Source organism: Mobula birostris, chromosome 20, assembly GCF_030028105.1.
Source record: "Mobula birostris isolate sMobBir1 chromosome 20, sMobBir1.hap1, whole genome shotgun sequence".
Classification (NCBI taxonomy): Eukaryota; Metazoa; Chordata; class Chondrichthyes; order Myliobatiformes; family Myliobatidae; genus Mobula; species Mobula birostris.
The window spans coordinates 44,552,971-44,697,149 of record NC_092389.1 but is presented as its reverse complement, the minus strand read 5'-3'; the positions used below and the strand labels follow the sequence as shown (position 1 = coordinate 44,697,149).

The window sequence follows — 144,179 nt, the reverse complement described above, 5'->3', positions numbered from 1 at the left end:
TGAAATGTTAGTCCTTTGGGTTGAGAGATGTGTGCCTGTAACATTCAAATCAACAGAGAATAGCCTTTCATGAAATATGCAGTGTATCTCCTTGTAAAGAGTAAAATGGCAGCTAGAATGAGAGAGTTAAGATTTTACCCTCCCATGAGGGAGCTTTGTTGAAGGACTGTAGTAATTCAAAACATACAGAGTTCCACTGAAAATGAAGCTGAGAGAAAGGAAGGAAGTCTGACATGGAAATGTAAAACAGGTTTATGAGGTTGGCCCCACAGCTGAGCATTCTGGGTTGTTTTTGAGGACTGACCCAATGAATTCTTTACTGTGAAAGACCCACAGGAGGGAAGGGAACAATTTACTGTTGGTTATTAAATTCATAAATTGCTTTTCTTTGCAAGCTGCAGCATTGTGGTTTAGGCGAAGCGGTATCTTTATGGCTTTCCGTTTAATGAACCTGAGAAAAAAGCATTTAAATCCACTCAACAACACACACAAAATGCCTGTGATTAGGTTAGGATTAAATCGGGGATTGCTGGGCGGCGCACCTTGAAGGGCCAGAAGGGTCTTGTTCCATGCTGTATCTCAATCAATAAATACATATATTTATCAGAAACGAGAAAATCCGCAGATGCTCGAAATCCAAACGACACACACAAAGTGCCGGAGGAACTCAGTAGGCCAGGCAGCATCGATGGAAAAGAGTAAACAGTCAACATTTTGGGACGGGACTCTTCATCAGGACTGGAAAGGCAGAGGAGAAGTCAGAATAAGAAGGTGAGGTGTGGGGAGAAGAGGAGGAAGTACTAGGTGGTAGGTGATAGGTAAAACCAGAAGTGGAGGGATGAAATAAAGAGCTAGGAGGTTGATTGGTGAAAGAGATAAAGGGCTGGAGAAGGGTGAATCTGATAGGAGAGGACAGAAGGCCATGGAAGAAAGACAAAGGGGAGGAGCACCAGAGAGAGGTGATGGCAGGTAAGGAGATAAAGTGGGAGAGGACAAAGGGAATGGGGGAAATGGTGAAGCGGGGGGGCAGGGGGGCATTACCAGAAGTTTGAGAAATCGATCTTCATGCCATCAGGTTGGAAGCTACCCAAGTGGAATATAAGGTGTTGCTCCTCCAATCTGAGTGTGGCCTCATTGTGACAGTAGAGGAGACCATAGACTGACATATTGGAATGGGAGTGGAAAGTAGAATTGAAATTGGTGGCCACTGGGAGATCCCACTTTTTTCTGACGGACGGAGTGTAGATGCTCGGCAAAGCGGTCTCCCAATCTATGTCGGGTCTCACCGATGTACAGGAGGCCACACCGGGAGCACCGGACACAGTAGATGACCCAACAAACTCATAGGAGAAGTGTTGCCTCACCTGCGAGGACTGTTTGGGGCCTTAAATGGTGGTGAGGGAGGAGGTGAAGGGCCAGGTGCAGCCCAATTCCCATTTTGACACGTCAGTACATGGCCAGCTCAACTGCTGCAATGAGGTCACTGTCAGGTTGGAGAGGCAACATCTCATATTCCATCTGGGTACCCTCCAAACTGATAAAATGAACGTTAATTTCTCGAATTTCCAGTAATTTCTCCCTTCTCCCCCTTTTCTTTTCCATTTCCCATTCTGGTTCCCCTCTTACCCCGTCTCTTCTCCTTACTGGCCCATCACCCCCTCTGGCGCCCCTTCTCATTTCCATTCTCCCATGGTCCACTCTCCTCGCCTATCAAATTCCTCCTTCTTTTTCAGCCCTTTACCTCTCAGCTCCTCACTTCATCCCCCTTCCCCACCCATCTTCCCCTTCACCTGGCTTCATCTATCACCTTCCAGTTTATACCCCTTTTCCTTCCCCTGCGCCCCACCCACCACAACTTCTTAGTCTGGCATGTAAAAGACACATTTTGAAACAATTCTCAGTGAACAGTGGATTCAAATACCCACAGAGTGCTGGAGGGTGGAACAAGCAGTTGTCATTTCAGGGAAATATTGACTGTTTATTCCTGTCCATAGATGCTGCCTGATCTGCTGAGCTCATTCAGCATTTTGTGCATGTTACTCTGGATTTCCAGCATCTGCAGAATCTCTTGTGTTTATGTACTGGATTCAAATAGATGTCACTGACTAAATTAAAGTCTGAACAACTAAGTTTACATCCTGTCTTTCCCCTTACTGCAGTGATGTTTTACTGTTAAGTGGTGAACTGACTGATATCGAATACCATGCTACATTCTTTCATTTAACATTGTGCAAACATGATTTATCTTGTTTCACTCTCTGTCTCCCTGTTGAGTCATTTTTTTTTTGTTATCATCCTTCATATGGGAACCAGATTCGTTAGACACAGCCACTGAACCTGGGATTAAATTCTTCTGAGAGACACAATCCTTGAGCCAGTTGATGAACTGACTAGCACCAATGCTGACTGGATTTTATTTCTGATCAGCCATTCGCTGTTTTCAAAACTCCAAAGCTGGTTCCCAGTGAAAGCAGTTCTGGTGGGCTCATCGTAACACACACAGATTGCTGGAGGAAATCAGCAGGTCAGGAAGCATCTCTGTGGAGAGGAGTAAAGAGTTAACGTTTTGGGCCAAGGCCCCTCGAAGGGTGTCGGCCTGAAATGTTAGCTCTTTATTCCTGTCTATAGATGCTTCCTGACCTGCTGAGTTCTTCCAGGATTTTGTGTGTGCTACTCTGGATTTCCAGCATCTGCAGAATCTCTTGCGTTACTAATAGGCTTATAACAGAGCACACAAAGCTGTGTGCTTAGCTTCCTGCTCTACTCGAATTAGGGGTGTATATAGTAATATATATTGTATGTACTTTGATAATAAATTTACTTTGAACATTGATAAGTTGCTTTTCAATTCATTGATGGAATATCAGAAAGGGCAGACCTGTGATCTCCTAACCAGCTACCCCCTCATTCTTCTTCAGCTAGACTGAAACAGGGAATCTGCTCTTTATGTACATTCCTGGAAGGCCTGGGTAGAAACCACAGAATTAAGGCAGAGGAAATCCGGCATATCATGCCATTCAGAGCTCTCTATGTAGTTCTATCTGATCTTACCTCCACGCTCAAGCCAAAAGAAATGTGCTGAAAAGTTTTCTTTCTCCAGTTGTATAGTTGTCCCTCCACACTCCCAACCACCACTACTTCAACATATTCTGTCAGCCACCGTATGTACAAACACTCCTATGCCTAGCATCATTTTATGGACATGCAATCAATCTACGTACTGTATATAAACTACCTTACATATTTGTATTTATTGTGTTTCTTATTATTATGTTCTTTATCTTATTGTTCAAAGTTCAAAGTAAATTTATTATCAAAGTACATATATGTCACCCTGAGATTCATTTTCTTGCAGCTGTACTCAATAATTCCAATAGCCATAATAGAATCAATGAAAGACTGTACCCAAAAGAAAGAAAAGGAATAATAATCTGATTACTGACACAGTCTCAACCAAGTGGCAAACATCATTCATCAAAATCTTGCTTGAAAATACAAATTCATGAAAGAAGTCATGCCTTACTATAAATACAAGCCTGATCCAGTTTTAGAATCAGAGTCCCATAAATTACATTATGATTGATCAGTTATTACAGGGAGGACAATCCATATTAACCATCTGGATATAATGATACAGGATAAACAAGCAAGAGCAACTTATTTAATAGATATATTCATTCCAATCAAACATAACATACAGACATCAATAAGTGAAAAACTCCAGTAATATGCTGATTTAAAAGAGAAAATTGAAAGACTTTGGAACACGAACAAGGTATACATTGTCTCGATAGTAATATCTACACAATAGCATTAAACAATTTGGGCTACAAAAGCAATATCCATATAAATCTTCAGAAAGCCACAATACTAAACACAACTAGAATAGACCGAAAGTTCCTAGCAATTGATAAATGAATGTGCTTCGCTATGCCGTACCTCAGGTTTTACCAGCTTGAGCTGAGAAAACTTTTTAAAAAATAATAAGAAATAAATAAATAAGCAATAAATATTGAGAACGTGAGATTAAAGTGAGTCCAGAGGTTGAGGGAACAGTGTCTTGTCTAGTGCTGCATCGGATCTGGGAGTAACAAATTACTTCTTCCTGCTCTACACTTTTGTACTGGAAATGACATTAAACAATCGTGAATCTTGAAACCTTTTAACCTTTGAATCAAGATTCCATGTAATACCCTATTAAACACTTCAAAATGGAATCTTAAACTGGGGTCCTGTCCAATCTCCTGAGCGGTTCAAAAATGATCTTTGACCTCTGAATTGAAGACATCCAGGGGAGCTCTTGTCTGTGTGCTGAGGATAAAATTTAACTTTTACATCAACATCCCATCCCTGAAAAACATGCAAGTTTGTCAATATCATATTGCTGTTTGCAAGAGTTTGTTGTGTACAAATAGGCTGGCATGTTTCTTGAATCTGATCTGTGACTATAAAGTTGCCCATGGGCATTTAATGCTATACGATGTCTGGAAATAAATCATAAGGGTGAAAGATAAGTCAGTCATGGAATGGCAGAACAAGGTTGATGGGCCAAATGGTCTAATTCTGCTCCTATGTCTTATGATCTAAGATAAGCCCATGTAAACTCGCTCACTATATATGTATATATTTTATTGCTTTCTTTTTGCATTACCAATTTAATTTAATTATATACATATATACACATTTTGCAATTTATCATTTCTTTTATTATTATGTATTGCAATGTACTGTTGCTACAAAACAGTAAATTTTCCGACAAATGCCAATGATATTAAACCTGGTTCTGATTCTGATCTATATGTGCAATATGTCCAAAGGTCAAGCTCCCAACAATATTCCTAAATTTGTTTCGTTCTTCTTTCCTGAACTCCTTCATTCCCATACATTTACTTTGCACCAGGTTTTGCTGCCCATCTGCCTCGCTATGGCAACTGTTCTGCCCAAGACCACGAAGAACTGCAGAGAGTTGTGGACACAGCTCAGCACATCATGAGAAACGCCTGCCCTTCCATGGACTCTGTTGACACTTCCAGCTGACTCAGTGAAGCAGGCGTCATAATAAAGCTCTCCACCCACCTTGGTCAATCTCATCTCCCATCTACCTCTGCCGTCACCCCGGCAGTGCATTACTCCCTGAGTTAAAAAAAAAACTACCTCTGACTTTCCTCCAATCACCTTACAATTATTCTCCTTCTTATAAGCCATTTCTACCGTGGGTAAAAATCTCCAGACCTCCACTCGATCGATGCTCTTATCATCTTGTACACTTCCATCAAGTCATTTCTCATCTACGTTCACTCCAAAGAGAAAAGCACTAGCTTGCCAATCTATCCTCATAGGAGAACCTTTCTAATATTGGCAGCATCCTGGTAAGTCTCCTCTGCAGCCTCTCTGTGATTTCCAACATTTATTCTGTGAGCCACACACACAAAATGTCAGAGGAACTCAGCAGGTCAGATAGCATCCATGAAGAGGAATAAAGAGTTAACATTTTGAGCCAAAACTCTTTATCTGGATAGATGGTGGTAACCAGAGTACTGATTAAGGGGTCTTGGCTCAAAACATCAAATCATTATTCCTCTCCATAGATGCTGCCTCCAGAATCTTGTGAGTGTTGCTCTGGTTTTCTTGCAGAATCTCTTCTGCTTATGGGTTGTTCTGTGAGAAGAAGTGAAAAAGGATGGGCCCTTTTCCTTCTTGAGTTTAGGAAAAGGAGACCTGATGTCTTTGGAAGAAACAAGATTCTTGTGATGCTTGACAAAAACTATGGCTGCACATTTGAGAATCGAGGTCACAGACACAAAATAAAAAAGTTCAGCAATTTAGGACAAGGATGAGGAAAGATTTCCTCAACCAGGATGTGGAGAACCTTTGGCTTTCTCGACACATGGGGCTATGGAGGCATGCTGGCTGAGTATTCTTAAGGTGGAAGTGAATAAGTTTTTGGATATTAAGGGAATCAACAGTTGTCCCAACAATCTGGCACTGAGGTAAACCAGTGGATAACATTATTGTGTTAGATGGAGCAAATACAGGGGACTGAACTGGCTCACTCCTGCCTCTATTCCTAAAGGTATGTGGGGCTGATCCTCATTGGAACTAATGCCTGGTTTTGGTCAGTGTGCCAGTCATACAGCTCTACCTCCAAGAGGACCCCTAAACCTTGACATGGTCTGGAGGCTTGCGTGCCTCAATGACCTGGAGATCTATGCTGGCTGCAGTTAAGGCTTTATGCTTTGGGTCTTGCTAGGGTCACCCATGGCAAAAAGGTCAAAGGGTAGAAACCAAACTAAGAGTAGTCCACTGGTCCTCCTGGTTCAGGGGCTCAGTGCGGGGCTGGTTGGTAAAACAAAACTGTTATGGAAACAGCAATGAAGAATTCTTCTGTATCTGTGTACAGTGGTATTCCTGAGTCTTCACATGGCTGACAGTAGTAAAAACCAAGTGGAAGATACTAGTATAATGAAGGAAGCCCTGAGCACCACCATGGAGGTGGAGGACTTTCAATGCTGCCTAAACACCAGTGGGCATTATAGGCAGTAAAAATAATAATGATCATACAATTCATGAATGCTTTTGCTAGAGAAAAATGTCAGAAACACAGCTCATTGTGTGCAATAACACTGTATTTGAGTTACTGGACATCACTTCAAAACTAATCCCACACTGATTCTTGGGGAAGTTAAAATGCTAATTTATAAATCTGGAATGATGTCCATGCAGCCACCAGATTGTTATAAAAACACTACTGGCTCGCTAAATGGAAACTCTCATCCTCACTGACACTGGGTTTCATCTGAGCACCCACACAAAATGCTGGGGGAATTCTGGCTTCTGTCTCATCCTTTCCAGACCCAATGAACTGTCTCAGCCTGAATCATTGTCTGTTTATTCTCCTCCATAGGTACTGCCTGACCTGCTGAGTTCGTCCAGCATCTTCAGAATCTCTGTGGACTCCATGTGATCCCCGACCTCACAGGAATGTGGTTGACTGTTACCTTCCCTCGCCAATGATGCTACAAGCTGCTTAGATAAGAGGACAGCTGTTCTGCATCATTGTCTCATGGAAAATTAACTCAGGCATACTGGCCTTACCATTGGGAAGTTACACCCGTCCGGAACGAATAAACATCAGCACTCTGGGGGAGCCTTGTGAACAGAGTGACTGAGGGACACAGATACAAAGCTTCATAAAATTAGCACTACATACGGACATTGAAGAGTGAAGAAGGCGTATGTAGACCATGGCCAGTGTAAGACATTGGAGCAGAATTAGGCTATTCGGCCTATAGAGTCTGTTCTGGCATTTCATCATGGCTGATTTATATCCCACTCAACCCTATTCTCCTGCCTTCTGCCCGTAACCTTTCACACTAATCAAGAAACTATTAACCTCCATTTAAATACACCCACGTTCTTCAAAATTGCCCTGAGTAAAAGCCCAGGGCCATCAATCACTCCTTTCATTCCTGGAATCATTCTTGTGAATTTCCTTTGAACCCTCTCTAATATCAGCACATCCTTTCTTAGATAAGGTTGACAATACTCCAAGTGAGGCCTCACCAGTGCCCGGAAAAGCCTCAGCATTGCATTCTTGCTGAGGTCCTTACTGAGTACAGGAGTTGGGACAGTATATTGCAGTTGTACAAAGCATTGGTTAGACCATCCTTGGAGTTTTGTGATCAGTCCTGGTCACTATGCTAGAGGAAGGAACTGATTAAACTGGGGTGGGGGCAGAAAATGTTCAGAAGGACATTGCCTGGATTAGAAGGTTTGAGTTATAAGGAGAGACCGGAAAGTCTGGGACTGTATTCGCTGGCACAAAGGAGGTAGATGGTGACTTATAGAGGTTTTTAAAAGTATGAGTAAATAGCTACAGTTTACCAGTATGAGGATTTTAAATATAGAGAATATAGGCTTAAGATGAGAGGAGATGATTTTAAAGAAGATCTGAGGTACAAATTTTGTACTCAGAGGGTGGTGGGCAAATGAAAGAAGCTTTCAGAGGTGATTGACGTGAGCACAATTAAAAATCACGTGGACAAGTTCACAGATAGGTAAGTTTTGGATGCTGTAAACTGTTGTGTATGCACGGAGCATGAATGGCAATGGATTGGTATGATTAAATTGTTTTACATGTTCGTCAAGGTATGTGCTGGGAAGCTTACAGTGTGGGAGCTATGCATCAGGCCTGCCAAGATAAAAACGTGAGCACTCGAAAGACTGTGTGAAAAGAGAGAGTCCTCTACACCATTTGTTGCATGATTAATTGGCCACCTTCTTGCAATCAGCCCAATACAGTTAACAATGAGATTAGGTCAGGTACGCATATTGGTCAACATGCAGGGTTTGGGTGAAGGCCCTGTGTCTGTGCTGTAGATGTCTATGACTCTATAGTGTCTCCATCCTTTAAAAGAATGGAGATAAAGACATGGACCTTGTAAACTCAGGAGATTCAGCAGATGCTGGAAATCCAGAACAACACACACAGCATGCTGGAGGAACTCAGCAGGTCAGGTAGAATATTTCAGCACATATATACAGCTAGGGTGCCTAAGACTTTTGCATAATACTGTATTTGTCAACGTGGAGCGGAGAGTGAGTTTGTAAATCTGGCCGGAGCAAAGGATGTTGGGAATGGCGAGGGTGGAGTACCACGGGAGGGGTGTGGAACAGGTGACAGAAAACAAGTAACAGGGATGGAGAGGGGAGCAGGTGCAGACACACCCAGCCCTGAGACACCAGGCAAGGTCATTTGATTCCAAACAATTATTTTATTGATCATTACAGAATGTCTCTCTGGTGCTTCCCATGCCCTCCCCTCTCTATTCCCCTTTTCCCAACCATGATTCCCCTCTCCGTGCCCCCTTCCCACTCTCAGTCCATAATAGAGACCCATATCAGAATCAGATTTATCATCATTCACATAAATCATGAAATTTGTTTTTTTTTTGTGGCAGCAGTACAGTACAATACATAAAATTGTTACAGTACTGTGCAAAAGTCTTACCCGGCCTGGCTATATGTATATACCTAAACTTATGCTTGGTAATGTATGGAGAGGACTAAACAGTCAATATTTTGTGCTGACACCCTTCCTGTGTTAACCACTCACAACAGACTTCAAATGAGTTTTATGTGTGAAATTGATAACACCTCAGGCCCAGAACGCTGAGCTCAACATGAAAAGCATTTGATTGACTCTAAAGCCTTTTAGTGTGATTCTGAGGTCATGAAAGGTACTACATAATTGCAAGCTTTACTTTAATGCTTTAATACTTTAATGCTTGTGGACAAAAAGACGTGACATCTTGGAAGTAAAGTAAAAGAACTGATAGTGCAATTGGTTCTGTGTCGCCTGTAGTGCCCAATAATGGACTTACAGTAACTTCTGTTGAGCTGACTATTAGAACTTGCTCTCTCTGGGTGAAGCTTGCTGCTGGGGCCCTTGAACTTATTTACTTCTTTGAATGTTTTAAGGAGAATGCACTTACAACTGTTCAATGAAGTTCAAAGTTCAAAGTACATTTATTATCAAAGTATGTATAGCATATACAACCTTGAGATTCATCTCCTTGCAGGCAGCCGCAAAACAAAGAAACCCAATAGAACCTGTAATAAAAGAACACTGTCAAACACCCAATGTGTAGGGAAAAAATCATGTAAACAATACAAGTAAGCAAACAACTTTCAAAACTGAAATTCACAAAAGTGAATCCACAGCCACGAAGCCAGTCACAGCTGATCCCAGAGCCTGTTGGTTGCAGACAACAGCTACAGTTCATCACAGAGAGTGTAAACCCTCACTAGCAGAGAGCTGAACACCAGCCTGACCCTCTCCTCTGGTCCTGAAGCCCTGAACTTTCCAACCTGGCCCGGCACGTAAATTGGCCAAACAGCAGGTCATTCCTCACTCTCAGACTCGGGCATTGCTGCTTCAATATGCTTTCAGGCCCATACCTGACCTTTCCAATCTGACCCAGCTTTAAATTAGTCAAACATCGGCTTGTTCCTCGCACTCGGGCCCAGCCCCTGCCGCCTTGACTCCGTCTCATCTTGTCTTGGTTCTGCCACTTAGAATCAGTTCTATGTCTGCTCCAGCAATGGCCAAACATTGGATCTTCTGTCACTCTTGGGCCTGGGCCTTGGTGCTTCAGTTCAGATTGTACAAGAAGCCATCTAGCAACCATCATGCACCTTTGAGCCTTCAGTTCAAACCACAAAAACGCCAGGTCGTACAGGTTGTTCAAAAGCTCAGCTCTGAAAAAGAAGTTACAGGCTATTGATTGCAGTGATCGTTTACCAGAAAGTCTGATTAATAAAGAAGTTAGTAGTTGTGTTTGCTGCCAGTAAGTTGTCACTGTGTTTCACCAGCGCCATCTTAAATCTCAGCTGAGATTGAATTAAAAATTTACCCATGTCCCCATTGGAATTGATTTCAACTATTTTCTAAAAATATGATATAGAAAAATCAACTTAAGATACCTACATATTTAAGGTATATTTAATAATTACAGTACACATTAAATGTGCATAGTCTGTATAATTTACATATATACATATGCTGCATATATTAAGCTATTGTTACAATACGTAGGTATGAAAAATACATATTTAATACCTACAGTATTGTACCATTGGGTACCTCCTGTATCTAACAAAGAGGCCACTAAGTCTATGTTCGTGGTCTTCTGCTGCTGTAGTTCAGTTACTTCAAGCATTGATGCTCTGTGCATTCAGAGATGCTCTTCTGCACACCACCATTGCTACGTGTGGTTCTTTGAGTTACTGATGTCTTCCTAACAGCTTGAACCAGTCTGGCTATTCTCCTCTGACCTCTCTCATTAACATGTCATTTTCGCCCACACAACTGCCATTCACTGGATGATTTTTATCTTTTGCACCATTCTCCCTAAACTCTGGAGATTCTTGTGCGTGAAAATCCCAGGAGATCAGCAGTTTCTGAGATACTCAAACCACCTCACCTGGCACCAACAATCATTCTACGGTCAAAGTCACTTAGATCACATTTCTTCCCCATTCTGATGTTTGGTCTGAACAACAATGGAATCTCTTGACCATGTCTTCATGCTTTTATGCATTGAGTTGCTGCCACATGATCGACTGATTAGATATTTGCATTAATGAGCAGGTGGACCCAATAAAGTGGCCACTGAGCATCTACGTATATTAAACTGATGTTACAATACTGTATGTAGGTATTAAATCTGCATTGTTAATGCCTACTGTACATATTGGAACATTAGCTTAATATATATGTAGATGTGTTCAATGTCTACTTACACTTTAAGCTGACGTTACAGCCCATTCTCAGTAACCTCAATGAACCTGGCTTTCCGCCAAACCAGAAGAACAAGGTTATTAAGTTAACAACATCACAGCAGACACAATCCTTTGCTAAGACAGCAATATTCTAGCTCTGGACTTTATCTTGCTCCTATAACCATGATGTCATAATTTTCAGGTTTTCTGTGCACTTTTGATAATAAAAAAATTAGTATTTTGACTGTTGCTGGAGTCAGGTTTATCTCCTGGTCAGCATCCAACAATTCACTGCTTAATCAATGTTGATAAGGTGTGACTGCGGTTAACAGTCTGATTGGGAACAATTTTCCCATCCTATTTCTGATTTAGAAGTTAATAACCAACTGGATCCTCTTTCCCATTCCATTCCCATGATCTGCAGTTGCCTTCCTTCCTATTTTCATTCACAGGAATGGGAAATCACCGCAATTCTCATGCAAGACCTCAAATACTTACAGGAAATTGGATGGATATTTTGTCAGCAGACACAGATACAAACCTTCAAGCACGTAGAGCCAATTGAAGACAAACAGTCCCTCCTATGTGATATGGTAGCACAGTGGTTAGCACAACACTTTACAGCACAACTTCCAAAACCTATGGGAGTTCCCTTTTTTATTGATGTTTTGTGTGATTTTGATTGGGATAGGCAGTTCAGCGCTAAGTTGAACTGAACTTAACTAAACGGAAGATTCCTAGGCTGTTTGAAAGAGTCTTCAGTTTTTGTGTGTTATTCGCGCATTTTTTGCAATTTGCATGATTTGTTCTTTTTTTTGTGTGTCGTGCGTTTGATGTTTTCTTTAAATGGGTTCCATGGAGTTTCCTTTTCTTATGGCTGTCTACAGGAAGATGGATCCCAGGGTTGTATACTATAGTCCATAAGGCATAGGAGAAGAATTAGGCAATTCAGCCCATTGAGTCTGCTCCACGATTCCATCATGGCTAGTCCCAGATCCCCCTCAACCCCATACGCCTGTCTTCTTACCATATCCTTTGATGCCCTGACCGACCAGGGAACTAGCAACTTCTGCTTTAAGTGTACCCATGGACTTAGCCCCCAAAGCAGTCTATGGCATAGCATTCCACAGATTCACTACTTTCTAAGTTTTAAAAAAAATCCTCCTTACCTCTGCTCTAAATGGTCGTCCCTCAGTTTTGAGGCTGTGCCTTCTAGTTCTGGATACACCCACTGTAGGAAATATCTCTTCCACTTATCTAGCCCTTTCAACATTCAAGTGGTTTCAATGAGATCCCCCAGCACATTCTTCTAAATTCCAATGAGTACAGGCCCAAAACTGTCAAACTACCGTATATGTATATTGAATAGATTAAAAATCATGTAAAAAGCAGAAATAATATATAACTAAAAAGTGAGGTAGTGTTCATGGGTTCAATGTCCATATAGGAATCAGATGGCAGAGGGAAAGAAGCTGTTCCTGAAACGCTGAGTGTGTGCCTTCAGGCTTCTGTATCTCCTACCTGATGGTAACAGTGAGAAAAGGACATGTTCCCGATGTTGGGGAAGTCCAGAACGAGGGGTCACAGTTTGAGGATAAAGGGGAAGCCTTTTAGGACCGAGATGAGGAAAAACTTCTTCACACAGAGAGTGGTGAATCTGTGGAATTCTCTGCCACAGGAAACAGTTGAGGCCAGTTCATTGGCTATATTTAAGAGGGAATTAGATATGGCCCTTGTGGCTAAAGGGATCAGAGGGTGTGGAGGGAAGGCTGGTACAGGGTTCTGAGTTGGATGATCAGCCATGATCATACTGAATGGCAGTGCAGTCTCGAAGGGCCGAATGGCCTACTCCTGCACCTATTTCCTATGTTTCTATATTTCTATGTTTCTATGCCCTGGGTGCTGGAGGTCTTTAATAATGCCTTTCTGTGATACCGCATCTTGAAGATGTCCTGGGGACTTTGTAGACTAGTACCCAAGATGGAGCCGACCAAATTTCTGACTCTCTGCAGCTTCTAGCCCCCCCATACCAGACAGTGATGCAGCCTGTCAGAATGCTCTGCACGGTACATCTATAGAAGTTTTTGAGTGTTTTTGTTGACATAACGAATCTCCTCAAACTCCTAATGAAGTATAGTCACTGTCTTGCCTTCTTTATAACTGCATCGATATGCTGGGACCAGGTTAGGTCCTCAGAGACCTTGACACCCAGGAACTAGAAAATGCTCACTCCCTCCACTTCTGATCCCTCTATGAGGATTGGTGTGTGTTCCTTCGTCTTACCCTTCCTGAGTCCACAATCAGCTCTTTCGTCTGACTGACGTTGAATACCAGGTTGTTGCTGCAACACCACTCCACTAGTTGGCACATCTCGCTCCTGTCTAAGAGTTTATTAAATGCCCCTAATGTATCTGCCCCTACCACCACCCTGACAGTGCATTCCATCCACCCACCACTCACTGTAAAAAAACTTACCCCGCCCCATACTTTCCTCCAAACAGTTTAAGATTATGCCCCCTCATATTTGCCATTTCAGCCCTGGGAAAAGGCCTCTGGTTGTCCACTCAGTCTATGCATCTTATCATCTCTATCAAGTCACCTTTCACCTTCTTTTGATGTTCCTGTGACAAATAAAGCTCATTTTACATCTTGTAGTCTGATGAAGTGATACATTTTTGGGGCATTCTCAGAAGTTAGCTTCCTCTAAGGAAACCTCTCAGTTTCTACACATTTTCAAAAATGCACTTTTTATTTTATTTTTGAGAGACAGCCTGGTAACAGGATTCCCGCCCCAACAGGCACACACCACCCAATTGTATTCAATGTGACCGATATCATAATAAAGAAGAATTTCTTTGCAAGTGTATTAGAATTTGTGAAACATATTTGTGGAGATAGAAAATGCATGTCAAAAGGGCAATGTTACAATAGTCATGGGGAATTTCAATATGCAGGTAGATTGGGAAAATCAGATTGGTGCTGGATTCCAGGAGGGAGAATTTCTAGAGTGCCTATGAGATGGCTTTTTAGTGTCGCTTGTGGTTGAGTCCACTGAAGGATCAGCTATTCTGGATTGGGTGTTGTGCAATAAACCAGAATTGATCAGAGACCTTATGGTAAATAATCATAATATGATCGAATTCACCCTGAAATTTGAGAAGGAGAAGCTAAAGTCAGATGCATCAGTATTACAGCAGAGTAAAGGGAATTCCAGAGGCATAAGAGAGGAGATAGCCAGAAATGATTGGAAAAGAATACTGGCAGGGATAATGGCAGAGAGCAATGGCTGGAATTTCTGGAAGCAATTCAGAAGGTACAGGATATACAGATCCCAAAGAGGAAGACGTATTCTAAAGTGAAGGTGATACAACCGTGGCTAACAAGAGAAGCCAATGCCAACATAGAAGCCAAAGAGCGGGCATAAAATAGAGCAAAAATTAGTGGGAAGTTAGAGGATTGGGAAGCTTTACAAAACCAATAGAAGGCAACTAAAAAGTGATTAAGAAGGTAAAGATGAAATACAAAAGTAAGCTAGCCAGTAATATTAAAGAGGATGCCAAAAGTTTCCTCAGAAACATAAAGTTTAAGAGAGAGATGAGAGTGGATATCACACCACTGGAAAGTGATGCTGGAGAAGTAGTAATGTGGGACAATGAAATGGCAGGCAAACTGAATAAGTATTTTGCATCAAACTTCACTGTGGAAGACAATAGCAGTATGGTGGAAGTTCCATGAAGTGTGTGAAGTTACCATTACTAGAGAGAAGGTTCTTGGGAAACTGAAAGGTCTGAAGGTAGATAAGTCAGTTGGACCAGATGGTGTACAATGCAGTGTTCCGAAAGAGGTGGCTGAAGAGATCGTGGAGGCATTAGTAGTGATCTTTCAAGAATCATTAGATTCTGGAAAGGTTCCAGAAGACTGGAAAATTTGCAAATGTCACTCTATTCTTCAAGAAGGGAGAGAGGCAGAAGAAAGGAAACTATAGGCCAGTTAGTCTGACCTCAGTGGTTGGGAAGATGTGCGATTTGGTTATTAAGGGTGAGGTCTCAGCATACTTGGAGGCACATGATAAAATAGGCCGTAGTCAGTGACTAGTGTTGTTCCACAATGGTCTGTGCTGGTACCGATTCTTTTTACATTATATGTAAATGAATTGGATGATGGAATTGATGGCTTTGTTGAAACTTTTGCAGATGATATGAAGATAGGTAAAGGGGCAGGTAGTTTTGAGAAAGTAAAGAGGCTACTGAAGACCTTAGATCAGGAGAATGGCAAATAAATCTCAGAAAGAATACAGTGTTGGGAATTGTATGGTCATGTGCTTTGGTAGAAGAAGTGAAAAGGTTGACTATTTTCTAAATGGAGAGAAAATACAAAAAAAACTAAGGTCAAAGGGATTTGGGAGTCCTTGTACAGGATTCCCTGAAGGTGAATTTGCAGATTGAGTCTGTGGTGAGGAAGGCAAATGCAATGTTAGCATTTATTTCAAGAGGACTAGAATATAAAAGCAAGGACGTAATATTGAAACTTTATAAAGCACTGGTGAGGCCTCACTTGGAGTATTGTGAGCAGTTTTGGGCTCCTTATCTTAGAAAGGATGTGCTGAAACTGGCGAGAATCAAAGGAGGCTCACAAAAATTACTCCAGGATTGAATGGCTTGTCATATAAAGAGCATTTGATGGCTCTGAGCCTGTATTCACTAGAATTTAAAAGAATGAAGGGTGACCTCATTGAAATCTATCAAATGGTGAAAGACCTTGATAGAGTGAACGTCAAGAGGATGTTTCCTATGGTGGAAGAGTTTAAAACCTGAGGATAGAGAGTGGATAGGGGAGAACCAGTGGATGTGGTATATTTGGATTTTCAAAAGGCTTTTGACAAGGTCCCACACAGGAGATTAGTGTGCAAACTTAAAGCACATGATATTGGGGGTAAGGTATTGGTGTGGGTAGAGAATTGGTTAGCAGACAGGAAGCAAAGGGTGGGAATAAACGGGACCTTTTCAGAATGGCAGGCGGTGACTAGTGGGGTACCGCAAGGCTCAGTGCTGGGACCCCAGTTGTTTACAATATATATTAATGACTTGCATGAGGGAATTAAATGCAGCATCTCCAAGTTTGCGGATGACACAAAGCTGGGTGGCAGTGTTAGCTGTGAGGAGGATGCTAAGAGGATGCAGGGTGACTTGGATAGGTTGGGTGAGTGGGCAAATTCATGGCAGATGCAATTTAATGTGGATAAATGTGAAGTTATCCACTTTGGTGGCAAAAATAGGAAAACAGATTATTATCTGAATGGTGGCCGATTAGGAAAAGGGGAGGTGCAACGAGACCTGGGTGTCATTATACACCAGTCATTGAAAGTGGGCATGCAGGTACAGCAGGCGGTGAAAAAGGCGAATGGTATGCTGGCATTTATAGCGAGAGGATTCGAGTACAGGAGCAGAGAGGTACTACTGCAGTTGTACAAGGCCTTGGTGAGACCACACCTGGAGTATTGTGTGCAGTTTTGCTCCCCTAATCTGAGGAAAGACATCCTTGCCATAGAGGGAGTAGAAAGAAGGTTCACCAGATTGATTCCTGGGATAGCAGGACTTTCATATGAAGAAAGACTGGATGAACTGGGCTTGTACTCGTTGGAATTTAGAAGATTGAGGGGGGATCTGATTGAAACGTATAAGATCCTAAAGGGATTGGACAGGCTAGATGCAGGAAGATTGTTCCCGATGTTGGGGAAGTCCAGAACAAGGGACCACAGTTTGAGGATAGTGGGGAAGCCTTTTAGGACCGAGATTAGGAAAAACTTCTTCACACAGAGAGTGGTGAATCTGTGGAATTCTCTGCCACAGGAAACAGTTGAGGCCAGTACATTGGCTATATTTAAGAGGGAATTAGATATGGCCCTTGTGGCTACGGGGATCAGAGGGTATGGAGGGAAGGCTGGGGCGGGGTTCTGAGTTGGATGATCAGCCATGATCATAATAAATGGCGGTGCAGGCTCGAAGGGCCGAATGGCCTACTCCTGCACCTATTTTCTATGTTTCTATGACACAGCCTCAGAATAGAAGGGCGTCCTTTTAGAACAGAGGTGAGGAGGAATTTCTTTAGTTAGAGAGTGGCAAATCTGTGGAATTCTTTGCTACAGCAGTGGAGGCCAAGCCTTTATTTATATTTAAGGCAGAAGTTGATAGATTCTTGATTGGTCAGGGCATGAAGGGATACAGGGAGAAGGCAGGAGATATGGGCCAAGAGGAAAATTAGATCAACCACGATGACGACGGAGCAGAATCAATGGGCTAAATGGCTTAATTCTGCTCCTATATCTTATGGTCTTATAAAAAAAGTGCTTTTACTGATATTACTTTCATGTGAAATTATGATTCAGTAAACTTTATAATAGTGAAGATTAAGTATCCCAGACATAGCCAGACTTGTCATAATGTCTGAACTATTTTTATAGAGTTAATGAGGCATGGCAAAGAAAAATTACAGCAAAACACTTAGAGCATTTTTATTCTGAGAAACTTCTGGAAGGTTGAACTTACTGTGTAAGGTGAGTGAGAGTGTTTTGATAACTTTTTGATCTTGCAATGATGATTGCTAACAGGCAGTTATACAACTGGAACCGACTTTGGTAAGCTGGAGCAATGGTTCAGTATGAAAAAAACTACAAGCTCTTCATGGTAAGTGGGAATGGACAATAAAATGCATATCCATGAATGCACACTCAACATTTTAGCCCTTCACTATCAGATTTTTGAACAATGAACTCATGAATACTATTTAACAATTTGAAACTATTCAAAGTATTCAAAGTACATTTATTATCAAAAAATGTATAAATTATACAAACTTAAGATTTATTTGCTTCTAGGCAGCCACAAGGCAAGAAACCCAAAAGAACCCAATTAGAAAAAATAAAGACCAAACCCCAGTGCCCACAGAGAAAGAGAGAAAAAAAAACACAAATCGTGTAAGCAATAGAGGTAAGCAGCAACAACAGCATTCGGAACCAAATTGAGTCCTTAGATCTAAATCCACAGCGCAGCCTGGAGTAGGCCCAAACTTTTAGCATTCAGTCATTATATTGGCGGGACAAATCACCACAAAGCTCGTAGATATGAAGTACAGCAGCTGGGGGCAGTCTCACAGCCTTAGCGTTACGGAGAGAGGAGCCCCCAGACTATCTGTGCTGGTGTTTAAATTGTCAGAACAGCGGATTAGAATTTTACTCTATTTTTGCATTTTTCAAAATATCTTCTTCATTGTAATGTACAGTAATTCTAGGCATGTTATGTTGGTGCCAGAATGAGTGGAGACATTTGTGGGCTGCCCCCAGCACATCCTCAAGTGTGTTTGAACACAAACAACACATTGCACTGTGTGACAAGTAAATCTGAATCTTGAGTCTTAATTTATTATGCATTTCACTGTACTGCTGCTGCAAAGCAACAAAGTTCATGACCTATGTCAGTGATAAAACCTGATTCTGATTCTGATTCTGAAGTGAGGCTCCCAAGCACAAAATGACATGTGAGGGGCCTTAAAAATCGCTGAAGCCTGAAATTCAAAAGGTGAAATTCAAACATCTTTGGGAAAAGCAAGGTGATCTACGTCCTGCTAAGATAAGTGTGTCATCTGCCTTCCTCCGAACTCATCCCAAATTCTACTACCCATGTCCTAATTTGCAACTTTCCATCCCGTTTAGTTTAGCCTTCTTTGTCCCACGTATGTCAAAACATACAGTGAAATGCAACGTTTGCGTCAAATCAAATCAACGAGGTTTTTCTTCACAGCTTGCAAGTTTTGCCATGCTTCTGGCATCAGCATAGCAGGCCCAGAACTCACTAACATGAACCACAAATCTTTTGGACTGTGGGAGGAAACCAGGGCCCCCGGAGAAAACCCAGACGGTCACAGGGAAAACACACAGCATCAGAATTCATCTCTGATCTTACAGCTGGCACGATAAAGCTTTACAACAACTGCTACCATACTTCCCCTGATGTTACCTTCTTGGATCCTGGGGGTCTGGCAATATTTTAAAATTCTTACCTCGGTTTCAGTACTTTACTTGCAGTTTATTAGTTTAGTATCGTCACTATGATGAGAAATAGCTTTGTTTTGTATTCCATCCATACGCAGCATTTCCTGAAATCAATGCTTTGAGGTAGTACAAGGGAAAACAATAACAGAATGCAGAACACAGTGTTACAGTTACATGGAAAGGACAGAGCAGGCAGACAATAAAAATGCAGAGCCAGAATAAGGTAGATTGTGAGGTCAGGTCCCCAAGCAGATCGTTCAATAGTCTGCTAACAGTGGGATGGAAGCTGACTTCGATCCTGGCGGTGTGCACTTTCAGACTTTTTGCATTTTCTGCCTGATAGGACGGGTGAAAAGATAGAATGTCCAGGGTGGCTGGGATTTTCGATTATATCGGCTGTTTTACCGAGGCCGCAAGAAGTGTAGACAGAGGTTGCCTTTCGCTTACATTCTGTTCTGTCGAGATGAGGAAGTTCGTGCAATAAGAATAAATTAAAAGATTCAGTAATTTAGAATAATAATCATGAATAAATGAGAACAGTGATGGTATTGAGGAGTTATAGGAAAAAAATAAGGCAATTTGGCCCGCCATTTGAGCATGGCTGATTTATTATCCCTCTCAACTCCATTCTCCTGCTTCTCCCTATAAATTTTGATGTCTTTACTAATCAAGCATCTATCAACCTCTGTTTTAAATAATGACTTGGCCTCCTCAGCCGCCTGTGGCAATCAGTTCCACAGATTCACCGCTCTCTGGCTATAGATATTGCTCCTCATCTCTGTTCTAAATGGATGCCTCTCTATTCTGAGGCTGTGCCCTCTGGCCCTAGATTTGCCCACTACAGGAAACATCTTCTCCACATCCACTCTATATTCAATATTCGATAGGTTTCAATGAGATCCTCCTCATTATTCTAAACTCTAAACAAACCCGAAGCCTTCAAACACTCCTTATGCATTGACCCTTCCATTCCCGGAATCATTCTCAAGAATTTCCTCTGTACCCTCTCCAATGCCAGTTCACCCTTTTTTAGAGGAGTGTCCAACACTGCTCACAATGGTCCAAGTTGTGTCTGACCAATAACTTACTACTACCTACATCTCATTGCACTCACATCCTAGTGTGCCCACTTGTTCCAGATACTGAAGTAGAATATTACTTTGTAATAATACAGTACTGTGCAAAAATCTTAGGCACACACATAGGGTGTTTAACACTTTTGCACAGTGCTGTATTTGTCAACGTGGAGCAGAAAGCAACTTTGTAAATCTGGCAGGAGCAAAGGATGTTGGGAATGGCAGGGGTAGAGCACTGCAGAAGGGGTGTGGGACAGGTGGCAGAGAAGGAGTGCCAGGGGCAGAGGGGGGTTGGTACGGGTGCAGACACACCCAGCTCTGAGACACCATGCAAGGTCATTTGATCCCAACAATTGGTTTATTGATCATTACAGAATGTCTCCCTGGTGCTTCCCACTCCCTCCCCCTTTTCCCAACCATGATACTCCTCTCCCTGCCCCCTTCCCACTCTCAGTCCACAACAGAGACCCATATCAGAATCAGGTTTATCATCACTCACGCATGTTATGAAATCTGTTTTTTTTATGACAGCAGTACAGTGCAATACATAAAATTACTACAATACTGTGCTAAAGTCTTAGGCACACTAGCTATATATATGTGCCTAAGACTTTTGTACAGTACTGTGTGTATTATCTTGTTGTCAGTTTAGTGAAACATCAACAATTTTTTAAAAAGTGATGGTCAGAGTATTGTCCAATTTTTGACAAATAACTTTTTATTTCCATCTAGAAATCATGTTTGCCTGTCCTGTGTTTCAGTTAGTCTCTTACAAGGAAGTAGAAGTCTGTGGTTACAGCCCTAGACATGGAGATTTAATCTGATAAAACACAGACATTCGACAGTTTTACTGACAGTTATTTTCATATGAAAGCATAAGGTAAAGAAGCAGGAATCAACCATATGGCCATCAACTCCTCTGCTATCCAAAAATCTGTGCCCCTTGGCCTGGACTATATTCAGTGATGCAATCTCCTTGGTTCTGCTGAAGCAGACAATTCCAGCGATTCACAATCTTACTTGAAGAACAGGGAGAAAATTCAAAAATCAGAGGTGCAAAGGGACTTGGGAGTCCTCGTGCAGGAATCCCTAAAGGTTAACTTGCAGTTTGTGTAAGGCAAAAGCAATGTTTGCATTAATATCAAGAGGAATAGAATACAAATGCAAGGGTGTAATACTAAGGCTTTATAAGGCATTGGTCAGACCACACTTGCAGTTTTGTAAGCAGTTTTTGACCCCTTATTGAAGAAAATAATGTGCTGGCATTGGAGAAGGTTCAAAGGGGGTTTACAAGAATGATTGTGGGAACAAAAGGGGTAATGTTTGATGGTTCTAAGCCTGTATTCACTGGAGTTTAGAAAAATGAGTGGGCATCTCATTGAACCTATTGAATATTGAAAGGTCTGGATACACTGAATATGCGGAGGATGTTTCTTATAGTGGGGAAGTCTAGAACCAGAGGGCACAGCCTCAGAATAGAGGGAGGTTCATTTAGAACAGACATGAGGTGGAATTTATTTATCCAGAGGGTGGTGAATCTGTGGAATTCATTTCCACAGATGGCTAAGGAGGCCAAGTCTAAAGCGGAGGTTGATAGGTTCTCGATCAGTCAGGGCATCAAAAGTTATGAGGAAAAGGCAGGAGAATATGGTTGGCAGGGATAATTAACCAGCCTTGATGAAATGGTGGAGCAGACTAGATGGGCTGAATGGCCTAATTCTGGTCTTAAGTCTTATGGCCCGAGAAATAACCTCTTATCCTCTTTCTGACATGGGTGAGCCTGTATTGTGCAATACTGCTCTAAGGTCCTAAGTTCTGCCAAAGTGGTAATATCCACCCGATGTCAAGCCTCCTCAGAGTCCTACTTTTTTAAAGATAAAGATATTAGTTTCAATTGTCACATGTAGATTGAAAGATTGAAACATACAGAAAAATGTGTATTTGCATCAATGACCAACACAACTTCAGTATATGCTTGATGCAGCCTTTCAATGTCATCATGCTTCCGGTGCCAACATGTCACGCCCACAACCTACTAACCCTAACCCATACATCTTTGTGTAACCCGCAGGTTTGGCCCGCGGCGTTAGTCTAGAGGAAGACACTCTCCGGCCCCGCCAAACTTGTGAAATCTCATTTGTGTGGATGCTGCGTGATGTTTTCCCTTGTTACAAATCAGTACGATGACATAACAAACAGTACACCATATGCAATTAAACGATTGAGCTTTATAATTGTTAACTTCACTATAGGGTTAGTAAAGAAAATAAAAAGAAAAAGGTGCCCATTTTAATGAAACAGTCTGATGTGCATGTTGGAGCTCACAGTTTCCCATCTGTTAGACCTCCATCGATTTCCCCTGGGTGTCGTCGACTCCCAACCCCATTCTACGTCCATTCAGTCCTGCAGTCTACAACCTCTCCCTTCCAGCATCTGCTCTCACCATCTTCCACCAAACAAAAGCCCACGAATCCCTCGCTCTCAGGCACACAAGAAAGAAGAACCTCCCCTCATTGAATGCCGCACATCCCAAAGCCCCTGTTATCTCCATTCATAATCCAAACACACTGCTGCTACAGAGAAACCATTGCATTAGCAGTGAAACCTTTCCCAGGGCGTTACGTTTGGAATGTGGGAGGGAACTGGAGCACCAGGAGGAAACTGACACAGTCATGTGGAGAACGTATAAATTGCTTACAGACAGGAGAATGGGGTTGAGAAAGACCATAAATCAGCCATGAAGGGATGGCGGAGCAGACTTGATGGGCTGACTGGCCCAATCCTGCTGTTCTTATGTTTTATGGTCTCATGGTCTCATAAACTAAATCTGGATCTGGATCCTTTCCGAACCCTATGCTGAGTACCAAGTGCCTGGACATGACTGAACATCTATTAAGTAATAAATTGAAGTCTGGAGCAATGAGTTTCTGCTGGGACCACAAAAGAAAAACAAAAAAAATAATCATCTTGATATATTCCCTTTGAATTCCAGCACTTAATTCAACATTTTACATTCATTTTTAAAATTGTATCACATTACAGTCAGTGACCTACTTCTCTGAGCAATGTAACTGACGTTTTGGACCAATATTTGGTGCTTTAAGTTTTTACTTTACAAGTTTAGATTCATTGTGCCAGAAAACAGACAATAGTTCCCATTACAGATCAGTCCCACCCAGGAGTCCTCCCAGCAACAGTGGACATTTTACAGTTGTTGTGGAGACCCACTCTTCATCTGCTCCCATTATCCCATCAACTGAATCACCTTGCCATCTTTACCCTACGTCAAACTCAGCTTCTTTGTCCTATCCATAAGACCATAAGGCATAGGAGCAGAATTGGACTGACAGTGAATGTAGCGACTGAACTGTTCCCACAACCTGTGGATTCATTCTCAAGGACTCTTCATCTTATGCTTTCGATATTTATTGTTTATTTATGGTTATTTTTACTCCTTTTGTATTTACGTATTTTGTTGTCTTATACACATTGGTAGTTTGTCCTGTCGGGTGTGGCCTTCATTGATCCTATTGTGTTTTGTGGATTTACTGAGTATGCCCACAAGAAAAGAAATCTTAGGATTGTATATGGTGACACATATGTACTTTAATACAAAATTTTCTTTGAATTTTGTACTTTTTGAACTTGTTGCTAGAAACAACTATGGAAGCTTCACTACACAGGATTGGAAAAAGCTGCAGAGGGTTGTAAACACAGCCAGCTCCATCACGGGCACCAGCCTCCCCAGCACTGAGGACATCTTCAAAAGGTGGTGCCTCAACAAGGTGCTATCCATCACTGAGGACCCTCACCATCTAAGACGTGCTCTCTTCTCGTTACTGCCATCAGGAAGGAGGTATGGGACCTGAAGACACACGCTCAACGTTTTAGGAGCAACTACTCTACCTCTTAAAGTCCAACCCTACATCCCCATCATGAGAGGTGGAAACAGGTAAGGCTGGCCAAGAGGGCTCTGGTGAAGCTAGATATATAGACCAATCCCATGTATAGTGAATGGACTGCAGAAACACTGATGAACTCCAACCATACCATCGACATCAGAGAACGAAGAAGATAGGAGGTCATCAATGGCCTATGCTCCTCCTGGAGCTATGGGCCCAAGTAAGTGAGTAGTTCTCTCTCTTCACCTTCAGATTTCTGAATGGTACATGAACCAATGAACCCTGCCTCACGATGTGTCTCTCTTTTGCAGTACTTATTTATTTTTTATGTTTCTTATTGTAACGTGGATTTTTTATGCATTGCACTTACAGCTGCACAAAGCAACAAATTTCACGACATAAACACAAGAGATCCTGCAGCTGCAGGAAATCCAGAACAACGCACACAAAATGCTGGAGCAACTCAGCTGGTCAGGCAGCCTCTGTGGAGAGGAATAAGGAGGGAACATTTCATGCTGAGACCCTTCATCAGTGCTGGAAAGGAAGAGGGAAATGTTATGACATATGGCAGTGATAATAAACTTGATTCTGATTTTAATTTTAATTCTGAGCTTATCTTTCCAATCGGAAGACAAGCTGAAGGATTTCATCATCTTTTTGCTCTTAGTGTAGCAGTACATGGTGTAGTGGTTAGCACAACGGTTTACAGGGCAGACGACCGGGGCTCAATTCCCACCGCACGGGAGTGTAGTGGTTAGCACAACGGTTTACAGGGCAGACGACCGGGGCTCAATTCCCACCGCACGGGAGTGTAGTGGTTAGAGAACGATTTACAGTACAGACGAGCCGGGTTCAATTCCCACCGCACGGGAGTGTAGTGGTTAGCACAACGGTTTACAGTACAGACAACCCGTGTTCAATTCCCACCGCACGGGAGTGTAGTGGTATAGAGCAATGATTTGCAGTACAGACGAGCCGGGTTCAATTCCCACCCCACGGGAGTGTAGTGGTATAGAGCAACGATTTACAGTACAGACACCCGGGATCAATTCCCACCGCAGGGGAGTGTAGTGGTTAGCACAACGATTTACAGTACAGACGACCCGGGTTCAATTCCCACCGCACGGGAGTGTAGTGGTTAGCACAACGATTTACAGTACAGACGACCCGGGTTCAATTCCCACCGCACGGGAGTGTAGTGGTTAGCACAACGGTTTACAGTACAGACAACCCGGGTTCAATTCCCACCGCGCAGTAGTGTAGTGGTTAGCACAACGATTTACAGTACAGACAACCCGGGTTCAATTCCCACCGCACGGGAGTGTAGTGGTTAACACAACGGTTTACAGTACAGACGACCCGGGTTCAATTCCCACCGCGCAGTAGTGTAGTGGTTAGCACAACGGTTTACAGTACAGACGAGCCGGGTTCAATTCCCACCGCACGGGAGTGTAGTGGTTAGCACAACGGTTTACAGTACAGACGACCCGGGTTCAATTCCCACCGCACGGGAGTGTAGTGGTTAACACTACAGTTTACAGTACAGACGAGCCGGGTTCAATTCCCACCGCACGGGAGTGTAGTGGTTAGCACAACGGTTTACAGTACAGACGAGCCGGGTTCAATTCCCACCGCACGGGAGTGTAGTGGTTAACACTACAGTTTACAGTACAGACGAGCCGGGTTCAATTCCCACCGCGCAGTAGTGTAGTGGTTAGCACAACGATTTACAGTACAGACACCCGGGATCAATTCCCACCGCACGGGAGTGTAGTGGTTAGCACAACGGTTTACAGTACAGACAACCCGTGTTCAATTCCCACCGCACGGGAGTGTAGTGGTTAACACAACGGTTTACAGTACAGACGAGCCGGGTTCAATTCCCACCGCACGGGAGTGTAGTGGTTAGCACAACGATTTACAGTACAGACAACCCGGGTTCAATTCCCACCGCACGGGAGTGTAGTGGTTAACACAACGATTTACAGTACAGACAACCCGGGTTCAATTCCCACCGCACGGGAGTGTAGTGGTTAACACAACGGTTTACAGTACAGACGACCCGGGTTCAATTCCCACCGCGCAGTAGTGTAGTGGTTAGCACAACGGTTTACAGTACAGACGACCCGGGTTCAATTCCCACCGCACGGGAGTGTAGTGGTTAGCACAACGGTTTACAGTACAGACGAGCCGGGTTCAATTCCCACCGCACGGGAGTGTAGTGGTTAGCACAACGGTTTACAGTACAGACGACCCGGGTTCAATTCCCACCGCACGGGAGTGTAGTGGTTAGCACAACAGTTTACAGTACAGACGACCTAGGTTCAATTCCCACCGCACGGGAGTGTAGTGGTTAGCACAACGGTTTACAGTACAGACGAGCCGGGTTCAATTCCCACCGCACGGGAGTGTAGTGGTTAACACAACAGTTTACAGTACAGACGAGCCGGGTTCAATTCCCACCGCACGGGAGTGTAGTGGTTAGCACAACGATTTACAGTACAGACACCCGGGATCAATTCCCATCGCACGGGAGTGTAGTGGTTAGCACTACAGTTTACAGTACAGACAACCCGTGTTCAATTCCCACCTCAGGGGAGTGTAGTGGTTAGCACAACAGTTTACAGTACAGACGACCTAGGTTCAATTCTTGCCAATGCCTCGAACAAGTTTGTGCATTCTCCCCATGACTGCATGGGTATTTTCCAGGTACTTCTGTTTCCTCCCACAGTTCAAAGATGTACCAGTTGGTAGGTTAATTTGTCATTGCAAATTGTCATGTTAGGGTTAAAGAGGGGGGTCGATGGCGGGGTGGCTCAAAGGACAGGAAGGGCCTACTCCATGTTGTATCTCAATAAATAAATAAATAAAACTCACAAATATTTTGTGCTATGTCTGGGCACCCATCCTGTCCTTTGATGCAAAGAAATACTTCCACGCCATTCATATTAAATATCTGTGACCCAGTCCCTTTTGCTGTCCTTGCTTTTCCAAATCTATGGTTGAAACGTTATTCTCTCTCCCTCTAAAACAGATGAATGAAATCAAAGGACAAAGGAACTGAGAATGGGGTGGGAGAACCTACAATGGACAAAGACTGTTTCTGTGTAACCATTACATTCATTGGACACTTATAGGTACACCTGCTCGTTAATGCCAGATCTAATCAGCCAATCATGTGGCAGCATCTCCATGTATAAAAGCATGCAGACATGGTCAAAAGGTTCAGTTGGTGCTCAGACCAAACATCAGAATGGGGAAGAAATATGATCTAAGTGACTGACTGTCAGATGATTGTTGCTGCCAAATGGGGTAGTTTGAGTATCTCAGAAGTTGCTGATCTCCTGGGATTTTCATGCACAACAGTCTCTGGAGTTTACAGAGAATGGTGCAAAAAAACAAAAAAAAAACATCCAGTGGGTGGCTGTTCTGTGGGCGAAAACCCGTTTTTAATGAGAGAGGTCAGAGGAGAATGTCCAGACTGGTTCAAGCTGACAGGAAGGCGACTGTAACTCAAATAACCACACGTTAAAACAGTGGTGTGCAGGAGAATCTCTGAACGCACAACACTTAGGACCTTGAAGTGGATGGACTACCACAGAAGAAGACCACTATCATCCACTCAGTGGTCACTTTATCAGATAGAATAGAACACAGAACATAGAATAGTACAGCACAGTACAGGCCCTTAGGCCCACAATGTTGTGCCGACCCTCAAATCCTGCCTCCCATATAACCCTCCACCTTAAATTCCTTCATATACCTGTCTAGTAGTCTCTTAAATTTCACTAGTGTATCTGCCTCCACCACTGACTCAGGCAGTGCATTCCACGCACCAACCACTCTCTGAGTAAAAAACCTTCCTCTAATAGCCCCCTTGAACTTCCCACCCCTTACCTTAAAGCCATGTCCTCTTGTATTGAGCAGTGGTGTCCTGGGGAAGAGGCGCTGGCTATCCACTCTATCTATTCCTCTTATTATCTTGTACACCTCTATCACGTCTCCTCTCATCCTCCTTCTCTCCAAAGAGTAAAGCCCTAGCTCCCTTAATTTCTGATCAGAATTCATACTCTCTAAACTGGGCAGCATCCTGGTAAATCTCAAAATAATCTGCAGATGCTGAGGCCAAAGCAACACTTACAACACGCTGGAGGAACTCAGCAGGTCGGGCAGCATCCGTGGAAACAATCATTCGACGTTTCAGGCTGGAACCCTTCGTCAGGACTGTCAGCATCCGTGGAAATGATCAGTCGACGTTTCGGGCTGGAAACCTTCGTCCTGACGAAGGGTTCCGGCCCGAAACGTCGACTGATCGTTTCCATGGATGCTGCCCAACCTACTGAGTTCCTCCAGCGTATTGTGAGTGAATCCTGGTAAATCTCCTCTGTACCCTTTCTAATGCTTCCACATCCTTCCTATAGTGAGGGGACCAGAACTGGACACAGTCCTCCAAGTGTGGCCTAACCAGAGTTTTATAGAGCTGCATCATTACATCGCGACTCTTAAACTCTATCACTCGACTTATGAAAGCTAACACCCTATAAGCTTTCTTAACTACCCTATCCACCTGTGAGGCAACTTTCAGGGATCTGTGGACATGTACCCCAGATCCTTCTGCTCCTCCACACTTCCAAGTATCCTGCCATCTACTTTGTACTCTGCCTTGGAGTTTGCCCTTCCAAAGTGTACCACCTCACACTTCTCTGGGTTGAACTCCATCTGCCACTTCTCAGCCCACTTCTGCATCCTATCAATGTCTCTCTGCAATCTTCGACAATCCTCTACACTAGCTACAACACCACCAACCTTTGTGTCGTCTGCAAACTTGCCAACCCACCCTTCTACCCCTACATCTAGGTCGTTAATTAAAATCACGAAAAGTAGAGGTCCCAGAACAGATCCTTGTAGGACACCACTGGTCACAATCCTCCAATCTGAATGTACTCCCTCCACCATGACCCTCTGCCTTCTGCAGGCAAGCCAATTCTGAATCCACCTGGCCAAACTTCCCTGGATCCCATGCCTTCTAACTTTCTGAATAAGCCTACCGTGTGGAACCTTGTCAAATGCCTTACTAAAATCCACGTAGATCACATCCACTACACTACCCTCATCTATATGCCTGGTCACCTCCTCAAAGAACTCTATCAGGCTTGTTAAACACAATCTGCCCTTCACAAAGCCATGCTGACTGTCCCTGATCAGACCATGATTCTCTAAATGCCTATAGATCCTATCTCTAAGAATCTTTTCCAACAGTTTTCCCACCACAGACGTAAGGCTCACTGGTCTATAATTACCCGGACTATCCCTACTACCTTTTTTGAACAAGGGAACAACATTCGCCTCCCTCCAAACCTGCGGTACCATTCCCGTGGACAACGAGGACATAAAGATCCTAGCCAGAGGCTCAGCAATCTCTTCCCTCGCCTCGTGGAGCAGCCTGGGAAATATTCCGTCAGGTCCCAGGGACTTATCCGTCCTAATGTATTTTAACAACTCCAACAACTCCCTTAATATCAACATGCTCCAGAACATCAACCTCACTCATATTGTCCTCACCATCATCGAGTTCCCTCTCATTGGTGAATACCGAAGAGAAGTACTCATTCAGGACGTCACTCACTTCCACAGCCTCCAGGCACATCTTCCCACCTTTATCTCTAATCAGTCCTACCTTCACTCCTGTCATCCCACTGTTCTTCACGTAATTGAAGAATGCCTTGGGGTTTTCTCTTACCCTACTCGCCAAGGCCTTCTCATGCCCCCTTCTTGCTCTTCTCAGCCCCTTCTTAAGCTCCTTTCTTGCTTCCCTATATTCCTCAATAGACCCATCTGATCCTTGCTTCCTAAACCTCATGTATGCTGCCTTCTTCCTCCTGACTAGATTTTCCACCTCACTAGTCACCCATGGTTCCTTCATCCTACCATTCTTTATCTTCCTCACCGGGACAAATTTATCCCTTACATCCCGTAAGAGATCTCTAAACATCGACCACATGTCCATAGTACATTTCCCTGCAAAAACGTCACCCCAATTCACAATTGCAAGCTCTAGCCCTATAGCCTCATAATTTGCCCTTCCCAAATTAAAAATTTTCCTGTCCTCTCTGATTCTATCCTTTTCCATGATAATGCTAAAGGCCAGGGAGCAGTGGTCACTGACCCCCAGATGCTCACCCACTGAGAGATCTGTGACCTGACCCGGTTCGTTACCTAGTACTAGATCTAGTATGGCATTCCCCCTAGTCGGCCTGTGAACATACTGTGACTGGAATCCATCCTGGACACACTTAACAAACTCTGCCCCATCAAAACCCTTGGAACTAATCAGGTGCTAATCAATATTAGGGAAGTTAAAGTCACCCATGATAACAACCCTGTTATTTTTGCACCTTTCCAAAATCTGCTTCCCAATCTGCTCCTCTATATCTCTGCTGCTACCAGGGGACCTATAGAATACCCCCAATAGAGTAACTGTTCCCTTCCTGTTCCTGACTTCCACCCATACAGACTCAAAAGAGGATCCTGCTACATTACCCACCCTTTCTGTAGCTGTAATAGTATCCCTGACCAGTTATGCCACCCCTCCTCCCCTTCCCCCCCCCCATCCCTTTTAAAGCACTGAAATCCAGGAATATCGGGAATCCATTCCTGCCCTGGTGCCAGCCAAGTCTCTGTAATGGCCACTACATCATAATTCCATGTATGTATCCAAGCTCTCAGTTCATCACCTTTGTTCCTGATGCCTCTTGCATTGAGGTACACACACTTTAGCTCTTCTACCTTACTACCCTTACACCGTTTATTCTGCTTTTTTTTCCTCAAAGCCTCTCTATACATTAGATCTGGCTTTACTCCATGCACTTCTTTCACTGCTCTATCGCTCTGGGTCCCATCCCCCTTCCAAATTAGTTTAAACTCTCCCGAACTATGCTAGCAAACCTACCTGCAAGGATATTGCTCCCCCAAATAGGTACCAAATAAGGTGGCCACTGGGTGTATTTCTATGTATCCTTTGTGGATACAATCCAGCTGTACAGGAATAGGAGAACTTAATCCATATCAACAACCCTCAAATCAAAACACAAGACCCCACACTATTGAGCAAGGAAATGATAATTACTACCAAATAAATGGTTGTAATATAATAACAAAATATTTCTGCTGTAATGCCTAAAGTACCAAGCTGGAACAATCAATGAGTCACTTGAGATATACTGGTGGATCGAACATGTTAAATGTGTTTGAGTAATTATAAATCTGAGAACTTTTTTAATGTACAGAGGGACAGAACAGCTGTACATGCTCATGTTTATTGGCTATAAGTGCAAACGAAAGGCTCTCTGTTTCTGCTGTCCCATTTATTTTGTTTATATTGGCTGGGATACTAATAAATTAATCAAATTCACATTGAGAAACACCATGTCCCATCATGCAGAATGATGTATATTAAAGGCAACAGCAACATAAACACTCGAGCAATGCTTGAGATATGTTTCTTCAAATCCCTGTGTGCACATGAGAAGCTACGTTCTGCAGAAGAGTGCCAGAAATCCACAGGACGAATCACAGTAGAAGAGCGAGGGTGCTCTGAAAATTCTGAGACGAACTGACAAAGGGAGGCACTGAGCGCCTGTTTTCCAGGGTCAGAGAGACAAGGACATGAACTGACAGCTTGACACAGAGACATTTCTTCACTCTGAGGCTGTGATTCTTGGAAATCCTCAGTCATTGAGTTCATTCAACGTTTGATAGCAAAGAAAATCAAAGCATAAACCGCACAAAATGTTGGAGGAGCCTAGCAAGTCAGGCAGGACCTACTGAAGGGAATAAAAAATTTCGGACTGAGACTCTTCATTAGGACTTGCTGAATTCCTTCAACATTTTCTCTGTGTGTTTCTCGAGATTTCTAGCATCTGCAGAATCTCTTCTACAAAGAATAAGCAGACTGTGAACTCACTGAATGCTAGAGAAGGGTTTAGAGATGATAAGTTGGATTACTGCTTCTGTTTAGACCAAGATAGTCCCCTTAATTTCCACCAACAATGCAAATAAAGGACAACACTTTCCACATTTTGTCTTGTCCTTCCAGGATGCAAGTGTATCCACATAGTCCTTAAGAATTACCTGGTGTCATGGGAGTGTTTTGAGCGGTTAGTCACTTGACCAAAGGAGGGGTAAATCCTAAACATTTCACTTTAGAGGTGAGCACAAATCTAGGCTGGGTGGGAATAGGATGGTGGGGAGTGTAGAACTGAGAGGAGACTACATAGTCAGAGATGGTGTTCATCAGGTGAGACATACAACTGAGGCCCTACCTAGTTTTCAAAATGTCTGCCATGGGACCAGCCTGCCCTGCACAAGGATTCTCCGTAGTGTCCACACCAATATTTATCTATTAACCAGCAACACATTCCTCAATCTATTGTAGATATTTGCTACATTTTCTGCTTCATAAGTTTCAGCAAAAAAAAATCATTTCAACATCCCTAAAGAAGTTTAGACCACTAAGGTTCTGAAATGAGCACTTAAATCAATACTGGGCATCCCATGTCCTGAAGTATCCTCAGTTTGATTTGTATACCTGGTGCAGTCACATGTAGAGTGATTCGAAACTTGCAGACTGCGTACCTCTGAAAATAGAGAAAAAATACTTTCCTCGTATGGAGTCGGGCCCGTACTCTGCACAGCAGAACTTGAGTGGGAATCTTGTTGGTTGGTGCACTATTTTCGAGCTATTTCCTGTGTTAATTGAAAAGCTTGAGTCAATATTTGATTTGGCCTGAGAAAAAGAAGAATTGAAATTTCCCAGATTGGAAATTTTGATAAATTAAACATTCGGCTGTTCTTTCCAGCAGATGAGTATGCAGTCAGCCAAAAATCTTTGGGGATTTGTTTCATTCCATGCCTCAGAATTAACCTGGTGGGGCAATTCCTTTCTGTCATATACCAGAATATGAATACACCTTTACAAATTATCTGAGCCACCCAATGCAACTTTGCTGATTATGCGTCTTTTGTCAGTAGAGACAACCTTTTTAATTGTCTTACTAAATAGCAAAATAAAAATTCCCACAGATGTTTACATCATACCATGGCAGAACCTGCAGCAACTTAGCTTCAAAGACTTTTGTGATACAAATTCTGGGTACGTTCTTTCATTGGTAACCAATCAAGTGGGCATGCAATGTTAGTGTCAGAAGTGTGGCAATAGTTAGGAAATGCCCAACACAATCCTCACTAACTTGATTTGGTGTAAACGATGCATTTCACTGTATGTTTTAATGTAACAGTACTGTGCAAAAGTTGAAGACACATACTGTATATATAGCTAGGGTACATTAACGTGGAGAGGAGAGTGAGTTTGTAAACCTGCTGGGAGCAAATGATGAATGGCGTGGGTGGAGAACCATGGGAGAGGTGTGGGACAGGTGGCAGAGAAGGAATGCCAGGGGTAGGAGGTGGCATGGGTACAGACACACCCAGCCCTGAGACACCAGACAATGTCATTTGATTCCAAACAATTGGCTTATTGGTCATTATAGAATGTCTCTCTGGTGCATCCCACTCCCTCCCCTCTCCAATCCCCCTAGGGCAGCAGGCTGAGGGTAGCAGACACCAACAGAATCAACAAACTAATTCGTAAGGCCAGTGATATTGTGGGGATGGAACTGGACTCTCTCACGGTGGTGTCTGAAAAGAAGATGCTGTCTAAGTTGCATGCCATCTTGGACAATGTCTCCCATCCACTACATAATGTACTGGGTGGGCACAGGAGTACATTCAGCCAGAGACTCATTCCACCGAGATACAGCACTGAGCGTCATAGGAAGTCATTCCTGCCTGTGGCCATCAAACTTTACAACTCCTCCCTTGGAGGGTCAGACACCCTGAGCCAATAGGCTGGTCCTGGACTTATTTCATAATTTACTGGCATAATTTACATATTACTATTTAACTATTTATGGTTCAAGTACTATTTATTACTTATGGTGCAACTGTAACGAAAACCAATTTCCCCCAGGATCAATAAAGTATGACTATGACTATTTTCCCAACCATGATTCCCCTCTCCCTGCCCCTTTCCCACTCTCAGTCCACAATAGAGACCCATATCAGAATCAGGTTTATCATCACTCACATCTGTCATGAAATTTGTATGTTTTTGTGGCAGCAGTACTGTGCAAAAGTCTGAGTCACTCTAGATATCTATATGTGCCTAAGAGGCTTGCACAGTACTGTATATAAAATCCATAGATGGCTACATGTATTTAGAAATGAATTAGCATTAGTTTAATACATGATAGAGATCATGAACACGATGGACTGAATGCCCTTTTCCATCTGTTCCTTAAGGAGAACAGACAGCTACATTTGAATAAACACACATCATTGTTTGGTCTATATTTATCAACCCAAGTAAATAAATAAACTTCGTCATGTTTGTGTCTGAGTAACTCCTTTTGCATTCCTGTCATCTCATAGCCAATCCCTGCCTCCACTTTCTTAGAATTTTGTGCAGATTCAGCATGGCATCTAAAACTTTGACAAACTTCTATCAATGCATAGTGCAGAGTTTCCTGACTGGTTGCATCATGGCCTGGTATAGAAACAGCAACACCCATGAATAGAAAAACCTCCAAATTGTGGTGGATTCAACCCTGTCCATCACAGGGAAAGCCCTTCCAAACATTCAGCACATCTACAAGGAGTGCTGCCACAAGAAAGCAGCATCTATCTAGGACCCCCACCATCCAGGCCATGCTTTCCTCTCCTATTGTCATCAGACAGGAGGTACAGGAGTCTGAGGTCCCACACCACCGCGTTCTGGAACAGTTACTAACCTCCAACCATCAGGCTCTTGAACCAGCATAGATAACTTCACTCACCTCAACTCTGATATGATCACTGAACACTGACTCATTTTCAAGGACTCTACAACTCATGTTCTCAGGATTATTTATTTATTATTTTTTTTTGTATTTGCACTGTTTATCTTCTTTTGTAAATTGGTTGCTTGTCAGTCTTGGTGAGTAATTTTTCACTGATTGTATTGTAGTTCTTTGTATTACTGTAAATGTCTGCAGAAAAACGAATCCCAGGCTTGTATTTGGTGATATATATGTCCTTCGATAATAAATTTACTTTGAACCTTGATTTTTAAATGTTAATTTGAAGTCCTTTTACTGGGATCTGAGGCAAGGTACCTTTATGTAACAGCAAAAACTTTGCTATGTTGTAAAGGTGTCTGACCCATTGGCGACCTTCGAGTTCACTGTGTTCTTTCTGCAGGTGTGGCTGTGCACCAGTCGGAGCTGCTCATCGAATGAAGAGAGAACAGGGAATACTTTTCATTGACTAATAGTGTATGTAAACGAAGATTATGTTGTGATGTCAAATGGGGGAGGTTATAAATGCTGGAAAGCTAAAATAAAAATTAAAAATTCTGGAAATACTCAGCTGATCAGTCAGCATCTGTGGAGAGCAAATTAGAAATTAACATCTCAGAGCAATGACCTATCCTTAGAGCAGAAGGTCTAACGGACACGATAAGTACTCCCAGAGTTTTCAGCTTTTACCAAAGTGACTTTCCTTTATAGGAATAAAGCAAAAAATTTAAAGATGTTTGCTCTGCAATAGTACCGATGAATGAGAACTGATCTCCAAGATAGAGAATCAGCCCACCAAATGACTGTAACACCCCAACTTCTAGACTCAGTACCCAAAGAGAGGATGAGGTGCCACAGTAATGCATTGGTTGGCCTGACGCTATTACAGCTCGGGGTGTCGGACTTCGGCGTTCAATTCTGATGCCGTCTGTAAGAAGTTTGTATGTCCTTCCCGTGACCATGTAAGTTGCCTCTGCGTGCTCCAGTTTCCTCCCACAGTCCAAAGATGAACCGGTTGGTAGGTTAATTACTTCCTGCCCCTTACGCCTCTGGTGGTTAGGGCAGGAATGAAGGTCCTCCATCTCTGTCTGTTCTTGGCTGCTCAGATGTAGAAGGATTCTTTATTGCTGTTTCTGTAGCAGTTTTCTTCTACTAGTGTTGTTAGCCCAGAACTGAACCCCCAAAACTGGAGGGCTGGTGGACCACTCTTAGTCTGACCTGTTTGACATTGGTGATCCTGCCAAGAGCCAAAGAAGCATAAAGCACTGATTCCAGCCAACATAGCTCACTGGGTCATTGAGGCACACAAGTCTACAACCACAACAAGGTTGTGGTCCTCTTACAGGAGTAGGTTAATTGGTCAGTGTGTCTCATTGGGCCGGTAAGGTCTGTTCCATGCTGTATCTATAAATAAATAAATAACACAATACAAGTAACACACACAAAAAATGCTGGTGAACACAAAGGTACAGTTGACGTTTCAGGCCGAGACCCTTCTTCAGCACAATACAAGTGGATGGTTCTCTGAAAGTTGAGTCACAGGCAGGAAGGGTGGTAAGTATAGAAGTAGTGATGTTACGCTTCAGTTTAACAAGTTGTTGGATGGGCTACATTTGGAGCAGTGTGTTCGGATCTAGTTGCTTTGCTACAGGTCATATGTCATTAAGCTGTGAAAAGTGCTGACGGCATTTACAAATTGTTGCCAGGACTCAAAGAAATGGCTTATAGGGAGCGAGTGGACAGGTTGGGACTTTATTCTTTGGAGCATCGGAGACAGAGGGGTGAGTTTACAGAGACGTATAAAATCTTGAGGGCCACGTGACCACACAGAGTCTTTGTCCCAGGTCTGGAGAATCAAGAGCTAGAGGGCATAGGTTAAAGGTGAGAGGGGAGCAATTTCGTTCCTGAGGAGCAACTTTTTCCATACAGGGAGTGGTCAGTACATGGAAAAAGCTGCCAGAGCAAGGGGTTGAGTTAGGTACTATGACAACATTTAAAAGTTACTTGGACAAGGTGCGTAGATAGGCAAGATTGAGAAGGATATGGGTTCAATGTGGACAAAAGGGGACAGCTAAGATGGAACCATGGTTGGCCTAGGTGAGCTGGGTTGAAGGGTCTGTTTCCATTGTCTATGTATGGTAAATATTTCAGTAATATTTGAGTAAAGTAATATTGTAAGTATATTATTTGGTTAGATATTCTTTGTTGTTTACATAATTTGTTATGGATTATGTGTAAGAAGTATGTGAATGGCATACGTCATTAAGCCACCACATCATATGTGGCTGCCGCACTAAAAAAAAGAAAAAAAAGACAGGTAGTCAACAGCTAGTTGAGTGGTGTCACAGCAACAGCCTTACATTTATTGTCAGTAAAACCAAAGAAATGATTGTGACGTCAGAAATGGTAAGATTGGGGAACACACACCAGTCCTCATAGAGGGATCAAAAGTGAAAAGAGTGAGCAATTTCAAGTTCATGCTGGCAATACCTCTGAGGTTCGAACCTGGTCGCAACGTATCAATGCATCTGCAAAGAAGGCATGACTGCGGCTATATTTCATTAGGAGTCTGAGGAGACGTGGTATGTCACCGTGGAGAGCATTCTAACTGGCTGCATCATCGTCTAGTATGGGGGGGGGGGGGGGCAACTGTACAGGATCAAAATAAGCTGCAGAGAGTTGTAAACTCAGGCAGCTCTGTTATGGACACCAGCCTCAGGAGTATCCAGGACACCATCATGGAGCGATGCCTCCAAAAGGTGGCATCCATTATTAGGCATGCACATCACCCAGATCACGCCCTCTTCTCATTTCAACCATCAGGAAGGAGGCACAGGAGCCTGAAGACACACACTCAGTGATTCAGGAACAGATTCCTCCCCTCTGCCATCCAATTTCTGAATGGACATTGAACCCATGAACACCACCTCACTGCTTGTTTATTTCTGTTTTTGCACAGCTTATTTAACTATGTTTATATTTACTGTAATTCACCTTTTCTTTTTCTATTATCATGTCTACTGCAAAGACAACAAATTTCACGACATGTGCCAGTGATATAAACTTGATTCTGGCTCCTGTGATTTTCTTTTGATTAGCTTCTGGAGTCTCAAAACTTAACAGTCTATGACTCCAAGCCTCCATGGTACCACAAGCTACACAGTAAATTAATCTCATCCTTTTATTTCCTGATCAATATTGAAGTAAATTAATCACATTAATTCAAATAATAGAGCACTATATATATTGTGTATGATCAGATGTTTTTCTCAAAGTTCAAAGTCGGGTTATTATCGAAGTATATATGCTACCAGAGACAACCCTGAGTTTCATTTTCTTGTGGGCATTCAAAGTTAATACAAAGAAACACCAAAAAAACAAGCTAAATAATAATAATAAATAAATAAGCAATAAATATCAAGAGCATGAGGTTAAGAATCCTTGAAAGTGAGTCCATTCCAGGAATGGAATTAAACTGAACCACAGGAATTAATGGGATACGTAGCCAAAAGCTCAGTAAAAGTGAGAGTTTTAAGGGGCTTTTTAAAATATGAGGAACAGGTGGCAAGATTCAAGGAGGAATTTCCAGAGTTTAGGATCTACATGTGAAAAAACACATATCACACGATGGAATTCAAAATGCTCTTGATGCCAGAACTGGAGAATGTGGATGTTGCAGAGAACTGGATTGAGGGAGAAGAGGCATGAAAACATTAGATTGGGTATTAATCAATTCAAAATGTACACTGAAACATCCAGTGAAATGCGAGTTTGTATTAACAGCCAACCTGATCCGCGGACGGGCTGGCGGCAGCCCGGAGGTGTGTCGCAACATAAAGCGTGCCCACAATGCTCAGCAGAACAACATGAAACCAACGCAGAACAAACAACCCCCTCACCCACCATCCACACTCACAAACAGGCCTCCAACCCTAGGATAGGCTGCCCCTGGGCCACCACATGCCAAAGACTTCATAAAGGAGATATTTTTATGCGGGGGGGGGGGGTGGAGAATGGGGCATCGATGAGGAAGTATGACCATGAACCCATGAATACTACCTTATGACTTTTCTCTCTTTCTTTGCACAACTTGTACATACATATATACAGTCCATCTTATGTGTTGCTCTGCACTGCTGCCACAAAACAGATTTCATGACACAGGGGATTCTGCAAATACTGGAAATCCAGAGTAACCCAGTGGAACATAGATGAAGCATTTGACAAACTAAGCAGGTCAGGCAGCATCTATGCAGGGGAATAACGAGTTGACATTTCAGGCCAAGACCCCTCCTCACTCTAAATTTCATGACATATGCCAATGATAATAACCCTGATTCTGAAGTTTCAAAGCACCAGGCAGAGAGACAGTGCTGGTTAGAACAATGAACAGGATTTGGATGAATTCAAATTCATGGAATCTTTATTACAGTTGTTACAGCCATCTATGGAAATGGATCCTTGCTGTTTTAATTGGGGGACTGTGGTGAAAGTTGTTTAAATGACAATTCAGAAACACAGGCACTTTCCTAGAAGAAATATTTATGATCCTCATATTAAATAAATTTCAGTAAACACATCTCAAAAAGTGTTTGTGAACATTGTAATAGCAGAGAGGGACGTTCCTCTCAGCAGTCAGAGTGTGATCTGTAAGTGCAGGATAACTTCCTCTGCTTACCTCAAGGAAATAATTCTCCATCAGAAGATGTGTCGTATGATGTAGTTAGTCATGGTGACCATGATAATACGCCTGTTATGTGCCATATCATATGATGTAGGCGATTATAGTATTCCCATGACTATAATTGTTCTTGGCAAATTTTCCTACAGAGGTGGTTTGCCATCTCCTTCTTCTGGGCAGTGTCTTTACAAGCTGGGTGACCCCAGCCATTATCAATACTCTTCAGAGACTGTCTGCCTGGTGACAGTGGTCACATAACCAGGACTTGTGATATGCACCAGCTGCTCATATGACCATCCACCACCTGCTGTCATAGCTCCACGTGACCCTGACTGGGGGCTAAGCAGGTGTTACACCTTGCCCACGGTTGACCTACAGGGTAGCGGAGGGCAGGAATGCCTTATACCTCCTTTGACAGAGATGTATCTCCACCTCATCTCCCTGTTTTCATAGGGTATAAATGCCATGGAAATTAGCTTTTGCAGCAGTAGCACAGAACATTACAAGAAGAGGATAAACTTAAGTTCATATAAACTTAAATTAACACAAGTAGACAAGTATATGGAAAGGAAAATGTTTTGTGGGATTATGGGATAAAATTTAGCCAAAGGGTGGTGAACCTGTGGAATTCATTGCCTCAGACAGCTGTGGAGGACAAGCCATTGGATATGCATATTTGAAGTGGAAGTTGATAGGTTCTTGATTAATCAGGGCGTCAAAGGTTACAGATGAATGGGTTTGAAAGGGATAATAAATCAGCCATGATGGAATTGCAAAGCAGACTCGGCAGGCCAAACAGTCTAATACTGCTCCTATGTCTTATGACTTATGTCCTCAAGATAGGCAAGTCAGAATCAGAATCAGAATCAGGTTTATTATCACCAGCGTGTGTCGTGAAATTTGTTAACTTAGCAGCGGCAGTACATGACAGTACAGAAAGAGAATATAAGTACATAAATTACAGTAAGTGTCAGAAGCACTCCGACAGGCTGCCTCAAACTCTGAATGAAATATAGTTGTATTAATATGTTAGGACCAGGTTAGATCCTCAGAGATATTGACAGATAGGAACTCGAAATTGCTCACTCTCTCCATTTCTGATCCCTCTATGAGGATTGGTATGTGTTCCCTAGACTTACCCTTCCTGAAGTCCACAATCAGCTCTTACTTACTGACATTGTCTACTGACGATGAGTTGTTACTGCGACACCACTGAACTGCTGGCATGCTCCCGTACACCCTCTCATCTCCACCGGAGATTCTACCAACAATGGTTGCATCATCAGTAGATTGTGATCTTCTGGTTAGGAAGTCGAGGACCCAATTGCAGACGGAGGTACAGAGGCCCAGGTTCTGTAGTTATCGATCTGGACTGTGGGAATGATGGTGTTAAACACTGAACCATAGTCAACGAACAGTATCATGACATATCATGTGCACAATCCTGATTTGATGGAGGCAGACGTGAGAGCACGGAGGAACATCTGGTGAAACTTCTGAAATGCCTGCTTCACTGCCGCTACTACTGTGTGGTCCAGAATCTCCGGAGGGGAAGGCCCAAAGTCCTTGGCTTTGCTTGTTGCTCGGCGGCCTGGGCGGAATCGAAGCGCTCAGCAGAAATGGTGCTCGGTGCTCGGTGTCGGAGGGCTTGTTGGAGGCTCGAAGTTTTCAGACAGAGTTGGCTGTGGTCGGGTGCTTCCAGGGTGCTGCATCAGCAAGTTTGCGGTGCTGGAAGCTCATGGCAGGGAGAGTTTCTCCCTTCTACCGTCTGCGTGAGATGTTGGTGCTATCGGGACTTTTTTACCGTGCCCATGGTCTGCTCTTTATGCAAGACATACCTGGTTTTCTTGTACAGAGCTGGGTCACCAGACTTAAATGCCACAGATCTAGCCCTCAGCAGAGGATGAATCTCCTGGTTCATCCATGCCTTTTGGTTTGGGAATGTACAGCAAGTTTTCTTAGGCACACGATCATCTACAGAGGTTTTAATGAAGTCAGTAACAACTGCAGCATACTCATCAGATTATGTATCCCTGAATACAGTCCAGTCCACCGATTCAAAACAGTCCACTCCTGTGCTTCCCTTGTCCAAACCTTCTTGGTCCTCACTGCTGGTGCTGCAGTCTTCAGTCTCTGCCTATACTCAGGGAGTAGAAGTACAGCTAGGTGATCAGATTTTCCAAAGTGTGGGCGTGGAATAGCACAGTTAATACTCTTGATCTTAGTGTAACTGTGGTCCAGTGAATTGTTTCCTCTGGTACTACAAGTGATCTGTTGATGGTAATTATTTAGTGACTTTTTCAGGCTGGCCTGGTTAAAATTCCCCAAAATTAAGGAGAAGGTGTCAGAATGTGCTGTTTCATGCATGTTGATCCCATTGCTCAGATCGTCTAGAGCCTGTTTGACATTGGCCTGAGGTGGAATGTACACCGCTACCAAAATGATCGCTGTGATCTCCCGCGGCAGGTAAAATGGCTGACACTTCATTATGAGATGTTCCAGGTCTGGTAAGCAGAATTGGGACCTCACTGACACCGTTGTGCACCAAGAGGAATTGATCATGAGACATATAACTCCGCCTCTGCTTTGAGAGCCTCGACAGTCCTATCCTGATGGTTTCTAGTGAACCCGTCAATGTGAATCGCTGCGTCTGGTATGGAAGGGGTTAACCAGGATTCCGTGAAACAAAGGATGCAAGTGGTCCTAATGTCCCTCTGATTCGGCACCCTGGATCACTTGGATTTGATTTGATTTTGTTTACTGGGGACTGTATGTTTGCCAGCGAGATAGTCGATTTTGGGAGTTGAAAACCACAGTTCCTTAAACACACCTGTACCCCTGATCAGCAGCCACGTTTCTTACGTGGAACCCAACGAGAAGTACAGCCACAATCGACACTGTTTCCATCAGTTTTAAGCAGCGATAGATTGTTCAATTGCATTAAGACATCTTTATTAACTGTACAGACCTTGGGAGCAGTTGTGATTCTCAGTTGTATCAGGCTGAAACAGGAATATCTTACCATATCCATCGAGCTGCACCACACACCATCGCCTTCAAGCTGTCCCGGAAGTAGGCGGAGGAGAGACGAGGAGGACGGTGGAGAGACGAGGAGTCAGAGGAGAGACAGGGACGACGGTGGAGTGACGGGGGGTCGGAGGAGAGACGGGGAGGATGGAGGAGAGACGGGGAGTCGGAGGAGAGACGGGGAGTCGGAGGAGAGACGGGGAGTCGGAGGAGAGACGGGGAGTCGGAGGAGAGACGGTGGACGGGGTTTTTGGGGGGAGTCGGTGGAGAGACAGGGAGTCGGAGGAGAGACGGGGAGGACGGAGGAGAGACGGGGAGTCGGAGGAGAGACGGGGAGTCGGAGGAGAGACGGGGAGTCAGAGGAGAGACGGGGAGGACGGTGGAGCGACGGGGAGGACGGTGGAGAGACGAGGAGGACGGTGGAGAGACGAGGAGGACGGTGGAGAGACGAGGAGGACGGTGGAGAGACGAGGAGGACGGTGGAGAGACGAGGAGGACGGTGGAGAGACGAGGAGTCAGAGGAGAGACGGGGACGACGGTGGAGTGACGGGGGGTCGGAGGAGAGACGGGGGGTCGGAGGAGAGACGGGGGTCGGAGGAGAGACGGGGGTCGGAGGAGAGACGGGGGTCGGAGGAGAGACGGGGGTCGGAGGAGAGACGGGGGTCGGAGGAGAGACGGGGGGTCGGAGGAGAGACAGGGGGGGGTCGGAGGAGAGACGGGGGGGTCGGAGGAGAGACGGGGGGGTCGGAGGAGAGACGGGGGGTCGGAGGAGAGACGGGGGGGTCGGAGGAGAGACGGGGGGGTCGGAGGAGAGACGGGGGGGTCGGAGGAGAGACTGGGAGGACGGAGGAGAGACTGGGAGGACGGAGGAGAGACGGGGAGTCGGAGGAGAGACTGGGAGGACGGAGGAGAGACTGGGAGGACGGAGGAGAGACTGGGAGGACGGAGGAGAGACTGGGAGGACGGAGGAGAGACTGGGAGGACGGAGGAGAGACTGGGAGGACGGAGGAGAGACGGGGAGTCGGGGGAGAGACGGGGAGTCGGGGGAGAGACGGGGAGTCGGGGGAGAGACGGGGAGTCGGGGGAGAGACGGGGAGTCGGGGGAGAGACGGGGAGTCGGGGGAGAGACGGGGAGTCGGGGGAGAGACGGGGAGTCGGGGGAGAGACGGGGAGTCGGGGGAGAGACGGGGAGTCGGGGGAGAGACGGGGAGTCGGGGGAGAGACGGGGAGTCGGGGGAGAGACGGGGAGTCGGGGGAGAGACGGGGAGTCGGGGGAGAGACGGGGAGTCGGGGGAGAGACGGGGAGTCGGGGGAGAGACGGGGAGTCGGGGGAGAGACGGGGAGTCGGGGGAGAGACGGGGAGTCGGGGGAGAGACGGGGAGTCGGGGGAGAGACGAGGAGGACGGTGGAGTGATGGGGAGTCGGTGGAGAGACGGGGAGGACGGTAGACGGGGAGGACGGTGGACGGGGTTTTTGACTGGGAGGACGGAGGAGAGACTGGGAGGACGGAGGAGAGACTGGGAGGACGGAGGAGAGACGGGGAGTCGGGGGAGAGACGGGGAGTCGGGGGAGAGACGGGGAGTCGGGGGAGAGACGGGGAGTCGGGGGAGAGACGGGGAGTCGGGGGAGAGACGAGGAGGACGGTGGAGTGATGGGGAGTCGGTGGAGAGACGGGGAGGACGGTAGACGGGGAGGACGGTGGACGGGGTTTTTGACAGGGAGGACGGAGGAGAGATGGGGAGACGGAGGAGAGACGGGTAGTCGGAGGAGAGACGAGGAGGACGGCGGACGTGCGAAGAGGTTCCGGTCGATCACTCCGAGTGGTCCCGAGCCATGAGTCGACAGGATTCGGGTGGTCGTCTGAAGTCGAATTGAGCTCCAACGATAGCACGCGAAGAACTTGGACTTTGATAAGTGTTGGCGCCTTTTATTTTCATTACTTTTCTCTCTGTATCAAATGTATATTAATGTCATAGAATTAGTAATATCTATAAAGTGTATTTGTTAAAATTTACTGGGTGTGCTGGCTGATGATTGATGTTTGTGATTGATTCGGGCGACAACCGACCCTGTGGGGAGTGTTGAGGCGGGTGCTTGGCTGGATTTCCCCTAGACATACACGAGCCAATATAACTGAACGTTACATCTATATTTTTTTGCACTATTTATTTAACTTAACTATTTAAGCTATATATACTTACTGTAATTCACAGGTTTTTTCTCTATTTATTATATATTGCATTATAAAGTAAAGACATCCGTTAGTCTTGTGAGACCATGGATCCGTGCCTGGGAAGTCTTCACTCTCCAGGGCACAGGTCTGGGCAAGGTTGTATGGAAGACCAGCAGTTGCTCATGCTGCAAGTCTCCCTTCTCCACACCACTGATGTTGTCCAAGGGAAGGGCACTAGGGCCGATACAGCTTGGCACTGGTGTCGTCGCAGAGCAATGTGTGGTTAAGTGCCTTGCTCAAGGACACAACACGTTCCCTCGGCTGGGGCTCGAACTCACGACCTTCAGGTCGCTAGTCCAATGCCTTAACCACTTGCCCATGTGGCCATACTGCTGCTGCAAAGACAACAATGTATGCCAGTGATATTAAACCTGATTTTGATTCTGATTGTGAATCTTTAATCTTTAATATACTGTGACATTTGTTCTATGACAGCAAGACATTATAAGACATTAAAAATTTATAATATACAGAAATAATATATAGAAAAATAAATAAAAGTGCAAAAAGAGAGCAAAGTGGTGAAGTGTTCATGTGTTCATTGCCTGTTCAGAAATCTTATGACAGAAATAAATTGCTTTTATTTTGCCTAAAGCTGTTCAGAGCTAAATGTATTTGGAACTAAAGAGAAGTGAAGTCCTCAAAAGGTAAAAATGACTGTTACACCAATATGATTTTTACACTAGGCTTTTATGGTAATTTAAAGCCAGCCATTGTCAAAGTCAAAGTAAACTTTATTACCATGTACTGCCTTGAGATTTATTTTCTTGCAGGTATTACTGTAAAATAAAGAAATACAAGAAATATACATAAACAAAGACTGAAAACATTCAATGTGCGAAAGAAAATACTGAGAACCTTCGTTGAATGTGAGTCTGGAGATTGCAAGGACATCCGATAGCAAAATCGTAGGACATAGGAGCAGAATTGGGCCATTTGACCATTCCAATCCGCTCCGCCATTCCATTATCACTGATTTATTATCTGTTTCACCCCATTCTCCTGCCATCCCCCTGTAACCTTTGACACTCTTACTAATCAAGAACTTACCAGTCTCTGCTTTAAATGTGGACTTGGCCTCCACAGCTACCTGTGGCAATGAATTCCACAGATTTAGCCCCTTCTGGCTGAAGAAATTCCTCCTCATCTCTGTTCCAAATGGACGTCCTTCTATTCTGAGACTGTGCCCTCTGGTCCTAGCCTCCCCCACTATAGGAAACATCCTCTCCATGTCATTTCCCAAATGTTAGACATGGGATTAATCGGTGAGAATAGTGATCAGTTTCATTAGTGCTCAACTGCATGTCTTGCTGGCTATTGCAAAGTGTGAGAGTTGATATTGTCCTGTGGCAGACATATCTGCTGACATAACAGAGAGATTGTGATGTGGCTTGGAGACTCCTCTGTGCCAGGATCTTAATCTTTGGGAAATGACAAAATCTGTTTGTCAAATCCAATTAACCTATTATCCGTTCCAATTTTCACTTAATAAAATATTCCTCCATGAGTGAGCGCACATACTTTGATCAGAAATGAAATGGTTTCCAGCAGTAAACTTCTTCCTCATGAGAGTTAAGGGTGACTGATGTTATCAAGGATTATCATTTTCTTTCTGAAGCTCAGCTCTTTCTGAATAAGTCGTGGTTATTGAAAAAAATGAGGGAATTGAAATGAGATGTTGAGCTCATTTTCCCAGCAAGTGTTAGGAAGAGGTTATGTGGAAAATGAAATGTTCAAAATAGGGTAAATGCAAGCAAGCTTTTTCCAGTGAGATTGGGTGAGACTGGAACTGAAGGTCATAAGTTAAAGGTGAAAGATGAAATGTTTAAAGAGATCCCGAAGGCAAATTTCTTCACTCAGTGGGTGATGCGAGATTATTTAGTACCGTATTATTATTTCTTCTTTTTATATTCTCAAGGTTGTATATCGTGACATATATGTACTTTGATAATAAATTTAATTTGAGTGTGGAACAAGCTGCCATCAGAAGAGGTGGATGTGGGTCTGATTGCAATACTTAAGGGAAGTTTGCAGAAGTGAATGGATGGGAGGGATATGGAGGGCTTGGCCCAGGTATGGGCTGATGGGACCAGGCAGAATAACAACTTGGCATAGAGTAGATGGGCTGAAGGGCCGAGTTCTGTGCTCTCATGCTCTATTACTCGAAACAATATCAGTGGACAATGTGTTTGAGTGGAACAGGAGTACAGAAAGCAACAGTGAAATTGACTAAAATGTGGAAAACAGAGCCAAGCCATGAAAGGTATGCAGTTAAGGTGAGAGTGTGTCACTTCAAAGGAGATATCTGGCTCAGCATCACTTCATTTACATACAATCAGTCTATCTATATAAGGTCATCTTACTTACTTACCTACTGCCTGTTACGCCGTTGGCATTTAGGGCATCATTGATAATTACAGATATTTATTGCTTGCTTATTTATTTATATTTTGTAACCTGGGGAAAAGTACACACTCAGGACAACAAATACTTTTTCGGCTTTTAATTCCTTTATCTGTTTTAGATGTTTTAGTGCCGGAAGAGGGTCTCAAAACAAAATGAACAAATTTACAACCAGTTCTTGCCATTACAATCTCAGTTTAACTTTCGATCCACACCTTTGTGTATCGACGAATTGTGTATGCAGTATAAAAATACATAAAGCAAACCGTACAAAACTAATACGGTAGTGGCAATTCTGAAGGAACACAATACAAACAACATTAGAATCCCCCCAACCCTGTACCTTATACATAGCAACGAAAAATGTAAGTGAATACATCTCATCTAAGATGTCTACTCCCTTTTAGTACACACGTGCTAAGCTTCCAAACAAAGACTAACCATTCACGTTACGCGGTTATATTCACAATCAGTCCCGATACAATAAAGTTAGACAAAAGGTACACTTTGGCACAACCTTTACAAGGTATTGCCTGGCAGTTAAATTGCAGGAAGACTGACCTACTTGGCCGGTTATGAACTTTGCACAAGCCACGCTGTCCAGCACCGATGCCTTCACTCGTGAAAATCTAAAGCATCCACATGTAAAACATGTCAAATTACCGATATTCTTGATTCGCCAGCAAGCATAACCAAACTCACATGGATATTGTCAATGAATACTCACCATTCCTCACCATGTCCAGTATCTCTAGGAGGAAATTAATCCCAAAGCCCCACCAGCTTCTTCTGCAGTAAACAAGATGTGAATGCGCCTATCCTGTGCGTGCATAATGACATCACCATTGCCCTTAAAGGCACAGACAACTATTCTAGCATTACCCGGACGGATGCCTAAGTACACTTTTAACGATACTGAATAAGATCCGACGGTCACCCAGTTACATTCTCCCCTGCATTCAAGTAATCGTCCTCGATTACTCGCTCACTACAAGGGTACTTTTAACCTCCTTAACTGCTTCTCTAAACAGAACTGAACTGAGACTAGCCAGTATCTCAGACACTGCTGCCGGACTTATGGAGACCCCATCAAGGACTGACCTTGGTTCGCAATGTGGGTTGGGGTGCTGTCCAGCATTTACTCGTTTACTCCTGCGGGGTGCTGCTACAAGAGGGCTACCAACCTTTGCCCCTGCATTAGCAGTCATCGGCTCCCCCGTCTCAGTTCCAGAAGGTGTCATATTTTCAGAAGATATGCTGTCTAGCCTAGGGTCAAGACTCTGTGCACCCTGTTCTGACATGTCTCCTACCACTATCACACCATTTTCTGAATCCTCAGAATCTGATTCGTGCCCCAGGGGTGATCTGGCCTGAGTTACTGGAGTTTACAGTCTCCTTTGGGTAGCTGGAGTGGGATGGTTCTCATAGGGCCTGATGTCTACTCTGTTCGCCTTCTTGCTAGGCCCACCCTCCCAAGGTTCCACAGTGTATGTGTTGCCCAGCACCTCTACCACCCCGTAGACGGTTGAGTTCCAAGCACCCTGGATCTTATTACAGCTAATGGTCTGTTCCTCAGGTAAACCAGGCATCTACATCAACTTTGGGACAGTAAACTTTGTCCTCCTGCCAGACAATGCGTTCTGCCGCCTTCTGTTCAGAGTATTCTTTTGCTCTGGCATGCGCATCCCTCAGTCTGCTCTGGTGTACAGCTAGCCAGTCATGTTTCCGGTCCACCGTCTGTTCTTGCCCCAGCAGAGCATCCACGGGCAAGTGGGGATCCACCCCACACAACAGATAGTAAGGTGAATACCCAGTGGTGGTGTGAGGTGTCGCATTATATGCAATGCACCAACTCGGGTAGATGTTCTGGCCATCTGCGCTTCTTCTCTGGAGGCAACATACGCAACAGATCATGCATCGTCCTGTTGAAACGCTCGTACTGCGCGTTGCCAGTAGGATGATGAGGTGTGGTACGGCTTTTCTTTACCCCGTATAGTTTGTAAAGCTCCGCTATAACCTCACTTTCGAAGTTACGGCCCTGGTCAGAGTGCAATCTCTCAGGAACACCGTACTTCATGAACCAATCCCTCAAGAGCACCCTTGCTGTGGTATCCGCCTTTTGATCCCGAGTCAGAAATGCCTGGGTGAATTTAGTGAAAATGTCCGTGACCACTAAGACATTCTCACGCCCGTCAGTTGCCGGCTCCAACACAGTGAAATCTACAGCTACAACTTCAAGCGGCCTAGAAGCCAGAAATGACTTCATGGGGGGACGGATCATAGCTTGCGGCATCTTAGTTAGCACACAACGTGGACAATTTTTGACCCACCGTGCCACATCCCCGTGTATGCCCACCCAAAAACATCGGCTTCTCAACAACTGCAGAGTACGTTCTATGCCTTGATGGCCCATAGAGTCATGTACATACTCTAACACTTTGCTCCTCAAGCTGTTAGGTACCAGAAGCTGGTAACACTCCCCAAGCCTCTCATCCTCAACTACCCTATACAATAACTCTTTACGCTCCCTGATACTGCCCCAGTGCCTTAACAGAGAAAAAACAGGTTTTGGCAGAGTTTTACACTCCTGGCCACTCAGCTTTCTTTTCTGATCCCATAAGACTCTTAGGACACCTAACACAGGGTCTTGCTGCTGAAAAGCACGCAAGTCCCCATTAGAATAACCTGGGAGGGTTGGAGTGTTCCCTTGAGTCGGACCACTTACATCACTAGTACCAGCTTCCCAGGCTTCACTCTACAGCTGTTAAGACCAGCGGTAACCACTGTCGGCTCAAGGGCAGTGCCGTGATTGATCAAACTACAGATCGCCACAGACCCATCAAACTCTGCAGCCTCTGAGGCAGGCTCAGGCTCCCCTGCAAATGGCTGCTGAGAGAGTGCATCAGCCACAGCATTACTCCGACCCGGACGATACTGGACATTGAAATCAAACGCTGACAGCTGTGAGATCCATCTCTGCTCCACTGCTCCCAACTTGGCAGTTTTCAAGTGGGATAAGGGGTTATTGTCAGTGATTACCGTGAATTTGGAACCTAACAAGTATCTATGAAACTTCTCTACTACAGCCCACTTGAGTGCAAGCAGCTCCAATTTCATGCTGCTATAATTCCTATCATTCTTTTCGGCATTCCTTAATCGCCGGCTTGGATATGCAATAACCCTCTTTCCCACCCCCTCCTAGCCCATGATTGCTGGCATCCATCTCCACTATAGAGGGTTGGGAGAAATCAGCAAAGCCAAGGATGGGGGAAATGGTCAGTTTCTCTTTGAGCAAGTCAAAGGCAGTCTGACATTCTTCTGTCCAAGACTGTTGTAACAGCCGGTTTGTTTTACTTGGACTCCCTACATTAGTACACAAATTCACTACATCATGTAGTGGACCTGCAACCTTTGAGAATCCCTGAATGAATCGTCGATAATAACTGCAGAAGCCAAGAAACGATCTTAGGTCCTTAACTGTCAATGCCACTGCTGAACAGCTGAGACCTTCTCAGGATCGGTGCCTGTCCCCTTGGCTGATATCTGGTGTGCTAAGAACTTGATCTCTGACTGCAGAAAATGACACTTCTCCAGTTCTACCTTCAGACCAGTCTCCTGGAGGCGCTTCAGCACAGTGTCGAGCCTCTCTGAGTGTTCCGGAAAAGTCTGTGAATACACCAGAATATCATCCAAGTACGCAAGCATGGTTTGGAAGTCATTCATGGTTGCCTGTGTGAGCCTTTGAAAAGTCGCCGGCCCATTGCAGACCCCAAACGGCATGCGAAGCTATTCACACACACCAAATGGGGTCGAAAAAGCAGTCTTATGCCTATCACGCTCCTCTGCCACCACTTGGTGGTAACCACTCGCGAGGTCTATCGTCGAGAAAAATTGCGCTCCCCGCAGGGCATCAAAACTCTCACCAATACGCGGGAGCAGGAACGCGTCCTTTCTGGTCTTAAGATTCAGTCTCCGATAATCTACACACAGTCTTCTGCTACCATCCGCCTTCCGGACCAACACCACAGGTGAGGCATACGCACTACTGCTCTCCTGAATCATACCCTTCCTCAACAACTTTGAGATGTGCTCTTTCACTTCATTGTACTGATTCGGCGGAACACGACGGTAAAATGGGCTCGTCATCAATTAACTGAATTTCATGCTTGACCTTATTTATCATTATTGTGTATGTTTTTTATGCTGCATCAGATGTGGAGTAACAATGATTTTGATCTCCTTTTTGCTTGTGTACTGAAAAATGACAATAAACAACTGTGAATTTTGAATCTTGAATTTTTTTTAAACATTTAGAGTGTTTGATGCCTGGAATGTGCTGCCAGGAATGGTCGTGAAGGCAAATATGACAGATACCTTTAAGAACCCCTTTGATAGCCATGTGGATGTGCAGATAATGGTGGGGGTGGGGGGGCGCGGTATGGACATTATGTCGGCAAAAGGGATTATTTTAGTTAGGTGTTTAATTAGTTTGGAACAACACTGTCCCCGTGCTGTACTGGTCTATGTTCTATGAGAGCTAATCAGTACTTTGTCTTCTCAGAGACCTTTCACGGTAGAAGATAGCTTGCTTTCATTCTGGTTCTGAGGTGGCTGATGAGGCCAAATCCTCTGCTGTACATGGCAGAGAGTGTGTAATGGTGCAGGAGCTGGTGAGTGTGGGAGTGGGGGAAGCTGCTACTGCTGCACCTAGACTTTCTGCCTGTGCAGAAACTGGAGGTGGTTAGAGTCAACTGATCATCATCTTCTCCATTTTGAGCAGATGTGGGAGAATGCAGACCGTATAGTGGTGGAATTCCTGAGGTTCCTCACCGAAAGAGGATGAGGGAGGATGCAGTGGGCGTAGAGGATTATGGTTGAGCAGCGGGCCAATGCAGAGCAGGTAGCAGTGGGATTCCTGAGGTTTCTCACGTAAAGAGGATGAGGGAGGATGTGATGGATGTGGCAGATGGTGGCAGAGAGTGAAGTGGTGCTGATTGTCGGAAGAAGAGAGGAGCAGGGAAAAGGAGGAGGAGAGAGCAGCAAGCAGAAGAGAAGGAATAAGTGATAAAGTGGTAGAGGATGAAGAGACGTGGGGATGTGAGTACATTGTGTGGATTAAGACAGTGAAGGATGTAGGAAGGGAATGAGGTTGGGGGAACTGGAGAAAAGGGACTCTGTGACAGTGGAAATTGACCCTTCATCCATTTGACTGAGTGCACTATAACCCTACATCTGCATTTCAGTCCATGGACATTCAACGTTTCAGTAGAACTTTATTCCCTCAAACATAGAAAACCGAGGGGAGATTTAGCAGATGTATAAAAAATTATGAGGGGTATCGATAGGGTAGTGTTTTTCCACTAATATGAGAAAATCCGAGCAACACACACAAAATGCCGGAGGAACTCAGCAGGCCAGGAAGCATCTCTGGAAAAAAGTACAGTCAACGTTTTAGGCCGAAACCCTTTGGCAGGACTGGATAAATAAGAAGCTGAGGAGTAGAATTAAAAGGTAGGGGAGGGGAGGGAGAAACACAAGGTGATAGGTGAAACTGGGAGGGGGAGGGGTGAAGTAAAGAGCTGGGAAGTTGATTGGTGAAAGAGATAAAGGGGGAGTCTGATAGGAGAGGACAGAAGGCCATGGAAGAAAGATGAGGGGGGTGGAGCACCATAAGGAGGCAATGGACAGGCAAGGAGGTAAGGTGAGAGAGGGGAAAGGGGATGGTGAATGGTGAAGTGGGGGGGAGCATTACCAAAAGTTCAACAAATTGATGTTCATGCCATCAGGTTGGAGGCTACCCAGACGGAATATAAGGTGTTGTTCCTCCAACCTGAGTGTGGCCTCATTGTGATAGTGGAGAAGGCTATGGATTGACATATCAGAACGGGAATGGGAAGTGGAATTAAAATGAGTGGCCACTGGGAGATCCCACCTTTTCTGGTAGACAGAGCGTAGGTGCTCGGTGAAGTGGTCTCCCAATCTGCGTTGGGTCTCACCGATATACAGGAGGCACACTGGAAGCAGCGGGTTGTATATAGTGACATACATGTACTTTGATAAATTTACTTTGAACTTTGCTTTGACAATAATAAGCCAATTTCATTCTATTTTCAATTCAGTTTGAATGTCATATTTCCATTCTGTAATGTGCTGGGTTCACTAATACCAGGCAGAGGAGTCTTGTACATGACCCTTTCCAGGGTTTGGAGAGTGATAGTGACAGAGTATGCAAGAGATCTTTTCAGTTTTTGATGATACCAAAGCACTGCCTCTATGAGAGTCACAGAGCCATAGAGCACTACAGTAGAGAGAGAGGCCCTTCACCAATCTAGTCCATGTCCAACTGTTGTTCAACCTTGTTCCATCAACACACACCTGGACCATAGTCCTCCATGCCTCTCTCATCCACGTACTTATCCAAATTTCTCTTAAATACTGCATCCACCACTTCTGCTGGCAGCTCGTTCCACACTTGCATAACCTTCTAAGTGAAGAAGTTTCCCCTCATGTTCCCTTAAATCTTTCATTCTAGTCTCACGTAAGATGGGAAGATAAAATGCCTGTATTTACCCGCCACACCCCTCATAATTGTGTATACATCTATCAAATCTCCCCTCAATCTCCAACACTCCAAGGAATAAAGTCCTCACCTCTTCATCCTTTCCCTATAACTCAGTCCTCAAGTCCTGGCAACATCCTTGTAAATTTTCTCTGCACTCTTTCAATCTTATTGACATCTTTCCTGTAGGTAGATGACCAGAAATTCAGACAATACTCCACGTTTGGCCTCATTAACATCTCATGCAACTTCATCATGATATCCCAACTCCTGTATTCAGTACTCTGATTTAAGAGGGCCAATGTGCCAAAAGTTCTTTTCCCCTTCCAAAGTGCACTGCCTCACACTTGCCTGCATTAAATTCCCTCTGCCACTTTTCAGCCCTTTTTTCCCAGATGGTGCAAGTCCCTCTGCAAGTTTTAATAGCCTCCCTTATTGTCCACTACGCTTCTAAAAGAGCCACTGATGTTGGATGAGACTAGATCTAGAGGTCATGGGTTAAGGGTGAAAGGTGAAAAGTTTAAGGGGAACATGAGGGGATACCTCTTCAGTCAGAGGGAGGAGAGGGTGTGGAATAAGCTGACAGCACAAGTATTGCATGCAATTCTGATTTCAATGTTTAAGAGAAGTTTGGATAGGTACACTGATGGTAGGGGTATGAAGGGCTATGGTCCCGATGCAGGTTGATGGGACTAGGCAATTTGCACGGATCGGCATAGAATAGGTGGACCATGGGGCCTGTTTCTTTGCTGTAGTTTTCTGTGACTCTATGACTAAAACTTTACCAGAATTCCCCAATTAATACATGGCCAATGACCAGAGAATCTTATACACTGCCAAATTCCAGGGATTTTAGTGAACTCTCATGTAATGTGGATCAAGTTACAGTGCAAGATAATAATGTTGAAAATTCCCGCAGAGCCCTAATCATTTGAGGAATTCTGAAAGACAATTTGCAAGTCACATACAATTTAAAGAGTATCCTCTTACAAGATTCCATAGAAGAAACTTCCTTCTTTGCAAAAACTTCTGTCAATTATAGCACTGAATAAATAGATGCTCAGAACAACTGTGAGATGTTTTCCCAATGTCATCAGTTCAGATATCAAACTGTTAAACATTTGAGAAATTCATCTCACTGCCCATGTTTCTTGAATTAGAGGATTTCATTCCAGGTCAAACTTGACATGCAGGCTCCTCGTCTCTTACATACAGCAGTGACTTCACTTCAAAAAGATGGTTATGAGGCACTTTCTGATATTCTGACATTATGAAAAAATCTACTGTACATCTTCTATTTTTATTTTCAGTCGATGCTTAGTTTGACAAAACTGAGCACAGAGGAAGTCTCAGCAGTTATCAAACCTCTAAGAGGATCTGCAGACAATGTCTGTGCTGCATGCAGTTTTCCCAAGATCATCAAAGCGCCCTGACAATAAATTGTTGTGCCCAGAAGATAATCAGTAACTAGATTAGATTTCTGTAGAATTTTATGAATTTTATTTATGGCTCTACAGATACAATGGCATTAGAGTTCAGTGAAATTATACCTTTTAAGCTATTTTTAATTCATTAAACTGATAATAAATAATGTACATTTTATTTGGTGTTCCCATTTATTTAAATGATTTAATATTTAGAATATCTTAAAAGAAAATCCTGAGACACCAAGATATTCAAGATATAAATGCCTTTATGATCTCCCAAAAAAAGTGTGAGGAATGTGTCTTTCAAATGGACAGAGTAGCAATGGGTGCTGGTTGCAGTTAATATAAGAATCAGAATCAGATTTAATATTATCAGCATATGTTGTGAAGTTTTGTTTTTTGTGGTAGCAGTACATTGTAATGCACGTAATAAAAACTGTGGTGATCCTTAATGATGGTTTCCACCTTCTGAGGCATCACTCCTTGAAAATGTCCTGGATTCTATGGAAGCTAGTGCCCATGATGGAGCTGAATTTACAAATTTCTACGGCCTCTTTCGATCCTGTGCAATAGCACCCACCCCCCACCCCCATAGCAGACGGTGATGCAGCCAGTTAGAACGCTCTCCACAGTATGCCATGGTCGTGGAACATTCAGTTCCATTAAATCTATGAAACCCACAGTTCCACAAGAACATTGCTTGTGATGTAAACGTGAATGGTTTTGATGCATTGTAACAGAATGTACTGATGGAACTGTACACAGCTGTATAGAGAGCCATGCCCTGAGTGTATTTACTGTGTACATGACAAATAAGCTATAATTTTGAAATGAAACTCAAAAGGGAAAGAGCACTGTTGCTACTCCTCCATCACTGCACGGTAGGGAAACTGCACAGCGGTGAACAGCAAGTCTCTAGAACGGGTAGTCAAAACTGGCTAATACATCACCAGCACCAGCCTGCCTGCTACTCAGGTCACATATAGAGAAAGGTGCCAGAAAAAGGCCAGTAACATTATGAAGGGTCCCACTCTCAACAGGGAGGTAGCTATGCAGCATCCACGCCAGGACCACCAGACTCAAACAGTTACTTTCCCCAAGCAGTGAGGCTGATCAACACCTCCACCCACTAACCCATCCCTCCACACCCCCAACCACCACTACTTCATCAATTCCTGTCAGTCACCTCATGTACAGACACTGCTGTGCCTAGCATCACTTTATGGACATACAATCAATCTGTGTATATAAGCTATCTTAAGTATTTATATTTATTGTGCTTTTAGTCATTGTGTTTTTAAACTTTATTGTGTTTTTTGTCATTATGTTCTTTATCTTATTGTGCTTTTTAGTGTTGAATCAGATCTGGAGTAACAACTATTTAGTTCTCTACATTTGTGTACTGGTAATGACATTAAACAAACTTCAATCTTTTCAGTACGAGAGACTCGGGATGTATTTCTTTTCTGTGCCTTTGGGCTTTCAATGCGTTGACATTTTGGCTTCAGTAGATTTGAAAGTTGGAGTAGAGCAGCATAGAACCTGCATTTCATGTATCAACTTCTCATTTTTTTTTTTAAAAAAGTAATTAAACAACTATATGAATCAGAAACACAAGAAATTCTGCAGGTGCTGGAATCCAGAACAACACACAAAATTCTGGAGGAACTCAGCAGGTCAGGCAGCATCTATGCAGTTGGCGTTTCGGGCCGAGACACTTCATCAGGACTGGCAAGGAAAGGGGAAAACGCCAGAATAAGTTGGTGGAGGGAGAGGAAGGAGTGCAAGCTGGAAAATGATAGGTGAAACTAGCTAACAACACATTATAGGAATCGCATCACGCTGAAACATGCGGCTTTTATGCTGGTATTACAAATGTTATTAAGCTTGCAATTGACTAGTACAGAGAAAAATCAGAATTATAATCAGAATCACACCTAGTATCACTGGCATATGTCATGAAATTTGCTGTTACGCAGCAGCAGTACAGTGCAATACATAATAAAACTAAATTATAGTAAAAAAATGTATATTTTTTTTTAAAGTTAAATACGTAGTGCAAAAAGAGGGAAAACAAGAAGTGCAGTGGTGTTCATGGGCTCAATATCCATTCAAATATGTTGCTGGTTTATGAGAATGAAGCAGGGCTATTAAACTGTTTCAGCTAAAATATGACACAGGAAATGAAACATGGTGGGCAGCAAACAGCAACTATTGTACAAATTTTATTGTATAAGTAATAGATATAAGGGGATTATAAATAAGTAATGTTTGCTGTATTAATTGTTACAATGCAGTCAGCTCAACAATCAACAGTGCCTTTAAAATATTTGACAAAAAGCAACAAAATGCACTGTGCTGTAACACACAATGCCAAAAGTAAACTAATACAGTCGGAGTCTGGCAGTGGTAGATAAAAGAAGTGGTCTTCCGTTTTCCTTTCCTCGTCCTGATGAAGGGTCTCGGCCTGAAATGTTGACTGTTTATTTCCCCCCCATGGATGCTACGTGATCTGCTGAGTTTCTCCTGCATTTTGCATGGTCTGTTGATAATAGGTTTATACATCTACCCTTTTCTGGTAATATTCTTAAATATATTATTAATTGTGTTGGAGGGCCAATTATAAATAGATATGAGTGGCTGCTGAAAGGTTATTTGCATTTTTGATGTTCTGGGTCTCAGCCTCAAATGGCAACTGTTTATTCCTCTCCATAGACCTACTGAGTTCCTCCAGCATTTTGTGTGTGTATTACTTTGGATCTGTATAGCACTGTTAAAGAGCTGTGAATTTCCCTTGGCGAAGTGCGGTCAGTGGAACATTCCTAAAATGTAGATGTTGGCATGATTGAGGAAACAGGGTGGACAATTTGTTCATAGCGGCCTCGGACCTGGCTGGGTCGAAGTCCTCTGGTGGAGGGTGCTCTGACCTCCGAACCAGAGTGTTATGAACACCGGTCCCAGCTAGGAAATGTGAGCAAAAATTTCTATGCTCCTGTCCGGCTGCAGTGCTGATCAACAGGAGACACAAAGTCACAGATAAATGATTAAACTAAATCTATGTTCTCAAGTGAGTGAAGACACTCTTACACCACTATATCAAAGCAAAACAAAGAAAAACCACTCAAAATCCACAAGCTATGTGACCATTATGGCCTATGGGATCTTCCTATGCATACAGTACTGTGCAAAAGTCTCAGGCACACGTATATATAGCTTGTGTGCGTAAGATATTTGCACAGTACTGTATTTGTCAATGTGGAGCGGAGAATGAGTTTGTAAATCTGGCGTGAACATAGGATGTTGGGAATAGTGAGTGGGGAGTGCAGTGGGAGGGGTGTGGGATAGGTGGCAGAGGAGTGCCAGGGGCAGGTGGGCAAGGGGGTTGAGGGGGTGGTGCAGGTGCAGACACACCCAGCCCTGAGACACCAAGCTAGGTGATTTGATTCTAAACAATTGGTTTATTGACCATCTCTGGTGCTTCCCACTCTCTCCCCTCTTCCTTCCCCCTTTCCCAACCATGACTCCCCTCTCTCTGCTCCATTCCCACTCTCAGTCCACAATAGAGACCCATATCAGAATCAGGTTTATCACTCATATATGTCATAAAATTTGTTTTTTTTTAACAGCAGTACAGTGTAATACATAAAATTACTACAGTACTGTACAAAGTTCTTAGGCTCCCTAACTGTGTGTGTATATATATGCCTACAACTTGTGCATGGTACTGCACATTGGCCACCTTATTGCCTACACAACAGCAGAACGTGTACTTTCACACAGGTTCTTGGAGATTCTAATGTCACTGGAATGGCATAAATAGTTTATTTTCTTAAACTAATGTGATGTCGGCTATTGAACAAGCGTTGGGTTACTTGGGACAATTTACTTGCTCTTCAAAATAGTGCAATACGATACTTAATGTGCACCTGAGAGGGCAGATGGACTAACATTAACTCCCTATCCAAACGGCAGCATCTCTGCCACAGCACTTCTCACACACTCCTGATTCAAGATTCATGACTCAGACTTACTGATCATGTATACTTCGAAACAGACAGTGTCGCTTGTTTTAACTACCAATGCACCCAAAGATGTGCTGGGGGCTGCTTGCTAGTGTCACTGCACATTCCGACACCAACATAACAAGCCCACAATGCTCGGCAGAACAACACAGAACATAACTTCGGGTCCAGTGATCACAATGCCATTAGTTTCAGTGTAATTATGGAGAAGGATAGGACTGGACCTAGGATTGAGATTTTTGATTGGAGAAAGGCCAACTTTGAGGAGATGCGAAAGGATTTAGAAGGAGTGGATTGCGACAATTTGTTTTATGGGAAGGATGTAATAGAGAAATGGAGGTAATTTAAAGGTGAAATTTTGAGGGTACAGGATCTTTATGTTCCTGTTAGGTTGAAAGGAAAAGTTAAAAGTTTGAGAGAGCCATGGTTTTCAAGGGATATTGGAAACTTGGTTCGGAAAAAAGAGAGGGATCTACAATAAATATAGGCAGCTTGGAGTTAATGAGGTGCTCGAGGAATATAAAGAATGTAAAAAGAATCTTAAGAAAGAAATTAGAAAAGCTAAAAGAAGATACGAGGCTGCTTTGGCAAGTAAGGTGAAAGTAAATCCAAAGGGTTTCTACAGTTACATTAATAGCAAAAGGACAGTGAGGGATAAAATTGGTCCTTTAGAGAATCAGAGCGGACGGCTATGTGCGCAGCCAAAAGAGATGGGGGAGATTTTGAACAATTTCTTTTCTTCGGTATTCACGAAGGAGAAGGATATTGAATTGTGTAAGGTAAAGGAAACAAGAAGGGTAGTTATAGAAAGTACAACGATTAAAGAGGAAGTACTAGGGCTTTTAAGGAATATAAAAGTGGATAAGTCTCCGGGTCCGGACAAGATATTCCCTAGGACCTTGAGGGAAGTTAGTGTGGAAATAGCAGCGGCTCTGACAGAAATATTTCAAATGTCATTAGAAACTGGGATGGTGCCGGAGGATTGGCGTATTGCTCATGTGGCTCCATTGTTTAAAAAGGGTTCTAAGAGTAAACCTAGCAATTATCGGCCTGTGAGTTTGACGTCAGTGGTGGGTAAATTGATGGAAAGTATTCTTACAGATGGTATATATAATTATCTGGATAGACAGGGTCTGATTAGGAACAGTTAACATGTATTTGTGTGTGGAAGGTCATGTTTGACAAATCTTATTGAATTTTTTGATGAGGTTACTAAGAAAGTTGATGAGGGTAAAGCGGTGGATATTGTCTATATGGACTTCAGTAAAGCCTTTGACAAGGTTCCACACGGAAGGTTAGTTAGGAAGGTTCAATCGTTAGGCATTAATATTGAAGTAGTAAAATGGATTCAGCAGTGGCTGGATGGGAGCTGCCAGAGAGTAATGGTAGATAACTGTGTGTCAGATTGGAGGACGGTGTCTAGCAGTGTGCCTCAGGGATCTGTACTGGGTCCAATGTTGTTTGTCATATATATTAATGATCTGGATGATGGGGTGGTAAATTGGATTAGTAAGTATGCAGATGATACTAAGATAGGTGGCGTTGTGGATAACAAACATCCCACCCTGCAAAAACTCATTTCAGGGAGGTAGCACCATCAATTTGCGGGAGACTTCCAGGAGAGGTGGGATGTCTGCAATAGAGTAGCTCCTTAGCAGCTGGCCAGCTAGTTTAAATAATGTTAGCTATGCTAGTGAACGAATGACACCTGTTAAACTCACCTCAACATGTCTTTTAGTCTTAACCCACCATGGGCAATAGAAAAGTCACTGTAGCAAACAGTGCAGCGAGCAACACTGTCATTATTTTTGATCCCTACTAGGCAGGGGTACACTTTAGTGTAGTCTGCGGTGACGTACGTTTTATATTTTCTTTTCGAACACTCTGCCACTCTGACTTTTTTTGGAACTCTCGCGCTCTTGCTCTCTCTCGCGCTTGCTTTCTCGCTCTCTCTCTCGTGGTCACTCTCACTCACGCTCGCTCTCTCGTGCTTGCTTTCTTGCTCTTGTGCTCGCTCTCTCTCTTGCTTTCTCTCACTTGCTCTCAAAAAGATCAATTTCCAGGACATTGTATATAATTTACGGGCATCAGGGAGCCACTATGAATTTCCGGAAGAGGTGGGATGTCTGGGATAATGAAGTAGGTTTTCAAAGCTTGCGGAGGGATTTAGGCCAGTTTGAAGAGTGGGCTAAAAGATGGCAGATAGAGTTTAATGCTGAAAAATGTAAGGTGCTACATTTTGGTAGGACTAATCAAAATAGGACATACATGGTAAATGGTAGGGCATTCAAGAATGCAGTAGAACAGAGGGATCTAGGAATAATAGTGCATAGTTCCCTGAAGGTGGAATCTCATGTGGATAGGGTGGTATATGCTGGCCTTTATTAATCAGAGCATTGGGTATAGGAGTTGGAATGTAATGTTGAAATTGTACAAGGCATTGGTGAGGACAAATTTGGAGCATTGTGTACAGTTCTGGTCACCGAATTATAGGAAAGATGTCAACAAAATTGAGAGAGTACAGAGGAGATTTACTAGGAGGTTGCCTGGGTTTCATCTGCTAAGTTAGAGAGAAAGGTTAAACAAGTTAGGTCTTTATTCTTTGGAGTGTAGAAGGTTGAGGGGGGACTTGATAGAGGTGTTTAAAATTATGAGGGGGATTGATAAAGTTGACGTGGATTGGCTTTTTTCATTGAGAGTGGGGGAGATTCAAACAAGACGACATGAGTTGAGAGTTAAAGGGCAGAAGTTTAGGGGTAACATGAGGGGGAACTTCTTTACTCAGAGTGGTAGCTGTGTGGAATGAGCTTCCAGCAGAAGTGGTTGAGGCAGGTTCGATGTTGTTTAAAGTTAAATTGGATAGATATATGGACAGGAAAGGAATGGAGGGTTATGGGCTGAGTGCAGGTCGGTGGGACTGGGTGAGAGTAAGAGCTCGGCACGGACTAGAAGGGCCGAGATGGCCTGTTTCCGTGCTGTAATTGTTATATGGTTATATAACAACAACAGCAAAACAAGTCCCGTTCCTCCCCAGCTCCTATTTACGCACACACCTCTAACCACCAGCCCTGCAGCCCTCTAGCCTCCAGTGAACTTGGACTCAGATTCGTGCTTGCTGCCATTGGGTTTCATCTAGCCCGGCGGACCCACAGAGATTCACAGACTTGAGCTCCAGCCATCTGAGCTTGCCTCCTGAATCGACCCTCCGGCATCAGCCCCATGGACCTGCATCAAGTTATCGACCTAGATGATTTGCCCTGCCCCTACTATCCACACCTCCACATATCAACTGCTATCGTCCCGATCTTCGCCTCTCCCAGACCCCACTTCCACTAACTCCCCAGTCATCATGGACTCACCTTCACTACTGGGTAGGTGAGAAGGGCTCTGGGGAAACTCAGACACGGCAAATCTTTGGGACCGGGTGGTGTGAAACCCAGGGTCCAGAAGGAGTGTGCTGAGCAGCTGTGTGGAGTTCTCCAGCACATTTTCAATCTGAGTCTCAGCCTGGAAAGGGTCCCAACTGTGTGGAAAACATCGTGTGTGGTCCCATTATCCAAGAAAGGCCAACCTAAAGTCTTGAATGACTACCGTCCAGTGGCCCTGGCCTCACACATCATGAAGACAGGCTGGTCCAGGCTCACCTGACCCCTGGTCAGATTAGCCCTCACTTCTCTGCAGTTTGCCTGCCAGGAGCACATTGGGGTCAATGATGCTGTCATCTACCTGCTGAACAGAGCCTACTCCCATTTGGATAAGCAGGACAGCACTGTGAGGGTCAGGTTTTTTCATCTCTCATGTGCCTTCAATACCATACAGCTCTCAGTGCTGGGGGAAAAGCTCTTTTCAATACAGGTTGACACTTCCATTGTATCCTAGCTAATGGACTACCCAACTGGCAGACCACAGCTGTGTGTGAGACATGGCTATAAGCAGCACTGGGCCCCCACAAGATTGTATTGGCTCCTTCCTGTTTACCCTGTATACTGCAGACTTTAGATATAACACTGAGTCATGTCATCTACAGAAATTCTCTGATGACTCAACAATAGTTGGGTATATAAAGGGAGGATGGGAAAATGAATACAGGGCCCTGGTGGAGGACTTCTTCAAATGGTGCAAGCTGAATCATCTGCAGCTCAACATCAGTGAGACAAAGGAGATGGTGATGGACTTTAGGCAGACGAAGCCTGCATTTCTCCCTGTCACTGTTAATGGTGAGGATGTGGATGTGGTGAGGACCTACAAGTACCTGGGGGTGCACCTGGATGACAGACTTGAGTGGAGAACCAACACAGAGGCTGTGTACAAGGCCCAGAGTCACCTCTAACTCCTGAGGAAACAGAGGCCCTTTGGAGTATGCAGGCCTCTCCTTCACGTGATCTATCAGCCTGTTGAAACCAATACAATCTTCCATGCGGTGGTGTGCTGGGACAATGACATCAACATGGGTGATGCCAACAGACTCACTAAACTGATTAGAAAGGCTGGCTCTGTTATAGGAGTCAAACTGGACACACTGAATAAAGGACCCAACGGAAAATCCTAGCAATTCTGGACAACGTTTCTCACCCTCTGCAGGCCACCTTGGCTGAACAGAGGTGCACTTTTAGTAATAGACTCAGGCAACTGTGCTGCTTCAAAGAGCGCCATGTGAGGCCATTCTTACCCTCGGCCATTAGACTCTATAATGAGTCAATCTATAGTCGGGGAAGTGATGACCCCTCCTGTTGGACTGTTTGAGGTAACTTATTTTCTATTCTTTCTTATGTCTCTTCTAAAATTTGTATATCTGCATTTGTAATGCTACAGTGACACTGTCATTTCCTTTGGGATCAATGAAGCATCAATCTATAAAAGCAACACATACAAAATACTGGAGGAACTCAGCAGGCCAGTCAGCATCTATGGAAAAGAGTACAGTCGGTATTTCTGCCCGAAACATCAACTATACTCTTTCATGCGTGCCGTCTGGTCTGCTGAGTTCCTCCAGCATTTTGTGTGTGCACCTCTCATTATCCTTTGATTCAAAGAGCAATCCCGCTCACTCTACCTATCCAGCACTCTGATCCAGGCAGCATTCTGGTCAATATCCGCTTTATTAACATTTTCAGTGAATCTCGGTAATGACCAAAGCAAAGTTCCTTTGGTGATATGAAAAAGTAAACTTTAGCACTTGAAGGAACTCAAGTCGAGAAGCAGACTGGAGCAATTCTTCAGGTCATCAATCCAGGCCTGAGTTTTGGCCAAGAACAGAAAATGATCTACTCCTAGGGATTATGTTCAGTTGTTTCAAAATTAAAGTTTTTGATAATAACAGTAATTATTATTACAAAATCTGTTTATGAATCCATTTTCATTGTAACAATAATTTTGTGCTGTAGACCCAAAGGAATCTCTAAGTAAGACTTCCAACTTTCAGAAGAGACACAAATCTGTTAATCTGTGACAGCAAACTTAATCATAAACTATTCCTCGAGATCTTTTCATTTGCTCAAGCTTTTCTACCCGCCTCATCTTCCTTCTTTTTCCATTCCCCATTCTGCTTACCCTCTTACACCTTTTTTGCCTATCACCTCCCTCTGGTGCCCCCCATCCTTCCCTTTCTGCCATGGTTCACTCTCGTCTCCCACCAGATTCCTTCTTTTTCTTCAGCCCTTTACCTCTTCCACCCATCATCTCCCAGCTTTTCACTTCAGCCTCCCTCCTCTACCTACCCTTCATCAGGGCTAGAAATAAAGGAGGCAGAAGCCAGAGTAAGATGATGGGGAGATGGGATGGAGTACTAGCTGTCAGGTGGGTAGGAGCATGTTAAGGAAATTTCATTGTGACTTTCATGATTAGCAGCTCAATATCTATAAGATACGCCCAAAAGTATTCAGGAAGCAAAATCTTTGTTGTGTGGTGATGTTTATGGAGATTCTCTGTTGCAGTCAATGTTCTAATTAGCATTTGTTCTGGCTCACAAATGTTTCATAGAGCATCGAACAACACAGCACACTACAGGCCATTCAGCCCACGATGGTGTGCCAACCCTTTAACCTACTCTGGGATCCATCTAACTCTTCCATCCGACATTACCCTCCATTTTTCTTTCATCAATATCCCTAATGAATCTGCTTCTACCATCAACCCTGGCAGGGTGTTTCTTTTCATCTTAAATTGAAGTTACCGCATGAGATCTGGATAATCCCCTGGAAATTTTGCATTAAAATTCTGACGTCGGAATTGTTCTGACGATGTTGTGAAGAGAGAAACAGTTCAAGACTCGACTGATAGTTGTTGAATACTGAATCCTACATGTGATGCTGAGCAATTCCAGAAGATCTATTGAACTTGGGGTGAACGTTTTCAGTAATAGTGGAGCATATTTACAAGGAGTGCTGCCACAAGAAAATGGCATCCATCATCAAGGACCTGCACCCCCACCCCCACCAGCCAGCCTGTGCTCTTTTCTCACTACTACCATCAGGCAGAAGGTACAGGAGCCGTAGGTCCCACACAGCCAGGTTCAGGAGCAGTTATTACGCTACCTCCATTAGCTTTCTCCACTCACCTCAACTCCGAACTGTCACTAATAACCTAGATTCACTTTCACGTTCTCTACAACCTATGTTCTCAGGATTAGTTGTTTATTTGCACCATTTCCCTTCTTTTGCACATTGGTTGGTTGTCGCTGTTTGCTTAGATATAGCTTTTCATAAATTCTATTGTATATCTATATTTACCTGTAAGTGCCTGCATGAAAATGAATCTCAAGGTAGTATATAGTAACATATGCATATTTTGATAATATATTTTACTTTGACTTTGAAAATATGACAAGAACGAAGCATGTAAATTAATATGTGAACAGTAAAAATGGAGACTCAAGAGACTGTAGATGCTAGATTCTCGAGCGGTCCTGATTGAAGAGATTCAGATTCAAGGTTCAATTTCGAGAGAACCTAGATTGTTTAATGTCATTTCCTGTACGTAAGTGTGAAAGAGAACAAAATAATTGTTACTCTGGATCCCATGCAGCCCAAAAGAAAACAAACACAATAAATATAAATACATAAGATAACTTGTATGTATGTAAAAAGTTCAAAGTAAAATTTACTATCAGAGTACATATATGTCACCACATACAACCCTGAGGTTCTTTTTTCTGCAGGCGAATCTATAGAATAGTAACTGTAAACAGGATCAGTGGACAAAAAACTGCAAATGCAAATGTAACTATAAGCAATAAATAACGAGACAATGAAATAACAAGATAAAGAGTCCTTAAAGTGAGGCCAATGGTTGCGGGAAGACCAGGAATAGAATGACTGTAGCTGTCCCCTTTTGTTCAAGATGCTGATGGTTGAAGGGTAGTAACTGTTCTTGATGGTGGTGTGAGTCCTGAGGCACCTGTACCTTCTACCTAATGGCAGCAGTGAGAAAAGAGCATGGCCTGAGTGGTGAGGATCTTTGATGATGGATGCTGCTTTTCTATGGCAACGTTTCATGTTAGTGTGCTCAATGGTTGAGAGGACTTTACCTGTGATGTATTGGGCCGAATTCACTACCTTTTCTAGGATTTTCCACTTAAAGGCATTGGTGTTTCCATAGCAGGCCGTGATGCAGTCAGCCAACACACTTTCCACCACACATCTTTAGAAGTTTGCCAAGGTTTTGGATGACATGCCAAATCTCCACAGACTCCCGAGGAAGCAGAGGTGCTGCTGTGCTTTCTTTGCAATAAAGGAAGTGAAAAGCAGTTTATGTCAAACTCAATTTCTCCCTTTCCTAATCTGGACAAAGGGACTTGAACCTGAAGCTTTACCTGTGTTTCTCTTTCCACAGAATGCTGCGTGGCCCATTGAAGGTGTCTGGCATTTTCTATTTTTAGCAGCACACACAAAATGACTCAGCAGGTCAGGCAGCGACTATGGAGAGAAATGAAGTATTAACGTTTCAGGCCAAGGCCCTTCATCAGGACTGGAATGAAAGGGGCTAGAAGCTGGAATAAAAGAGTAGGGAGAGGCACACAAGCTGGCAGGAAATGGGCGAGTCCAGGTGAGAGGGAGGCGCAGTAGTGTCGTGGTTAGCCCAATGCTTTACAGTACCAGTGACCTGAGTTCAATTCCCACTGCTGCCTGTAAGGAGTTGGTACATTCTCCCTGTGACATGAGCTTTCTCCAGGGGCTTTCATTTCCACAGTGCAAAAGTATGCCGGTCAGTAGGTTAATTGGTCATTGTAAATTATCCTGTGATAAGGCAGGGTGGAAATGTGTCTCTACCAAAGGAGGTGTAACACACTCCTTCCCTCCACTACCCTGCTTAGTCCCCTGATCAGGGTATGTGAATCCATGGGAGCAGGTGATGGATGGTTGTATGAGCAGCTGGAGAATATCACAAGTCCTGGTTATGCGACCCATGACACTAGGCAGACATCCTCTGAAGAGTATTGTTAATGGCTGGGGTCACCCATCTTGTAAAGTCACTACCCAGAAAAAGGTAACAGCAAATTATTTCTGTTTAAAAATTTGCCAGGAACAATCATGGTCATGGAAAGACCATGATCGCCTACGTCATACAACCCGGCACGTAATGATGATGATGATGAGATAGGCACATGGATGAAAGAAAAATGGAGGGTTATGTGGGAGAGAAGGGTTAGATTGATCTTCGAGTAGGTTAAGAGGTCAACACAATATTGTGGGCTGAAGGGCCTGTACTGTACTGTAGTGTTCTATATTCTATTCCACGGATCTAGAAATCTTCATACCACTCATTGTATTCCACACGGCACCTTGGAGTCAGTAATGGTGAAACGTCAACAAAACATTGTAGGCTGAAAGGCCTGTATTGTGCTGTAATATTCCATGGTATTTTCTATGAAATATCAAAACATACAATGGCAAACCACTTCTGTAGAAACATTTGCCAAAAATAATCTTGGTCATGGAAAGACCATAATCACCAACTTCATACAACACGGCATGTAATGATTGTGATGATGATAATGATGAATATAGGTCAATCCTACTCAGTCTTCTTCCAGGACATCCGCCTTAGAATCTTAGAATCATCCTTGTGAATCGAGGGCATCACCACTTTCAAGGAACACAACACACCCCTCAATTTGTCAGCCCTCAGTCATGTCACTTCCCATGATCCTTTGCTACCAGAACAAGTTCAGCCTACCCTCATGCATTAATTAGGCAAATTGGTACCAGAGAAACCAGTTTGTTGATGCTCAGGGGTAGCTCATACATTGAAGTTTATGACTTAAATGGATCAAATGTGTTTATAAAGACATTCTTGGCCTCCTGACTGACAAAAAGCCTGTGGTGACTAATTGAGTGGAGCCTGTCACTTTGATCCTCTGTTCAATAGTGGCAGTCTAATCTCTGAGTAAACAAAACAGGCAGCTGACATTGCAGGAAAGCATGACCAGTCTTTTCTTAAAATATAAAGCTTTAAGTGTATTTTTTTGGGAAAAGTATGTTTATGAATTGGTTTAAAAATTTCTCATAAAATCATTTTAGGATGGTAAAATCGAAACCAGTCTCAGATTGCAAGAACAAACTGAAACCAAATTGTTGTAGCTATATTTATTTAATAAATTATTGATATAAAACAGAAGTGAATAATGAGATTTGACATTCCACTGTGATTTTTCATTCAACCGTTCCTATTCAATTTCTCACAAATAGGTTCTTTGATATCCATTAACCATGTCTCAAATCTGTTTTAAATTTGCTTGTTTTATCTCGGCCATTCTTTGACAAATCTTATTTGGTTTATTTCAAAAGATATCCAGCTGCTGGCTTCTTGAATAGAAATTTCATCCTCATTCACACTCAAGGATATGGGCCCTGTGGTCCTGGAGTTCAGGAGATTAAAAGCTACTGAAACACTGCCCCTAGACCAGGGGTCTCCAACCTTTTTTGCACCACAGACCAGTTTAATATTGACAATATTCTTGCGGACCGGCCGACTGGTGGGGGCGGTGGGGGGGGATGTTAATCACGACCGAAATATAGGTGATAAGTCAACTATAAGTCACTTATCAGTGGCTAATACGCTCAATTTTGTTTCTAAAAGGGTTTATCTAACAAATTTAATATTAAACACAGTGCATATTTTCCTTACATGAAGAGAGTGATAAGTCAATTATAAGTCATAAGGGGGTTCCTTATGTCCAGTCTATTTTGCAATTTAGTTTTCATTGCATTCATTGCAGAAAACTCCACTTCGCAGAGATATGATGTTGGAAATGGAAACAAAGTTTTCAGTGCTGTCATGGCTATCTCAGGATATTCAGCCTTGACTTTGATCCAGAATGCCGACAGAGATGTTATGTCAAACATACTTTTCAGCCCACCGTCATTTGCAAGCTCGAGGAGTTGATCCCCTTCCCGCGCTGACATGGATGATTCACTGGGAACATTCACAAATGGGTCATGGACCCATTCCTTTGCACGTCTTGGGTCATTTGCGGTTGGGAAGTAACGCTCACATTCTGTCAACAGCGAAGATAGGTGTTCGTGCCCCAGCTGTGAGCCTCAGTCTCTCCCAAATTCCCAGCTAATGTTGGGAACACGTCAAATATGGTTATGCCCGTCCAGTCGGCATCCCCACAGTTCCAGTTTGGCTGTGAAAGCAGATGCTTTATCTGCCAACTTGAAGACAGTTGTCATTCTCCCCTGAAGTGACAAATTGAGTTCATTGAGCAGGTTGAAGATGTCACACAGATAAGCGAGTTTTGCTATCCACTCCTCGTCACTGAAGTGTGCTGCCACTGGTGACTTCTTTCCTGAAAGAAATCTCTGTAGCTGCTCTCTTAACTCAAAAACCCTGGCCAAGGCTCTCCCCCTTGATAGCCACCTGACTTCAGTGTGTAAGAGAAGGCGTTTGTGCTCTGCATCCATTTCCTCACAAAGCTGCTCAAATAGACGTGAGTTAAGGGCTTTTGCTTTGATGTGATTGATAATTTCAACAATGCACTCAATACACTGTTAAGATCAGATGACATCTTTTGGCTAGCCAGCATTTCCCTGTATGTGACACTGTGTAGGCTGGCATTCAGGAGCAATGTCTGACTTGGGTAGTGAAACTAGACTCGTTACCCGTTCCAACAGCTGTGCTTCGATGTCCTCCGCTACGTCATTGATTCTCCTTGCAACTGTGGTAGCTGAAAGAGAAACCTGTGCCATCTTGTTAGCTGCAGCTTCTCCCAACAGTTCACAGCACATGTCTCTGGCAGCAGGCAGAATCAATTCTTCACCAACAGTGAAAGGCTTCTTAGCCTTAGCAATACGGCTAGCCACTGAGTACGACGCTCTCAGAGCAGCAGCATTTGTGGAGGTGGTGGCTCTCAGCACTTGCTTCTGTCCCACTTCAAGTTTTTCCTGCTCAAAAAACTCAACGGGTTTGTCATTGAGTGCAGGGTGCTTGGACTCAAGGTTCCAGAGCAGTTTTGAGGGCTTCATTGCCTAATTAGACAGCTGGTCTCCACATCTCACACACAGGGGGCTTGGAGTGTGCGAGTCACCGGTCCCAATAAAGCCATATTTTATGTACGACTCGTCGTATTTTCTGTTGAAGGAAGCTTTCTTTTTTTTTTTTGCAGTCTCGGCCTCAGCTGTCTCTGCGTTATCATCGTTAGGCCTTTCATGTCCCCTACCATCTCTTCCAAAGAAACTCTCAAACAATGTGTTTTTCCCACTCAGAGTAGTTGTAGGTTAATAACCGACTGATGTCCTTGTGTGGGTAATGACCTCGCATATGGTCAAGTTCAACAGTGGGCGTGACAGGGAATGACGAAAGGTGCAGTTGACTCATATCGTTTCCTGGTGGCCCGGTAGCACATTCTTCACGGCCCGGTGGTTGGGGACCGCTGTCCTAGACTATATTCACAGTACTTGTGTTGAGATGGTCGGGAAGGTCAACATCTCACCTCCTCAGCACAGCCTCAGAATACAATTATGACCCTTTAGAACAGAGATGAGGAGGACTGGTGAATCTGTGGAAGTCATTGCCACAGATGACTGTGGAGTCCAAGTTTTATGGATAATGTATTTATTAACTTATTTAATTTAACTTATTGAGGTACAGCACAGAAAAGGCATTCCAGCTCTTTGAGGAACACTGTTCAACAACTCCTTATTTAATCCTAGCCCAATCACAGGACAATTTACAGAGGCCATTTAACCTATCAACTGATATGTCTTTGGACTGTGGGAGGAATCCCGAGCACCCAGAGGAAACACACACGGTCATGGGGAGAACGTACAAACTCTTTACAGACAATGGCAGGAAATAAACCCGGGTGGCTGGTACGTAAAGCATTACACCAACTGCTATGCTATTACAGCTTGGGGCATCAGAGTCTGGAGTTCAATTCTGGTGCTGACTAAGGAGTTTGTACTTTCCTCCCTCAGTCCAAAGGTTAGTAGGTTCATTGGCCATGGTCAATTGTCCTGTGGCTAGGCTAGTGTTAAATAGGTGGGAGAGTGGGTAGCGCCCACTGGGCCTGTTCCTTGCTGTATCTCTAACTAAATAAAACATGAATTGACGTTTATATAAATACAGAGCAGAGCAACCAGTTGATAAGCAAGAAAGGACAAATGCCATAACTGGTTGTTTTAAAGTCGAGAATAGCATACCAAAATATCAGCTATCAACTGCTGTTCACGGAGATTCTGATATATTGTGGTCGCAAGTACAAGCTATATAATGCAATCCTAAGCAGCGTGTGCAGCCAGGTGCTTTGAGGGTGACAGGATAGATTAATAAAGTAGTTAATAAAACAAATGGCTTTGTAAATAGAGCCACAGGGTTCAAAAGCCAGGAAGTTATCCAAAGTCAACAGAAAGTATTTCACTTTCCCAGCTGGATGCATGGCATCACGCACTAGGAAGGATACAAAGGACACCTGTCAACATTAATTGGAATGGTCTTGAGGTTGAGGGATTCCAGTTGACCCCAAAAGAAGTTGAAACAGAGACAGCAAAGAGGAGATTTGGTAGAGTGTTTCAGCAGTGAGTTATGGAGGTGGGAACTCCTTCCAAGGATGGTACAGTAGTGTAGCAGTTAGTGTAACACTATAATGCTATGGGTGCTGGAAATCCAGAATAACACACACACAGAATGCTGGAGGAACTCAGCAGGTCAGGCAGCATCCGTGGAGAGGAATAAACTGACAAAGTATCGGGCCACGCCACTTCATCAGGACTCGATTACACCCACACTACTACAGAACCAGTGATCGAGGTTGGATTCCTGTCGCTGTCTATAAGAAATCCGTGCGTGAGTTTCCTCCAGGTGCTCCGGTTTCCTCCCACATTCCAAACATGTACAGGTTAGTAAGTTGTGGGCATGACATGCTGGCACTGGGAGTGTGGTGATACTTTCAGGCTGCCCCCAGCACATCCTCAGACTGTGTTGGTCTTTGATGATGCACTTCACTGAATGTTTCAATATACATGTGACAAGCAAAGCTAATCTAATCTTTCCAGTGGGTGATAGTGGGAGACCAGAGAGCAGAGAATGAAGGAGAGAGAGAACAATGCAAAGATGACCAGGGAAAGACTCCTTTACCTAAGAACACTTGGACTCAGAAATATGCTCTTCGATGAGTTGGTAGAACCAGTTTCTGCAGCACACTTCAAAAAGTCATTGGAAAAGTACACAATGGAGAAAAGATTGTTAATGTGCAGGATTGACCCACTAGATTTAAAATCAGAATCAGGTTTAATATCACTGGCATAGGTCGTGAAATCTGTTGTCTTTGTGGCAGCAGTACAGTGCAATACATAATAGAGAAAAACTGAGCTACAGTATGTAGTTTATTAAATAGTTAAATAATTAGTGCAAAAATAGAAATAAAAACAGTGCAGTAGTGTCCATCAGTTCATTATCCGTTCAGAAATCGGATGGCAGAGGGGAAGAAGCTGTTCCTGAATCGCTGAGTGTCTCTCTTCAGGCTCCTGTACCTCCTCCCTGATGGTAGCAATTAGAAGAGAGTAGGTCCAGAGTGATGAGGGACTTTAATAGTGGATGCCACCTTTTTGAGGCATCACTCCTTGAAGCTGTCCCGGATACTATGGAGGCCAGTGCCCACGATAGAGCTGAATAATTTTACAACTCTGCAGCTTACTTCGATCCTGTACAGGACCCCTCCCTCCATAAATAGACTTTCAAAACGACTCACGGGCTCTTGGGTCACTGACTTGGGTCATCTTTGACCTGTGAACTTTGATCTTTAGTATCAATCCCAGGACTGCCCAATGATGGGATCCCTCCACCAACTTCTATTTTATTTCTCCTTCTAAGCCTTGCATTATTTTAACCCCCTCTATCGAGCAGGGTGGAGATACGTCTCTATCAAAGGAGGTGTAAGGTGTTCTTCCCTCCGCTAGCCTGCAGGTCGCCTTCGGGCAAGGCTTAGCCCTCCGATCAGGGTCACATGAATCCATGGGAGCAGGTGGTGGATGGTCGTATGAGCAGCCGGTGCAGATCACAAGTCCTGGTTATGTGACCACTGACACCAGGCAGACAACCTCTGAAGAGTATTGATGATGGCTGGGGTCACCCGTCTTGTAAAGACACTGCCCAGAAGGCAATGGCAAACCACTTCTGCCGAAATATTCGCCAAGAACAATTATGGTCAACACCATGACCACCCACATCATATGTCACAGCACATGTTGATGATATCAGGAGCCACCAGACAAATGTGGATAATGTTAGCAATGAGTCGCATTTTGAACAGCTGCAAAGTCTAGTTTGGGTTTCTAAACACAGAATTGTTCATCTCCTGCACTGCACAGTCTCTGGGGCTAAAAATGTTACATTTCAGTTGAGGGAAAATGTGCAACTTTTCCCCAAACACTGCTCTAGTTACTCCAATCATCAGTGACTCGTCATTTGGACACGGTGGTGGCATTTTATTATTTGGGTAAATACTCTGGAGCTCAACATGGAGTTTAAAGAACGTCTTAGGAAAGTAAGCAATAAGAGGCAGCAGCAACTGTTTCCTCAAATACCAATTCACTCGAGGGAGTCGGGGACTCAAGAGGTACCACAGGCTGTTCTAATTAGCAAAGGATATTACTCTATAATGGATCATATAGTTAACTTTATAATTGCTATACTTCCAGGAAATAATGTACCATCCCCTTGTTAATAAGCATTGGCTATTTCTGTTAAAGTCCCTGTGTCTTACAGCTAAGGATTTTATAATAATTTGTAATCTGATATTTAAAATATGAAGAAACTATTTCTAGGTGTCACAGCCTGGTATGGAAACACCAATGTCCAAGAACAGAAAATCCTACAAAAAGTAGCAGATACAGCCCAGTCCATCACAGGAAAAGCCCTCCGCCATTTAGTACACCTACAAGGAGCACTGCACAAGAGAGCAACATCCATCATTAAGGACCCCCACCATTCTATTTTAACTTCATCAGTCCACAGGACTTGTTTTCAAAATGCATCAGGCTTGTTTAGATGTTCCTTTGAACTTTTTGAATAGAACTTTTTGGCCGCAATGAGCAAAGGTATGTTTGGAGAAAATTGGGTGCAGAATTTCATGAAAAGAACCCCTCTCCAACTGTTCAGCACGGGGGTGGATCGATCATGCTTTGGGCTTGTGTTGCAGCCAGTGGCACGGGGAACATTTCACTGGTAGAGGGAAGAATGAATTGAATTAAATACCAGCAAATTCTAGAAGCATCACACCGTCTGTAAAAAAGCTGAAGATGAAAAGAGGACGGCTTCTACAACAGGCTAATGAACCTAAACACACCTCAAAATCCACAATGGACTACCTGAAGAGGCGCAAGCTGAAGGTTTTGCCATGGCCCTCAGAGTCCCCTGACCGAAACATCATCGAAAATCTGTAGATAGACCTCAAAAGAGCAGTGCATGCAAGACAGCCCAAGAATCTCACAGAACTAGAAGCCTTTTGCAAGGAAGAATGGGTGAAAATCCCCCAAACAAGAATTGAAAGACCCTCGGCTGGCTACAGAAAGTGTTTACAAGCTGTGATACTTGCCAAAGGGGGTGTTACTAAGTACCAACCATGCAGGGTGCCCAAACTTTTGCTTTTCCTTTTTTGTTATTCTGAAACTGTAAACAATGGAAATAAAAGTTTTCTTGTTTAAAATATTAAAGAAATGTGTCATCTTTAACTTTATGCCTTTTGGAAATCAGTTCATCTTTTACTCACTTAGCTATTCACAGTAACAGAAATTTTGACCAGGGTGCCCAAACTTTTGCACACCACTGTATTTACAGTATTACTCAAATATTAAATACATAACAGATGGATGCTGCCTTCCTGAGGCAATGCCTTTTGAAGATGTCCTTGATGGTGGGGAGGCTCATGCCCATGAAGTTGGCTGAGTTAACAACCCTCTGCAGCTTCATCACTATGAGACTCTGCCCCTCCATCTAACCTCAAGAATAGAGATCATCTGAATTGTTGATTTGCCCTGGCTACTTTTTTTTTATATTTAAAAAAAAACCAGTGTTTTAGTTAGTTAGTTAGTTAGTTATCTCTCTCTCTCTCTCTCTCTCTCTCTCCTCCCCCCCCCCCCCCCTCCTGTGTTGGTAAAATGAAATCTGTCATGCCTGGGTTGGTGGGCTTGAGTAATAAGGAGAGACTGGTTTGGCCAGGCCTGGTTTCCATGGAGCAAAGGACACTAAGGGGTGACATGGTATAGTAGATTAAATTGGTGGTCGTCTATCATGTCCGAGGATGACAGGAATCCTGTACAGGAGAGGTTTTAAAGTGCAAAAGCTGTTGCATTGAAGGTAGTTCTATGCCCTCGACCAGAAGGGGTCTGGTTCCAGTGGCAATAACAAGTGCCACAAACTGGGGTCTTCCCTGGTTAAATTACAAGAGGCATAAGTAGTCCCACAGTAGAGGGTCAAAAACTAGAGAGCACCGATTTAAGGAGAGAGGGAGGAGGTTCAAAGGGCTTCTAAGGGATCAATATTTCAACGCTGAGAGTAGTTGTCTGGAATGAGCTGCCAGAAGAGGTGGTGGAGGCAGGAACAGTAACAACAGTGAAGATGACATCTGCACAGCTACCTGAATGAGTAATGCAGGCTATGGAACTAATGCAGGCAATCAGAATCTGGCTTAAGGTATCCGTTAGTCTTGCGAGACCATGGATCTGCACCTGGAAAGTCTTCATTCTCCAGGGCGCAGACCTGGGCAAGGTTGTATGGAAGACCAGCAGTTGTCCATGCTGCAAGTCTCCCCTCAGCACGTCACCAATATTGTCCAAGGGAAGGGCATTAGGACCCATACAGCTTGGCACCGGTGTCATCGCAGAGCAATGTGTGATTAAGTGCCTTGCTCAAGGACACAACACGTTCCCTCGGCTGGGGCTCGAACTCACGACCTTCAGGTAGCTAGTCCAATGCCTTAACCATTTGGCCACATGCCCACATTGGCTTATTATCACTTGCATACTATGTTGTGAAATATGCATTGAAAATTAAATTGAGTAGTGAAAAATGAGAACAATAAAAGAATATATTGAGGTATGTTCATTATTGGGAGACAGAGCAGAGCACACCAGGAAGCAGATACTCCACTGAACTTTATTGGCAACTCTGCTTGTACAATATGTGAAATGGCTAACTGAGTGGCACAGGGATAACCTAACTCCGTGACAATCAGCAAACCAGGGGTAAAAATTTCTAATGTTTAGGTACAAATTCAAACATATTGAGCAGTACATAATAAAGATTATGGCACTTACATAAAGTAATTGCAGCCTGAAAAAAAATAATAGTTTTCCTTTCAGGTCCAAGGTCTGATAAACAGTACGCTACCTTGGTATTCTGCCAGTGTGAACTCTGTATTAGATCTCAGGGGTCTAGAATCGGGTCACATGTTTCTGCACTGTGATCCAGTGCCAATGAGAAATAAAATATATTCTTGAGGGTTGTGGATTTGGCCTCCTGTCCTGGTACATTTTCCCAACCAGCTGAATGTGTTTGCTTCTGTCTTCGCATCACTTAGTCATAAAAATAACTTCAAAGTGGACTGCTTGTTTGTCCCTGCGGCACTTCCAATTGTACTGGTTTGCCAGACTAAAAATGAACAGTTTATTTTTGGTTTTATGTGCTTTAACCAATCCTCCATGTTAATATCGACACAGGATGTTACAGATGCTGGAAACCGGATGAACAAAAAAAATCTGGCAGAGGAACTATGCAAATCAAGTAGCATCTACTGGGGAGGGGAGAACCCAAAATGTTGGCAATTCCTTTCCCAACCTACAGATGCTACTCGACCCATAAGATCATAGACCATAAGACAGAGGAGCTGAATTAGGTTATTCAGCTCATCGAGTCTGCTCGCCAACCCCATCCTCCTGCTTTTGCCCTTGATACCCTTAATAATCAATTTATTAACCTCTGCCTTAAATATACTTAAAGACTTGCCCTCCACCACTGCCTGTGGCAATAAATTCCACAAATTCACCAGCCTCTAGCGAAAGAATTTCCTCCTCAACTGTCAAAAACTCCACTATACTTGCGAGTTTAGTCCAGAGCAGGGGTTCCCAACATGCTTATGCTGTGGACCATTAAGCAAGGGGTGCACGTACCTCAGGTTGGTCTAGGGGGACTCCATCTTGTAATAAGTAGCTGTGAACCCCATTCAAAACATTATCAAATGTGCACAAGAGATGCTGCAGAGGCTGAAAATCCAGGCCAGCACTCACGAAATGTATGGGGAGGAATAAACAGTCAACATTTCGGCTGAGACCCGAAACGGCTAATGTGCAAACAGCTTTTGAACTTTTAAATATCTGGTTATAATTGGCACACAAGCAAACATTATTGCATAATAACCAAGTACTTCTTTTAAACAGTACAAATCATTTTCACTTGATTACATTAAGATAAAGCTTTCTCCTGATTCATTCTTGAGTCTTTAAATAAATATTCTCTTTTGATATGAAAGAACATAAAAGCACAGCACATGTACTTTCATATTTCAATATGCTTTCAATGGAAGCCTTTAAAGATGTAGTGACTTGCTTCAAAGGTAGCACACCTTTCTTTTTGCTTGTGGATTTTGAGTGTAGAGGGCAGCACAGTGGTATAGCCATTTGTAAGATCGAGGCTCAATTCCTGCTACTGTCTGTAAGGAGTTTGTATGTTCTCCATGTGATTGTGTGGGTTTCCTCTGGGTATCTAGCTTCCTCCCATGTTCCAAAGATGTATGGTCAGGGTCAGTGAGTTGAGGGCAGGCTATGTCAATGCTGGAAGTGTGGCAATACTTGTGGGCTGCCCAGCACAATTCTCTGAATTAATTTGACACAAAGTGTCAAGAAAGACCATAAGACAGGAGCAGAATAAGGTCATTTGGCCCATCAAGTCTGCTCCACCATTCCATCATGGCCGATTTATTATTCCTCACACCTCCATTCTCCTGCCTTCTCTCCATGACCTTTGACACTGACTAATCAAGAACCTATCAACCTCCACTTTATTTATACCCAATGAGTTGGCCTCCACAGCCATTCATGTCAATGAATTCCACAGATTCACCACTTTCTGGCTAAACAGATTCCTCCCATCTCTGTTCTAAAGGGGCACCCTCTGGTACTAGACTCCACTACAGTAGGAAACACCCTCTCCACATCCACTCTAACTGGAACAGGATTTTATTTTGTGACAATGTGTGGAAATAAAGAGATCCAGATGAAGCTAATCTTTATCTTGATCTCTTTATTGAGTTAATTATGGTGAGGTGGTAAGGCTGCCTAGACAGTGCTGTAGTTTTGCAGATGTGATTTGGCCCAGAGTCCTGGGAATTGTGTCTTTGCAAAGGTACAGCTATCAGAAACAATTTCCAGGAAATTATGTCATTGCTTCATCACATCCTGAGACATTGACCGTGCCATTTCCCTCACAAGGAGGATTAATCAGCCAAGTTTCATACTGATATCTCCTTTAAAATTTAGTACTGGTTACAGATGAATGATTTTTTTTTTTTGCTTTAATGTGGCTGGGAAATGGGAATGGTTCAATGGTTCCATTCAATATCAGGGAATGTATACAATATACAACCTGAATTTCATACTCTCCACAGACATCCACAAAACAGGAAAAAAAACCCAAAGAATGAATGATAGAAAAAACCTTCGAACTCCAAAGCCCATTCCCCCCTCACATACAAGCAGCAGTAAAGCATCAACCTCCTCACTTATTTATTTCATCTAAAAAGCATCAGAACCCCCCCCCCCCCACCCACCATGCAAGCAGTAGCAAGGCTCCCAAAGGGACCATGATCTAGGTCCAGCAAAAACTACAATTCATAACCCAGCACTGCAACATGCCACATGCTCTGTCTCTCACAAGGGAGAGAGATGTCACCCTTTATCTAGCGGGAGGGGAGACCAGCAGCTCACTGTTTCAATGTTAGTCTGTAGTGTCACTTATTTGAGCTCACCCGACTTGAGAACCAGCAGACTCTCCCCCTGGCCCCCATGAGAGAAAGAGATCAAAGGCCTCTGACAGCCACATTTGAAATATTGCATTCAATTCTGGGTTCATTATAGGAAGGATGGTGAGCCTTTGCAGAGTGTCCAGAAGAGGTTTACCATGATACAGTCTGGATTAGAGGGCATTTGCTATAAAGAGAGGCTGGACAATCTAGGGTTGTTTACCCTAGAGAGGCTGAGGGCAGATGTGATTGAGGTTTACAAGGTTATGAAAGGCACAGATAGAGGTGATAGCCTTTATCTTTTACCCAGGGTTGAAATGTCTGATAATAGAGGGCATACATTTAAAATGAGGGTAACTTCAAAGGAATTTGCAAGGCAAGTTCTTTCCACACAGCGAGTGCTGGGTGACAGAGAGACAGAGAGACAGAGAGACAGAGAGACAGAGAGACAGAGAGACAGAGAGACAGAGAGACAGAGAGACAGAGAGACAGAGAGACAGAGAGACAGAGAGACAGAGAGACAGAGAGACAGAGAGACAGAGAGACAGAGAGACAGAGAGACAGAGAGACAGAGAGACAGAGAGACAGAGAGACAGAGAGACAGAGAGACAGAGAGACAGAGAGACAGAGAGACAGAGAGACAGAGAGACAGAGAGACAGAGAGACAGAGAGACAGAGAGACAGAGAGACAGAGAGACAGAGAGACAGAGAGACAGAGAGACAGAGAGACAGAGAGACAGAGAGACAGAGAGACAGAGAGACAGAGAGACAGAGAGACAGAGAGACAGAGAGACAGAGAGACAGAGAGACAGAGAGACAGAGAGACAGAGAGACCTGCTCTACATTGTCAAATACAGTTCTGTGCCAAAGTCTAACTATATATATCTATCTCAGACTTGCACAGTACTGCATGAACAGGTGCAGATAAATGTTGTAGGTGGAGTTTATAGATCCTTGCCAATGACTTCAAGTGAGGTGGTGTCTAAGGGTGCTGTGCACTGCTGAATGCAGGCCTGAGACCAAAATTTTGGACCAAGCCAGATACTGATAGGGGTAGCTTTAATCTTGTTTTGCTTTTTACTCAACAATTTGTCATATCTTGCCTAGCCTCACCCATTTAATTTGAGGTGGATCAGACTTTCTGAAGATTAAAACATGAGACTCAAACTGTCACATCCTATAACAATTTTTCTCATTGGCTGCTTAACTGGGGTCATGGGAAGGGTCCAACTGTGTTAAAACATCCACAAGATTTATGCTGCATTTGAAGAGGTTGACTAAAGCCTTCAGTTGTTGTTAAGGCTTTGACTTCCAGCAGTAGGTTGTACCATGAGTAATATTTGTTCTTGGTGGACCTCAGGCAAATTGATCTGTGACATCACAGGAAGTTATATTTCCTGGGCCAGTCTCAGCTTTCCAGAAATTGTTCTCCTAGCTGTAGTGAAGTGGTGACCAAGTAGGTCCAGTGGCCCTGAGTGTTGAGAGACAAAGCCCCAATGATCATCCATCCTTTCCTGCACTTTTTTTTTTTTTAACTACCATGTCAGGTTTCAGTAGGACTCAAGTGCAGACCAACAAATACTTCTTCACCAGGGTTTACAAGGGAGCACAAGGCAACAGTCTTTCAAAACAGAAGGCAGGCACAAATCTGAAATGGCAGGCCAAGGTCTTACCAGGAAAGGCAGTCAGGCAAGGGCAGACAATCCAGAGCACACAGGCAAAAATCAGGTCCATGAACATGCAAAATCAGTTGGCAGAAAGTCACAATGACAGGCTGGAACAACACAGGTCAGAACTGGGCCAAACTGGCAGAGAATGCTAGTCAAGCCAGGGTTTAAATAAACAGGGTAATGAGTGACAAATTAGGAACAAGTGGGTGCAAATGAGGAGACAAGCAGGTAATTGGAGAAAGTCCAAAAAAGGAAAGGGGCTGGACCAGAACCCACGTGGCCAGGTGAAAGAAAACAGAAATTAAAGACTGTCATGATCCAGAGCTCCCAGCAGAGGCCCTTCGACCCAGTGTTCAGGCTGGATCCTTAACATACCGATTATCTCCCCTCTTCTGGTCCTAATGCAGAGTCTCAGCCCAGAATGCTAACTGGCCATTTTCCTCCACAGATGCTGCCAGGTAGCTGAAGAGATTGTGGAGACATTAGTAATGATCTTGCAAGAATCACTAGATTCTGGAATGGTTCCAGTGGACTTAAACTGAAAATCTCACTCCACCCTTTAAGCAGGGAGGGGAGCAAAAGATAAGAAATTATAAGCCCGTTAGCCTGTCTTCAGTGGTTGGGAAGTTGTTGGAATCCATCATTAAGGATGATGTTTCAGGGTATTTGGAGGCACATGAGAAAATAGGCCAAAGTCAGCATGGTTTCCTTAAGGGGAAATCTCGCCTGAAAAATCTATTGAAATTCTTTGAGGAAATAACAAGCAGGATAGATAAAGGAGAATCAGTGTCACCACCAGCTATGGAGACCAAGCAAATACAGAAATGCTGGTTAATCTCAGCCAGCCAAGCAACAAAAGGCATAAACAGAATGGACATACAGAGGATGCTTCTACTAGTGGGAAAGTGTAGGACCAGAGGGCACCACCTCAGAATGGAAGGTCGTCTCTGTAGAACAGAGATGAGGAGGAATTCTTCAAAAGAACAAAGTTTATTATCAAAGTTCATATATGTCACCATATACAACCCTGAGGTTCATTTTCTTGTGGGCATACTCAGTAAGTCCATAATAGAATAATATCCATAATAGAACGAATGACAGACCGCACCAACTTGAGCATTCAACCGGTGTGCAAAAAACAACAAACTACAAATACAAAAAGAAAAAATAATGATAAATAATAAATATCAAACACACGAGATGAAGAATCCTTGAAAGTAAGTCCATAGGTTTTGGGAACATTTCAATGATGGGGCAAGTGAAATTAAGTGAAGTTATCTCCTTTGGTTTAAGAGCCTGATGGTTGAGTGGTAATAACTGTTCCTGAACCTGATGGTGTGGGTCCTGAGACTCCTGTACCTCCTTCCTGATGGTTGCGGGGTAATAACTGTTCCTGAACCTGGTGGTGTGGGACCTGAGACTCCTGTACCTCCTTCCTGATGGTTGAGTGGTAATAACTGTTCCTGAACCTGGTGGTGTGGGTCCTGAGGCTCCTGTACCTCCTTCCTGATGGTTGTGGGGTAATAACTGTTCCTGAACCTGGTGGTGTGGGTCCTGAGACCCTTGTACCTCCTTCCTGATGGTTGTGGGGTAATAACTGTTCCTGAACCTGGTGGTGTGGGTCCTGAGGCTCTTGTACCTCCTTCCTGATGGTTGAGTGGCAATAACTGTTCCTGAACCTGGTGGTGTGGGTGCTGAGGCTCCTGTACCTTCACCCTGATGGTTGTGGGGTAATAACTGTTCCTGAACCTGGTGGTATGAGTCCTGAGGCTCCTGTACCTCCTTCCTGATGGCAGCAGTGAGAAGAGAGCATGACCTGGGCAGTGGGGGTCCCTGATGATGGAAGCAGCTTTCCTGCAACAAAGTTTTGTGCAGATGTGCTTAAGGTTGGGGAGGGCTTTACCCATGATGGGCTGGGCTGTATACACTACTTTTTGGAGGATCTTCTGTTCAAGAGTATTGGTGTTTCCATATCGAGCTGTGATGCAGCCAGTCAATATACTCTGACTACACATTTATAGAAGTTTGTCAAAGTTTTAGATGTCATGCCAAAGCTTTGCAAACTCCTAAGGAAGTCGAAGTGTTACAGTGCTTTCTTTGTAACAGCAAATTTACAGTACTGTGTAAAAGTCTTCGGCACATATATATAGCTAGGGTGCCTGAGACTTTTGCACAGTACTGTATTTGTCAATGAGGAGCAGAGTGTGAGTTTGCAAATCCTGGGAGAGCAAAGGATGTTGGGAACAGCGAGGGTAGTGCACCGCGGGACGGGTGACAGAGTGAGAGTGCCAGGGACAGGTGCAGACACACCTGGCCCTGAGACACCTGGAAAGGTCATTTAATTCCAGACAATTGGTTTATTGATCATTATAGAATGTCTTTCCCCTCTCCGTTCCCCTTTTCCCACCATGATTCCCCTCCCCCTGCCCCCTTCCCACTCTCAGTCCACAATAGAGACCCATATCAGAATCAGGTTTGTCATCACTCACATATGTCATGAAATTTGTTTTTTTTTTTTTGCGGCAGCAGTACAGTGCAATACATAAAATATATACCGTACCTGGAGAACGTGAAAGGTTTTATTCAACTGCAAGTTCTGTTATTTATTTGTTGCTGAATGTTATTTATTTGTTCATATCTTGCATTGGTTGACGTCCCTGTCCATATGATGCAGCTGTCCCACCGCTGTCTGTAAGGAGTCTGTCCATTCTCCTCCATCACCATGTGTGTTTCTCCTTGGTGCTCCACTTCCTCCCACATTCCAAAGATGTACAACTTTGGGTTCGTAAGATGTGGGAGCCGGAAGATTGTTGACATTTGCATACTGCCCAGCACAATCTTCGCTGATTTGATTTGACTCAAAACAATGCATTTCACTGTGTGCTTTGATGTACATATGACAAGTAAAGCTAACCGTAAGATTCAAAGCTTTTCACATGCCTGCTTCTTCCATCTACAATCCATTCTCCCTCCCTCCCTCCTTTACACATGATCTCAGGTTTTCCTTCACCCACAGGCTTTTCCTTTACTGCACTAGTGAAGGAGGAGAGGAGACAGAATTCTCTTTCTCAGTATACTTCTCCTTACAAAGCAGTTTATTAGACTCCGTCTCTCGCTGATCTTGCTGGTTAAAGCGACATTGACGAGAGTGGTAGGCCAGCGGGCGCTCAGCGCCATTTGCCTGCGGTTGACTAGTCTTTCTGGCCCCCTTGCTCGACGCTGCTGGAAGATGGTGCCAGAGTTTTGGTTCTTGGCAAGGCTGCATGATGCGATTGGTGGATTGGCCTCTGTAGTTCATGTTTCTGGTTACTCCTCTTTTTACAGCTGTTTTCTGCTATTCTGACTCTGCGGCCGGCAGTCAACCAACAACGCAGCTCTATATTGAACTGGACTGAACATTCCTGACTGCTTCAATGACTCAAAGTTTTACATTCTGCGTTTTTCACTTGTTTTATTGCATTTGCGGTATTTGTTCTTTTTTTGTGCGTTGGGTGTTGGATATTTTTTTGAACAGGTTCCATGTTGTTTCTTTGTCTCATAGCTGTCGGTGTTGAAGACAAATCTCAGCCTTGTATACTGTATGCATTCTTTGATAATAAATGTACCTTGAATCTTTTGAATCTTTCAATGTTGGAATCCTACAGGTTTTCATGCCAATCAAGATGCCCATCTACACGAGTCCTGTTTGCTGGTGTTTGGTCTGAATCTCTCCAAACCGTTCCTTTCAATGTATCTTTCCAAATGCCTTTTAAACATTGTAATTATCTTGTAGAAGTCTAGGTAACACAGAGGAGCCTGAAGTCAAGTCAAGGGACTTTATAGAATTAGTATCTGAAATTAAAGCCTCATTTCAAATGGAAGATTTCATTATAATTTATTTATTATATATTTATTGAGATACAGCGCGGAATAGGCCATTCTAGCCCTTCGAGTCGCACCATCCGACAACCCCTGATATAATCCTAGCCTAATCACGGGACAATTTACAATGACCTATTAACTCACGGGCTGTAGGAGGAAACCGGAGTACCTGGAGGAAACCCACCAGGGAGAATGTACAAATTCCTTACAGACAGTGGCGGGAATTGAACCCAGATTGTTGGTACCATAAAGCATTGTGCTAACCAACTCACTATCATCCCTTCCTATCCTTGAAGCTGCAGGGATATTTTCACAGAAAGATTTCTGCTCTATATTGAAGGTAAAGAAATGGGTTAAAAAAGAGAGCATATTTTTAAGGTGATTGGATGAAAGTATAGGAGAGATGTCAGAGGTAAGTTTTTTTACACAGAAATGGGTGAATAGAACACCCACCCAGTGGTGCTGGTAGAGGCAGATAAATTTGGGGTCTTGAAGAGACTCTTAGTTAGGCAAATAGATGATAGAAAGATGGAGGATTATGTAGGAGGAAAAGGTTAGATTAATCTTCAAAGGTTCAAATGTTTATTTTATTATCAAAGTATGTATGCAGAATACAACTCTGAGATTTGTCTTTACCAGATAGCCATAAAATACCAAAAACCATAGCCGTTGAAAGAAAGACATCAATCACCCCCTTGCCCTCCAGTTGGGGAAGTCCAGAATGAGGGGTCACAGTTTGAGGATAGAGGGGAAGCCTTTTAGGACCGAGATTAGGAAAAACTTCTTCACTCAGAGAGTGGTGAATCTGTGGAATTCTCTGCCACAGGAAGCAGTTGAGGCCAGTACATTGGCTATATTTAAGAGGGAGTTAGATATGGCCCTTGTGGCTACGGGGATCAGGGGGTATGGAGGGAAGGCTGGGGCGGGGTTCTGAGTTGGATGATCAGCCATGATCATAATAAATGGCGGTGCAGGCTCGAAGGGCCGAATGGCCTACTCCTGCACCTATTTTCTATGTTTCTATGTAATCCTCCCCCCGCCCCCGATAAAAAGCAAAAGAAACAAAAACTTGCAAACCCCAGTGGCCTTTCCAGGGGCAGCATCTCGAACCAGCGAAAATGACATGAACCAATAGTGAACCAACACTTCTCTGAGGGAAGTGACACGAATCAATAGTGTCTCCGAGGGAAGCACATGCAAGGGAAGAGACTCAAACCAGCACTTTCAAGCGGGCTTCTCCGAGTGCCGATTGTTAGAGTAGGTTAAAAGGTCAGCACAACATCATGGGCCGTACAGCTTGTACTTTCTGCAGTGTTCTATGAACTAAATTCTAAAAGCATGAGAATAAATTGAGCCATGAACTAAAGAGATTCTGCAGATGCTGGAAATCCAGAGCAAAACACAAATTGCTGGAGAACCTCAACAGGTCCTAATGAAGATCCCCATGACGTTCCCCTTAAACATTTCACCTTTAACCCATGACCTTCACTTCTAGCTTCACCCAATTTTGTTGTACTAAAATAGACCCTAAGCTGGGAAGTCAGACCAACCTTAATAACAGGCACAGATATGAAGGGCCAAATAGCTGCAATGTAGCCATCAATGATTTGCCAAGAGGTTTTCATGTAGGTTAGTCACTAGCGTTAATGTTTAAACACAGCAGACTGCCAGTCAGTTCAGCCAGCAATCTGCTTCGTTATTCTTTTATCAGTCTCCATTATCAATATGTTTGATGTGTAAAAACAGCAATCAATCAATTATAACTATGACTGAATGTAGAAACAGTGTTCCTGGTGTAGAATTAGTGACGCACATGCAGGGCATTATGTGCATATGCTTGCACTACTGGCAATTGTTTTCTGTGGTGCTGGCTAAAAGAGACTAAAAGATGTGTCCTGTTTCAGTCCATGATTCTCAAATGGTCATCACTATGACAAGACATAAGAGCAGAATTAGGCCACTCAGCCTATCGAGTCTGCTCTGCCATTCCATCATGGCTGATTTATTATCCCTCTCAACACCATCCTCCTGCCTTCCTACCTTTGATGCTCTGACTAATCAAGGACCTATCAACCTCTGCTTTAACACACTCAATGACTTGGCCTCCACAGCGACCTGTGCAAATGAATTCCATAGATTCACCACCCTGCAAGATGGGCGCCTTCGTGGTGCGGCCTAGTGGACCTGATTTCTCACCGGTGTTGTGAACTGAAGCGTGACGGGGAGCTGGAACAATAAGACACCAGGTGCAGTTGTTGGAGGCCTCTGCACTTGGGTGATCATTCTCTCTCACTCTCTCTCTCTCTCTCGCTCTCTCAATGGTGAATGAGTGCTGCCGATTGCTGCCTCAGTGAGAGAGTCTGAGGGATGTTGATCTGCTGGGATAAACAGTATTTTTTGATGGACTGTAGACCATGGTCGCTCTGTGGGGCTTTGGTGTTGCTGGTATGGTGGGTGGTGGGAATGCTGATGCCTTATGCTGAAATAAGTGTGGGGAGGAGGGAGGGTTGATGCTGTTTGCTGCTGCTTATACACGGGAGGGGGCAGGGAACCCTATTACTAAAGAAATTCCTCCTCATCTCTGTTCTAAATGGATGTCCCTCTATTCTGTGGCTGTGCCCTTTGTTTCTAGACTCCCCCACTATAGGAAACATCCTCGCCACATCCACTCTATCTAGGCCTTTCAATATCTGATAGGTTTCAATGAGGTTCCCCCACGTCATTCTTCTAAACTCCAGCGACTACAGGTCCAGAGCCGTCAAACACTCCTCACCGGTGTTTTGATGAAGGGTCTTGACCCAAAACATCATCTGTTCATTTCTCTCCACGGATAATGTTGAGTTGAGATTGCGTGTCACATATTCACTGATCTGAGAGAGAGAAATAATGACGTCTCTGAATGTTTAGATTTGCAGTTGCACAGATCCACATTTTTGTCTCGTTAAAATACCTCAGTAATGGGTGCAACCAATGCTCTCCCACTTGAAGTGAGCATGCATGCAAATTGCAGGCCGGGATATCATCAACACATTGTGAAGAAATTGATATCCAATGCAATGGGATATACTGATAAATAACATACTGAACAAATCAACACTTAAGCCCCTTATTATACACCCCTGGATTCTGATCATTTTCTTGAGTTGGTTTGATTGATATGTTGTTTCTATCAATATTTTTATCTCAATCTGTACCATTGTGTAAATGTCAAACATGATGAAATGGAACAGTTCCACATTTCATACCTGACTGATTGCCTTTGTGCATTCAGGAGATCATTTTACACGCCGATTACTTTTCTTGAGAGAGATTTATGCCGGTAGATCTCAAGTAAAGGAACACTCAAAAGGAACAAAGGCCCCCTCTGAGATCTTTGAACATTCAAAACTAAACCAGATTTGAGGGAGGCTTCTGAATAGGATTGACAAAATCAATTTAAAAATCTGAAAAATATTGATGAGAAGTTAATAACCAGAGAGACAAAACAGACAATAGGACAAAATGGAGAAAGGTGGAAAATTGTTCTTCTAGCATGCTTAGCTTATCTAAGTCTTGGACAAATATTTATAGATGTGCAGTGGAGAGTATATTGACTGGCTGCATCACAGCCCGTTGAAGAAACATCAATATCATTGAACGGAAAATTCTACTAAATGTACTATACTTGAAAAACTGTCACAGGAATGCAGGATCCATTATCAGGGATTCCTACCACCCAAATCATGCTCTCTTCTCACTGCTGCCATCAAGAAGAAGGTACAGGAGCCTCAGGACTCATACTACCATGTTCAGGAACAGTTACTACCCCTCAACCATCAGGATCTTGAACCAGAGAAGATAACTTCACTCAGCCTCACTCACCCCAACACTGAAATGTTCCCACAACCTATGGACTCATCTTCAAGGACTCTTCATCTCATGTTCTCAACATTTATTGTTTATTTATTATTATGTTTCTTTGTATTAACTGTGACTTTCTGCAAGGAAATGAACCTCAGAGTTGTACTTTGATAATAAGTTTACTTCGAACTTTACTTCTTGTCATTGGTTTTGCAATGTCAGTTGTTACGTAATGATGGACTGCACCTTCTTGAGACACTGTCTTTTGAAGACGTTCCTGATGGTCGGGTGGGTTGTGCTCATGATAAAGCTGGCTGTGACTACAAACTTGTGCAGCTTCTTTCAAATCTGTGCATTGGAGTTTCAAGATGGCACCGGTGTACATTGGCGACTCTCTGTGGGCTGCAGGAAATTGTACCAGTTTTCCTCTAAAGTATTTCCCTTTGAACTACTTTTGCTGCAGTCTGCAGCATGTAAATTTCCTCTTATCAACGGACTACGAAACTTCATCAATGATCACCAGATCTCACGTTCGACGATTAAATTACAAATATAAAATACAAAGTAATTGATTGCCCAAGTATTCACCTGTTTCGAGGTTTCTGACAGAATAACCATACCAAGCGTTAGGGATGGTGTCTAACATCCTAAACCCTATGGTTGGTCTAGTGAGACTATCGATAAATACAGATTACGGAAATCAAATCTTGTTTTCATCCTGCTGAGTTAATTGAAAAATGATCAGTTTGTACATGAGTACGTACTGTCAGGTAACGGACAAAAACATGGCAGACACACTCACATCCTGCTCTGGTCACTTCTTATCTTTTATTGCTGCTGTTTTACATATTTATACGACTGCTTGTTTTATTATAATAATGCCAGTAATATTTATACTGGGACACCACAGTAACGTAGCGGTCGGTGTGATGCTATTACAGCTTGAGGGTGTCAGAGTTTAGAGCTCAATTCCGGCACCGTCCTGTAAGGAATTTCTACGTGCTCCCCGTGAACCTTGTGGGTTTCTTCTGAGTGCTTCGGCTTCTTACCCCATTCCAAAGATGTACCAGTTAACAGCTTAATCAGTCACTGTAAATTGTCCTGTCATTAGGCTATGATTTAATAGTTGGGTTGCTGGACCATGTGGCCTGTTTCACACTGTATTTCTAAATTTAAAAATTTATACTGTCTTATATAATCGTTTACCTCGCACTTTATGTCAACCTGTCAATCTTCATGCCATGTCACTCAGTGACTTGTACTTAGATTATGAGAACACTCAGTCCTCTTTTATTGTCATTTAGAAATGCATACGTGCATTAAGAAATGATACAATGTTTCTCCAGAGTGATATCACAGAAAACAGGACAGACCAAAGACTAACACTGACAGAACCACATAATTATAACATATAGTTACAGCAGTGCAAAGCAATACCATAATTTGATAAAGAACAGAGAATGGGTACGGTAAAAAAAAAGTCTCAAAGTCCCGAGTCGATCGACTCCCGAGTCCCCGATAGCAGGCGGCAAAAGGGAGAAACTCCCTGCCATAAACCTCCAGGCACCCGTCAACTTGCTGACCCTGAGTCCATCCGTTCGAAAACTCCAAGCTTCCAAGCAGCCTCTCCGATACCACCTCCCGAGCGCCATCCTCTGCCGAGCGCCTTCAACTTCTCCCCAGCCGCTGAAACATGCAAAGCCGAGGATTTCGGGGCCCTCAGCTCTGGAGATTCCGGTTACCACACAGTAGCAGCGGCAGCGAAGCGGGCATTTCAGTTTTCCAGATGTTCTGCTATGCTCTCACGTCTGTCTCCATCAAATCAGGATTGTGCACGGTCCCCTACTTGACAGATAACAGATATTCATCACCAAAGTGGCCGCGCCATTTATCTACAAATCTATGGAAATAATATTGTGCTAATGTTATTTTGTGACTCCATGTGCTGGATCGTTAACTGTGCTGTGTGTGATAATATGGACTGTGTTTTGTACCTTGGCTGCAGAGAAACGATGTTTTATTTAGCACAGTGAATCCCAACATGGACAGTACTGCACCCCTCAAGGGGGAAGTTACATGTCCTAAGGGGGCAATAGGGGAAATAGAAGTCATTGGGGGTTGTTCAAGATTCTCAGGGGTGTGGGGTGGTAAGGGGCACCCTAACTTGAGGCTTGAGACCTGATTGACCGTTGACCAAAACAAAGGATGAGGCACCGGAACACAGGATGGACCACAGCTCTGCAGGTGGTCAGCACTCATCATCACAACGCATCTGAAACTCGGCAATCTCATCCGACCTTACCAACCAACCAGACATTATTGGGGATGTACAAATTAGCAACCAGGGTACCCAACAGTTCTTCTTGACTCGTGGCATGGAACGAGTTCATGCAGCTTAGCAGTTGGTAAGTCAAGTACACCCTCTCAGCTTTCTCTACAGATCTATGGAAAACAGGTCAAACAACGATACAGCGCTAGCTGGAACCAAACAGTGAAATAGTGCCAATCAGTGAACCTGCCGACCCTAAGGATTCCTCTTGAGCTGTTCAAAGTGACCTCGGCTAGAACCAACTTTGGGGATTATGAGCCCTTACGTGATTGGTCAATTGTGCTAACTGGAATTGTATAAAGGTAGCTAGCCGAATACCAGCTCTATCCCTACTAACATTCCAATTTCAATCTGAATCCTTACCAACGTAATTTTCCCAGTTCTGATTGTCTTCATCTTCACCTCACCATTCCTTTGCGTGCTGCTACTATCGTTCCATCCATGTCAACTCACTGCCGTCATCAACATCCGATAGGCACTCCCAGTTTGTGTTAATTTTTTATAATGGATAAATACATACGGCATGAACTCTATGAGTCAGAAGGGGGTGAATCCTGCTAAGAAACAGAAACTACAGAAAGTCTGTCTAATGAAGACATGAAACCATCAAGATTGCAGGAACACTGCCGTAAAAGACACCCTGAAAAGGCCACTTATGGTATTACTCAGTTCCAGAAGAACTGAAGAGTATTTGAAAAGTATTGCACACTCAGGTAATTTGCCAAGAAAGCTAAAAATGACCTTGATAGTGGTCACATTGCTTCTTATAACATTTCCGAAATGATAGCAAAGTGTGGAAAATCTCATACAATTGGTGAAAGATTAATAATGCCTGCTGTATCAGAAGTGCTCACTCCTGTTCTCAAAATGGATACCAGTATCTTAAAATCAATTCCTCTAAGTAATAACTCTGCAGATCGTCATATTGCCAAAATGAGTGAAGACATTGAGTATCAATTTTGCACAGAGCTACAAAAAAACAGGATTTGGGATACAACTGGATGAGTCAACTGTGTGAGAGAGCAGGGCATTGCTAATGCCATATCAAAAATGGAGAAGTTTATGAAAAGATTCTCTTTTGGCAAACAATTATAAACAAATATCAGTGAAGAATCAATCTCCAATGAGCTCAAAATGTATATTGAGGATAAAAATATTCCAATTAGGAACATGATCTCCTGTGCAACAGATGGAGCACTATACATGACAGGTCATCATGATGGTTTAGTGGCATTTATGAAAAAAGAAATTCCAAGTCTGTTTGTAATCTATTGTGTAATTCGTCATCAACACCTTGCAGCCAAAAGCCTCAGCCAGCAACTCTTTACAAGCTTGACTCTTGTAATATCTGTTATCAACAAAGTTAAAGCTCATCCATTAAATAGCAGAATATTTTGCCAATTATGCCAAGATAATGATGAAGAGTTGGAACATTTGCTGCTTTACACTGAAGAGCGTTGGCTGTCAAAAAGCTGCTGCTTAACATGTTTGTTTGATCTTTTTGACACTGTGGTTTAACAAGAGCTTGGGAAACTTCTAGGTGAAGAAGTGACATACCTGGTCAATCTGTATGACAAAATGAATATTCTAAATATGAAACTGCAGTGTGAGAATTTCAATTTAATCCAGGCAAAAAGTGCAGTGTCCACTTTTATCAGAAAATTGGAAAAATGTAAGCAATGCATTGGGAGAAGAATATTCTCGCAGTTTCCCTGCATGGAAAGTATGGCACTCCCTTTCACAGACAGTGATTTGCAGGAGTACTGCTTATATCTGCGGTCATTGAAGAAGGATTTTCAGAATCGATTCAAGAATTTGAACAATCTGGAAATTCTGGACTGGGTAATTAACTCATTTTTTGCAAGGTGGAAGAACAGGAAGAGAGCTTGCAAGAAGAGATTATCGAAATTCAGAATGATGAAGAAGCAAAAATATTCAGCGCAGTGAATCACATACTTACAAAAGACAGAAACTGCTTGGACATTATTACACATGGGGACTTGAGGCTTTTGCTGTCACAACTTGAACCAGATATTTCACCTCTTGCTAAAAACCATCAAGCTCAAGGATCACATTGATATTGAGGCTGCTGCACAATGCACAGCTACTGTGTAAACTAGGTTTAAGGACAAATAAAATTTTGAAAGCAGAATCATTTTTCTCATGTTAGCATATAGTAGACATGTTTTTACACTATGGGGGTGCCAGAAAGTATATTGTGCCGAAGAGGGATGTTGGCAAGTATGAAGGTGCTTTAGTGGGGCAATGGGCTAAAAATGGTTGGAAAACACTGGTTTAAATGTGTGGTTGCATATGGTTGAATGACAAGAAACTTGAACTTAAACTTGAACTACTGTTTATTTTTGTACTTCATCTTCCTACTGAAACAGGATGTACAATGCCTGCACGGCACACAGCTTCAAGGGCAATGCTGAGTTTGTGGAACTGGTTTCCAACTCAGTTATCTGGGTCATCACATGGCTCATTATTCTTCACAGGAACTGAACTTGTTCTATCACTACAAACAAGTGCATAGCGTTTGCGTGCAGGATGTCAAGTTCTTTTTATTGGCAAGATGTGTTCATCCTTAAGAGAAATGAAGAGCAGCTAGTCGAACAATGGAGGGAGACACGTCAGCTTCCTTGAATGATCACAGTGAACATGTTGGGTAAGAACTGCAAAAGAATGCCCTAACTTTTTATTATTTTATTATATCAGCCACTTTTGCTGCCCCCATCCTTGATATTTAACATGAAATATTCAAATTGGGTTTAGCATCAAAGTGTTGTACCAGCACATGTGCAACTGGAAAGGTGGAGAGCTTTAAATTCCTCAGCGTTTGCATATCAGAGGATCTATCCTGGAACCAGCGCATAAGTGTTACCACCAAGAAAGCTCTGCTAGAAGCTTTCTTAGAAGTTTGCATAGATTCAGCATATCATCTAAAACACTGGCAAACTTCTATGGATACATAGTGGAGTATCTCCTGGCTGGTTGCATCATAGCTTGGTATGCAAGCGCCAATGCCCAGGAACGGAAAAGCCCACAGAAGGTGGTAGATACAGCCCAGTCCATCACAGGCAAAGCTCTCCCCGTCATCGAGGACATTTACATGGAGCACTACCATAAGAAAGCAGCATCCATCATCAAAGACCCCCACCGTCCAGATCATGCCATCTTCCTGTGCATTGAGAAAGAGGTACCGGAGCCTTAAGTCCCATGCCACCAGGTTCAAGAGTGTTGCAACCATCAAGGTTCCAAACTGGCACAGATAACTTCATTCAACATAACTCAGGGTCCTGAACCGGTGTGAATAACTCCACTCACCTCAATTCTGAACTGATTCTACAAACTGCTGACTTACTTTCAAGGACTCTTTGCAATTCATGTTCTCCGTATTATCTTTTGCACATTTTTTCTGGCTGTCCGTCAGTTTTTGTTCCTGTATTTTGTTTTGTAAATTCCAACATATTTCACTATTTTCCTGTAAGTGTCTGCAAGAAGATGATCTCAAGGTAGTGTGTGATAACATATAGATTACATACTTTAATAATAAACTTCACTTTGAACTTTGAAGTGGACTGCAGCTCAGACATGTGTCCTCTACCAATGCATACACCAGGTCATTTGCACAGATCCCAAGTGCAGCTAGTAGCAAGATTCTGTGGGTTGCCAGCAATGAACATATCAACTGCAATTCAGTCCGTCATCCATAATCCACTGAGGGAGCTTTAAATTCCTTAGTGGCAACATATCAGAGGATCAGTTCTGTGATCAGTGCACAAATATCGTCACAAATAAGGCATGACAGTGCCTTTACTTTCTTAGAAAAGCTCTACTTTCTTAGAATTTGAGTAGATTTGACAATTTACCAAAAGCTCTGACGAGTTTCTGTGGATGCACAGTGGAGTGCATTCTGAGTGCATAATGGCCTGTTATGGAAACACCAATGCCCACGACTGGAAAGGGTTACAGAAAGTGATGGATACAGCCCAGGCAAAGCCATCCCCACCACAGGCAAAGCCATCCCCACCACTGAGCACATTTACTTGGAGCACTGCCACATACTTTAAGAGTAGATTATTAGATTAGATTAGATTATGAGGAAATTCAGTACTCGTTTGTTGTCATTTAGAAATGCATGCATTAAAAAATGATACAACGTTCCTCCAGAATGATATCACAAGAAAACACAGGACAAACCAAGACTAAAACTGGCAAAACCACATAATTATAACAGTGCAAAGCAATGCGATAATTTGATAAAGGGCAGACCATGGGCATGGTAAAAAAAGTCTCAAAGTTCCGATAGACTTATCATCTCACGCAGGCAGCAGAAGGGAGGAACTCTCCCTGCCATGAACCTCCAAGCGCTGCCAACTTGCCGATACAGCACCATTGGAAGCACCCGACTGCAACAGACTCTGAATCCGTCCAAAAACTTCCAGCCTCCGACCAGCTCCTCCGACACAGCCACCCCCAGCACCATCCTCTGCCGAGTGCTTTGACCCCACCCCAGCCGCTGAGCAACAAGCAAAGCCGAGGATTCGGGGCCCTCTCCTCCAGAGATTCTGGATCACACAGTAGCAGAGGCAGCAAAGCAGGCATTTCAGAAGTTTCACCAGATGTTCCTCCGTGCTCTCACGTCCATCTCCATCAAATCAGGATTGTGCACGGCAACCCTACTTGACAAATAACAGACATCACCACCGGAGTGGCCGCTGCGAGCTGCATCGCGCCACCATCTTCTCCTCCTCCTACTTTGATAATAAATTAATCTGAACTTTGAACTTTACTAAGGCAGTTCTTATGGCAGGGAATGGGTTCACACAGGGATAATAATTCCGTAAGCACACTGATATTCCTCTTTGAAATTGAATAATCTCACTAAAATTCTATAAAATTGGCTTCAGGCACTATCACTCTTAAATTCTTGGCTCCACGTTTTAGAGGGGGTGCAGAAAAGATTTACTGGAATGAACTGATGGTGAGGTAGAAATTCTGGGGAGGGCTTTTCTTTTCAGATAGGATGGGACCTGCTCACTCTGTCACTCACGGACTCTCTAACTGTTCCCACTGCTGGAAGGGTTCACTATGGACTGAGGGAGTTTGGTAAATGACGTCTAGGTCGTGTGAGGATAAACTTTCTCACACAGCTGGTGATGGTGAACTGGAAGCTATTGCCTGAAACAATATTGAAAGCAAATTTGGTCACGGCTTTCAAAGGTGAATTGGGTGAGTCCTTGAAGAAAAGAAAAAGAAATTGCAGAGGTATTGTGGAAGAGCCAGAGAATGGGACTAAGACTCTCAGTGGTATGGTGACCAAAACTGCTCACAATACTCAAAAAGTGGTCTGACCAATGGCATATCAGTTCTCAGCGTTCCATCACTATTTTTATATCCTAGCACTCTCAAAATGAATGAATGAATGTTATACTCATGTTTTTATGTTAGAATAAGTGAGGAGGTGGAGGGATTATGCTGCTTGCTGCTGCTTGTGCAAGGGGATTTGCAGTTCCTACGTTTTATTCTGTCGTTCATTCTTTGGGGCTTTTGTTCTGTTCTGAGGATGCCTGCAAATCGTAAGAATTTCAGTTTGTATGCTGTATACGTTCTCTCATATTAAATGGAAACATTGAACCAGTGAACTATTGAATGTCGTATTTGCCTTCTTTGCTACTGACTCAACATCTTGGGAATCTTACACCAGGACTTCCATGAGTCAGGGGTGTGTCCATGCCTTGGTCATTAGATTGTTCCTTCTCATCTTCATCCACAGAAACCCCACCCAGGCCCCCTATGCCTTTAAAAAAAGAATCAAAGCATTCCACAGAAAGCCCACTGGCATTGCTTGCCATGAAGGAAATCAGAAAATTGATTCCATTTCCAAATAAAGGCAACTTTGTCACATAACTAGCTCATGGTCAGGAGTTCAATGATGGAGCCAGAACGCCCCAGTGAAACCATTCTCTCTGCAGCCTGCACGAATGCATCATCCATGGTGGAGACAGTCTTTGAGAAAATTCAATATATCTGCAATAAAAATTCTTAGAAGTGGTTTTTAGAAATCTTTTATACTGTTGAGGTAATCGTGATTAAAGGGAAGTGGAAAAAGACTGCACAGAGTTCTAGGCATAATTTAAACCACACATTTAAAAAATGACATTCAATCGAAGCCTCAGCAGTCTCCTTGCTGATCTTCCTGGCACCTAGCCTGTGTGTGTCTGGATGAAATCACATCATTAAATAATATAATCCAGGGGAAATCAAGAATGCTGCTCCAGAAAGCATCATTTAAAGGCTCCATGTTGATTGTCCACCGTTAAGGACCCTCATCACCCAGGACATGCCCTCTGCTCACTGTTACTATCAGGAAGGAGGTACAGGAGCCTGAAGGCACACACTCAGGGATTCAGGAACAGCTTCTTCCCCTCTGCCATCTGATTTCTGAATGGACATTGAACCCGTGAACACGACCTCACTCTCTTTTTGTATTGATGTTTTTGCACTACTTATTTAATTTAACTATTTGATATACATATACTGTAGATACATAATGTAAATCACAGGTATTTCCCTATATTATTATGTATTGCAATGTACTGCTGCTGCAAAGTTAACAAATTTCATGATATATGCCAGTGATATTAAACCTGATTCGGATTGGAGATGACAAAATTGTCACAGTGGGTGGCTAGGCTCTGTTTACCCATGGGATGCAAAGATTCGAATAATGCTCATTCATACAAGTTTTCTAATTTGGGTATTCAATAGCACCCTGAACCCACCACCACCTGCTTTTTTTTTTGGAGAACCCAACAAGAAAATCAAAGCGTGAATTCAGACTCGCCATTGGAAAAGAAATCAAAGCCCTGAGGATATTGTTTGCAATGATTGGAGGAAAGTATAGGGGGGGCTGTCAGATGTAGGGTTCTGTACGCAGAGAGTGGTGCTAGGAGTGATGGTCGAGGCAGATACATTACGGACATTCAAGAAATTCATAAGTAAGCACATGGATGATAGAATAAATGGAGGGTTATGTAGGAGGGAATGGTAGATTTCATCTTAGAGTAGATTAAAAGGTTGGCACAACATTGTGGTTTGTAGGGTCTGTACTGTGCTGCAGTGTTCTACATTCTATAAAATAGTACCAAAGTAGGAATGGTTCAGACAACGCAACAAGTATGTCCATGTCCATGCTTTCTCCAATATCATATGTTAATTGAACATTTACAGAAATAGAGCAAAGGTAAAATACTGCAGATTCTAGAAATCTGAAATCAAAACAAGAGCATGCAAGAGATACTCTGTAGGTCAGCCAGCATCTGTGGAGAGAGCAATAGACAATGATGTGCTGTTAGAGCTAGCTCAAGATTCAAGTTTATTTATCATCTGTATATCAAAACATACGGTGAAATGCATCACTTGAGTTAATAACCAACCAAGAGTGCCATGGAAGCACCCCACAAGTGTCACTGCATATTCTGGTGCCAACATGCTCAGCAGAAGAACACAGAATACAACAGACAACAACACAACAACAGCAAAGCAAGCCCCATTCCTCCTACACATTGTCTAACCCCGAGACAGTCCGTATTCTTTGGCCTCCACTCTCCAGCGGACTCAGATTCAGACTGGGACACACAGACGCTGGGCCTTCGACTACCCCAGTGGACTCACAGAGGTTCGTAGATCCAGGATTCCAGCCAACGGGCCTCAACTTACAGAGTTCTGATTCGATGTTCTGGCCTTGATCCTTGACATCAACCACAGCTCACCAACAATCACCAGGCCTCAACTCTGGACTCACCGATGTCTTGACCTCAAATAGGAGGCCTGAAACTGAGAAATACATCTGTGGCAAATGTGCTTAGCAGTTTGGAAATCAACAGAACCATGTGCTGGGGGTGAGAGCAACTAATGGTTAATTCTTTCCGCAGGGCTATCAATTACTCCAAAAGACTGGAAGTAGAGTAAATAGTGAAAGGCTTTTATTAAAAGTAAAATGGGTCCTTGTCCATGCTGTGTCTGCTCTGGACTGAGGGAGAAGCAGTGGCACTATCACCTTTATTCAGGGGTCTGTGGGAGGAGCCACTGGGGCAGTCAGCAGGGGGGTGTGTCCAGACAGTTAACCCAGTTACAACATATATATAATATGGTTTACCACATTCACCCCTCCTTTTTTAAAAAGAGTCCCGCGGGGTGAAGTGACTGACAATATTTAAAACAAGTATATTTACAAGTCAAGTCTATCAGGCGGTCGAGTCCGTCGCTGTGATCTACGTAGCACCAGTGGTGATTGCATCGGCGACGGTGGTTGTGCTGGCTCCGGCCTGACTTGAGGTGCCAGCACGTTAGGCGTTGTTAATCCCTCATGCGTGTGCATCGCGCCTGGTATGGGAGAGCCGTGTGGTGTCTGTGTAGGGTTTGGAGTGCGTGGTGTCCCGTGGGTACATATATCGGTGGGTACGGGGTCAATCCCGGAGCTCCTGTGGGCGCCAGGTCATGGATGGAGACCGTGTCCTCCTGCCCATCAGGTAAAACCACGTAGGCATACTGAGGGTTCGCATGAAGTAAGTGAAACCTCTCGACCATCGGGGAGTATTTATTGCTCCTCACATGTTTCCGGAGCAGCACTGGCCCTGGGGATGTCAGCCAAGTTGGTAGGGTGGTCCCAGTGGTTGACTTTCTGGGAAAAGAAAAGAGCATTGGTGGACGTGCATAACAGGGAGCAGATGGAGTGGAGTGCCTCGGGAAGGACCTCCTGCCAGCGGGAGACCGGCAGTCCCTTTGACCTGAGGGCTAAGAGTGTGACTTTCCACACCGTGCCATTCTCCTTCTCTACCTGTCCATTCCCCCGGGGATTATAGCTCGTGGTCCTACTGGTTGCAATCCCCCTAGCCAGTAGATATTGGCGCAGCTTGTCACTCATAAACGAGGACCCTCTGTCACTGTGGATATAGCATGGGTATCCGAACAGAGCGAAGAGCTTGTGCAGAGCTTTTATAACTGACGTGGTAGTGGTGTCGGGGCAGGGGATGACGAAGGGGAACCGCGAGTACTCGTCAATTATGTTAAGAAAGTAAACACTGCGGTCGGTGGAGGGAAGGGGGCCCTTAAAGTCAACACTCAGTCGCTCAAAGGGGCGGGTGGCCTTGATGAGTTGTGCCTTTTCGGGTCGGTAGAAGTGCGGTTTGCACTCTGCGCAGACTTGGCAATCCCTGGTCATCGTCCTGATCTCCTCAAGGAGTAAGGCAGGTTCCGGGCTTTCACGAAGTGGAAAAGCCGGGTGACCCCTAGGTGGCAGAGATCTGCATGTAGGGCGTATAACCGGTTGATCTGCACGCTGGTGCACGTTCCCCGGGATAGGGCATCGGAGGGCTCATTATGGCTTCCACTATGGCCTGGGCCTCTTTCTCCACCACGGAGTGCCGAATTTCAGGGCCTTGAAGGGTACGGGAGAAGAACGCCACTGGTCTTCCCGCTGGTTGAGGGTAGCAGCCAACGCGAAGTCAGAGGCGTCACTCTCTACTTGGAAGGGAATGGCCTCATCCACCGCATGCATTGCTACTTTGGCAATGTCCCCTTTTATGTGGCTGAAGGCCGTGCAGGCTTCGGCTCAGAGGGGAAATATGGTGGGCTTGACCAGGGAACGGGCCTTGTCTGCGTAGTTAGAGACCCATTGGGCGTAATATGAAAAGAAGCCCAGGCACCTTTTGAGGGCTCTGAGGGTGTTGGGAAGAGGGAGTTCCAACAGGGGGTGCATACAGTCGGGGTCAGGGCCAATGACTTCATTCTCCACAACACACCCAAGGATAGCAAGTCGGGTGGTTCCAAATACACACTTGTCCTTGTTATAGGTGAGGTTGAAAGCTTTGGTCGCTTGGAGAAATTTTTGGAGGTTGTTGTCGTGATCCTGCCAGTCGTGACCGCAGATGGTGATGTTATCCAGATATGGGAATGTGGCCTTCAGCTGGCACTGGTCCACCATCCGGTCCATTGCCCTCTGGAAGACAGATACACCATTTGTGACACTGAAGGGAACATGCAGGAAGTGATAAAACCTGCCGTCCGCCTCGAAGGCGGTGTAAGGGCGGTCCTCCCGGCGGATGGGGAGCTGATGGTAAGTGGATTTTAGGTCTATGGTCGAGTACACCTTGTACTGTGCTATCTGATTGACCATATCCGCGATGCGGGGTAGAGGGTACGCGTCGAGCTACGTGAACCTATTGATGGTCTGGTTAGAGTCCACGACCATCCTATTCTTCTTCCCGTTCCGAACAACGACCACCTGCGCTCTCCAAGGACTTGTGCTTGCCTCAAAGACCCCCTCCCTGAGCAGCCGCTGCACCTCCGACTTAATGAAGGCTCTGTCCCCCGCGCTGTACCTCCTGCTTTTAGTTCCCACAGGTTTACAGTCAGGGGTCAGGTTGGCGAACAGAGGTGGGGGAGGGATCTTGAGGGTGGAGAGGCCGCAAGTGGTGTCGGTAGTGTGGCAGTTGGCATGGTGTTGGGTGGGATGTGCGGGTCGGTGTGTGTGTGTGGTCAATAGCGGGGTATGTGACGTATCCCTACAAAACTGGGGATTTACGACAGTAATTGGTGGGAGGGACCCATCATACTCCATTGTCACGCCTTTCAGGTGGCTCTGGAAGTCGAGCCCCAATAGCACAGGGTCACACAGTCTGCACCGTAGTGTCGCTACACAACCCCCCTGGATGTCTGTTGTATGTGACCCGGAAGCCATGGTGACCCTCTGCCTTACCGACCGTATCACGAGTCCGCAATGCTGCACCGTGTCCGGGTGGATAAAACTCTCCGTGCTGCCCGTGTCAAACAGGCAGTTTGTCCTGCGCCCCTCCACCAGGATGTCCATAATTGACCTTGCGAGTTGGTGGGGAGCGCTTTCGTCAAGGGTCACGGAATCCAGGGTGGGGTCGCTGTCTTGGTCCGGCGTGGTGGGGTGCGTGGTGAGCACCCGTTGGTCGTAAGCAGTGCGAGGTGGCGCCGACCAAGATAGCCGTCCCCATGTCTCACACATGGTGGCGGCGTGCAGGCAAGATGGTGACCACCATGCCTTGCACGTGGCGCTGCTCGATCCCGCTCGCGGTTTGGACTTACGGGCCTTGGCGAAGTAGCCCTTATTTCCACAGCTGGAGCAGGTAGCTTCTCGGACCGGGCAGCGTTTCCAGGGGTGCTTCTCAAGTCCGCAGAAGTAGCACTTCGCGGACTCGCGACTGGCAGCAGCCGTGGTTGATTTGCCGGCGAGTTGCGGGGGCTGCGGCGTCCACGAGGCCGTCCGAAGATCGTGTGCCTGGAGAGCATAGATAGTGTTTACCAGCCACAGGTGCTGTCTTCTGAGGGAACTCATCGTGCCGTCATAGCTCGGCTGGTCGCTGATCATCGAGTAGACCCATGGACTAACCCTGGAGAGGAGAACTCTACGCTTCGCGGCGGACTCGGTCATTTCAATCTCCTCCAGGTATGATTCAAAGCAGGCCAGCCAGAATTCGAAAGCGTTTCCAGCTTCAGGTGTTTGTGGGTCGGAGTCTAACTTGTCGGGTCTCAGGATGTGTTACATGCTTTAAAATTACTGTTAATAAAATTGATGCACTATCAATTACTCCAAAAGACTGGAAGTAGAGTAACTACTGAAAGGCTTTTATTAACAGTAAAATGGGTCCTCGTCCATCCTGTGTCTGTCCTGGTCTGTGGGAGGAGCCACAGGGGCATTTAGCAGAGGGGCGTGTCCAGACAGGTAACCCAGTTACAACATATATATATGGTTTACCACAGTAAGTGGAGAGTCTGTCCTGTCATTTAACAAAACAACAAATCCAGAATCAAGAAAAGGAAGGACAAATCAAGACTGGTTTATTACTGCCCCAAATGTCAATTCTCAGGCACCACAATCAACAATGACATTAAGCAGCAGTTACTCATTCTCCTGCTGAATTCTTGAGAAGTTAGCTGGTTTGTGAGTTCAGGACAGAGGGTCAGCAGAATAGTTGTTGTGAATGTGAACTGTGCGGAAGATGCAAAACATTTAAGGGATAAGGATGGGGTAAATGAGTGGAGGGGAGCAGAGCAGAGTGTAAAATGGCGAAGGGATTCCAGTGGTCCAATCAGCAGCAGGAGCAGGCCACAGTGATGAGGTTTCTCGCAGGTCGGTGACTCTTGTTTAAAAGTACAAGTACAGAAAGGAGAAGAGGGGTGGTCTTGTTGGGAGTAGGCCAGTAGTGAGAGTAGCACTATTAAGCTTTGGCTCAAAGGAGATTTCGGCTTGAAAGAGGCATTGGCTCTGAGTAAGTTTCCGTTAAGGCTCCCTCTTCTTTCTCTCTCTTGCTACACTTAGTGTAGTAAATGACTGTTGTGTGTTCTTCGTGCCAGATGTTGGAGTCCTGGGAGACCCAGTTCTGAAATGCATCTGTGTTAGGGTTCTGGAGCAGCAGCTGGATGGCCTTTGGCTTGTACAGGAGAGTGAGGAGATCATCTATCAGAGTTACAGGGAAGTAGTCACCCCAAAGTTGCAGGAGGTGAGTAGCTGGGTAATTGTCAGGAGGAATGTAAATGTGAATAGGCAGTTAGAGCAGAACACCCCTGTGGCCATTTCACTCAAAAATAAGTATAATGTTTTGGATACTGTTGTGGGGGATGACCTTCCAGGGGAATGCCATGGAGACCAGGTTACTGGCACTGAGCTTGAGTCCATGCTCAGGTGCAGAAGGGAAAGAGGGAGAAGGGGGGAGTGGTAGTGATAGGGGACTTAATAGTCAGTGGAACAGACAGGAGGTGCTGTGGACGTGAACGGGATACCTGAATGGTATGTTGCCTCCCAGGTGCCAAGGTCAGGGACGTCTCAGATCATGTCCACAGCACTTTGGAGGGGAAGGGAGAACAGACGGATGTCTTGGTACATATTGGTACCAATGACATAGGAAGGAGAAACAAAGAGGTCCTGAAAAGAGAATTTAGAGAGCTAGGTAGAAAGTTGAGAAGCAGGACCTCCAGGATAGTAATTTCTGGATTGCTGCCTGTGCCACATGCCAGTGAGGGTAGAAACAGGATGATTTGCCAGGTTAATGTGTGGCTGAGATGCTGGTGCAGGGGGCAGGGCTTCAGGTTCTTGGATCATTGGGATCTCTTCTGGGGGAGGTATGACCTGTAAAAAAATGATAGGTTGCACCTGAACCGGGGTGGGGGGGGCAATATTCTCATGGGAAGGTTTGTTAGAGCTGGCGGGGAGGGTTTAAACGAATTTGGCAGGGAGGTGGGAACCGGAGTGAAGGGACTCAGGACAGGACAGATGGTAAGAAAGCAAAGATCGCATGCATTCAGACTGTCAGGAAGGGCAGGCAGATGATAGGACAAAATTGCAGCCAGCTGGGTGATTATCAGTGCATTAGGGATGCAGAATCAAAAAGGGTAGCAAATACAGTACTCAAAGTGTTATATCTCAATGCACGGAGTATAATAAATAAGGTGAATGATCTTGTTGCACTATTACAGATTGTCAGGTATGGTGTTGTGGACATCACTAAATCATGACTGAAGGATAGTTGTAGTTGGGAGCTGAATGTCCAAGGTTACACGTTGTATGAGAGGGTTAGGAAGGTAGGCAGAGAGGGTGGCATGGTTCTGCTTGTAAAGAATGGCACCAAATCAGTAGAAAGATATGACATAGGATCAAAAGATGTTGAATCCCTGTGGGTTGAGTTAAGAGACTATAAGGGTAAAAGGACTCTGACAGCAGTTGTATACAGGCCTCCCAACAGTAGGTGGGATGTGGAGCACAGAATACAACGGGAAACAGAAAAGGCGTGTCAAAAGGGCAATGTTATGATAGCCATGGGAGATTTCAACATGCAGGGCGATTGGGAAAACCAGGTTGGTAGTGGATCTCAAGAGAGCGAATTTTTTGAATGCCTACGAGATGGCTTTTTAGAGCAGTTTGTTGTTGATAATACTAGGGGATCAACCATATTGGATTGGGTGTTACGTAATGAACCGGAGGCGATTAGGGAGTTTAAGGTAAAAGAACCCTTAAGAGCCAGTGATCACGATATGATTGAGTTCGACTTGAAATTTGATAAGGAGAAAGTAGAGTCTGGTGAAGCAGTATTTCAGTGGAGTAAAGGAAATTACAGTGGTATGAAAGATGTATTACCAAAAGTAAAATTGGAAGGAGATGCTGGCAGGGAACACAGGGATATTTCTTCAGCGGTTTGATCGGAACATGACCGCACAAGCATGTGGATGTCAGTCAGTGAGAACAGCGCGAGGAGTTTAAAAGTGAGAAGAGTTTAAAAGGAGACGGGTATTTCTTCAGCGGTTTGACCGGAGCATGACTGTGCAAGAATGTGGACGTCAGTCAGTGAGAACAGCGATAAGAGTTTAAAAGGAGAGCGGGGGTCCGGAGGAGTGGGAGACAGAGTAGGAGGGCTTTGGCTCAACAGGGCTCAGGCATTAACAGGTCAAAGCGAGGTAGGCTATCTGTGTAGATTACAGACAGGAAGTATGTGTGTGAGGCTGGTGTTCTGTGCTTGGTGTCAGAAGTGGGAAGTCCGGTAGACTCCCAGCCTCCCGGACAGCCACATCTGCGCCAGGTGTGTCGAGCTGCAGCTCCTTAGGGACCGTGTTAGTGAACTGGAAATGCAGCTCAATGACCTTCATCTGGTCAGGGAAAGTGAGGAGGTGATAGAGAGGAGCTACAGGCAGGTAGTCACACTGGGGTGTCGGGAGACAGATAAGTGGGTAACAGTCAGGAGAGAGAAGGGCAAGAGTCAGATGCTAGAGAGCACCCCTGTGACAGTCCCCCTTAACAATAAGTCTTCCTACTTGAGTATTGTTCTGGGGGGGGGACAGCCTACCTGGGGGAAGCGACAGTGGCTGTGCCTCTGGCACAGAGTCTGGCCCTGTGGCTCAGAAGGGTAGGGAAAGGAAGAGAATGGCAGCAGTGATAGGCGACTCTATAGTTAAGGGGTCAGACAGACGATTCTGTGGAAGCAGAAAAGTTTGCCTCCCAGGTGCCAGCGTCCGGGATGTTTCTGATTGTGTCCACGATATCCTGAAGTGGGAAGGAGAACAGCCAGAGGTCATGGTACATATTGGTACCAACGACATAGGCAGGAAAAGGGAGGAAGTCCTGAAAGCAGACTACAGGGAGTTAGGAAGGAAGTTGAGAAGCAGGACCAGAAAGGTAGTCATCTCAGGATTACTGCCTGTGCTACGTGACAGTGAGTATAGGAATAAAATGAGGTGGAGGATAAATGCGTGGCTGAGGGATTGGAGCAGGGGGCAGGAATTCAGATTTCTGTATCATTGGGACCTCTTTTGAGGCAGGAGTGACCTGTATAAAAAGGACAGGTTGCACCTGAATCCCAGGGGGACCAATATCCTGGCAGGGAGGTTTGCTAAGGCTATTGGGGAGAGTTTAGACAAGGATTGCTGGGGGTTGGGAACCAAACTGAGGAGACTGGGGAAGAGGCGGTTGGCTCACAAATAGAGAAAGCTTGGAGACAGTGCGAGAGGGAGGATAGGCAGGTGATTGAGAAGGGACGCGCTCAGACCGATGGTTTGAGGTGTCTATTTTAATGCAAAGAGTATTATGAACAAAGTGGATGAGCTTAGAGCGTGGATCAGTACTTGGAGCTATGATGTTGTGGCCATTACAGAAACTTGGATGGCTCAGGGGCAGGAATGGTTACTTTGAGTACTAGGCTTTAGATGTTTCAGAAAGGACAGGGAGGGAGGCAAAAGAGGTTGGGGGCGTGGCACTGCTGATCAGAGATAGTGTCACGGCTGCAGAAAAGGAGAAAGGCATGGAAGGATTGTCTACAGAGTTCCTGTGGGTGCAAGTTAGGAACAAGAAGGGGTCAATAACTCTACTGGGTGCTTTTTATAGACCACCCAATAGTAACAGGGACATTGAGGAGCAGATAGGGAGACAGATTCTGGAAAGGTGTAAAAATAATGGGGTTGTTGTGCTGGGAGATTTTAATTTCCCAAATATCAATTAGCATGTCCCTAGAGCGAGGGGTTTAGATGGGGTGGAGTTTGTTAGGTGTGTTCAAGAAGGTTTCTTGCCACAATATGCAGATGAGCCTACAAAAGGAGAGGCTGTACTTGATCTGGTATTGGGAAATGAATCTGGTTAGGTGTCAGGTCTCTCAGTGGGAGAGTATTTTGGAGATAGTGATCACAATTTTATCTCCTTTACGATAGTATTGGAGAGGGATAGGAACAGACAAGTTAGGAAAGCATTTAATTGGAGTAAGGTGAAATATGAGGCTATCAGGCAGGAACTTGGAAGCATAAATTGGGAACAGATGTTCTCAGGGAAATGCACGGAAGAAATGTGGCAAATGTTCAGGGAATATTTGCGTGGAGTTCTGCATAGGTACGTTCTAGTGAGACAGGGAAAGGATGGTAGGGTGCAGGAACCATGGTGTACAACCGCTGTTGTAAATCTAGTCAAGAAGAAAAGAGCTTATGAAAGGTTCAAAGAACTAGGTAATGATAGAGATCTTGAAGATTATAAGGCTAGTAGGAAGAAGCCTAAGAAAGAAATTAAGAGGGCCAGAAGGGGCCATGAGAAGGCCTTGGTGGACAGGATTAAGGAAAACCCCAAGGCATTCTACAAATATATGAAGAGCAAGAGGATAAGACGTGAGCGAATAGGACCAATCAAGTGTGACAGTGGAAAAGTATGTATGGAACTGGAGGAGAGAGCAGAGGTACTTAATGAGTACTTTGCTTCAGTATTCACTATGGAAAAGGATCTTGGCGATTGTAGGGATGACTTGCAGTGGACTGAAAAGCTTGAGCATGTAGATATTAAGAAAGAGGATGTGCTGGAGCTTTTGGAATGCATCAAGTTGGATAAGTCACCAGGACCAGACGAGATGTACCCCAGGCCACTGTGGGAGGGGAGGAAGGAGATTGCTGAGCCTCTGGCGATGATCTTTGTATCATCAATGGGGACAGGAGAGGTTCCGGAGGATTGGAGGGTTGCGGATGTTGTTCCCTTATTCAAGAAAGGGAGTAGAGATAGCCCAGGAATTTACAGATCAGTGAGTCTTACTTCAGTGGTTGGTAAGTTGATGGAGAAGATCCTGAGAGGCAGGATTTATGAACATTTGGAAAGGCATAATATGATCAGGAATAGTCAGCATGGCTTTGTGAAAGGCAGGTCGTGCCTTACGAGCCTGATTGAATTTTTTGAGGATGTGACTAAACACATTGATGAAGGTAGAGCAGTAGATGTAGTGTATATGGATTTCAGCAAGGCATTTGATAAGGTACCCCATGCAAGGCTTATTGAGAAAGTAAGGAGGCATGGGATCCAATGGGACATTGCTTTGTGAATCCACAACTGGCTTGCTCAGAGAAGGCAAAGAGTGGTTGTAGACGGGTCATATTCTGCATGGAGGTCAGTGACCGGTGGTGTGCCTCAGGGATCTCTTCTGTGACCCCTTCTCTTCGTGATTTTTATAAATGACGTGGATGAGGAAGTGGAGGGATGGGTTAGTAAATTTGCTGATGACACAAAGGCTGGGGGTGTTGTGGATAGTGTGGAGGGCTGTCAGAGTTTACAGCGGGACAATGATAGCATGCAAAACTGGGCTGAGAAGTGGCAGATGGAGTTCAACCCAGATAAGTGTGAGGTGGTTCATTTTGGTCGGTCGAATATGATGGTAGAATATAGTATTAATGGTAAAACTCCTGGCAGTGTGGAGGATCAGAGGGATCTTGGGGTCCAAGTCCATAGGACACTCAAAGCTGCTGTGCAGGTTGACTCTGTGGTTAAGAAAGCATACAGTGCATTGTCCTTCATCAATCTTGGGATTGAGTTTAGGAGCCAAGAGGTAATGTTGCAGCTATGCAGGACCCTGGTCAGTCCCCAGTTGGAGTACTGTACTCAGTTCTGGTTGCCTCACTACAGGAAGGATATGAAAACCATAGAAAAGGTGCAGAGGAGATTGACAAGGATGTTGCCTCGATTGGGGAGCATGCCTTATGAGAATAGGTTGGGTGAACTTGGCCTTTTCTCCTTGGAGTGACGGACGATAGGTGACCTGATAGAGGTGTATATGATGATGAGAGGCATTGATCATGTGGATAGTCAGAGGCTTTTTCTCAGGGCTGGAATGACAAGCACGAAAGGGCACAGTTTTAAGGTGCTTGGAAGTAGGTACAGAGGAGATATCAGGAGTAAGTTTTTTATACAGAGTGGTGAGTGCGCGGAATGGGCTACCAGTGACGATGGTGGAGGTGGATACAATAAGGTTTTTTAAGAGACTCCTGGATAGGTACATGGATCTCAGAAAAATAGAGGGCTATGGGTAACCCTAGGTAATTTCTAAGGTAAGGACATGTTCAGCACAGCTTTGTGCTTAGGGCCTGTATTGTGCTGTAGGCTTTCTATGGTTCTATGTTTCTAAAACAACAATGGCATTAGTTTCTGAGAAAATTGAGGAAGGTGTAGGACAGATGTATTGCAAAAGCAAAGAAATACTCAAATGGAAAAATAGTACAACCGTGGCTGACAAGGGAAGTTAATGCAAATGTAAAACCAAAAAAGAGGACAGACAACAAAGCAAAAATTAGTGGAAATATTGGGAAGCTTTTAAAAGCCTACAGAGAGAGCAACTAAAAGAATCATTAGAAGGGAAAAGATGAAATATGAAAGCAAGCTAGCAAACAATATCAAAGTGAATAGTAAAAGCTCTTTCAAGAATGTAAAAAATAAAAGAGAGATGAGACTGGATATAGGACTGCTAGAAAATGAGGCTGGAGAAATAATAATGGGGGAACAAAGAGATGGGAGATGATCTAAATGAATATTTTACATCAATCTTCACTGTGAAGACACTAGCAGTAAGTCAGATTTTGAAGGGTGTGAGGGAAGAGAAGTGAGTGCAGTTACTATTACAAGGGAGAAGGTGCTCAAAAAGCTGAAAGACCCAAGGGTACATAAGTCACCTAGACCAGATGAACTGCACCCAAGAGTTCTGAATGAGGTAGTGTTAGAGATTGTGGTGGCATTAGAAATGATCCTTTAAATATCATTGGACTTTGGCAGGGTGCCAGAGGGCTGGAAAATTGCAAATGTCACTCCACTCTTTAAGAAAGGAGGAAGGCAGCAGAAAGGAAGTTATAGACCAGTTAGCCTGACCTCAGTGATTGTGAAGATGTCGGAGTCAATTGTTATGGATGAGGTTATGAAGTACAGGACAAGATAGGGCAAAGTCAGCATGGTTTCCTTAAGGGAAAATCTTGCCTGTTGAACCTGTTGGAATTTTTTGAGGAAATTACAAGTAGGATAGATAAAGAAGATGCAGTGGATGTTGTATACTTGAACTTTCAGGTCTCTGACAAGGTACCACACATGAGGCTGCTTGGCAAGTTAAGAACCTGTGGTATTACAGGAAAGTTTCTGGCATGGCTAGAGCATTGGCTGATTGGTAGGAGGTAGTGAGTGGGAATAAAAGGATCCTTGTCTAGTTGGCTGCCAGTGACTAGTGTTGTTCTATAGGGGTCGGTGTTGGAATGCTTGTTTTTAATGCTGTATATAAATTATTTAGATGATGGAATAGATGGCTTTGTTGCCAAGTTTGCAGATGATATGAAGATTTGTGGAGGGGCAGGTAGTGTTGAAGAAACAGGTAGGATGCAGAAGGATTTAGACAGATTAGGAGACTGGGCAAGAAAATGGCAAGTGAAATGCAATGTTGGGAAATGCATGGTTATGCACTTTGGTAGTAGAAATAAATGTGCAGATTATTTTCTAAATGGGGAGAAAATGCAAAAATATGAGATGCAAAAGGACTTTGGAGTCCTTGTGCAGAACACCCGAACGTTAAATTGCAGATGGTGTGGGTAGTGAGGAAGGCAAATACAATGTTGACATTCATTTCAGGAGGCCTATAATACATGAGGCAGGGATATGATGTAGAAGCTTTATAAGGCAATGGTGAGGCCTCACCTTGAGTATTGTAAACAGTTTTGGGGCTCCTCATCTAAGAAAAGATGTGCTGGCATTGGAGATGGTTCAGAGGAGGTTCATAAGGATGATTCTGGGAATGAAAGGGTTATCATATGAGGAATGTTTGATGGTTCTGTGTCTGTACTCTGTGGAATTTAGAAGGATGAGGGGGGATCTCATTGAAACCTTTCGAATGCTGAAAAGCCTAGACAGAGTAGTTGTGGAAAGGATGTTTCCCATGGTGGGGGAGTCTAGGACAGGAGGGCACAGCCTCAAGATAGAGGGGTGTCCATTTAAAACAGAGGTGCTGAGACATTTCTTTAGCCAGAGGGTGGTGAATTTGAAATTTTTTACCACAGGCAGCTGTGGAGGCCAGGTCGTTTGATGAATTTAAGGCGGAGATTGATAGGTACTTGATTGGACACGGCATCAAAGGTTACGGGGAGAAGCTTGGGGAGTGGGACTGAGGAGGGAACATAGAGAAGTAGAATGTTTCATGAAGATATTAGTATTCCATTGGACCTATATAGAAACATAGAAACATAGAAAATAGGTGCAGGAGTAGGCCATTCGGCCCTTCGAGCCTGCACCGCCATTTATTATGATCATGGCTGATCATCCAACTCAGAACCCCGCTCCAGCCTTCCCTCCATACCCCCTGACCCCCGTAGCCACAAGGGCCATATCTAACTCCCTCTTAAATATAGCCAATGAACTGGCTTCAACTGTTTCCTGTGGCAGAGAATTCCACAGATTCACCACTCTCTGTGTGAAGAAGTTTTTCCTCATCTCGGTCCTAAAAGGCTTCCCCTTTATCCTCAAACTGTGCCCTCGTTCTGGACTTCCCCAACATCGGGAACAATCTTCCTGCATCTAGCCTGTCCAATCCCTTTAGGATTTTATACGTTTCAATCAGATCCCCCCTCAATCTTCTAAATTCCAACAAGTACAAGCCCAGTTCATCCAGTCTTTCTTCATATGAAAGTCCTGCCATCCCAGGAATCAATCTGGTGAACCTTCTTTGTACTCCCTCTATGGCAAGGATGTCTTTCCTCAGATTAGGGGACCAAAACTGCACACAATACTCCAGGTGTGGTCTCACCAAGGCCTTGTACAACTACAGTAGTACCTCCCTGCTCCTGTACTCGAATCCTCTCGCTATAAATGCCAGCATACCGTTCGCCTTTTTCACCGCCTGCTGTACCTGCATGCCCACTTTCAATGACTGGTGTATAATAACATCCAGGTCTCGTTGCACCTCCCCTTTTCCTAATCGGCCACCATTCAGATAATAATCTGTTTTCCTATTTTTGCCACCAAAGTGGATAACTTCACATTTATCCGCATTAAATTGCATCTGCCATGAACTTGCCCACTCACCCAACCTATCCAAGTCACCCTGCATCCTCTTAGCATCCTCCTCACAGCTAACACTGCCGCCCAGCTTCGTGTCATCCGCAAACTTGGAGATGCTGCATTTAATTCCCTCATCCAAGTCATTAATATATATTGTAAACAACTGGGGTCCCAGCACTGAGCCTTGCGGTACCCCACTAGTCACCGCCTGCCATTCTGAAAAGGTCCCGTTTATTCCCACTCTTTGCTTCCTGTCTGCTAACCAATTCTCCACCCACACCAATACCTTACCCCCAATACCGTGTGCTTTAAGTTTGCACACTAATCTCCTGTGTGGGACCTTGTCAAAAGCCTTTTGAAAATCCAAATATACCACATCCACTGGTTCTCCCCTATCCACTCTACTAGTTATATCTTCAAAAAATTCTATGAGATTCGTCAGACATGAATTTCCTTTCACAAATCCATGCTGACTTTGTCCGATGATTTCACCGCTTTCCAAATGTGCTGTTATCACATCCTTGATAACTGACTCCAGCAGTTTCCCCACCACCGACGTTAGGCTAACCGGTCTATAATTCCCCGGTTTCTCTCTCCCTCCTTTTTTAAAAAGTGGGGTTACATTAGCCACCCTCCAATCCTCAGGAACTAGTCCAGAATCTAACGAGTTTTGAAAAATTATCACTAATGCATCCACTATTTCTTGGGCTACTTCCTTAAGCACTCTAGGATGCAGACCATCTGGCCCTGGGGATTTATCTGCCTTCAATCCCTTCAATTTACCTAACACCACTTCCCTACTAACATGCATTTCGCTCAGTTCCTCTAACTCACTGGACCCTCTGTCCCCTACTATTTCTGGAAGATTATTTATGTCCTCCTTAGTGAAGACAGAACCAAAGTAATTATTCAATTGGTCTGCCATGCCCTTGCTCCCCATAATCAATTCACCCGTTTCTGTCTGCAGGGGACCTACATTTGTCTTTACCAGTCTTTTCCTTTTTACATATCTATAAAAGCTTTTACAGTCCGTTTTTATGTTCCCTGCCAGTTTTCTCTCATAATCTTTTTTCCCCTTCCTAATTAAGCCCTTTGTCCTCCTCTGCTGAACTCTGAATTTCTCCCAGTCCTCAGGTGAGCCACTTTCTCTGGCTAATTTGTATGCTTCTTCTTTGGAATTGATACTATCCCTAATTTCTCTTGTCAGCCACGGGTGCACTACCTTCCTTGATTTATTCTTTTGCCAAACTGGGATGAACAATTGTTGTAGTTCATCCATGCGATCTTTAAATGCTTGCCATTGCATATCCACCGTCAATCCTTTAAGTGTCATTTGCCAGTCTATCTTAGCTAATTCACGTCTCATACCTTCAAAGTTACCCCTCTTTAAGTTCAGAACCTTTGTTTCTGAATTAACTATGTCACTCCCCATCTTAATGAAGAATTCCACCATATTATGGTCACTCTTACCCAAGGGGCCTCTCATGACAAGATTGCTAATTAACCCTTCCTCATTGCTCAAAACCCAGTCCAGAATAGCCTGCTCTCTAGTTGGTTCCTCGACATGTTGGTTCAAAAAACCATCCCGCATACATTCCAAGAAATCCTCTTCCTCAGCACCTTTACCAATTTGGTTCACCCAATCTACATGTAGATTGAAGTCACCCATTATAACTGCTGTTCCTTTTTTGCACACATTTCTAATTTCCTGTTTAATACCATCTCCGACCTCACTACTACTGTTAGGTGGCCTGTACACAACTCCCACCAGCGTCTTCTGCCCCTTAGTGTTACGCAGCTCTACCCATATCGATTCCACATCTTCCCGGCTTATGTCCAGGCTTATATGTTGCTATACAAACAAACACACAACGTTAACATGCACATACATTCAGCGGCCACTTTATCCGGTACCTCCTGTACATCTGCTTGTTAATACAAGTATCTAATCAGCCAATCATGTGGCAGCAACTCAATGCATAGAAGCATGCAGACATGGTCAAGATATTCAGTTGTTGTTCAGCCCAAACATCAGAATGGGGAGGAAATGTGATCTAAGTGACTTTAACCGTGGAATGACTGTTGGTGACAGATGGGGTAAAGGGAAACTGCTGATCTCTTGGGATTTTCATGCGTAACAACTTCTAGAGTTTACAGAGAATGGTGCAAAAAGCAAAAAAAAATCCAGCGAGCCCCAGTTCTGTGCGTGAAAACACCTTGTTAATGAGGTAGGTCGGAGAAGAATGGCCGGGCTGGCTCAAGCTGACAGAACAACATCTCTGAATGCACAACATGGCAAATCTTGAAGTGGATGGGCTACAGCAGCAGAAGACCATGAACGTTCACTCAGACGTACAGGAGGTCCCTAATAAAGTGGTCACTGATGTACAGCTAGAAATTATGAGAATTAAATAATAAGTTAGCCTATATTACAAAGAGAGAACAGCGTTGTGGCTATACAGCATGAGCTGGAACAGAGTGGAACTACCAGACTGCTAACATTAAGGAGGTTAGTCACTCTAGGATTTGATGCTAAAGGAGAAGGGCTTGATATGTTTTGCCCTTTTTTTTGGTTGAATCTTTAGGCATTTTGCCAAGAACTGACATCTGCAATTTTCTAAAAGTATAGCAGATATAAAATATGGACTTTTAGTAGATAAATTAGCCAATAAAAACAGTTATTTCCCCTAAGCTGTCAAGCTGATCACCATCTCCACTCATTAACCCATCCCAACACAAACCCCCCACCACCACCACTACTTTATCTTTATCTGGCAGAGTCACCTTATGTACAGATACTCCTGTAGTTAGCATCACTTTATGGACATATAATCAGTCAATGCATATAGGCTACAAAAGTCCTCTCCACCGTTGAGCACATCTACAAGGAGCACTGCCACAAGAAAGCAGCATCCAGGCCATGCTGCCTTCTCTGTGTTGCCATCAGAAAGGATGTACAGGAGTCTGTGGTCCTACATGACCAGGTTCAAGAATAGTAATTACCCTTCAACCGGGCTCCTGAATCAGTGTGGATGACTTCACTCACCTCAACACTGAATTGATTTCAAAATGTATAAACTCAGACTCTACAGCCAGCTCTCAGTGTCATTTATTTATCTGTTTATTTATTTACTTTTTATTTATTTTTTGTAATTGCACAGTCTGCCATCTTATGCACATCTGCTGCTCGTTAGTTATTGTGTGTAGTTTTCCACTGATTCTTCTGTACTTCTTTGTATCTACTGTAAATGCCTGCAAGAAAATGAATCTCAGGGTAGTGTGTGATGACATATACATAATTTGATCTGAAATTTACTTTGAACTTTGAAGCTAATCTTACGTATTTATATTTATTGTGTTTTTATTGTGTTCTTTTTTTTGTGTTTTTTATGCTGCATCAGATCTGGAGTAACCATCATTTCACTCTCCTTTACACTTCTTAACAATGAATGATAACAAACAATCATAAGTCGTGAATAAATTAGATAAAGCGGGGGTTCCCAAACTTTTTTATGCCATGGACTCCTACTGTTAACCAAGGGGTCCATGGACCCCAAGCTGGGAACCCCTGAAAAAAAGCAAACCAGATGTCTGCAAGATTTGCAGCTAGCTGGCAATATGTTAGGAACTTTCTTGAATTCACACTGCATTCTTTTTGAAATCAGCAATTGTACTAGGAACACTGGGGTCTCCAATATTTCAAAACAAGGGGTCATTTCGGTTTTCTGCATGAATTATAAAACACATTTTAACAAATATAGATCTCTTGTAATAGTGTGATCACTTAAATGGAGTATGATGTTCTCCCAAGGGGATATTCCCTTAATGGAGAATGCCTGTGCGTGACTTTGTTTCATGCGGGGAGGCTGACGCACAGGCAGTCACCACACAGTCCTTGACGGATCCGGGTCAGGGTCCAGTGGCATGGTATCCAAGGCGACTTGGGACCCTTTACTGCTGCAGCCTTACGTCACCTTTACTGCTGTTGTGATGTGTTATCATCTCCCACCAGTTCTGCCGTTGAGGTCTTGGTTGGATCACTCTTTGTCTAGAACCTCCTCCTTGACCTTACTGCCGTGGGTGACCCTACCAGATAGCTAACTTCCAGATGGCATCACTTTTGGGATCTCAGGAACTTACAAACCTCCCCTGCATGACAAAGTGATGATCCTCAGAGAAGATTGAGAAGCAAGAGTTTTCAAACAGCAGTTATATAACCAGACAGGACTCTGAACATTCTGCACAATGATTTTAGTTAAAACAAAGTTCCTGGGTGAGATGAGAAAACTTTATACACTCCATTAGCACAGCAATAGTGGAACTATTACTATCGGCCACTTGCTAACTAGATCAAATGCAAAATTCATAAGTCGATTTCCAGGAGGTTCTGGGAAATGGAAGATATATTTAAAGATCTGCTCGAAGATCCTGGAAATCTGCTGTAAAGCCAATAAATGCAAATATTTCTGAGCAGATCAGTGTAAATAGAAACAAAGCTGACGACAGTACAATGAAACGTTGGTCTTCATCTAACACACATTTCATGTGCTCTCTCCGCCTTCCCGCCCCCAACCCTAGAACAAAGCCTATCTGTTTACTAATTTTACCTGATAATGAAACATTAAATCTGTTTCTTTCTTTCTTCACAGATGCTACTTGACCTGCTGAGTATTTCCAGCAAAAGACTATCCAGAAGGCAAAAGGAATGTTGGCTCGAGGAATTGAATTTCAGAGCAGAGAGGTTATGCTGCAACTGCACAGGGTACTGGTGAGGCCGCAGTTCCGTGGGTAGTTCTGGTCTCCTTACTTGAGGAAAGATATACTGTCTTTGGAGGCGGCGCAGAGAAGTTTTCGCCAGACTGATTCTAGAGATGAGAAACTGAGTCGCCTGGGACTACACTCACTGGAATTCAGAAGGATGCGAGAGGATCTAAAAGAGACATGTAAAATTGTGAAAGGGATAGATAAAACAGAGGCAGGATTTTTTTTCCCACTGGTGAGTGAGACTAGAACTAGGGGATACAGTCTCAATGATCAGGGAAATAGATTGAGAATGGAGATGAAGAGAAACTGCTGTTACGGGTAATAGTGTAACGGAGATAGGTGGATCTGAGTCCATGACCAGATCAGCTATAATTTTATAGAATGGTGGAGCAGATTTCACAGACCAGATGGCCTACTCCTGCTCCTAATTAAAATATAGAACATAGAACACTACAGCATAGTTGAGGCCCTTCATCCCATGGTGTTGTGGTAACCTTCTATCTACTCTTATGGTAGGGTATGGGCCTCTGTCAGTTAGAATCGACCATGGATATTGCATCCTCACTGTCTAGATACGCAGGCCTGGGCAGGACATTATGGGGAACAAGCCGTTGCCCATGTAGCAAGCTCCCCCTCTCCATGCATCTGACGAACCCAAAGGAACAGCAGAGACTGATACAGTTTGGCATCAGCAGCATTGCAGGAGTTGCCAGTCAGTGTTGAACTCAACATAAGACCACTGTAAGGTCTCCAGCTCCAGGTTTTCCCTCAGGGTTTACTCCCGAAGCCTTCCCCATGAGTGGGTATAGCGGCAAGACAGTGGGGATTTGAGATTAGAGTTTTCCTTCTCCTAGATGAGCTGCCAACCACGACTGACAAGTCCTATCTGTCCAAAATGACTGGTTTTAAGGTACCATTATCCCGCCTTTGCCCCTTCTCCTGTCGGTAGAAACAATTCCGCTGGGCTTAGTAGCTAAGCCACATGTAAAGGCCAGAAGCTGGGCTTGGTTGTCAGAGGCTATTTGAGGTGCACACCATTGAGAGCATTTAGTAGGTAGTGAGAGCTTATCCCCATTACCTACCCTGGATATAACAACTGTAAGGAACTACTCTTATAAATCAGCAGTCATACAAGCTACGGTTTGTCAAAAGAGATAGAGCAGCTCTTTGAACAAGCTGCTGAAACAACGGCATCAGGCACAAGACGTGGCTCCCAAATGAGTAAAATTACAAAGACTTTTGGATGTCTTTAAAAAGCAGAGTTACAGTGTTAAATGTCAGCATATTCTGAAATGCATACACAATAAATTCTACCACAGCAAACCCCCACATGTTGACCTACAGATTACTCTGGGATTCAGAATGCCTGATTAGCGATCTTCTGGGTTTTACAGGTTTACAGAATCTATAAATTTGTTTGCAAGCCTTGGGAATTTCCAGATGGCAACTTAATGGACACAGTTGAAGCTGAGGATTCGACTTCATGTTACTTTTTGGAAGTTATTATTGACTCTTTGCATCAGCGGTACAGCAGTGGAAACTGCGAGCTGTTTTGAACACTCCTGGGAGTCGTTTCGAACACTCCTGGGAGTGACATCTTGCACAACCTCGCATGGTCCCAGATCGCATCCTACACAATCAGAAAAGCTCACCAACGCCTCTACTTTCTGAGAAGGCTGAAGGGAGCTGGACTATGTGCATCCATACTCACGTCATTCTGCAGATGTGCAGCTGAGAGCATCTTAACAAGCTGCATCACGGCATGGCACGGAAACTGCACCGCGGCGGACAGGAAGGCTCTGCAACGGGTAGTCAAAGCTGCCCAACACATCACCAGCACCAGCCTATTCACCACCAGGGACATGTATACAGAAAAGTGCGGGGAAAAAGGCCAGTAGCATCACAAAGGATCCCCTCCATCCTGCTCATGGACTGTTTGTCCCACTCCCATTAGGGAGGGGGCCATGTAACATCCACGCCAGGAACCACCAGACTCAAAAACAGTTACTTTCCCAAAACAGTCAGGCTGATCAACATCTCCACCCACCCCTCCACACCCCCAACCACCACTACTTTATCATTTCCTGTCGGTCACCTTATGTACAGACACTCTTGTGCCTAGCATCACTTTCTGGACATACAATCAATCTGTGTATATAAGCTATCTTATGTATTTTTATATATTGTGTTTTTATTATTATTGGGACCTTTATTATGTTTTTAATATACTGCATCAAATCCAGCGTAACAACTATTTCATTCTCCTTTACACCCATGTACGGGAAATGACATTAAATAGTCTTGAACCTTGAGCAGCTCCTGAGCTAAGTGACAGAGTTTCCTGCTGCACAGACTAACCCATGCTATGTCAAAATACAGCCTCAAATATTCCAGCCCGCCAGTAACAAGAGGCACACCAGACGAAGATGCTGCTGCTGCTGCACACCTTCCAATATATGAGTTCAGTCTTTAGCTTGTGCGCTGTCTGTGTGGAGTCTGCATGCATGACACAGCTCAGCAGGTCACAGGAACCAGCCTTTCCTCCATGGACTCTGTCTACACTTCCTGTGCTTGAGTTGGCTTCCTCCTGGTTCTCCGGTTTCCTCCCATGTCGTAAGGACAGGCAAGTTAATTGGCTGTTGCAAATTGCCCATTAGTGTAGGTGGATGATGGGAGAATTGGTAGAAAGTTGACAATCATCATGGGAATGGGATGAAAGGGTATATTGGTACTGGATTATTATTGAGATATAGTGAAAATGTTTGTTTTACATATCATTCATACAGATCAATTCATCACATCAAAGCAATGAGATAGTACAAGGGAAAAGCAGAATTAAGTGTTACAGAGAAAGGGCAGTGCAGGCAGACAACAGGGTGCAAAGGTCATGAGGAGATTGCTGGTGAGGTCAGGAGTCTATTGCATCATACGAGGGGACTGTTCAAAAGTTGTTCTTGAGCCTGGTGGAGGGCTTTCAGGCTCTTGTAACGGGAGGGGGTAAAAGAGAGAATGTCTGGGGTGGTTGGGATCTTTGTTATGTTTGCTGCTTTGCTGAGGCAACAGGGAATGTAAGCAGAGTCCTTGGATGGGAGGCTGGTTACTGTGATGTGCCAAGCCGCATCATCAACTCTCTGCAGTCTCTTGCGGTCACTGAAAGAGCAGTTGCCGATCACTCTGAGAACAACATTAACTTGATGAACTGAATCTTATAAGAAAATATGAACACTTCGCCATCTTAAAATTTGTCTATTACTGACTGATCTTATTTTTGTTTCATTTTCAACAGGACCCAATACTTTAGCATGTGGAGAAGTAATCCAATGACAAGCTCCTGTTCACCAATCTGATGAATACCTTTGACAACAGCTTCTAAGTGAAGGGCTGAAATGAAGCCACCACCACAGTTCTGAGCTCCTGGTTGATGTACACTCTGTGGCCACTTTCTTAGTTACCTCCTGTACCTAATAAAGTGGCCACTTTATTATGTTTGTGGTCTTCTACTGCTGTAGCCCATCCACTTCAAGGATTGATGTATTGTGCATTCAGAGATGCTCTCCTATATAACAATACTTAGTACATGTTTATTAGAGTTACTATCCCATTCCTGTCAGCTTGAACCAATCTGGCCATTCTCCTTTGAACTCTTCATTAACAAGACATTTTCACCCACAGAACTGCTGCTCACTGGATTTTTTTTTTTTGTTTTTGCACCATATTCTGTAAATTCTAGAGGCTGCTGTGTGTGAAAATCCCAGGAAATCAGCAGATTCTGAGGCACTCAAACCACCCCATCTGGCACCAACAATCATTTCACAGTCGAAGTCACTTAGACCGCAATTCTTCCCCACTCTGATATTTGGTGTGAACAGCAAATGAACCTTTTGACCCTGCCTGCATACTTTTATACATTGGGTTGCTGCCACATGATTGGCTGATTAGATACTTGCATTAAAGGTGTACCGAATAAAGTGGCCACGAGTGCAATATTCTCCACAGTGAAGGTTTCACTTCACACTGAAGTTATAATTTCATTCTGAAGTTCTTGGTAATGTTTCAGAGAGAAGGGTGAGCTACATTGTGGAATAAGCTGCCAAAACCTGTGCAGTAAGAGGCACATGGAAAGAAAATGGTTCAAGTATTATTTCATACATAAATGTAAAGATCCGGGGTAAAATAAGGACTGCCAGATGTACACTTGTGTTACAAAAACACTCACTCCTGCAGCAACGGAGAAGTCCGAGCTGAGAATGGAAAGATAGCTCAATAACTCTTCTTTAAACCAACACCTGGATTTAATGGATGTCACATCTTCCCTCCTCTATGTGTGAAATAGAAATCTGATCAGTGAAGGAATGATGTGATAGGATGCTTATTTTAGTATTTTAATGTTTTAGAACATAGAAAATGAAACATTGCAGCACAGTACAGGCCCTCCAGCCCACTAAGCTGAGCCAACATTTTTATGTGCTCCAAAATCCCTCCCAAAGAGTCCTCCATTTTCTCATCATCCATGTGTCTATCTAAGAGTCTTTCAGATGTCTCTAAGGAACCTGCCTGAACCAACACCCTGGCAGTGCATTCCACGCACCCAGCACTCTCTGTGTAAAAAACCTACCCCTGACATCCTCCCTATACTTAACGATGCCCCCTCGTATTAGCTCTTTATGCCCAGGGGGAAATGTTTCCAGCTGTTCACTCACTCTATGCCTCTATCAGGTTACTCCTCATCCTCCACTGCACCAAAGGATACAAGTAAATAGTGCAAACAGAGTAGTGTTCATGGGTTCATGGACCATTCAGAAATCTGATGGTGGAGTGGAATAAGTTGTTCCTAAAACTTTGAGTGTGTGTCTTCAGGCTCCTGGACATCTTTGTCGATGGTAGTAATGAGAAAAGAGCATGTACTGGATGGTGAGGGTCTTCAATGATGGAGGCCACCTTTCTGAGGCGTCGCCTTTTGAAGACAAGCTTCATGGTGGGGAGGAAAGTCTGCAGCCCTTTGTGAGTCTGAGCACTGGAGCCTCCATACCAGACAGTCAGAATACTTTCCACTGTACATCTGCAGAAATATGCTGGAATCTTTGGCCACATACCAAATCTCCTAATGAAGTATAGCCACCGGTCTGCGCTCTTGGTTGGTGGTTTCATTAACACGTTGGGCCCAGGATAGATCTTCTAAGATGTTGGTGCCCAGGAACTTGAAGCTGCTCATCCTTTCCACTGCTGACCCCTCGATGAGCACTGGTGTGTATTCCCTTGACTTCCCTTTCCTGAAGTCAGCAGTCAAGTCCTTGGTCTTACTAACACCGAGTGCAAGGTTGTTGCTCTGACACCACTCGACCAGCTAATCTATAGCCTGTACGCCTCCTCATCACCAACTGAAATTCTACCAACAATAGTTGTGTCATTGGTGAATTTATAGATGATGCTTGAGCTGCTGGAATTATGCCTCTTGCCACTGGTTCTGGGAAAATGCCATTTTCCCATCTACTTGGGTAGACAGGCAAGCCCAGGACCAGACCAAGACTCAACTAGTATCATTGCTCATTGTAGTCTGAGTATGGAGTTGTCGATGGAGCTCCAAGCAGTAAATTTTAAAACAAATGCTGCATTATCCATCAGGCATATGGTCCTCTGATGGCATGAGATGTTTTCTTGTTTGTCTGCAGTGATCTCACTGTTGCTGGCTATCTAAACAGCTGAAGGGAGAACAACCACTGGAACAGCTTTCCCTCTGCCTCACCTCATGACTCGAATGAAGTAATAATAACAATTTAAATAATAATTTATTTATAGAGCACTTTGCATACAAACGATATAATTCAAAGTGCTTTACAATGGAATAAAATACAAACATGAAAATAAAGGCCAAAAGATATTGGTTAAAAGCAAGGTTAAAAAAATAGTTTTTGAGCTGGCATTTAAAAGTGTCAACTGTGTCTGCATCCCCTAGAGAATTAACTTTTGAGTTCCACAGTTTAGGAGCATAGTTCAGTAAAGCTGACCTGCCAATTATCTTTTGAGGAAGATTGCTTAAATTTAAGAGACTGGCAGAAAAAGACCCAAGAGCTCGAGCAGGATTATAAAACGTAAGCAATTCTGTGATGCACTCTGGTCTCAGTGTACCGAGAGATTTAAGAACAAGTAAGAGGCCATTAAAATCCATTCTAAAAGATACAGGGAGCCAATGCAGAGGAGGTAGGATGGGAGTGATATGCTTCCTCGTCCTGGTTTAGGTTAAAGATCGAGCAGCAGTGTTCTGAATGAGTTGTAGTTGAAGTGTGCGTATTTAGTTTAAAATGGTCGAAGGAATGCCATGCAAATTTATAATTATTAGACACTCAGCCACGTCCATGGCTTCTGTCCCAACCGCATAAAAAACCATGTTTATAATACATGTTCAAAAACCAAGGGTCAGCTTTATTCACCATATCCATCGACATGGAATTTGTTGTAGTGTGTCGGTCAGGGCATGGCATGCAACAAAAAACAACATCCAACAATTATGAAGAATAAAGAATTTGATAAAAAATAAAGTTACAGGTTAAAGTAAGGATATGGAATAAAATGTACAGAAATACATAAATACCAACATGTATTTTCAATGTAAACAGCATTATAAAAAGTAGTTTAAAATGTTTACAGTGCAGTGCAGTTACTGAGGTAATAGATAGAGGAGGTAAAAGGGGGCTAACTAAAATAGTTGATCAGATTAACTGCCTGAGAGAATAAGTTTTTAGGATGGTGTGATGCTTTTGTTGAAATAGCCCCATTATAATGAGCTCTTTGGGTCTGTGTGCATTGGGCTCTGAGGTTTTTTTCGTGTGCCATACTCTGCCAGAACCTCGGTGACCACTTTTTTTTCAAGCGGTTGCCTTGGAGGAAAGATTCTGTGAGTGGTCCCCCACGTCCTTCTCACAGCGCAGTTTTTTTTATGAGGCCGAGTTGCGAGCTCGACACTCAACCCGGCACAGATGGAAAGGATGCCTGGGAGCAGCCCGACTGGATTTGAATTCAGGAACCTCCGTTCCAGACTCCAGCGCTGATGTCACTGCGCCACCAGCCAACCCGAGGTTTTTAGAGGACCTGAATTGGTTAATTGCTGTTTAACAGATGTTGGTAATCCCTGATGCTTTCTGATTAAGCTTGTTTAGTTTACTTTGACTGGCTTGGGGATTCCACGTTACTTGTAGTATTTAAGCGTATGCTTGACTTGTTCTCTGGCGGGGTCCTAGTTTTGAGAATGTTACTTCTTGCGGTGTCGCTCGGCTGAGCTACCAATTTTCTGTTGGATATTTTATGAATAACCTCTGTTCACTGTCTCTACATGACAGTCTGTTTTTCCTCCGCGTCTGGGTTCTGTCATTGCCAGTGCACATCGTGACACCCATAGTGTTTTCCAGAAGGAAGCTTTGGATAAAGACAGTTTGCAGGGTGAGTAATGTCCCTGTCAAAGTTTCTGGTCCAAATCCTGCATCAGGATAGGCATCTGCAGCATGATATCCAAGATTTATTTTCTCTTTCATTGATCAGTTCGAGTTTTGTTTTATTTAATCATAGCCAGCAAGGCCAACATTTATTGCAGTGAAGAGTTAACAACTTTGAAGTCACTTACTGACCAGATCTGGTGTCGAAAGTAAAGTTCCTGACCTGGGAGGGTTTTCAATGTCAATTTTGTATTTTCTCAGTTATACAAGTTTTTATTTGAGACTAAGTTGAATTTCTTTTCCCTGTCTATTATCCTGGGATTCACACAATGGCTCTAAATCAGTCCAGGGCTCTGGGTATAAGTCATGTTCATTATCGGGGCATAAATAAACACAGTATAAATGCCACAAAAATTAACTATATTTATGGCAGCAGTGCCATCCACCACAAATATAAATTGTATACACTTAAATTAATCTGTATTAAAATTAACCTACTTAGCACAATCTTCCAAGAGGACCACAGTCTTGTCATTGGGTTTAGAAGCGTGTATGTCTCAATGACCTAGAGAGCTACGTTGGCTGGAGTCAGGGCTTAATGCTTTGGCTCGTGGTGGGGTCACCCATGTCAAACAGGTCAAAGTGAAGAGACCAGACTCGGAGTGGGCCACTAGTCCTCCAGGTTTGGGAGTTCATATCAGGGCTAACAACCCTGACTGGTCAAAATAAACTCTTATGGACACAGCAATGAAGAATCCTTCTCCATCTGAGTGCGACGGTATTCCTGAGTCTCCGTCTGGGACTTGCCTGACTGAAAACCGAGAAGAAGCTACTGACACGATGAAGGAAGCCCTGAAATTTGCTAGAGATGGAGGACCTTCATTGCTGCCCTAAACATCAAAAGGTAGGAAGGAAGTAAGTAAGTAATTTATTTGTGTTAGTAGTACTATGTGTGTTGTGTGTAAACTATACGTACCATGCTGTGCACTTTGGTCCAGGGGAACATTGTTTTGTTTGATTGTATACATGTATATGGTTGGATGACAATAAGCTTGAATGTGAATTTGGACTTTTATTGCAATCAGCTTCATTCACTTCAGTTCCTCAACAGTTAACCAGTGAACCAGAAGTTACTTTTCCAGTAATCACTGATTAAATGCCAGGCAACATGCTTGTAGCAGGGTGCAATGATGTGTGTGTGTGTGTGTGTGTGTGTGTGTGTGATGTGGCAGGGTAACATTCCTCATCTGTGCATTTGTATTATGGAAAGAGGTCACCAAGACTGGACCACATAACTATGTACAGACGTGTGTGAGCTTCCACGAGATCGCAAACAGGCCCACAGGAGGTTATGCAAACAGAAAACTGATCTGGAGATAGAGATGACATTAACCCTCGGGATCTATATATTTCCAGGATGCAGAATGTTGTGACTACAAATTTATGTAAAGAATGTTAGCAGAAGTTTTATTCAATTATTTGGATTTTACACATTACAAATGCTTTTGTTCAGGAATTTTCCCTTCATAAATTAAATCAGAGTTAAAAATGTTTACATTAATACATTTTGTTTTTGCAATGCTGTTATTCAATCAGTAGATGCGGAACCAACAAAGAGAAGTTACACATCCCATTCAGAAGTTTCAGATTTAACATCAGCTGATCTAGCATGGGCGGCACAGATGTGAAGCGGTTAGTGCAATCGTTAGTGATCACTGATCGAGGTTCGATTCCCGCTGCTGCCTGTAAGGAGTTTGTACGTTTACCATGTGACTGCATGGATTACTCCGGGTATTCCGCTTTCCTCCCATGTTACGGATTAGGGTTAGTAAGTTGTGGGCATGCCACGTTGACGCCAATAGAACATCCCTTTAGAACAGAGATGAAAAGGAATTTCTTTAGCCAGTTGGTGGTGAATGTGTGGAATTCATTGGCACAAATGGCTGTGGAGGCCAAGCCATTGGGTATAATTAAAGCAGAGGTTAAATAGTCTTTGACTGGTATGCTTATGGGGAGAAGGCATGATAATAGGGTTGAGAGGGATAATATATCAGTCATGATCGAATAGCAAAGTAGACATGATTGACCGAATGTCCTAATTCTGTTCCTATGTCTTGTGTTCTTACAACTGGACACTTCCGGGTTGCCTCCATCATATCCACAGATTGGGTTGGTCATTAACATAAATGATGCACTTCACTGTGTGTTTTGATGTTTCAACATATATGTGACAGAGAGAGAGCCTATCTTTCTTCTTTAATCTATCATAATCATAATCATAATCAGTGGCTCTATTTTGTTAGGAGTCTGAGGTAATTTAGTGCAGCCCTCTCACTGGGCTTGTATACAAACTTGGCTCGGTAGCTAACTCTGCTAACAGCCATACGACTCAGCGGTGAGGACACCTTTCATAAATAATACTAGGCTCAGTATGACTTGGTTCAGGCAAACAGGAAAGTTGGGATTTTCCAATTAAGGAACATTGATTGCAATGGATACTGTGTAAATACAGCTCCATGCAAAATTATCATTCATCAGAAAATTAACATATCATACACTGGCATAAAATTATAAATAAATAAATATATATTTGCCAAATTTATGGTTACAGAAAAAAAATTAAAAGGACCCATTACAGTCAAACCAGTCCAATGTGCACATAAACATTAGAGCTTGTTTCTGATGTAGTTGGGTGTATCGCTTTCCTCACACACGGAACCCACGTTTTGCATGAAGGCACCCACCACAGTCCGAACTTTCCTCAACCACCATCTCCAATGATTTGGTTCTTTCAGGAGTACCGGCCCTTCCTCCTTGGAGGCGTTCATCTGCACAAAGCACTTCTTTCAATGGAGACTCTCCTTTGAACGGAATTCTGTGACATCTTCTTTGTGCCTACTGGAGAAGCAGGTTCACAGCAGATACCATCAGTCATAGTCATAGTCATAGTCATAGTCATAGTCATACTTTATTGATCCCAGGGGGAAATTGGATTTTCAATACAGTTGCTCCATAAATAATAAATAGTAATAAAACCATAAATAGTTAAATAGCAATATGTAAATTATGCCAGAAAATAAGTCCAGGACCAGCCTATTGGCTCAAGGTGTCTGACCCTCCAAGGGAGGAGTTGTAAAGTTTGATGGCCACAGGCAGGAATGACTTCCTATGACGCTTTGTGTTGCATCTCGGTGGAATGAGTCTCTGGCTGAATGTACTCCTGTGCCCAACCAGTGCATTATGTAGTGGATGGGAGACATTGTCCAAGATGGCATGCAACTTGGACAGCATCCTCTTTTCTGACACCACCGTGAGAGAGTCCAGTTCCATCCCCACAACATCACTGGCCTTACGAATGAGTTTGTTGATTCTGTTGGTGTCTGCTACCCTCAGCCTGCTGCCCCAGCACACAACAGCAAACATGATAGCACTGGCCACCACAGACTCGTAGAACATCCTCAGCATCGTCCGGCAGATGTTAAAGGACCTCAGTCTCCTCAGGAAATAGAGACGGCTCTGACCCTTCTTGTAGAGCCTCAGTGTTCTTTGACCAGTCCAGTTTATTGTCAATTCCTATCCCCAGGTATTTTTAATCCTCCACCATGTCCACCCTGACCCCCTGGATGGAAACAGGGGTCACCGGTACCTTAGCTCTCCTCAGGTCTACCACCAGCTCCTTAGTCTTTTTCACATTAAGCTGCTGATAATTCTGCTCACACCATGTGACAAAGTTTCCTACCGTAGCCCTGTACTCAGCCTCATCTCCCTTGCTGATGCATCCAACTATGGCAGAGTCATCAGAAAACTTCTGAAGATGACAAGACTCTGTGCAGTAGTTGAAGTCTAAGGTGTAAATGGTGAAGAGAAAGGGAGACAAGACAGTCCCCTGTGGAGCCCCAGTGCTGCTGATCACTCTGTCGGACACACAGTGTTGCAAGCACACGTACTGTGGTCTGCCAGTCAGGTAATCAAGAATCCATGACACCAGGAAAGCATCCACCTGCATCGCTGTCAGCTTCTCCCCCAGCAGAGCAGGGCGGATGGTGTTGAACGCACTGGAGAAGTAAAAAAACATGACCCTCACAGTGGTCGCTGGCTTGTCCAGGTGGGCGTAGACGCGGTTCAGCAGGTAGACGATGGCTTCCTCAACTCCTAGTCGGGGCTGGTAGGTGAACTGGAGGGGATCTAAGTGTGGCCTGACCATAGGCCGGAGCAGCTCCAGAACAAGTCTCTCCAGGGTCTTCATGATATGGGAGGTCAATGCCACTGGTCTGTAGTCATTGAGGCCGCTGGGGCGTGGCGTCTTCGGCACAGGGACGAGGCAGGACGTCTTCCACAGCACAGGAACCCTCCGGAGCCTCAGGCTCTTTATTGTCTACAGCTCAGCATTCAATACTATCATCCCCTAAAACTAATCAATAAGCTCCAAGACCAGACCTCAATACCTCCATGTGCAATTGGATCTTCAATTTCCTTGCTTGCAGATCCCAGTCAGTTTGGATTGCCAACACCTCTTCCACAATTACCATCAGCAAAGGTGCGCCACAAGGCTGTGTGCTTAGACTCGCTTTACACTTATGAGTATGTGGCTAATCACAGCTCCAATGCCATATTCAAGTTTGATGAAGACACTCCTGTTGTAGGCTGAATCAAAGGTGGTGATGATCGGGACATAGGAGGGAGATTGAAAATCTGGCTGAGTGGTGCCACAACAACAACCTCTTACTCAAAATTATCAAGACCAAGGAGCTGATTATTGACTTCAGGAGGAGGAAACTGGAGGTCCATAGTCCATTAGACAATTCTCATCGGGGGATCACAGGGGGAGAAGTTCAGCAACCTTAAATTCCTTGGAAGTATCATTTCAGAGGACATGCCCTGGGGCCAGCACGTAAGTGCAGTTACGAAGAAAGCACAGCAGCGCCTTTACTTCCTTAGAAGTTTGCTAAGATTTGGCATGACGTCTAAACTTTGACGGACTTCTATAGATGTGATCTTCTATAGAGAGCATATCAACTGGTTGCAATCATGGCCTGGTATGGAAACACCAAAGCCCTTGAATGAAAAAGTCTGCAAAAGGTAGTGGGCATCATGGGCAAAGCCATCCCCAGCATTGAGCACATCTACACAGAGCACTGACACAGGAGAGCAGCATCCATCGACAGAGACATCCTCCGCCCGGGTCGTGCTGCCATCAAGATGAAGGCTTCAACACTCTCGCCACCACCTTCAGGAACAGTTGTTACCCCTCAGCATTAGGCTCTTGAACCAGTGGGACAACTTCACTCAACTTCATGTGCCCCTTCACTGAAGCATTCCCACAACCTATGAACTCACTTTCAAGGACTCTTCATCTCATGTTTTCAGTGTTTACTGCTTATTTATTATTTATCTTTTTCTTTTGTATCTGTACAGTTTGTTGTCTCCTGCACATTGGTTGTTGTCTAACCTGTTGGGTATGGTCTTTCATTGATTCTGTAGTGGTTCTTGGATTTACTGAGTATGCTCACAAGAAAATGAATCTCAGGGTTGTGTGTGGTGACGTATATGTACTTTAATAATACGTTTACTTTGAACTTTGAACTTTGGGGGCTGCAATGCACATGATCGCAAGAGGCTGCAGAGGATAGTTAATTCAGCCATTTCCATTATGGGTACAGCACTCTCCATGATCGGTGCTGGAAGAAGGTGGCATCCAACTTCAAGGGTGTTCACCATTTGGGGCGTGCTCTCAGCTCATTACCACTATCGGGGAGCAGATACAGGACCCTGAAGACCCACACTCAGTGATTCAGGAATAACTTCTTCCTCTCTGCCATCAGATTTCTGAACAGTCTATGAACCCATGAACACTTTTTTTATGATTTATTAATTCATTTTGTAATTTATTGTAATTCTGTGTTTTTGCGCTGTACTACGACCACACAATGACAATTATCATATAAATCATAGATAGTGAACCTGATACTGATTCTGAACAATCACTACATCAAGGACTTTGAGGCTTAACGCCGTTCTACATCTTTTCTTCATTAACTAAGGTTTTCACCCAATTACATCACCAGTAATTGAATCGTATTTTAAACCAGCAGACACAAACTGTAAAGTGTAAACCAAAGAACATGAAAAGACACCCTCGATGTTTTACAAAGGAGATGAAGTATGACATTACATATATTATGATCTCATCCAAAAGCAACTTCCTATTTTCATAGCAGCACACACAAAATGCTGGAGGAACCCACCAAGTCAGGCAGCATCTATTGAAGTGAATAAATGGTTGATGTCTCGGGCCGAGACCCTTCTTAAGGACTAGAAAGGAAGGGGGAAGGATGATAGCTGGAAAGTGATAGTTGCGGCCAGGTATGTAGGAAAGGTAAAGGGCAAAATGCTGACTGTTTATCAACATTCATAGATGCTGCCCAACCTGCTGGGTTCTTCCAGCATTTTGTGTGTATTGCTTTGGATTTCCGGTATCTGCAGAATTTCTCATGTTTATGATTTGCTGTTTTCATATCTTTTGAAAAGAAACGCAAGTACCTCCATATCAGTAGGCCTTTACATGGGTCATACAAATTTATATTTCAGTACCATTTTGTTTCAGAATAAAACTTTACCCACAGGTACGTTAGAGACTTTTGAGAGATGTTTAGATAGGCACATGATCATTAGATACCCCCAACACCCAGGAAGTGCTCTCTTATTACTACTGCCATCAGGAAAAAGGTATGGGAGCCTTAGGACTCACACTGCCAGGTTCAGGAGCAGTGCTTACCCCTCAACCATCAGGCTCTTGAACCAAAGGGGATAACTTCACCCAACTTAACTTGCCCCATCATTGAACTTTCCCCACAAGCAATGGACTCACTTTCAAGGACTCTTCATCTCATGTTCTCGATATTTATTGCTTATTTATTATTTATTGTTATTTCTTTTTGACTTACACATTTTGTTGCCTTCTACACATTGCTTGAACACTCGAGTTGGTGTGGTCTCTCATTGATTCTATTACAGTTATTATTCTATAGATTTATTGAGAATGCTCACATTGTAGGGTTGTATATGGTGACAAATATGCACTTTGGTAATAAAATTCACTTTGAAATTTGAACTTTGATTTCTGAAATCTGAGGTTTGGTGACATGAAGAATGAATTTGCGTAGAATGACCCTGCTCTTTATTCAGTAAAAATGGATTGAAATATGATTCCTGCACTATTTTCATTCAGCTAGATGCCCTTATTCATTTGAATATGAGTAGCATTAACAGGTTCCTTAAGTTTGTCATAGCTAGGAGCGGTAGAGGCGATAGTTCCATTTCCCATGAAATTCTCCCAATGGTGTGCGTCTCAAATAGCTTCTGACAGCCAGCTTGTGGACTTCACGTGTGGCTCTGTTGCTAAGCCCTGCAGAGCTGTTTCTATTGATAGAAGAGGCAAAGGCAGGTTACTGGCACCTTAAAACCAGTCGCATAGGGCAGATGAGGTTTCGTCAGCCATGGTTGGCAGCTCGTCTAGGAGAAGGAAAACTTTGATCTCAGACCTCTGCTATCTTGTGGTTATACCCACTCGTGGAGAAGGTTTCGGGAGTAAACCCCGAGGAAAAATCTCGAACTGGAATCCCTCAGGCAGTCCTGCATTGAGTTCAAGCTGACTGGCAACTCCTAGGATGCTGCTGACACCAAACTGTATTGGTCTCTGCCATCCTTTTGGATCCATCAGCTCCTTGGAGATAGAGAACCTGCTGCACGGACAACAGCTTGCCCTCCTTATCATACAGCCCTGGCGTGAGTATCAACTTTGACAGCTAAGACACAACATTCATGGTAGACCCCGACCAACGGAGGGCCATAATGTATTGACAGAGTTCACAATGTACTATCTCATCAGTTTCAGGATGGCCTTTGAAACCCACTGCAAAATCATAAAATAATGTAAAGCCAATATATAAACATGGAGAGGAGGTTTTCTATATTGGAGGAGTGTTGGACCAGAGGGCACAGACTTCAGAATACAAGGATGTGCCATTAAAATGGAGAATGGAGAAAGGGAGGAATTTCTTTAGCTAGAGGATGGTGAATCTGTAGAAGTCACTATCACAGACAGCTGTGGTGGCCAAGTCATTGGGTATATTTAAAGCAGAGGTTGATATTAAGAGAAGGTTAAAGGTTATGAAGAGAAGACAGGAAAATAGGATTGAGAGGGATAATAAATCAGCTGTGTTGGAATTGCAGATCAGAATCTATGGGCCAAGTAGCCCAACTCTTCTCTTTTGTGCTATGGTCTCATAGGTTTTACAGAAATAGTGACGACTGAAAAGAACAGGTAACCAGGCACATATAGGACAACTTATTTATTGTAGCTTTATTTCCATGTGTAAATTTACAACTGATCAGTTTACAAATTAATTCTGATGAAGAATCAGAGACTGTTTATTATTTTCCATAAACATAAGAGATCTTGCAGATGCTGGAAATTCAGAGCAACACCATCGCAATGCTGGAGGAGCTCAGCAGGTCAGGCAGCATCTACGGAAATAAATGGAGTCAACATTTCGGGCCAAGACCCTACTTCATGACTGGAAAGGAAGGGGAAATAAGACAGGATAAGAAGGTAGGGGAGGGGAAGAAGGACAAGAAAGAAAGTGATGGGTGGAAGGGGGGTGGTATGAAGTAAGAAGCTTGGAGGTGATAGGTGGGAAACATAAAGGGCTAGAGAAGAAGGAATCTGATAGGGGAGAAGAACAGACCATAGGCGAAAGGAAAGGAGCAGGGGAACAAGGGGGAGGTTGTAGGCAGGTGAGGAGAAGAGGGCAGAGTGGGGAAATGAAGAAGAGGGACGAGGAAGAGGAAAAGTCACCAGAAGTTAGTGAAATTGATGTTCATGCCATCAGGTTGGAGGGTAACGAGACAGAATATGAGGTGTTGCTACTCCTCTCTGAGGGTGCCTTATCTTGGCACAAGATGAGGTCGTGGATCAACATGTCGGAATGGGAATGGGGATAGGAATTGAAATGTTTGGCCACCGAGAAATTTTGCTTTTTGTGAATGGATCCGAGGTGCTCGACAAAGTGGTCCCCTCAGTTGGCTCTCAATACAAGAGCCCCTCAGGGCTAGATACTAAGTCCCCTTCTTTACTCCCTGTATACTCATGACTGTGTCGCCACCCATCAGCTCCAATCTGCTAATTAAATTTGCTGAAGACACTACATTGATTGGCTTAATCTCAAACAATAATGAGGTGGCCCACAGGGAAGAAATCATCTCTCTGACACAGTGGTATCAAGAAAACAACCTCTCCCTCAATGTTGCAAAAAACAAAGGAGCTGGTTGTGGATTACAGGAGGAATAGAGATGGGCTAACCCCTATTGACATCAATGGATCTGGGGTTCAGTGGGTAAACAGCTTTATGTTCCTTGGCATCCACATCACCGGGAATTCACGTGGTCTGTACACATCAGCTGTGTGGTGAAAAAAGCACAACAGCACCTCTTTCACCTCAAACGGTTGAGGAAGTTTGGTATGAGCCCCCATATCCTAAGAACTTTCGACAGAGGCACAATTGAGAGCATCCTGACTAGCTGTATCACTGCCTGGTATAGGAACTGTACCTCCCTTAATCACAGGACTCTGCAAAGAGTGGTGTGGACAACCCAATGCATCTGTAGTTACTACCATTCAGGGCCCTAAAAACAGTCCTTCCAGGTGAGGTGATACTTTACCTGTGAGTCTTTTGGGGCCATCTACAGTATCTGGGGTGCTTCCGGTGTGGCCTCCTGCATATCAGTAAGACCCAACATAGATTGGGAGACCGCTTCACCAAACACCTACACTCCATTCACGAGAAAAAGTGGATCTCCAGTGGCCACCCATTTCAATTCTACTTTCCATTCGTATTCCCATTCCGACATGTCAGTCCATGGCTTCTTCTCTTGCTGCTATGAGGCCACACTCAGGTTGGAGGAGCAACCCTTTATATTCCGTCTGGGTTGCCTCCAACCTGATGGAATGAACATCGATTTCTTGAGCTTCCAGTATAATTGCCCTCCTCCTCTCCTTCGCCAGTCCTCATTCCTGTTTCCCTCTCTCTCCTTATCTCCTTACCTGCCCATCATCTCCCTCTGGTGCTCCTCCCCATTCCCTTTCTTCCATGGACTTCGGTTCTCTCCTATCAGATTCCCCCTTCTCTAGCCCTTTATCTCTTCCACAATCAACTTCCCAGCTCTTTACTTCAGCCCTCTCCTTCTCCAGTTTCACCTGTCACCTGCCACCTTGTACTTCTTCCTCCCCTCCCCCCACCTTCTTGCTCTGATTTCCCATCTTTTTTTCTCCAGTCCTGATGAAGGGTCTCAGCCCAAAATGTCGACTGAATACTCTTTTTCATAGATGCTGCCTGGCCTGCTGGGTTCCTCCAGCATTTTGTGTGCTCGCTGCTTGGATTTCCAGCATCTGCAGATTCTCTCCATTTTGTGAACTTACAGTACAATATGTTTGAATAAAATCATCTCAGCTCCAGAGACTATAGGTCCAATCTCCCCTGTCTTTCTTCAGAAGAAAACGCCTCATATGATATAGAACATTACAGCACAGAAACAGGTCTTTTGGCACACACTTTTGTGCCAAACCAGTTAAATTACTGATCCAATGGTCAACTAAACTAATCCCTTCTGCCTACACTATGTCCATAACCTTCTATTTTCCTCATATTCATGTGCCTATCTAAGCATATCTTAAAAGGCTCTAAATAATTTATTATTTAATAATAAAACAAGCAGTTGGATAAATATGTGAAACAGCAGCAATAAAAGATGAAAGGTGACCAATGCAGGATGAGGATGTGTCTGTGAGCTGGGGAGTGGGATGAAGGGAGGGTTGGCGGCAGGGCATTCAGACAGGGTGTACATATGTGCTGGGTGGCAGCAGGGTGTTAACACCAACCCTCCCAGCTTCTTGCCCCCAGGCTTCTTATGCTGTGATACCTTCTGGCTGACAGCAGGAGATCAAAGGGATTGTGGGAAGGGATGGAAGAGGCCTTTGACAATGATGGAGGCACCGCATACACAGCGCTTCTGATAGATGTCCTGAATGGGGGGGAGAGGGACCTCGATGAAGCTTTCAGCAGTCCTCACTACCGGTTGCAGGGTCTTGTGGTCAGATGCAACTCCCATGCCAGATGGTCAGGACACGCTCACTGGTGAGAATAGGGGGAGGGGGAAGCCTGTTTGCTTCAGTCTCCTCAGGAAATGGAGGCACTGCTGGGCTCTCTTAAAGCTAATCTAAAACAATCATCTTTCTTTGTCATGACCATTTTTCCCTCAGCAGTACATTTCACATCACGATTTTCACATCTAGCTTCTGAAACCACAGCCTACTCATTGTCAGCTCAAGTTAGCATGTTTCTATATTCACCTCGCTTGGGTAATGTAGGAACACAGATCAGGTGGATTTGTAGCTGGAGTCAATTATCACGGTCACAGTTCATTCATCAACATTCATCGGCAAGACAAGATAGAAGACGGGGAAAATACTCAGAAACTGGATGAATTTTGGTCTCTTTTTCTGTGTAAGCTCCATATAAAAAACACTTTTTCCATGTTTTCAAATTTTTGCACCCATTTCTGTTGAGCTCAGGGAGTTGGAGCAGGCACTTCCTGTCCTGATGCACTCCGACGTGGCTGTTATTTACATCCAGTCAGTGGCAACTTCATTAGCTATCTCCTAATGTGGCCACTGACTGGATGTTTGCAGTCGTCTGCTACTGTCGCCCGTCCACTTCCAGGATTGATGCGCTGTGCATTCAGAGATGCTCTTCTGCGCATTGCTGTTGTAACGCGAGTTACTGTCACCTTTGTGCCAGCTTGAACCGGTCTGGTCATTCTCCTCTAACCTCTGTCACGAACAAGGCTTCTTCGCCTACAGAACTGCCACTCACAGGATGTTTTTTTTTTTTTTCTCTCATTATTATTCTTTGTAAACTCTAGAACCTGTTTTTTTGTAAAAATCCTGTGGGATCAGCAGCTTTTGAGATACTCAAGCCACCACGTCTGGCACTAACAATCATTCCATCGTAAAAGTCACATTTCTTTCTCATTCTGACATTTGGTCTGAACAACAACTGAAGCTCTTGACCATTCAACATCCATGCATTTATAGATCTCGTTGCTGGCTGTTCTAAGTATTGGTTGAAGCATCCAAGTCTTTTGGTCCCTGGGTGTTTCAATTTGCAGCTCAGAGCTGCAGATGTCCATCGACAACTTCAAAAGTTCAACGTCAAAATAAACTTATTATCTCTTATCATCTTTATTAAACATGACTGAAATCTGTTCCAAAGCAAAAATTATCCCAGGACAACTATTTCCAACAAGGAGAAAAACTGGAAAATTGATGTGAAAAATTCAAGGAACACACGTTAAGGTAAGGATAAATTAAGAATGTTTAATTTGTGAATAACTGGTTTTACACATGGAATTTCTCAGTTTAAACATTTATGAGCAAGCAAATGCAAAGTTGAGTGAAGCAATCAGAATCAGGCTTATATCACTGGACAACAAATTTTTTGAAAGCGTTACTTCCTCAGAATTTTTTTTTTTGTTTATGATAGACAGTCTGAAGCTGAACACAAATGTAACTTCAGGCTACTTGTACCATGTAGGAATTTGGAGAAATAAAACTTGACTTATATTGAATAATTTAATTGTCTAACGGTGCTGATGCTTTACTGTTCAACTGAGCTAAAAATGATTTGATGATGATTTTCATTTGTACTCTTTGTCTGAGGTTTCTCGCTTAAGAAGGGTCCCATTCTTGCAAAGAACCATAGTCAGCGTGTAACTCCAGGTCAGGGTCTTCAAAAAACAGCTCTATTTCTATCTTTAATATCTCTATTTTTCCCTTTCAGAATTCTTTTGAAGACCCTGACCTGGAGTTACACGCTGACTAGAGTTCTTTGCGGGAATGGGACCTACTCTCGGGGATTCACAACCGGGCGTTGTTTGAAACGGCAAGGGCTCGGCCTAAGAGCTCTGCTCACCTTCAGAGGACCAAGTTTTCGGGGCCCTGGAGGCAGGGGGATCAGAAGTCGATGTCCGAGCAGAAGACTGGTGTGTCGTGGAAGATGGAAGATCTAATGCTGTGTGCCCAGAGACCCGAGATCTTTGGGAAAAGAGCTCGGAAAAAGTGACGCAACAGACTTTTAACATCGTAAAACCAGTAAGTTGTTTGTTATGTGAAAATGGAGACACCTCTTTCTCCTTTATTAGGGAGAGAGCCTTTGGATTACCAATGATAGATTCAAATTATTTAACCTCTTCAGCACGCAGGATGATTGCATTTCTTACTTTAATGGCTAGAAGATCCATTTTGCTGAATTGGAAAGAGATTAACCCTCCTACTGTATTTCATTGGTTTTCACAAACTATGGTGTGTTGGAATTTGGAAAAAATTAGAAGTGCGGTTTATGACCTTCCCATTAAATTTGAAAAAACTTGGAGGCCATTCATTCAGCATTTTCATTTGATGTAATTTGACGATTTCCAAATTTATTTTATTTCTTTGTACTGTTGGTTGAGAGAAATGGAGTCGTCAACACTAAGGTTTTCTTCTTTCCCATTTTTAAGTTGTTAGAATTGCCCAGGTCTTTTAGTTTAGTTCACTAATTCTGTTTAGTTTGGTTTTTTTTTGGGATGGGGTTTATTTTTTCTATTTTTTTTTTCTTTTTCATGATTTTTCTTCAGTCTTGTTTTGCCCTGTATTATTCATTGTTATCCTACACGATTGGGAGCTTTGTCAATTTATACTATTTGGTCTTACAATTACTCATTTTAAGTGCAACAATGTATCTCCTACTATTTGTATTATTGCTATGTTATGTTTTCATTCTATGAAATTAATAAAAAGATTGAAAAAGAAAGAAAGGGAGAGAGAGAACCTGTGGTATGTCGAATGCTGGGTGAACAATGTAGTCTTTGGGTAGCTGCAAGTCTGTGTCTTTACTGTTGATTTGCTCATGCTTCAGTGCTCGATGGCGGGTGCCGATGCTTCTTTTGTTGGTGGGGGAAAGGGAAATTGTTGCTTGCTGCCGCTTATGTGCGGGAGGAAGGGGGCTGGGTGAGGGACTCTGGGGTTCTTTGGGGGCGCTCCTCTGTTTTTGTGGATGGTTGTGAAGAAAAAGAGTTTCAGGATGTATACTGTTTACATTTCTCTGACATAAAATGTATCTTTGAAACCTTTGAAACCATTGAAGTGCCGAACAATAATCAGCCAGCACTGATGGATTCCAGTTGCCCTGATACTGTTTCTTCATGACCGCAATGTCCGGGTGAAACCTTTCACCATGGTTGTCGCTGACAACACCAAGATTTGCAGTGAAGAAGTTAATATGGGAATGAAGAAAATTAATCTTTAGTGACAGTACACTTCATGGTTTTGTATTCTTGATGCACGTTGTCAACTAGTTGCACATTGTCTGGAGCTTTGGAGTTGTTAAAAAAAAATTCAAGAACGTCTCTGAATGCCTTCCATGTGATTTTCTCTGGTTCCACTAAAAGTTCATCAAATTGCCTGTCATTGACGGCCTGTTTGGTTTGTGAACCAACAAAAATGCTTTCCTTAACCTTGGCATCAGTTATTCTGACTTGAGTTATGAATTGAAATAACAGATATAGACAATTTCATAAAATGGTGCACAATAGGGAAATTTCATGGTGATTTTTATGATCAGTAGCCCGAAGTACATAAGATGCACCCAAAAATATACATGAAGCAAAATCTTTGTTGTCCACTATTATCACTAACAAATGTCATGAAATTTGTTGCTTTCTGGCAACAGTGCAGTACATCTGTAAAAATTACTATAAGTTACAAAAAAATAAATAGATTGTATGCATATATAAATACATACCTGTCATTCATTCGTTAAGTGTCATATGATGTGGGCAATCATGCTCACATAACCATAATTGTTCCTGGCAAGCGTTTATACAGAGGTGGTTTGCAATTGCGTTCTCCTGGGCAGTGACTCTACACGATAGGTGATCCAGCCATAATGAACACTCTTCAGAGATTGACTGCCTTGAATCAGTGATATGCACCAAGTGCATATACGACGACCCAGCACCTGCTCCCATGGCTTCATGTGACCCAAACTGAGGCGGGGGGAAAAGCAAGTGTTACACCTGCCCAAGGGCGACCTGAAGGACAGTGGATGCAAGGAGCGCCTGACACATCCTTTGGTAGGGACGTATCTCCACCCCGCTACCTGTACATGCATAAATGAATACAGCCAAGGAGAAATGATGAGGTAGTGTTCATGGGAGATAAAGGTGAGGTAGTCTACATGGGACATAAATGTGAGATAGTGTGCATGGGAGAGACAGGTGAGGTAGTATACATGGGAGATTAATGTGATGCTGTGTTCATGGAAGATAAAGGTGAGGTAGTGTACATGGGAGATAAAGGTGACGTAGGGTACATTGGAGATAAAGGTGAGGTAGCGTTCATGGGAGATAAAGGTGAGGTAGTGTACATGGGAGATAAAGGTGACATAAAGTACATTGGAGATAAAGGTAAGGGAGTATACATGGGAGATAAAGGTGAGGGAGTATAAATGGGAAATCATTGTGAGGTAGTGCACGATTGACATAAAGGTGAGGGGGCGTGCATGGGAGGTAAAAGTGAGCAGTGTACATGGAGAGGAGGTGACTTTGTGTACTTGGGAGATAAAGGGGAGGCAGTGAACATGGGAGATGAATGTGAGGTAGGGTACATGGGAGATAAATGTCAGGTAGTGCACATGGGAGATAAAGGTGAGGGAGTGTATATGGGAATTAAGGTGTGGTAGTGTTCATAGGAGATAAAGGTGAGGTCGTGCTCATGAGAGATAAAGGTGACGTAGTGTACATGGGAGATAAAGGTCAGGTAGTGTACCTGAGAGATAAAGGTGATGTAGTGTACATGGGAGATAAAGGTGAGGTTGTGTAAATGGGAGACAAAAGTCAGGCAGTGTTCATGGGAGATAAAGGAGAGGAAGTGTAGATGAGAGATAAAGGTGAGGTAGTGTGCATGGGAGATAATTGTGAGATAGTGTATATGGGAGATAATGGTGAGGTAGTGTATATGGTAGATAAAGGTGAGGTAGAGTATATGGGAGATAAAGGTGAGGCAGTGTTCATGGGAGATAAAGGTATAGGTAGTGTACATGGGAGAGAATGGTGAGGTAGTGTATATGGGAGATAAAGGTGAGGTAGCGTTCATTATATATAAAGGTGAGGTAGTGTACATGGGAGATAAAGGTGAGGGAGTGAACATGGGAATAAACGTGAGGTACGTACATGGAGATATAGGTGTGGTAATGTACATGGGAGATAAAGGTGAGGTAGGGTAGATGGGAGATAAAGTAGAGGTAGTGTAAATGGGACATACACGTGAGGTCGTGTACATGGGAGATAAAGGTGAGTTTGTGTAGATGGGAGATAATGGTGAGATAGTGTATCTGGCAGGTAAAGGTGAGGTAGTGTATATGGCAGGTAAATGTGAGGTAGTGTACATCGGAGATAAAGGTGAGGTGTATACATGGAGATGAAGGTGAGATTGTGTTCATGGGAGATAAAGGTGAGTTAGTGTACATGGGAGATAAAGGTGAGGTAGTGTACATGGGAGATAAGGTGAGGTTGTGCAAATGGGAGATAAAGGTGAGGCAGTGTACATGGGAGATAAAGGTGAGGAAGTATAGATGAGAGATAAAGGTGAGGTAGTGTAAATGGGAGATAAAGATGAGGTTGTGTACATGGGAGATTATAGTGAGGTAGCGTATATGGCAGGTAAATGTGAGGTAGTCTGCATGGGAGCTAAAGGTGAGGTAGTGTCCATGGGATATAACGGTGAGGTAGTGCACATGGGAGATAAAGGTGAGGTAGTATACATGGGAGATAAAGGTGAGGTAGTGTGCATGGGAGAGAATGGTGAGGTAGTGTATATGGGAGATAAATGTGAGATAGTGTTCATGGGATATAAAGGTCAGGTAGTGAACATGTGAGATAAAGGTGAGGTAGTGTACATGGGAGATAAAGGTGAGGTAGTGTGCATGGGAGATAAAGGTGAGGTAGTGAACATATGAGATAAAGGTGAGTTAGTGTACATAGGAGATAAAGGTGAGGTAGTGTTCTTGGGATATAAAGGTGAGGTAGTGCTCATGGGAGATAAAGGTGAGGTAGTGAACATGGCAGATAAAGGTAAGGTAGTGTATATGGGAGATAAAAGTGAGGGAGTGTTCATGGGAGATAAAGGTGACGTAGTGAACATGGGAGATAAAGGTGAGGTATGTACATGGAGATAAAGGTGAGATAGCTTACATGTGAGATGAAGGTGAGGTAGTGTACATGGGAGATAAAGGTGAGGTAGTGTGCATGGGAGATAAAGGTGAGGTAGTGAACATGTGAGATAAAGGTGAGGTAGTGTACATGGGAGATAAAGGTGAGGTAGTGAACATGTGAGAGAAAGGTGAGTTAGTGTACATAGGAGATAAAGGTGAGGTAGTGTTCTTGGGATATAAAGGTGAGATCGTGTTCATGGGAGATAAAGGTGAGGTAGTGTGCATGGGAGATAAAGGTGAGGTAGTGTACATGGGAGATAAGGTGAGGTTGTGCAAATGGGAGATAAAGATGAGGTAGTATTCATGAGAGATAAAGGTGAGGTAGTGTATATGGCAGGTAAATGTGAGGTAGTGTATATCGGAGATAAAGGTGAGATGTATACATGGAGATGAAGATGAGATCGTGTTCATGGGAGATAACGGTGAGGTAGTGTACATGGGAGATAAAGGTGAGGTAGTGTACATGGGAGATAAGGTGAGGTTGTGCAAATGGGAGATAAAGGTGAGGCAGTGTACATGGGAGATAAAGGTGAGGAAGTATAGATGATAGATAAAGGTGAGGTAGTGTAAATGGGAGATAAAGGTGAGGTAGTGTTCATTGAAGATAAAGGTGAGGTTGTGTACATGGGAGATAAAGGTGAGGTAGTGTACATGGGAGATAAAGGTGAGGCTGTGTCCATGGGAGATAAATGTGAGGTAGTGTATATGGGAGGTAAATATGAGGTAATGTACATGGGAAATAAGGGTGAGGTAGTGGAAAAGAGAGATAAAGGTGAGGTTGTGTTCATGGGAGATAAAGGTGAGGTTGTGTAAATGGGAGATAAAGGTGAGGTGCTGTTCAGGGGAGATAAATGTGAGGTGGTGTACATGGAGATAAAGGTGAAGTAGTGTACATGGGAGATAAAGGTGAGGTTGGGTAGATGGGAGATAAAGTAGAGGTAGTGTAAATGGGACATACACGTGAGGTCGTGTACATGGGAGATAAAGGTGAGTTTGTGTAGATGGGAGATAATGGTGAGATAGTGTATCTGGCAGGTAAAGGTGAGGTAGTGTACATAGGAGATAAAGGTGAGGTAGTGTACATGGGAGATAAAGGTGTGGTAGTGTACATGGGAGATAATTGTGAGGTAGTGTATATGGCAGGTAAATGTGAGGTAGTGTACATCGGAGATAAAGGTGAGGTGTATACATGGAGATGAAGGTGAGATCGTGTTCATGGGAGATAAAGGTGAGTTAGTGTACATGGGAGATAAGGTGAGGTTGTGCAAATGGGAGATAAAGGTGAGGCAGTGTACATGGGAGATAAAGGTGAGGAAGTATAGATGAGAGATAAAGGTGAGGTAGTGTAAATGGGAGATAAAGATGAGGTTGTGTACATGGGAGATTATAGTGAGGTAGCGTATATGGCAGGTAAATGTGAGGTAGTCTGCATGGGAGCTAAAGGTGAGGTAGTGTGCATGGGAGAGAATGGTGAGGTAGTGTATATGGGAGATAAATGTGAGATAGTGTTCATGGGATATAAAGGTCAGGTAGTGAACATGTGAGATAAAGGTGAGGTAGTGTACATGGGAGATA

General features: G+C 43.8%; 1 long non-coding RNA gene across 1 annotated transcript; it reads left to right on the top strand.

Moving 5' to 3' along the window:
• The first annotated feature begins 51,278 nt into the window (after nt 1-51,278).
• On the top strand, nt 51,279-121,778 carry LOC140212681 (uncharacterized). The gene is made up of 3 exons (XR_011889766.1): nt 51,279-51,572; nt 117,697-118,043; nt 121,098-121,778. It is a non-coding gene; the product is annotated as an uncharacterized lncRNA (long non-coding RNA).
• The last annotated feature ends 22,401 nt before the right edge of the window (nt 121,779-144,179 follow it).